General features: G+C 40.6%; 6 protein-coding genes across 10 annotated transcripts; 3 read left to right on the top strand and 3 right to left on the bottom strand.

Annotated features, from left to right (window-relative positions):
• Positions 1–39759: 39759 nt before the first annotated feature.
• lonrf4 (LON peptidase N-terminal domain and ring finger 4) lies at positions 39760–53173 on the bottom strand. Its single transcript, XM_082504620.1, has 12 exons — positions 52118–53173; positions 50532–50650; positions 48916–49038; positions 47730–47918; positions 47398–47515; positions 47087–47168; positions 46782–46896; positions 45392–45513; positions 45119–45277; positions 44063–44225; positions 43829–43978; positions 39760–42603 (listed from the first exon to the last, which is right to left on the bottom strand). The coding sequence occupies exons 1-12, from the start codon at positions 52413–52415 to the stop codon at positions 42454–42456; spliced, it is 1788 nt and encodes a 595-aa protein (XP_082360746.1). The 5' UTR covers positions 52416–53173; the 3' UTR covers positions 39760–42453.
• A 437-nt stretch (positions 53174–53610) lies between these two features.
• med7 (mediator complex subunit 7) lies at positions 53611–56920 on the bottom strand. The gene is made up of 2 exons (XM_082504635.1): positions 56615–56920; positions 53611–55966 (listed from the first exon to the last, which is right to left on the bottom strand). The coding sequence occupies exon 2, from the start codon at positions 55955–55957 to the stop codon at positions 55196–55198; it is 762 nt and encodes a 253-aa protein (XP_082360761.1). The 5' UTR covers positions 55958–55966; positions 56615–56920; the 3' UTR covers positions 53611–55195.
• Positions 56921–58438: 1518 nt separating this feature from the next.
• On the top strand, positions 58439–66511 carry itk (IL2 inducible T cell kinase). The gene is made up of 17 exons (XM_082504612.1): positions 58439–59521; positions 59612–59716; positions 59871–59952; positions 60093–60218; positions 60442–60479; positions 61155–61306; positions 61420–61485; positions 61615–61669; positions 62052–62131; positions 62422–62564; positions 62700–62774; positions 63099–63267; positions 63346–63562; positions 63649–63713; positions 63809–63927; positions 65892–66049; positions 66142–66511. The coding sequence occupies exons 1-17, from the start codon at positions 59384–59386 to the stop codon at positions 66205–66207; spliced, it is 1854 nt and encodes a 617-aa protein (XP_082360738.1). The 5' UTR covers positions 58439–59383; the 3' UTR covers positions 66208–66511.
• Positions 66512–69513: 3002 nt separating this feature from the next.
• On the top strand, positions 69514–94793 carry cyfip2 (cytoplasmic FMR1 interacting protein 2). 3 transcript variants are annotated; one of them, XM_082504809.1, is made up of 30 exons: positions 69514–69699; positions 77591–77740; positions 77851–77940; positions 80203–80280; positions 81586–81687; positions 81874–82055; positions 82158–82254; positions 82812–82940; positions 83054–83158; positions 83246–83334; positions 83490–83727; positions 83890–84042; positions 84240–84379; positions 84466–84613; positions 86180–86333; positions 86554–86710; positions 86792–86888; positions 87396–87472; positions 87582–87690; positions 87792–87911; positions 88004–88203; positions 88298–88385; positions 88494–88637; positions 88783–88873; positions 90806–90936; positions 92611–92683; positions 92826–92920; positions 93421–93659; positions 94376–94523; positions 94623–94793. In XM_082504809.1, exons 2-30 carry the CDS (start codon positions 77624–77626, stop codon positions 94788–94790), a joined length of 3759 nt encoding a protein of 1252 aa, XP_082360935.1. In that variant the 5' UTR covers positions 69514–69699; positions 77591–77623; the 3' UTR covers positions 94791–94793. The 3 variants fall into 3 exon arrangements, with proteins under 3 accessions (XP_082360935.1, XP_082360937.1, XP_082360936.1); XM_082504811.1 differs by lacking the exons at positions 69514–69699; positions 77591–77740; positions 77851–77940; ... (2 more) ...; positions 81874–82055; positions 82158–82254 and adding an exon at positions 82472–82490; XM_082504810.1 differs by lacking the exons at positions 69514–69699; positions 77591–77740; positions 77851–77940; ... (2 more) ...; positions 81874–82055; positions 82158–82254 and adding an exon at positions 82497–82726.
• Positions 94794–100401: 5608 nt separating this feature from the next.
• On the top strand, positions 100402–107906 carry hmmr (hyaluronan-mediated motility receptor (RHAMM)). Of its 3 annotated transcripts, XM_082510372.1 has the most exons (20): positions 100403–100766; positions 101023–101121; positions 101211–101302; positions 101410–101487; positions 101638–101826; positions 101926–102012; positions 102095–102206; positions 102288–102353; positions 102505–102578; positions 102695–102762; positions 102843–103201; positions 103291–103439; positions 103565–103779; positions 104912–105028; positions 105154–105333; positions 105431–106156; positions 106246–106318; positions 106941–107117; positions 107248–107410; positions 107545–107906. In XM_082510372.1, coding segments are annotated over exons 1-20 (3072 nt in total). In that variant the 5' UTR covers positions 100403–100720; the 3' UTR covers positions 107547–107906. The 3 variants fall into 3 exon arrangements, with proteins under 3 accessions (XP_082366497.1, XP_082366498.1, XP_082366499.1); XM_082510371.1 differs by having other exon boundaries at positions 100402–100766; positions 107248–107906; XM_082510373.1 differs by lacking the exon at positions 105154–105333 and having other exon boundaries at positions 100404–100766; positions 107248–107906.
• Positions 107907–108153: 247 nt separating this feature from the next.
• Positions 108154–110789, bottom strand: insb (preproinsulin b). The gene is made up of 3 exons (XM_082509170.1): positions 110527–110789; positions 109102–109304; positions 108154–108419 (listed from the first exon to the last, which is right to left on the bottom strand). Exons 2-3 carry the CDS (start codon positions 109289–109291, stop codon positions 108274–108276), a joined length of 336 nt encoding a protein of 111 aa, XP_082365296.1. The 5' UTR covers positions 109292–109304; positions 110527–110789; the 3' UTR covers positions 108154–108273.
• Between the last annotated feature and the right edge of the window lie 23968 nt (positions 110790–134757).

Here is a 134757-nt window from a genome sequence, read left to right as displayed (position 1 = left end):
AGTGGGTGTTTGAAAAATAGATATCGAAAAAAAGAAGGGAAACGTGCTGCAATAAAGAAGTCGTCAACTGGGCGTGTTTTTGGACTTTTTTTTTTTTTACCGTGTTCATTTATGTGGAAAAAAAAAAGAGTTTTATTCTTCAGTGTGACGCCTGCGCTGTGCCATTTCGATGGAGCTGTTGACGTTAGTCTGCTTGTGCAATATCTTCACCTCCACTGCTGACCTTGTACTACCTAGATGCTTTCCGATGGCTGATGGATCATGTCTTTGCACAGATGTGGCAGAGGAGGACAAACACTTGTGACTGCTACGATGATATGATGTTGTTTTCGGGATGTCCCCACCTTCCTTCACTTTTACATTTATACTCCATTTTTGAAGGACTAAGTGCTCAGAGTAGCATAGCCAATTTTTGTGAGATAGTGGTTTACGCTAGATTGATAGCGCAGATTAGTTCGTCTCACGTATTTTTGATTTGACTTGTGTTTCGATGACGGTTAATGATGTTCAAATCAGAAGTTGTCCAGGCTACGACAAACAAGCATTGCTGCTAGACGTCATTGAGCACATCATGCCTTGTCTTAGTGCCACATGACCATTCAAATGCGGAACATTGTACACAGATTGAGTTTGAGTACTTACATCGATCATCAAAGCAGTCATTGGGCACATTCATAAATGCTCACCTCAACCTACGTGAAAAAGAGAATGGAGATGACACAATGACACATTATCCTGTATGTACAATACTGAGTGACCTTAAACTGTATTCTGCTGTTGTGACATTTATAGCATAATCACTGATACACTGGACAGTCTTTTTGAAGACAAATTTAGAGTTTATCTACAGTTGTTGCAGCATTGATATGTTTTGTTCAGTACTGAGTGAAAAAGCCAGAAAGCCGGCTTCCTCGCTGTTGCTAGCTAGCACAGCAAGGAGGGGGTGCGATTGATACACTCGATGTGACTGACAGATTTGGAGTTAGTATTGCTATTGGAAGTCAAGGTTATGGTGATCACTGCGCTACTTGGCTCTCCCGAGTTCTCCCTTTCAGATCACATCAAGTATCAAGGAATCAGAGTGACAGGCCTGGGACATTAGAGGGCAGATGTGACAAAGGGCAGACATCCTAGGTTTGGCATTTAGGCCCTAAAGTAAGATTCCATACCAGAGCATTTCAGTACATTTAACATAAAACGACCGTCGGTGATGCACTTTGTATTTCTTGGGCCCATTTTGTCACACACCATGGTAATTTATATTCTTATGCATAAGTGGCCAACGGCAGAAAACAAACCTTTAGCTAATTCTGTGATTTAAAACGGAAAGATGATGTAACAGGAGGGAAAACGAGAAACACTGGCATGATTCTATAATTTAATTTTTTTCGTTTATTGACAATAATTCCAGAGATGCGACGATACCAACAATTTTCACTTTTGTTTTTTTTTTCATTAGAACAATTTGAGTGTTTTGCTGCTGTCTGCACTAGTTTACTTGTTTTTTTATAGCCAGGAGAAATGTGTTGTCACATATTTCAGTATGAAGATGTTTTAATCAAAACGCGATGACAGTGTTGACCCCCGTCGCTCTCACAAGGCTCTGATCATCAATAAATCACAATGGGCCGAAACAGCTTTTGCTTAAATCCCATCTGACCTCAAACCAACATTTTACACACAAGTAAGATATTCATGAATATTCTCATGACAGTAGCAATTATAATAACAGCGCACATTTGTTTTCATGTATGAAAATAGTTTTCATATATGCAAACCAATGAATTGCCTCCAACCATGTACCAACAAATGACAGTCAGCTGTAATTTTTTTCCACAAAGTGCATCACATATTAAAACCTAATTTATATGTATTTTTTAAAGGTTTATTAGGAAATAATCCTTAAAGCAGTACATTCATTAATAATGTGGCTTTCCCACTTATCCAGTAACTACGGGGAATCACGTGTCCTTTTTTAAGCTTTCACCACAGACAGTAATATTTCAATTTTATTTTTTTAAACAACTTCTACACTTTTTCTATGATAGCCCTCTCTGCATTTTCTTTACATAGAAATAGATAGAAATAATTGGTAGCACTATGCTGACTGCAAATAGCGGGAGGACCTGTTATTTTAGAAAAACTGAGAACATACACATGGTGATAAGAAATGTATTGGATGTTGCGCTCTTATCATAAATGCACAAAAGCATATAAGTGGATAGGGTCCAGTGCTTTAGCTTTTTCCTTTTTTTCCTCCCCAGGCTTGCACATTTTGCGACAAATGCATCATGCCTTGATCATCCTTAGGAATTTTGTGTTTTGCCAGCCTCTCTGAAGCATTCAGTCCCAGTTTCTGGGTATTATTGCAGAAAAGGTGCAGGATAAAGTGAAGGAAATATGCAGTATTCTGGTTTGTTGTATCGAAATGAAATTTCAGCAGGGTCAGGTGACTCACTGATATTTTTTTAGGCAGTATCAGAGCAATAAGTTACAGTATCAGACTTTGACTAGTTCATTTTTGTTTTGAAAGATTGATAATCATAGCTGGTTTTGTTCTTTTCATTGGATTTGTCAACAATAATTTAAAAAAAAAATATATATATATATATATATATATATATATATATATATATATATATATTAGGGGTGCAACGATACACAAAATTCACGGTTCGGTTCGGTTCGATACTTTGGTGTCACGGTTCGATATTTTTTCGATACAAAAAATGTTCATGCATTTTTAATTTGTCATTTATTAAAATTATAAATATATATTTTAACTCAAAAGTACAGTTTTTAAATTTAACCCTAACCCTTGTGCGTGTTTTTTATTTTGACAGCGAATGCGCACCTGCGGACCACTTATGTGCAGCCCTGGTTATTTAGCTCATCATATTGCAGCCACAGAAATTCTTTTGTCCATGAAACCATAAAGCTGCACTTTCTTTTTGCCTTATAGTCTGATTTGTCATAACTTCTCCGTTTTGTGGTAAGCTTTTCTTTGGCTGTCACTTCTTCACCCTGACCTGTCTTATTTGGCTCAGCAGAACTGAAATGCTTTTACACATGCACTCACATAAGCTCAGCGATTCTCTGCGCGATCAACCTCTCACATGTTTAAGCTTGCTGCGGGAGATTTCACTTGTCATGTTTGCATAGTAAGCTAACGATTAATAAGACGATGTCAGAGGAATTGGTGCACAAATTATCATCACTCACAGATCAGTGCTGTCGCTCTCTATACACAGTTCGCACGATTGCAAAGTGAAAGCAAAAAAACAAGCGCAAATTCAAACGCGACTTCAATATGTCACATATTGACAGTGGCTCACCGATGCCAATGACATAATTACCCAGCTACATTTCTGAAAGAATGCAAAAGCATTGACATATATTTTTCCTACAATAGCCCGACGGGCAGGGAAGAGATAGATTTTGGTAGCCCGACTGAAAAAATCGCTAGCTCCGGGACGTCGGGCTAGCGATATTGCAAGCCCTGTATCTGATTGAGGAATCACTCATCTTTGGAAAAGAGAGTTTATTACAGAGAAATGGCTCTTTCCAAAATAAAAGCTATACTATCCGCTTCTTCTGGGCTATATTCTCAGCAGCATAAGGAGAATCATGTGCTAACAGCTGTCTAAATGACTCGGCTAAAGTTAGTAGCATGCTTGCTTTTTTTTGTCTGCTTCCACTTGTCTTTGCACTAGGATGATGTCGGCGTAAATGTGCAGTCATATTCGTTGTGTTCCCACTAGTGCTTTCAGGTTAATCTCGTTGAAATGACCTTAACGCCACAACACGGCAAATCTCCGTTAACGAGCTACCGCCGATAGCTCCGTGCATGGGGCTAGACGGCCAACACGTTAACGAGCTAACTGCGCTAACACACTATGTAATTGAGCATTGCATGGCACATCCAACATACTGTTTTACTTTAGTCCATGACTCGCTTACCTTCAGGGTCATACGTCACATGAAAACCAAAATAATTCCAAACGCCAGATCTGAATGAGGGTGGGAGAGGTGCCCTGCCCTCTTCCTTCTGACGATGCTGTCTGTGTTGAGCGCTCAGTGGATCTGCGCTGGACAGTGCAGCCTAGGCGGAGTAGTCGAACGCAGATTCACTGAGCGCTCAACACAGACAGCATCGTCAGAAGGAAAATTGATAAAATAAATTACAAATGTTGTATTGTTCGATACATATGCGTACCGAACCGAAAGCACTGTATCGAACGGTTCAATATCGATACGAATATCGTTGCACCCCTAATATATATATATATATATATATATATATATATATATATATATATATATATATATATATACTATTGCCAAACTGATTGTTTAAATGGAGTAGTCGTACAGCTGAAAAATGTGCCAGGAGAGAAATCACTAACAGTTTTTTTTTTCATAACACATCAGAGCCTGGAGCTATGTAAAGGATGCATTATGTGCCTTCAGCCAGCATGAACATCTTTTCCTCTTACATAGCTATCACTCCACCTCAGTCCACCTCCACAAATATTCCACTGCAGAGTACAGCAATTTCACATACCCAAATCGTTAAAAGGCTTTCAAGTAAATATAGGAAAAACCGAAGATTAAGCAGAGGGAGCAAGTTGAGGGAAATGTGAGTAAAAATTAAAGTTCTTTTTTAAAAAAGTGGTTCAAAATTATAGTCCTTGAAAAGAGAAGTCCTAAAATGCATCAACCATCACCACTGGCTTGATATCTGCGTGTCTTTAACAGTGTCCAAGGGGGTGAGTTTAGTCTAAGGTGACTGGAAGGTCGAAGCGCTTGAAATGGGATTTTCACTGCTGTTGGATGCCAGAGGTCAGCTTTGGATTATGTACTGCAGAATCTAGCTGACCTCTTATTTTACAGCCAAGCGCCTGTACAAAGGCAGCACTCATCCTCTGCTTCCACAAATGGATGTGCTTTTATTTTTATTCCTGAGTTTGTATCCTTTTTTTTCCTTTTTCGAGGGTACCAAATCTAATGTGGAACCTCTCTTTCCGCCATTCCGCCATAAGTGGGCAAGCAAAAATCATATGTATCTCCACATTGTTATGTATATAAAAGGATTTTTCTCTTCCCCAGTGAAAATGTTTGTTCTCCTTTAAATCAAGCCTCAGTGTACCAGAATTAGTTACCTGCCGTGTGAATACTTTTTTCTTTCCTCCTTCATATGCGTCTTCTTTTTTCTGATGATGTATTAATTACTACGACAGCACAGCACTCTTCTGTGGAGGCTTTATCTTGGGAAATATGTTTTATATGGCATAACAGGATTTGTAAAAAAAAAACAAAAAAAAAAATTAAACAAAATGAAAAAGTTTTTGTTTTTTTGTTTTTTTTAAAAAAAGGGACATTCAGTGTTTGTATTGTAAAGGAGAATTAGGTGGCACTTTGAAGGCTATGAAAAAAGTAAACAACACACTGATGTTAATTAATCTGCAGACGCTTTTTGTTGTTCAGAGCCAGTTTAGAGTTGATTTTAATTTAATCTCCTGTTGGGTTTTTTTTTTTTTTGTTTGTTTGTTTTTTTTGAAGTGCTTAAAATCTATCACCATGTGAATATTTCTTCTTTTTTTTTCATGGTACTTTTACTACTGGAATCTAATCACCAGAAACACTGTCATGTTTTTTTTTAACTCTACAAATGTTAAAATTGAGTTTTAAAATTCAAAGTTCAATAAATGGGTTCAGAGTTTTAAAATAAATAAATATAAAAGAATACAGAACACTGTTAGGAGTCAGACTTTTGAGAAATCTTCTTTTTTTTCTAACCAAAGTGTCCTGGAAAGAAGTCATCATGCTTTTGTAACTGAATAAAGGAATAAACTATGGATATTTGTTCAGTTTTATTTCCACTGGAGTCATAAATCTCACTCCGTGCCTTAGGCAAATGGTATATGACGTTAGATATTACAAGCAGAGAAGGATAAAGCGTTGCCCAGGTCTGAAAGGAGTGCGCTGATCCAAAATAATAATAATAATCTGAGGTAGTCTGTTTTATTTGAAAGCAGACGAAGGAAGACTGTTTTACATAAGCTGCTAGACAACTGAACAGAAACAATCAGGGTCATCGAGATTAGTGTGTACAGACACTTAATCAAGCAGCAACTCAGTGTGCAACTCACTTGAATTAATTGGGATTTTGTAATATGCATCATTTCCTGTACAAAAACAGGCAAGTGCATATGCATTACCAAACAGCACAGTGTGTGTGTGTGTGTGTGTGTGTGTGTATCAGTGGATGTAATGGGAAGTAAGGGGAGTGTGAAACGGTGATGGCATGCTGTTCATTCTACTGACATGGCAGTCATTTTTCCCATTCTAGATATTTAATCTATAACAGCTCTTTTTTTATTAACACACTTTATTAGGCCAGCAGTCAGATAGTGTTTTTTTTTCTGTTCCATGCACCTTTGTTATTTTTCTTACATGAAGTACCTGCGTTATGCTGTTATCATTCCTGCCCCACACGGTAGTACTCCAACCTGTTCAGCTGTTGTTATGTGAATCAATTCGATTCAGTCAGGAAGCTCGCTTAGAACGAAGCTATTGTGCGAAAGCGGTCTATGTTCTATGTTTGGCTCATCTCACCTCATCACTCCCCAACAAAAACAGCATGATCAGCACAGCAGGGGAGTCGTGGTAATAGCGTTCCCCCTTCCCAATGGTGAATGAAAACCCGAGCGTACAGGTGGATACTGATTGGAAGCACTTTTTGAGAAATTCTATATGAACAGTCATAACAAGTGTTACCATAGCTTTCGAAGGAGACAGCACTGCGGTAAAAGATCCAGCACTGACAGCTTTAATACTCCACAGTGATTAGCCCCTAAAGCCTTAACCTATTTTCTGAAATTTTCTCTTCAAAATGCATCCCAAAATCTGTCAATGAGAGCTCAACAACTTTGAACAACCTTGGAATGATATGCCCAAGGGACGCTTTGGAATACAATAGATCCCTGTCACCAAGCTTGTGGGAGATTTTATTACTTCACTTCTGCTAAATTAGGTACTAAGCTTGTCTTATAATAAAAAGCAGTAGTCGTTCTAAAAAGCAGAAACTGTTCATTTTTACCAGTGGCCAACTTTATTGAATGCCCAGAAATCTTCTAAAAACCTGCTTTTCAAGGACTTCCATGGGTGTTGTGTACCTGTGTGCACATTTAGAGAATAAGATTAAAACAAATGAAAAACAAATCACACTCACCAGACACTTCACCGTGTACATCTGTTCTTCTGCTTGTTAATACAAATATCTGATGAGCCAATCATATGGCAGCAACTCAGTTCAAACTGAACCAGAATAGAGGCGAAAGTTGATTTAAGTGACTTAGAACGTAGCATGGTTGTTGGTCAGAGTATTTCAGGAGTTGTTGATCTAACAGGTTTTTCTGTCTGAATAAAAAGAAAATATCCATTATTTTCAATATTCAGTTCTCTAGAAGAAAATGCCTTGTTTATGTCAGAGGTCACAGGACAATGGCCAAACCGCTTCAAGCTGATAGGAAGGAAACAATAACCACATGCTGCGGTATGCAGAAGTACATCTCTGAATCCATAACACGTCAAACCTTGAAGCAGATGGGCCACAGCAGCAGAAGACCACATCAGGCTCCAGTCCTGTCAGCTAAGAACAGGAAACTGAAGCTACAGTTCACACAGGCTCACTGGAATTGGACAACATTCATATTAGTGAATATTCACACACATAGTCAGACTTATGGAGCCTCTCACCACACTTCTTTTTCTCTTTCTATTTACAAACAAGGGATGTTTCCACATTCTCTCCACCTGTCTAAACGAAACACCCAGCATACCTCATTAGACATACACACACAATTATGGGCATGCTGAGGTTTGTCACATGGAATGTAAATGGAGCTGGCACCAGAGGAAAGAGGTTAAAGATATTTAACCAGCTTAAAAAACTACAGGCAGATGTTGTTTTATTACAAGAAACTCACAGACCTGTCACAGGTTTAAACGAACTTAAAACACCTGAGTTTCCTAATGTGTTTGCAGCCTGTTATAATTCTAGACAACGGGGAGTAGCAATTTTAATACATAAAAATGTTAATTTTACAGTACTCGATACAGTTATAGATCCAGAGGGTAGATTTCTAATTATTAAACTATCAATATTGAACAAAAAACTATGTATTGTAAGTATATACGGTCCAAATGTTGATGAACCCTCATTCTTCCACGGATTTTTTAGTGCACTCTCTGAACACCTTGATTGCACACTCATTCTTGGCGGTGACCTCAACCTTGGACTAAATGAAGACATGGATAGGCTCAACACAACAGGAACTCAGCGCAATTGGCAATCCACAAATATAATCAAACAGTATATGAGCGACTTTGGTCTTTGCGATGCATGGCGCTCTCTTCACCCCACCAGTAAGGAATATACTTTTTTCTCGCATGTTCATCACTCTTACTCTCGTCTGGATTATTTTTTGGTCAGCAGCTCACTGCTGTGTGACATTTCAGACACTGAGATTCATCCTATAGCTGTCAGCAATCATGCTCCTGTATCTTTAACACTAATGCACAAGAATAACACTACGCCAAGAAAAAACTGGAGATTTAATATATCACTACTTAAAGATGAAGACTTTATTAAATATTTTAAAAAAGAATGGACTTCATATTTAGACTTTAATGACACTCCCGGAATATCTGCTTCTGTTCTATGGGAAGCAGGGAAAGCTGTGATGAGAGGTAAAATAATTTCTTTCTCATCACACAAAAAGAAAGAAGAAAACAAAAATATTCAGGAATTAGAAAAAAACATCAAATCACTAGAAGAAGCCTACGCGTCCCACCAAGATCAGGAAACATTGAACAAAATATGCAAAACAAAACTAGAATTAAATGAAATTATTAATAAAAAAACACAATTCCTTATACAAAGACTTCGCTTGCAGAATTTTGAACACAGTAACAAATCAGGTCGATTTCTAGCTAACCAGCTAAAAATAAATAAAGAAAAAACAACTATATGTGCTGCTAAAGATTTATCGGGGAACACAATATATGATCCTGGAAGAATAAACAACATTTTTAGGGATTTCTATGAAACTTTATACTCACCACAAATAAACCCATCTAAAAATGAAATTGATCTGTTTCTTGACAACGTAACTCTTCCAAAATTACTAGACAGTCAAGCAATGGAACTGGATTCGCCACTGACGCCAAGTGAACTCCAGGAAGCCCTGATAAGTATGCCCAATAATAAGGCTCCAGGTCCAGACGGCTTCCCTGCAGAATTCTACAAAGAATTCTGGATAATTTTGGCACCAGTATTCCACGGCATGTTGCAGGAAATCGAGGAAAATGGCAGACTACCACCAAATATGAATTCTGCCAACATTAGTCTCCTGCTAAAACCAGGCAAAGACCCTCTATTTCCCTCAAGCTATCGTCCAATTTCTCTTTTAAATGTAGACCTTAAAATAATCTGCAAAGCTCTCTCAAAGAGATTAGAGAAAATGACCCCCCTCTTAATTCATCCTGACCAAACTGGTTTCATAAAAGGTCGGCACTCCTCAACAAACACTCGTAGATTACTTAATTTAATAGACTACTCATACGATAAAAACATCGAAACCATAATATTATCTCTAGATGCAGAAAAAGCATTTGACAGAGTTAACTGGAAATTTTTATTCGCAACTTTACACAAATTTGGTTTTGGAAACTCTTTCATAAACTGGATAAGAATATTATACAATTCCCCAACAGCTCGTATCAGAACAAATGACCAGACATCCTCCAGCTTCTGTCTCCTGAGGGGCACCAGACAGGGATGCCCACTCTCCCCCTCACTTTTTGCAATTTTTATCGAACCTCTAGCAGCAGCATTTAGACAGGCTACAACAATTAAGGGCATAAAATGTAAGAACATAGAACATAAAATCAGTCTCTATGCGGATGATGTGTTGCTTTTTCTGCAAAACACACAAACCAACCTCTCTGAGGTAATTACTTTAATAAACTGGTTTTCAAGAGTTTCAGATTATTCAATTAACTGGCCAAAATCTACAGTTCTCCCCATTAACTGCTCCTTCCATAATTCTTCCTCTGCCCCACTGCAATCCGGAAATATTAAATATTTAGGTATTAATGTCTCTCCTAAGCTTTCAGACTTAACTAAATTAAACCACATCCCACTTCTAAAGAAAGTAGAAGGCGATCTGACTAGATGGAAATCTTTACCCATATCACTCATGGGAAGGGTCGCCACTATAAAAATGATGATCTTGCCAAAAATAAATTACTTATTTTTGATGATCCCTAACAAACCATCACAAGATTGGTTCAGATCTCTGGATTCATATATTTCCAAATTCCTTTGGAAAGATAAACCCCCGCGTATCAGCTTAAAAACGCTACAAAGAACCAAGGATAGAGGAGGATTAGATCTGCCTAATTTTCACCAATACTTCTTAGCCAACAGGCTTCAGTTCATCTCAGAATGGTTAAAACATACCTTCTTAGTTGAGCCCTGGCTAGATGTTGAACAGGCACTATGCAAGGATCTAGAGATTTCAGACCTCCCATTTATTAGCTCAAACATCAAAAGACATGAATGCTTTAAAAGTATCAACATCAGCTTTTCTCTGACAGCATGGTGGGAGTTTCTAAAAATAACGGAGTCTTCATTAATCCCATGCAAACGTACACCTATCTGGAATAACCCTGACATATTACAAAACAATAATATGATTAATTTCCCAGAATGGAGTTGTAAAGGAATTAAATACTTAGAACATATATTAGAGGGAACAGAATTTATTCCATTTGACAGACTAGTTGAACAATATGGGATCAACAAGACAAGATTTTTAGAATATCAACAAATTAAATCCATAGTAAAAAAGAAATTTAACCTCAGTCAAGTTGAATTACAAACACCACTAAGTGCGGCACATTTTCTTACTCTTAAATCCCCCAAATTATTATCTAAAATATACAGAACACTTTCTAAATTAGATGAATCAATATCCCTTCCTATTGCAAAGTGGGAAGCAGATTTATCAGTCAGCTTAGACCAAAACTTCTGGTCTCAGATTTGCTTAAAAACCTTTAAATTAATTAAAAATCCCAGTCTGCAATTAATACAATACAAAATACTACATAGAGTGCACTATACAGGTCATCGGATGTTCAAGATGGGCTTTACATCTTCCAACAACTGCTCACACTGTCAAGGCAATACACCAGACAATTACATCCACGCTCTTTGGTTCTGTCCACGAGTTTAGAAGTTTTGGCGCGAGATATGTGAAGACTTATCAAAGTGTCTGAAATGTAATATTCCAACCTCCCCCTTAGTGTGTTTACTGGGCAGCTTAGATAATGTCACTTCAGAAAAGAATATAGCCCATATGATTTTCACTGCCCTATGCATAGCCAAGAAAACACACCTCATGAACTGGAAAAATAAAAATAATCTTAATTCTAACCAATATAGAAATTATCTATTAGATTACATTAGTCTTGATACAGCCTCTGCCACCACATCAGATCAATTGCTCTGGACTCCTTTTATCAGCTCCATCACCTAGTGGGGGTGGGGGGTCATAGTTTGGTCCCGCCTTCACTGTTGTGATTGGTGTGGGGGTAGGGACAGGCTTAGGGCGTCGGGGGGTTCCCCGGAGGCATCTTCCTTGGGGGGCTCAACCCGGGGTAGCGGTCATGTCCGGTTGGGGGCTCTGTTGGCTCTCAGGTGACTGTTTCCTCGCGGCTGCGTGCAGCGGGGCTAGGGGAGGGTCTGTGCTGACGGACGTGGGTTACTGACCTGGTAGCCTGGCTGGCCCTGGGTGGGTCCGGGATGGGCGTTAGGTTCTGGGGGCGCTCCGTCTCTGGGCTGGGGCCCGGGCCGGGCCTCGGGGGCTTGGATCCTGGTTGGTGTGTTGCCGGGGTTGTGGGCGGGTGGGTGCATGGGGGCCCGGCCCTGGAGCAGGGTGCCGCCGGTGCGTCGAACCGCCTGGGGGGCTCTTCAACTGGTGGGGGAGATTGTCATATCTTGCAGGAGCTTTCCTCTCTTCAGGAACTCTCTCTGCAGGAGGGGGAGATACAGGAGAGGTGGAGGAAGATCTCAGCCTGGGCGTTTACTGTCTTATGTAGTCTGGAAGATGAGTGGATGGTGGGGTGGGTGCAGTTTTCTCTGTGGTGGGGTTGGGTGGACTGTCCCGGGCTCTGTGGGGCCGGGAGGCGCTGCTGCACTGGGCCCCGGTCTGGATGGGCCTGGGCCCCCTGTCCCTGGCGGGTCGCGGAGTGTGGGAGTGCCTACTGGGGTCAGCGGGGGAGCTGGCCCCAGGGAGGGGTTACCTACCCCTCCCTTCCTTCCCTCCCCATCTCCAGCTGCCTCCCTCTTCCCGCTCCACCACAACCACCCACACATGCAGGGCCTTGGAGTAGGGGTATGTCACCAGGGTGCAGAGGAGGCTACCCCCCCCCCCCCCCCCCCTCTGTCCCCTTCTGGCTGCCTCTGCCTCAATTTTATCCCACAACTTAGACATTCACATTATTCACACTCTCATTACACATACATATAGGATCTTGGGGGTGGGCACAATCATGGAGTCCAAATTACCATCAGGGTGTACACCTCACCCCTGGCGTCGTTGCCCACCTCTCAATTTTAAATATACTTAGACATTGAGGGCTAGCAGGAGGGACCATGCGCTTACCTGCTGCTCCTTGGCAGGTAGCTCCATGCCCTCCTGGGTTTTAATTGCACCTTAGAACACACATGCATCAACACTACAATGAGCGGGTGGAGGGAGGTTTGGAGTCTTCTCCCACCCCCATTCTCTGCGGCCTGCTGGAGCGGGAGGGCTAGGTGGAGTTGGCCGTCCGACTGCGGTCTGGAGTGTGGGGCCTCCCTGCTGCTACGGAGTCGGGGTGGTCTGCCTCTCCCCACCGCAGGGAAAAGGGTAACACCACCTGGGTCTGGGTGCAGTTCTCCCCTCCAGGGGCAAGGGTACCTAGACCCGGTTTGTAGAGTACGCTTGGGGAGTGTGATCGTGTGTACAGCGTCTCTTTATGTCTGTCTCCACGTTGGTTGAGTGTGGAGTAAGTGCATATGAGAGCATGAGGGGGGGAATGGATGTTTGTGTCTGTGTGTGCCTGTATGTCTGTGTCTATATGTCAGGCTGGGTATCAGACGCCACCTCTCTGGGGACACCTCAGGCCCTCCAAGGTTTGGAGGCCTATCTCCACCTACCACCACTTCCCCTGCCGGTGGCGGACTCCCTCAGGTGTCGGTGCGTTGGTGGTTCTTTGTGTCTGGGGGTGGGCGTCCAGGTACACACCGGCTCACTCCTTGGCGGCCGCTTATCGGGGCCTGGAGCCTGGGGCACGCTCGGGCCCCTTCGGGGGTGGGGTGCCCCCGGCCTCTCGGCCTGGGGCTCGGTCACTCAGGCACAGCTGGCGGCCGGCGGAGCTCACGGGCGCGTCACTGCAACTCCCCCTGGCTTCTGCTCCGCGGCTGCTGAGTGAACCCTCATCTGGGACTCTCCTCAGCTCTTACTGGAACAGTGGCACGGCTGCCCCTCTGTGGGTCTTCCTTGGTCTCTTGTGTTCTGGGGGCCTCTGGATGTCTGGAGTTTTGATCTCCTCCATACCTGCTTCACACCCTGGAGGACGGGGCTGTGGCCCCCCCACACTCCCTAGCAGATCGTTACATGGAGAAACCTTTGGAATACAAGCGCGCTGATCCACACAGGTATGCACACGGGTGTTCACTGCTCGTAGACCCAAATTACACCTTTCTTGGCTGCTACTTCGAAGCACATCTGTCCTGCGTGCTGCACAACAACATTGAATATTTAGTATTTACTGCTGTTTACACTTAGCTAGATTAATGCGATGGTGTTGTGTTTAGTATGTTGCTTTGTTTTGTTTTTTTGTCTTTTTTTGCTTGTTTTCTATTCTTCTCTCAACAGGTGATCCAGGAGATTTTTATTTTTTTTCTCCCCCCCTTTCTCACTGTCCCTCTCCCCTTCTGTTTTTCCTTTCCTTCCTCTTTCTTTCTCCCTTTCCTATCCCTCACTCATGTCTGTCCCGTCTGTAACATCTGAAAATAAAATATAATAAATAATAAAAACAAAGATCGATCAAATGGACCAATACGGCAATGCCACGATGATCCATTTGGCAAAGTAAATCCATTGGGTATCCTTGTTGGTCTTCAGACAACAATTCTGATGGCTAAAGAACCAAATGGGACAGGCGAGAAAAAAAAAAAAAAGGAATTGGACAACAGAAGATTGGAAAAATGTTGCTTGATCTTAAGAGTCTCAAGAATTTATTCCAAAACAGATAAAAGCATGGTTCCATCCTGCCTTGTATCAACAGTTCAGGCTGGTGGAGAGGGATGGGACAGCGTTTATGTGAGGGACTAGCATGGTGAACCTACTTTACCTAATTACCTAAAATAACTGTCAGGGTCCTGGGACTGGGCGACCCAGGATCCCTGAGCAGTTATGTATTATATTATTATTATTATTATTATTATTATATGTATTTTGGTGTTGCTGCTGCTCTTCTCCATGCTTGTAGATGTGAGTGTGTGTGTGTGTGTGTGTGTGTGTGTGTGTGTACGTCTGCGGGTATGCTTGGAGGATGGAGCTCAGCCACCTGCAGGCCTGAGGGGTGTGGCCCTGTGGAAGGACTGGCCACACCCGAAGCCACACACCTGCCGCTGATCAGGGCTCGTCGGGGGAGCTACTTAGGAGAGTCTTGGAGCTCCCACCGACGCGGGATCATTGCATGAGACTCCACGTTAGTCGTCCTGTTATTGAGTTAGTGTGTGTGCATGCCCGCAGTTGTATGTGTCCTGACGGCTGCGTCTTTTGTTTCCCGCAGGAGCAGCGTGGAAGACACGAGAGCAGCGAGCACCGGGGGGTGCTGACACGGGAGCGGAGAGAGCACAGAAACACGGACTATTCACGGGGAGACACGACACGGGAGTCTGGGAGAACACGGGGATTTATTGTTACGTTGTTTCACTTTGTAAATAAACACTGTCCATACATAGAGCACCGCGCCTGGGTCCTCCTTCCCCACTCCTTCCACGGTGTGCCATGCCATACCGTGACAATAACTGACAGATAACTGCCAAGTCAGGCTTATGTGCTTTTATAATTAGCAGCAAGTGACCAAGTATGCATGATTTCATCGTTCAACTAGAACTATCTTTCAATTAGAACACGTAATTCTTACTGAGAAGTGTCATTTTTGAAAGTTTATGTACTCTTGACAACAAATACTTCTACACTTTAGCAAAGTTTTGAATGTGCGAAAGGAAAAACGCCCTAATACATCCTGTGTTGCCTATATTTTATTGACACGAAACTCCCATCATCTCAAACAGGCTTCTTGAACATCACAGAGAGTCCTCCGTACCCCAATGGCCTCTACAGTCACCAGACCTCATGCTGTGTCAGTGAAGCTGCTGATGGTTTGGTACAAATCTTACCCCTTGACGATTCAAATTCTTTTTAGCGCACTAATTAATCTATTTCCCCGGGTATGTTGCATATATTTAGACTTGATGCATCATCCTTTTGATGCATAAGGGGTGAAAACAAAAAAAGAAGAAGAAATAGTTTTCATTTCTTGGGATAAACATTTCATGCAACACCCGCTTCTCATATCACTGTTCAGCCTGGAAGAAGAAATTATTATTATTATAATGAAGATACAAATATAGAATGTACCAGCGTGCGCTGCGCCGAGCACACGCGCCTTTGAGTGTGTGTGCGTTTGAGTTTGTGTGTGTGTGCACTTGTGTGTTACATTAGAGATAGCAGGGTGTCATGCTGTGTCACACCCCATGATTAGTGGCATCAACCGTCGGAGAGGCCCCACTCTTTTTCACTCTGACAGCCAGCAGCCTACTGTATAATTAACATCTCTTTTGTCTCTCTTTCTGCCACTGTCTCCTTTTTTTTTCTGAGTGAGGTGTTTTCAGCAGTCACAGGATTTTTGCAGTTGGGTTTACCTCCTCTGACCTGGCAACTTTCTAAATTCTTGTTGTGACTTTGAAATAGGGCTGTTTGAAGAAACGTGTCTGACATCTCAGTATGATTTTCTGCGCCACGGGCCTGAACTAACCACCTGTATTCACTAGGTCTGATATGTGACTGTTAATGTCTAATAGGCATAAAGAGTCTGACAGCTCAAATTAACTTTATCTAAGGAGAATGAAATCATATCCCTAGGTTTCAAGAGCCCAAACAGTCAGACTTTATCTAAAATTAAATCTGGAGGTGCCACCTGTCCTGGATATTGGAGGACGGGTAAATAACATAATTTAGGCTGTCCTGTAAAGCTTCACTTTACTTTCTTCATGAGTGCACTATAAAAAAAAATGCCCTTCAACATCAAATTAATGAAGTTCTCAGAGAAAACTTGCAGATAAAAGAAAGCAGTCGTATTATGTACGGGTAAAGAAAAAAGTTTGATAAGAAAGAAGTAGGCATTCGAACGTAGGGGGCAGGGAGAATATCTTGTTCCAGCCTGGAGAGTCATTGAAAGTGAATGCTAGCTAATTGTGTCCAGGTGCAGATTCCCCACACTTTCTATCCCTCATTAGAGAACTGTTGATGAGCAGCAGCTGAATCAAACATACACAAGTGGACACACACGCACGCATACTCACACTAATAAGCATATTCACAGATTTTCTAATAGGGATGGTTGATTAGCAGTGGGGCCATTTGCCAAGAGACCAAGGCAAACACAGATGTGGACACACAAACACAGGCTCGCGAAATAGTTCAGCTTTGTAGATGAATGTGTCTGACACGTCACTCAAAGTATTTTTTTTCCTTGTAAGAGAATATTTACAGAAGCACTCAAATGCCTGAGGTTACTTTTTTAAAGAAATGTCCCAGGTTAAAAAGGACCAAAAAACTGAGGATATAGTAGCAGGGTGTACAACTCTCAAATAAAAGGCACAAGCTGGTTGGAAAAGCACAAAGAAGTAGTTCACAAGGGATCAGAGGACAAAGTCTCTAGTTTGAGAAACAGATGCTTCAAAGATCCTCAGGTACCAGTAACAGCCTGATGTTCTGGTTTGTTAAGGGAGTAGTAAGCCTGCACATTACTGCTTTTTAAATGCACGTGTGTTAAACATAAGGCCTGGGAGGCCAGGATCGAGCCAGAAAAGACTCCAATCCAGCCCTCTGGATGGCTCTGGAAAACGTGAAAGAGTGCCCAGGTCTTGAACTTTTAAAAGTGTAGTCATTAGTTTTACAGCTGATGATAAAGAATCCCTCCTCAATAGCTGTTCAGACTAGATCAAAGTAATGAAGTAATAAACAATTAAATGTCAGAATTTCACTACTATATTCATTTGATTTTTACTGTGGGTTTACAGAAAAAGGATTTTATTTTTTTATAACTTAAGTTATAAAAGTAACCTGTATGTGGCCCATGTTGTAAAATGAGTTTGACATCCCTGCTTTAGGACTGCATCCTTCAGTCCTTTACCTTACACTTCCCTGAAGTCCAGTCTTGGTGGCAGCAGACTAAGCAGTGTACTCCAAATGTCCTTCTTCCCAGCAACACTTTCTAGTTCCTTTTGGGGAATCCTGAGATGCTGCCAGGCAAGATGAGATATATACTGTAATCTCTCCAGCAGGTTTTTCTTTCTTCTTCAGTGTGTCATGATTTATGAGACGAATCATCATCAATTTGCAAAATCTAAATGCATTTTAATGACCAACTAAATCACTGTGGGTTTTAATTTCCACAATAATTAGTGAACACAACAAAGCACACATTTCAGCTTCTGTATTTTGAGACCAGGTTTTTGGAGACCTGGAATGTAATTGCACGTGTGTCTAAGGCGCTTCTGTTGTGTAATTGTGCTATTGGCTATAAATAAAATAGACCTCATAGTCAGCACAACACATGGTGCATGTTTGAGGTATATTCTCATGGTTCCTGGTTCCTCTGGATTGTTTGTCATTGTTTCTCCTTCGCTCCTCACCTGTGCACCCTACTCACCTGCCACTTATCACGAATTATTACTTACCCGCCATCCATCATCAGTGACTGCTCCCATGCTACTTAAGACCTCAGTGGAGGCTGATTACTCACTGGAAATCACCTAGCGATTTCCTTGTGTTCTCCTAGTGCTCCTCACCAATGTTCCCTCTAAGCTGCGCGCGAGCGCAATCGCGCACTGCTGGCACGGTCTCTGCGCAGAAAGAATCTGTGTTGCACACAAAAAAGAAAAATCTAACCTGAATTGAAATTTAAATAAATACGTTAACAATTCTGTTTTGCAGTGTGAGTCAGTAAGTGACTGGCTGCTCCAGCCAATGATGCGATTCACATTCGTATATACGCAGCTAATCAACGTCGTTGACAGGCTATGATGTGGAGTGAAGCCACGTTAATGACAACGTGTACAACCACTGGAGATGTGAGGACAGACGGAACAATTGACGGAAAAAGTGTGGACTTTGTACCAGTTTTTAAATTGTGTTGCTCGGCCACATAAAACCAGAGGTATGATAAAAAATATATGCAGTGTTTGTTTTTTCTGAATACTATCGTTGTTTATATTTACTGCTGAAAGAAACGGTAAAAAACAGTGTTTTATAAGGAAAGGGCTCGAAAGCACTCTCCGCCTGTGAGCAAAACCAAAACCAAAAAACCCTACTGTTTCCTATTGGTGGAAAAATCTACCATGTCGACCAATCAAAAAATGATATGGCAACATGGCATTTAGTTGTTTAGGAAGGGGGGAAGTTTTAGCAGTGACGGTGGTGTTTTGAGATGTGAGAGATTTGCAACATTTAGCGTGTTTGGAGTCTAAAGTTAGTGCGTTGCCTTGTGTTGTTAGTGTGTAATGTAGTCAATAGTTTTGTTGTGTGTGTCAGAACAGTGAGGCGAATACCAGAGGTGTGGACTCGAGTCACATGACTTGGACTCGAGTCAGACTCGAGTCATTAATTTTATGACTTTAGACTTGACTTGAAAAAATGTTCTAAGACTTGTGACTTGACTTGGACTTTTACACCAATGACTTGGGACTTGAATTGGACTTGAACCGGTTTACTTGAAAAGACTTGATATGTCACCCCAAATATAAAATTTAACATGCATATTATATAGAGATTGAAAATGTGACGTCATTCAGGGGTAAACCGCAAAGGATTCTGGGAACTCGTGGCAAGAGGTACTAGCGCACGCAGGCTTTCAATTGGAATCAGTCACACAGCGATAAAAAGAAACACAAAAACGCCAAGAAGCTGTTGTATTATTAACTGCAATAGCCGGTCGCATGACAGCCACGGGAAGCCGACGGGTAAAGAGATCGGTTGTTATCGGATTATGTCGTTGAAGAGAAATTGTTCAAGCCATGTTTCCGAAGTAACAAAGATGCGACGGATGGCCTGGATTGCAGCCATTCAAAGACCAAATATAACGTCCCAGAACACTCCAGCTCACAGGTTAGTCTGCTCCAAGCATTTACACGAAGGTCAGTCTGCTGTTGTAGTTAATACGTCATTTTCATAACATAATTGGTGATATAGGTTACAAGCAAGTCTGGCGCTGAACAGAAATTGTGGCGCTATGCTCCTTTATTTATTGTGCATAAATAGTGAATTGTCCTGACACAATATTGCGTTTCGCTTCTGTTATTATGGTACATTGACAAAAACATATACTTTTATTCACAGGATAAAACAGGTTTTTTGTATCACTAATTGCCCAGTACGATTACAGCATACAGTATTGTTGTCACTGCTACATTTCTGTGATGCTACCAGAAATTATTTCCACTACTAATTAATTACCGTTGAGCTCAAAGGTTATATTAATAAACGGTTAACGAATGTGTATTTATGATGACGATTTGTGAGACTGGTAAACTTATGATACGTACGATGGTCTTTCGTTCTACACGGTGCATTTCAATGTCCTGCACCCATCCGTCGGTAAACTGTACCTGGGCTTGTTGCAGTGACCTGAAGTTACTAAACTTCATGAGTGTATGCGCTCACTCCAAGAACCGTATGATTATAAATATGCATATAAATATGCTACGATGAGATAGCTGACTTCATCTAACTAGCAAATGTTGGTCGGTGAAAATTATTCTTGGAGCTAGGTTTAATTGAGCTGCATTTTAAAGAGGTGCAATTTCACAATTTGTGTATATTTTCTAAGTTCACTATTTTGTCATGTGTTGAGAAAAACACAGATTTTAAAATTACATGGTCTAATATTTACATTTAGCATAACTGCAACATTATTTTTTCGTTTTTTTTTTTTTTAAAGACTCGAAAGGACTTGAAATTCAAAGTTTCAGACTTGTGACTTGACTCGGACTTTTACACCAGTGACTTGAGACTCGACTCTGACTTGCCTGACATTACTTGAGACTTGACTTGAGACTTGAGGATAAAGACTTGAGACTTACTTGAGACTTGCAAAACAATGACTTGGTCCCACCTCTGGCGAATACTGAATGTTACAGGTGTTACAGGAGCAGTGTTGGTCAAGTTACTTGAAAAAAGTAATCAGTAACTAATTACTGATTACTTCCCCCAAAAAGTAATCCCGTTACTTTACTGATTACTTATTTTCAAAAGTAATTAATTACTTAGTTACTTAGTTACTTTTTAAAAACACGATTTACAACCTGAATAGGTAACAAAGCGATAGATCTTTCAGCCCAATTCTACTTTTTCTGCATAATCCATCATAAAAAATGTAATCAAATGGAAAAGTCTCTTTTTAAAACTTGTTTTGTTAGTTTTAATCTTTTAACTTTATGCATCAAGCAAAAATGTAATTATATGCAACATTCTCTGACTTGAATAAATTAGTTTAACATTTAAACCTATTTTCTGCACATTCCAGCACATAAAATAATTTTTTTTGTGTGTTTACACTCACTCTTTCAAATAGATGCAAGTAAAACACAGCAGAAAATAAATAAAACTCAGCGGTCCTGTTGCTCTGTTTTCACCTGTAAAGCAGGACTGGGGTAGGCGGAGGTTTACCCTGGTGCAGGTGTACCGCAGCGGTCAGTGGTTGTGTTGGTGGAAGAATCCGCGAGTTTCTCTGTGAATTTCCCATTACGTCGTTGCGCACTCGGTGCTTGCTTGGAAGTTTAGGGTTTTTTTTCGCTGTAAAAATAAGTTTTCTTCCCACGTACAACGGACACTAATGTTTTTGTCACTTTTTATGGAATCAAACTCAAAGTAAGGTCAGTACTTCCACGCTTTAAACGCTGCACGCTCATACTCTCTCCCACAATCGATATGTGATCCATTGTTGATCTGCACACAGCTGTTGCCACGAATATCGCACTTGCTTACGTCACTGTCATGAGACATTCTTGCAAAACAAAATCACGGTTTTAGTAACGCAGTAACGCAGCGTTCCTACGGGAAAGTAACGGTAATCTAATTACTGTTTTGCAACAGTAATCACTTACTTTACTTGTTACTTGAAAAAAGTAATCAGATTACAGTAACGCGTTACTGCCCATCTCTGTACAGGAGTGATACATCTTCTGCTGTCGGGCCTGCAGGTATCAGGCTGTTGTTCTCCTTTATCTCATAGTGGACAGAAATTATTTTTTTGGAGTGGCACAAATAATTTGTGTGGCATCAAATTTGATGCAGAACAGCTGATTGTTCTGTTAATAGTTTGAAATATTTATTTTAAAAAACGCCTAAGCTGCATTTTTAGGTAAACAGCTGCAAAAAACTTTGTTTGCAAAACTCAGTTACTTTTTTGAAGAAGTAACTATATAATTAATTGCCCAACACTGGTCATTACATACTATATTTTGCAGACAGAGAGTTACAGGACTCTCCCCCAGACCAAAGACTCATACTCATAATACAAGTCAGAGCTTTATAAAAAAAAAAAGAAAAGAAAAGAAGTTGTGTTTTCAAAATTGGAGTTCAAGTTATTTTTACTTTTACAAGATTTTTTTAAATTTCCCTTGTAAGTGGGCTAAAGCACTTAATTAAAAGTAGTCTAACATAAATGCTGTAATTTGATTATTTTAATAAACCATGTAACTTGGATGGATTCGATGCTGGCGTGACCGCAGTGCACATGTCTAATATTGCTCACAGAGGTCCAAGGGACCGCTCAGGGAGTTTGTGCGTTTGCTCAGACACACGAAAAATTAGAGGGAACATTGCTCCTCACTAATGTCAGCCTCTCTTCTTGTGTATAGATTTCCCTGGACCCTGGCCTATTTCCCTTCCCCGTGAATCCCGAGTGCATGAGCATGTGTGAGAGCGAGTTTGGACTGGATTAGTGTGCGGATTGTCGTGAGTCACAAACTGTGTGAAGAGGAGTTTGGACCTTCCTTTGTCACCTTGTGACACTTGTGTAAATAAACCACCTTTTGACTCTTCATTCAGTGTGATTCCTGCGTTTGAGTCCAGCACTCGTAATCATGACATACATTTTTCATCTCTAAAATAAATAATGTATTTACCACAGTTCTATGGTCTACATAGTAAACTTGGAGGATAGAAGCAAAGTATCAGTCCAATACCAGCGTTGGTATCAATACTATCAAGTACTTGTTCTTGGAAAACCTCCAAAGAGAAGTGCCCAGAAGGAATTCTAACCAGATGCCTGAAACACCTCAATTGGCTCCTTTTGATATAAAAGAGCAGCAGGTCTAGTCTAAGAACTCCAAAACTCTCTAAAACTCCTTTTAGCTGCTTCTATTTGTGACCTTACTTTTTTGCTAATTATCCAGACTTCAGACTAAAAGTGAAGATTGGAATATAGGTGGGTTCATGAGTTCAATACCTGTGATAGTAAATATCAAATCCACTGACTTTTGCTCTTAGATTTATGGTTTTTGGAATTGTGCCGTTCCATTCTTCCAGGATATAGACACATCAAAATAGCTGTATAATAACTGTTTGGGGTACGGATTTAGCAAAGGGCCAATCAAATATTTTCTGTTTTATTTGTCAAAATCATTTGGGGGATTTGATTAAAAATACACAGGTGGGCTTGTGTCTTGTATATGGCCTAAAAATAATAGACTGTACAGCTACAATGACCGTAAAGGCATCAACATTTCAATAACCACCCTCTATACTCCTAGTAGATGCTACCTGTTCTTCTGCTCATGAGAATATTTTTAATTCAATCATAACTTATGTTGGTTGAATGTGCTGCATTTGTGTGTAACGTTGATACTGTGTGTGTTTTGTTTAAATCGGGTTTTATTCGGGCGTCTTCTCCTGCCGTGTGAGCCATGTTTTTCCAAATAGAAAAAGAAAGGAAATCAATAGCGGTGAAGACGATGCTGTCAGCCCATGTTGGAGGGACGGAGTAAAGTCTCGCAGCCATCGAGGAGGCAACGCTTGTTCCTCATTGGCGCAGCTTGAATAAACTGACTCTGTCTCTAATAAAAGGGCACCGTCACACACAGCTTCACGCCTGTTGCCTCTTCCACATTATCTTTACCTTTCATGTCACTTGTAATTCACCTGTTTCTCTTGGACCTGTCCATTGTTTCTTCGTGTGTGCTGTTTCTACACCCACAAGCAGCTGCGGGCAGTGACTGCACACATTTCTGTGTGGGAGTTCTCTCTCTCTGCTTTTATCCATGAGCAAAGACACACAGACACGGACACGGGTGCATATAAACCCGAGCAAGCGCACATGCACACACGCTACACCCACAAAGATGCTGCAAGACTGAAGCCCTGTTATAGCATGTAGCACCTCTCGTCTTTCATCCATCTAGCCCTCCGGCCCTTTCTTTCATTTGAGTGACTGACACTTACACCATGACGGAATCTGAAGGAAATCTGAAGAAAACATCTAATAACACGTTGACAATACAAAGAAACAGCCCTCGGGCAGACTTAGTTCTCCCTTGATTAACACGAACGTATAACGCATAAAAACGTGCATGCTTTCTTTTTATCGTTGCAATCACACATGCAATATTTTAGCCATTTTGGATCCTTTTTCTGATTAAATCCTTCAGTGGTTAGGTACACTTTACTTTTCACTTGCATCAGAAGAAGCTGCAAAATTTAAACGGTTTCAGCTACTGCACAGATTTAGAAGACCATTATCTGCATGCCTACCTGAGATAATGTCTCAAAATCAAAGACTGTGCCAGTAATTGATTGATTGATCATTACAATTTCTGCAGCCACCAAAGTGGTGAATGTTTTTATATCTTTTGTGGAGGAAGACAGATTAATCAAAAAGCATGGAACATTAAGTAAGGAAATAGTTGATTTGGGTCCGCAGTAAGATTCTTGCTGCATTCATTAGATACAGTTTCAGCAATCTCAATTTAAGGAAGCAGGAAAAAAAGAAAAAATAGATACAGATAGATAGCTCTGTATATGTGTATAAAAATTTCCCTCTCACCCCTGCAGGTGGTCTATCCTTCAAGCTCAGGTCCTCTAGCAGAGGCCTATATATATATATATATATATACATACATATATATAATTTTATATATAGAGAGAAGTCTTTTTTTAATTATCTAGCATACCACACAAACTCTCACACACACTACTATATGATGAAGAAAGTCTGAACCAGCAGTTTAAGATGATAAATCATACAGTGGGTATTCTTTGGCAGACTTACTGATAGCAATAATTTCACTCTTATTAAGATTCAAGTCATATCCAGAAATCTTGCAGAAATATTCAACAGACTCCGTGAAAGAGATGAGCTGGAGATAAGAAGGGTCACATACAAAAGGACTGCAAAAAAAAGTCAAAAGAAAAAGATGGGTGTTCCATCAGAGTGGCAAATAGAATAGTTATTGTCGTTATACAAAGAAAATGTAGGTGCTCCACACCAACTGTGCCGGAATAAAATAACCCTGGACTCACGGGACATCCTTGTCTAGCCGAATGATGAAAGTGGAAACGATCTACAAGTATGCTGTTGGCCCTAACAAAGGCTAATTATTTCTTGGAATAAAGTCGTTTATTCCAAGAAATATTTTTCCCCCAAAGCCAAATTTCTCTAGAGTGAAGAAAAGATTTTCCACTCTATCAAATGCTTCGTCAGAGTCTAAAGATATCAAAGCCTCAGGAAATGTTGATGGGAGCTGTAAATGATGTTAAATACTCGCCTGAGATTTAAAAAAAAAAAAAAAGTGCCTGCTATGAATAAACCCCATTTGATCCAGGGACATAACAGATAGAAGGATGATTTCAGGACTCTTGGCTAGTAGCTTCAACAATAATTTAAAATCAACATTTAAGAGGATTATAGGACGATATGAACCACACAGCAGGGGATCTTTGCCTTTCTTCAAAAGCAAAGAATTTGACATCTTGGCCAAAATCATAGGCATGAACAAATCCATCTGCCAATAACAGACAAACCGTTTTTCTTAAAGGTGCCAAACTTTTTACACTCTGTTGAGCTCAAGCTGCTGCTTTAAGTTCTGCAGCTATGATTGGATGCCCTAATTTCCTACCAGCATTTTGCTCGGTAATCAAATGATTGGTTATTAAGGTTTTCCACATCAGTTTTATTGGAAAAACATTCAGACCAAATTTAGCACTTATCTCCTAAAAGAATGTAGAGGGGTTGTAATGACCTGATTTAAGGCAATGATGTATATATGAGTCTTACATATTTAAGATGTGTTAACTTAAGATGTGCACACTTACTTTATAAGAAAACTACAATAAAGAAAGAAAGGACTCCAAGTAAAAGAATAAGGCCAAAACTTTAGAGCCAGGAAAACAGCAACAACAAAGGGAGTGGGTTTTTTTTATGGCAACATATGAGCAAACAAATGTGCTGGCCTGAGGGAGGATACCGTTAAATATTACTTAAGCACTTCAGTGGTCAGTACGCACATCAAGGCTAACAGTCTGAAGCTCCACTTATCCCATTAGCCTTTGATTTATTACTGGTAATGTGGTTATATTGCTCTGCAAATGAAAACGTATGAGGTTATGATGAGTTATTATCCAGTTGGAGTTTTATTGGTCCTCTCACATCTCTGTGGTGTTGAGGGTCACTCAGGGACTGGCTGCAAGGGACAGTCAATCACAACAGAGCCTGTTAGTCTGATGCTCTTAAGATTAACTGTCCCTGTTCGAGTCGTCTCTCATTGTTGTCGGAACAGGAAAGTTGCTCTGCTGCCGGACCCACTGAAGTTAGGAGGAAACTGACACCCTGGACCTTGTTTCTTGTACTGCCTTTCCCAACTGTCCATTTTTAACGGACAAAAGTAGACGCTGGCCTTGTGGGGAAGATGGATGGCCGTAGTAAACAGGCACTGGAGATGGAAGGAACAGGAGTGCAAAGGGGAGGGAGTGAGGGAGAGATGTATGGTAGCCCACATCGCCTCAGACAGAATGACAGATGATAGGATTATGGAGCATGGCTACTTTCCACAGTGATCAAAGTTAGGTGGCCTCCCTTTACAACCAGGTATAGTCCGAGCCAATCGCTTTGGTGGATAGGGTCAAAAAAGAAGAGAAGCAGGAAATAACCCTCCCATTTCAATGTAATATTTCACTCCATAGTGCAAAATGCCCTGCTTAAGTCCCTGCACTGCAAAGCAACACTTCGATTGCTGTTTCCATTATTTGCAAAAGAACTGCTCTCCTGAAATACCAGGTATTTTTCATTCTCCCAGTCAGTGCATGGTGTAGCTGCTTGCTTCGAGTTGCAAGTGGGCAATCTCTTTCTCTTTTCATTCTCAATGTTAAAGTTCACTCTAAAGACACTCTTATAAACATTGCTAACTCTAAATTACAGTCTCCCCCCACCCCCGTCTTCCAAGCCCAATGCATATTTAGCAGGAGCACAAATGAAATTTTACCATAACAGTCACATTATCTAAAAAGCATTACTGTGGTAATGGCAAATTTCTTCTCATGCACTTATTTAAATAACTGCTTATATGAAACAGCTGCAGAGAGCATGTGTGTATACACGTATAGCCCACATATGTGAGTGCGTGTGCAGGTTAGCGCACATTGGCGTGTGAAGCAGGTGGGATTGTAATTTTGGTAAACACATGGTGTGAAGTAAAGCCTGAATAATGGATTCAGCCACGGTAAGAGTAATCAGTGAACCCTGAGCTCAGCCTATTGAAGTTTAATAACATTCTGAATGTCAGAACACATGACAGCAGAGAAACATAATCCCCTCTCCCTGTAGAGAGAGGCCCAAACGAACTCTACCTCTCTCTCTCTCTCTCTTTCTATCCCCTTCCCTACTCTCTCTCTCTTTCTGTCACACACCGCACACACACACACACACACACAAACACACACACACACACACCAAGGTTGGTAAAGCCTTTTCAGATTAGCTGGTGTGATTTAAACAGCATTTAAAGAGAAGTAAATAAGGGGAGAGTTCCAGTTCACCAGAGTTCACATATCCCCATCCCCGCAGAGTTCTGTCACCTTATCACACTCAGGTTCTCTCTGTTTGATCATTAGAATTAAAGTTACACAGTGCCCCGCATGGCTTGGTTCAGCCCAGATCTCGCTTGAAGTCTAGAGGTGATCGAGCGTTCGCTCTAGCTGCACCTGAGCTGTGGAACAGTCTCCCGATTGGCATCCGGGCGTCTGATTCTATTCAATCTTTTAAATCACGGCTTAAAACATATCTGTTTGAACTTGCTTTTCCTACCAGTTAATTTCTCGCCTTGCTTCTAGTGTGTTGTTCTAATGTTCTAATGTGTCTGGTTGTTTTGCGCTGTCCTGTGCTGTCAATGTTTTCCATCACTGTGTTTGATGGTTCAGCTTTACAGCTTTACTCTGCTATAGCTCTGTGCTATAGTTTATTCTTATTAGTGGTTTTTACCTGTGAACATAATCTCACACTTATATGACTCTGACGTTATAGTCTTAATTATTTTATTATTTTATTGTTGCGTTGCCTATGTCCTCTATCACTGTGTATGATGGTACAGTTCTCTTTGCTACAGCTGTGTGCTATTGACTGTTCCTATTAGTGGTTTTTACCTGTGAACATAATCCCACACCTATATGATTCTGATGTTTTAGTGTAAATCATTTTATTGTTTTATTGTTTCATGTAAAGCACTTTGGCATGCCCCGGGCTTTTAATGTGCTCTATAAATAAAGATTGTTGTTGTTGTTGTTGTTGCTTCTTTTCTGTTTCCAGCTCATGTGACCCATTCTGTTTGCGGGGCTTTTCTGCTGTGAAATCACCACTTGTTGATACAGTAGCTGATACTTTGAAATGCTTCTCAGATTTTCATTAAGATCTCGAGTTAAGCGAAAAGAAAAGGGCTTTAGGCTTATTAGCTGGCCAGAAACAATGCCTAATGAATGATAATGCTACTCTGTCTGCTGGATGTGTAAATAAGCATCTATTTCCTTAAGTGTGCTTGACTTGAAGTCTATAGGATAATGATGTGCTTCCAGTTCCCTTTCCACTGGCCCAAGTTAGTGCTGTGCGATACTGTAAATTTTGGTATCGATCCTATGCCAATACTTTTAGTCAGGTTATGTAGAGCAGCGGTCCCCAACCTTTTTTGTGCCACGGTCTGGTTTATGCCTGACAATATTTTCACGGACCAGCCTTCAAGATGTCGCGGATAAATACAACAAAATAAAACTAGTACCGGTACCGAAAAAAAGAAGATTTATTCATAAAACACGTGAAAAGACCCAGGAAAACCGAGTCAATGATAAAAACGATAACAAAATAACGCTGAGAACCAATAAAAACCCTGAAAACCATACATTTCACACCTGAGCCTCAACTCTCATGGCCCAGTACCAAACGACTCACGGACCGGTACCGGTCCGAGGCCCGGGGGTTGGGGACCACTGATGTAGAGGACAGCAGTGTGTCATGCTTTATGAGTTGAAGCATCATCAATTTTGAAATTCTGAACAAATTTTAATGACCACTAAATCAGTGTCATTTTTTTTTTTACATTGTGCAATAATTAGTTAATACATAAAAGCACACCTTTCAACTTTTCATGTATTTTGAAACTGTTTGGGGGGGGTGTTGGCGACCTGGAATGTAAATGTGCCTGTCTTTAAAGGACATATTTATTTTGTTAAATGTGCTTTAAAAAAATAGACATGACAGTCAACACATTTATAGTGCATGTCTGCGGTCTATGTTTTCATTTCCAAAAAATTTTTATCAATATTTAACACAATTCAGTGGGCTACATATTCAAGTTAATAGAAACAAAGTATCGATTCTATCGGGCTATTGGTCCAATACTAACACCAGCGTTAGTATCGTTACTGGATACTTGGATCGATCCAGCCACTTCTAGCCCAAGTGGCTGAAAAAACAAACCACTTAATGCGATTGTTCAGCAAGTGGATGTACAAACCTAAATGTCGCATTAACATACAGCAATTTTTAGGAAACCTAAATCAAAGGTTTTATGATATTTACCCCACCCACACTGCTGTTTTCTATAATGAAACTCAAGGCCAGTTGCTGATTGTCGATGTTAAATAGGGAGCATGCAAATAAAGTGTACACGGGAAGAAAGGGATTGTGAAATCATGATAGCTAATGATGTTGCTTGTATCTGAATGCCTCATTATCATTCATTAGCATGAATTCAGTACTTGAATGCCTCTTTATCTCTCTCCATTGCTCCCTCTGCCTCTCTCCATCCATCTCTTCCCTGTGCCCTCTCACTCTCTCTCTGGCATCTATCACATCGTCTCTCCACACAGTCCCCCCCCACCCCAACCCCATCGTCACATTTTCTCACTGTCCCTCTGTAATCTGTAAAACCGCACATTTGGCTCGGTACAGAGAGCGATGAGAGGAAATGTCACATTCCAGCGCAAAGCAGCGGACCATCACACTGGAATGTCAATTGGCCAAGTGGTGTTGGAGGTGGAGGGAAGAGGTGGTAGCGGTGGTGGGGGGACGGCTGGATGAATGGGCGGAGGAGTGGAGGATGACAGGAGCAGCCCCATTCTATTGTGCGTTTTTTAAAGACATGGCGGTTTTTTAATGATTATTCTAATCCCACCGAGGACCTCTCAGCCAGAACTGGGTGCCTTATCTGCCCTCCACAGTCATTCTCTCATTAAAACACAATCACAGGCCACCAACTCTAATAAACCTTCAACTTCCTCTTTGAAAGAGGGAAGGGTGGGGTGGTGGGGGGTGCAGATTACAGTAGGTCTGTCTGCCAGCGCCTCTGTACGTGACACGTGGAACAGGAATCCTGCTTCCAATCACTTCTTGTGCAAAAAAGGCTATTTTAAAAAAAATCATTGGATTTGGTGATTTTTTTTTTTTATATCCACAATGAGAAAGGTCACTCTTTAATAAAGACTATAAGGATTATGGAGTGCCAAGTGGGATTTGGCTGGCGTGTACCTCGATTGTTTTTGATTGCCTTAGAGAAGTGACTTAGTGCACACTTTTCAAGTCACTGTTCTCTTGGAGTTGTCCAAAGTTAAAATCAAGCCAAACACTTCCAGGCATTGATGCTGCAGCCCACAATCCATTTTGACTACCATATCCCCCCTTTCACTCTCTCTCTCTCTTTTTCTCTCTCTGTGACAAACACACATGCACAAACACACACTCCAGACAGGGTTTTAAACCCTCTTTAATCATCAGCTCAAGTGAATATATCAACCTCTGCAGCTTGGCTTTAATTCAGACATGATGCAGTGAAGTGGGCCAGTTTTGTCAGCTGCTTAACAGCTTCAGTATTTAAGTATATATATAAAAATATGTGTGTGTAGGACTGGATAATAAATCAGATTTACTGACAATAAGAATCTCTAACCGATCTAAATGTACTTTTACAGTTTTCAGTAAAACTAAAGGCTTTTAACTGGCAATATAGCAAACACATTCAGATAAACAAAAGTAAGCCATATTTCATTTGTGTGACTCTATAAACTGTGCAAAGCTTTCAGGAACTTCAGATATTTGGCTTTATTGCCGTCATGGAGGGAGGCATTACCTGGCAAACAAAGGCCAATTCTTGGCACTATATTGAGAAGTGGTCTCATTTTATCTTTACTGTGCACTGTTGTAACTGCCACAATGTAAACCCTGGAAAAAATGAGGCACATGAAAGGATAGAAAAACTTTTGCTTAGCTTAGCATCTCCTAGTAAAGGACTGCTGCTGGCTTAATGATGACAGGATGAAGAAAAGAATGGGCATTGTTTCCCACTAGTGATGATTAAGCAAATGGAAATAATGATCCAGCATGAGAACAGAAAAAAAGATATTTTTTTCTCAATGACTGTGAAAAGGAAGACGCCACAGTAGCTGGGATAATATCTTCTCTATTAAAGGTTATATGCACAGCTGCTCCTATCTGACTCGTCCTGGACCTCTGCAATGCACCACCTTTTTGTTTCTGTTTCCTTCCTTCTCCCCTCCAACCCTTTCCGCTAAACCTTCCCTCTGAAACATTCTGATCACCACTAGCTATATCTGAGTGGAAAACAGAAAGAGACTGTCTGCCACTCTCAACAGAGTATTAGTGATCTAAGTCCGATTCTTCTGTAATGTTCCACTTTCATCTACATGAACACTGCTATGATATTTATTTCCAGTCCACCTCCCTCCCACGTCTTCCTGATACATTTTGACAAAAGGTAAACCGCTATGGAGTTTAAGTGCTTCAAGAAATCTTAAGGCCACTGCTTCCTTCGAATTCCAAGTACTTTGCTGACTTGTCCCTCAGGCCATAGCCCCTGCTTGCATGTCAGATTCGGCATTATGTCCTTTGCATCTGGACACAGCTTAGAGATGTAAGGGGAAGAATTTATGGAAATAATATGCATTAAAAAAGATGAGAGAGGAGCTAAAGTCAGAGCAGGCACCTGTCATTGGTAGTGATTCAGAGGTCTATGAGGCCTCTCACTTTGCTCCTAAATTATTCATGCAATCTGTCAATGCTGCTGTCTAGGCAGACTCCTCTCCTCATGTGTTCAATGATGACAGAAATCCTGCGCTATGTTCACTGCTATCTTCTGCAAATCCCTCACCGTAGACATCCACACTCGCAAAACTTCAGCACATGCTTTGGTGTGTATGCGCGTCTGCGTGTTTTGATGAGGGTGCATGTGCACATGTAGATATTAGTGGGCTCCCACTTGGTACTGATAAATATGGCTACACGTGTGCTTGGGTGTCTCCTCTTGAGAATTTCAGTAACTTTAGAATCATTTTTCATCTTTGTGCTCTTTGTGAATGTTGCCTTGTGTCTCTGTAATGATGCATTATGCATATTAGATGCAAAACGCACTGTGGAATATGAATCCAGGCACAAATGTGCACATGCAAGCGTCACAAACACATATGAAGAAGGAGCTCCTTTGTTCTTTCCCATCTTGGTGAGAAGTAGCTCTGCAGCACTTTACATCCCTTTGTGGGAGACTAAGAAAAAAAAGACAAACATCCCTCAGATCTTGCAAAGAGTATATTGTGGAAACACAAGCATCCCCAACATGGTAAAAGTCTTAATATCAAAAACAAAGGGTGCAGGATGCACCAATGATGAGCCTTGAATGATCTTTCACACTGCACTGCAGTTTTCTCTTTAAATTGTATGATCTTGTGAGCAAATGAAATAGAGCTTTAACGTGTTGCCAGTTTTTTTTAATCTGTCTTGGTTTCAACAGTGTGGCCCACACTGTTAAAACCAAGACAGACGCAGCCGTAGATCGTAGTGGTCCAGGCTACTGTCCCTCAGCATTAAGATGGATCATGTCTCATCTTTAAGGCATTACTACTTAGACTGATGACACTTTGGTTTTTAAAGCAGTCTTGGTGTCACATTGGACCTTTTTCTTTCATATTCTATTAAAGAAACTGCTTCTGTGTTCTTACACTATGTTTTGCCAGAAGCCTCAGAGATGATATAAGCAGCTGAATAAACAGACTAATAGAAGGATGCAGAGTTAGAGACACTAATATATTTGTATGAACACACTTTAAATATTGTGCCTGAATACACAGGATGTTTGCTTCCAGCAGTGATTTCTAATTAAGAAATACTCACTGAGAATATTATCAGTGTAACACAAACCATGGTTAACAGCTTTACCTCCATGGCAACTAAACATAAAATTCTCAGAAACTCCCTGCCTAACTGTCTGAGCAGTTAGCCATTGTTTCATGGTAACCTGTAGGTGCCAACTCTTTACTAAAACACTACTGTTTTTCCCCTTCATTTCCATTTCATCACATCTGACGTTTCACCTCGTTGTGCTGTTGCATATTGTCACAAGACTTGTTACGGGACTTACTGATAAGATAAGACCTGAAGGCTCAACAGTAAATACGTTCACATCGACTGAGGGCTTTGCCTTTTGCCATTCCTGTTTAGACGTTCCTTTATCTCCCAGAGACATCTCTCCTTTGCAACAAGCTTAACTTCCAAATTCTGCGGGGGTTGGGAATGCTTTCCTGTGATCACGTCATGGCGTCTTGTAGCTGGTTAAATTATGACCACGAGGTGATGGGATCAAATAGAATAATCAAATCGATCATGCGTGTATTTTTTGATAATATAAACCAATGTCTGTATCTGTTATATCAAAGTGGTTGCCAAATCACTTTTTCCCCCCACGGCTGTCTTTTCTAAGTCAGAAGTATAGCAACTTCTTTCTTCCTTTCCTCATCTTTATGGTGATCATTATCCCCTCCATTGTCTTGGACCTTGTTGTAGATATGATCTGTCACACTGTTTTTCATTATTCAGATGGTCGTTAGTCAAACGTTATCTCTCCCATAAGTCTCCTACCATCCTGACACTTCTTTAAGCAGAAATATCTGTCTTTTGCCTTCACTGAAAGCTAAGCCTTGTGATCCCAGTCTGACTTTTGTTCTGCTTCATAGTGCCTTTGGAACTTGTTTCTCAGAGGATTGTTTTTTAAATACGGTTTAAGTGCTGTTAATGCATGGGCTGTTATGGCGGAGACGCCGGAGGGAGAGGGTAGACCCAAAATGCAGCGTTAACGTGGCTTGGACATGAAAACTTTATTACACAGAACTCAATACTCAGTGATACTAAATATAACGAGAAAGCCGTGATTGGAATCCGGTGCTTGCAACTAAGAACAGATAAACAGGCAATGGGTCGTGGTTCCGGGAACAGAGACTGGAGAGCAATGAACCTAAGCTTCTCCTAATCCTACATTAGCAACCAGAACAACCAGAACACTGTCGAGCTTTCAGGACAGGAGAAAATATTGCTGTCTGGAACATGCAAGTCTGTCAGCAGATATCCTCATAGTAGGTGTCATATTTCACTTCTCTGAAGTCAAAATCCAAACAGATGAGATGGAGGATATGGATTCAAACGGTGAACGCTCCACATAAAGCTGAATCCATCAAAGATGAATAATAACTCCCTCATTTACCAGAATGTGAGATGCTACGTAAAGCTTTTAGCTCAGTTGTTAGCACTAGGTTAGCAGCAAAGAAGGACAGCTGAAAGCTGAATGTTAATTATAATGTAATGTAATATGAGAGCCGATATATGAATAAAAGGCAGCGGTGTAGCAGACTGGACTGCTTTAACTAAGCTGGAAAACTGGATAATTTAGCTTAAGTTTCCAATAGCTTAAAACCCAGTACTAATATTTAGCTGTCACCTGAGCACATATCAGAATTATGATTAAAAACCTCACACAAATGTTAAATAGAATAAAATATAAACAGAATGAAATAAATTTCACAAATAAATTTGGAACAGAAATTAAAGAAATTTGTGTTTGGTTGATTCTTTCTTTAAATGATGTCACATTTAAAGGGAAATACATTTATCAGTTGGGCAGCAGAGTTTAGTATGCGAGTTGTACCCATGAAAAACTTGCCAAATCTTCTCTCCCAATGCCAAACAGCTTGTTTTGCTATTGACTCTTGTTTGTTGTCATGTATTGGATTGAATCATTGAAGTCTGAAGAAACAATATACAGATATACTGGTAATTTAACAGTTTATTAATGTAACAAACTGGGGTCTCAGTAACATGTGGAAGAATCATACACATTCACAACAGCCAGGCATCTCCTCCTCATGCTGGTCACCACCTTGGTCACACACTGCCGGGCGATGGCATCCCATTCTTGAACCAGCGTTTGTCGCAAGACAGCCAGTGTGGTTATGTTGGTCACTCTGGAATGAACAGCACGACCAAGCTGATCTCACAAGTGTTCAGTGGGGTTTAGTTCAGGACTACAGGTAGGCCATTCTATCCTCTCAAGTCCCAAATTCTGGAAGTAGTGTCTGAGTTTTTTCCCCTCACTGTGGAGATATGGGATTGGTTGCAGAATCTCAGCTCAATATCTGCCAGCACTGAGATTGCCTCCAGTGATGACAAGTCTTGTTTTTCCAGTGAGAGCTATGCCATCCCACACCATCATACTGCCTCCAACAAAGGCTATTACCCTATCAGTACAGCAATCAGCATAGTGTTCTCCGCGTCTTCTCCACACTTTGACCCTACACTCATATTGCTGTAGGCAAAATCAGGACTACTTTATGAACATAAAGTTACCCCACACATTCAGATTCCAGTGTGCATGAAGCACAATCAGTTCTGATGATAAAGGAAGTCATGGCAGGCCTCTTGGCAGTCATATGAAACCAGAGATTCGCTGTGTGCAGTCAATCTGGATTGTCTGTGTAGAGAGCCGTCGGCCATATCATGCTGCAAACCTTGACTTAGAAATCTGTAGAAGACTACCTACGCTTTACATGTGCTGGTAGGGTAAGGAAACAGTCTTTTGCTGGTGTCATCTTCTTGAGATCCCCACTTCGTAGCCTGTTTCTGATTTGCACCGTTATATGGAACTTGGCACTCCAACTTGGAGACTGTACTAGGCCTCACCCCAAATAAGTAGTGAAGTTGCTCTATGGCATGGGCACTATCCAGATCAATCAAACGTGTCATGCTTGGAGCAGACACCGACTGACCGCTGCAGCAGGGTCCATGCTCACAGGTGCAGCTAATCAAAATCCAATTGAGCACCTGATTATCAGCACCTGGTGTACCAGAAGCTCACAATAAGATTCAAGAACAGACTAAGCTGTTTGGCACTGGCAGAGAAGATCTGGCAAGTTTTTCATGGGTACAACTCACACACTAAACTCTGCTGTTCAACCCACAAATGTATTTTCCTTATAGATCTGACACCATTTAAGGGGACATAAAAGGGATTTCCAACTGTGTAAGATTTATTGCCAAGAAGCATTGTTGCAACAAAGAAATAATCGACCAAACACAAATGTCTTTACTGTACTATAATCAAGGTAGGGATATATCCAACTTCAATCTGTTTGAACTGAACACAGCCTTGAGTGCATGCCAGACTGAGATCATTGAAGTGGCTGAAACTTTGCATGTTCAGCACACACTTATTTAGTGACACTTGGATGTCCATCTATTACATTCCTTCAAAGTCCTCACAATAAACAATTTTGATATAATGCACATGGCTGTTTTGTGTATTTTAGGTTAACCAGATAATGGAAGAAAATTTAAGCATGGAGTTTATAGCAACAACCTTCAATCAAATAGGAATATTATGTTTCTTATGAATCATTTTTAAATCCAATCGTCATTCTATTGTATATATTAATCGCCATCTGTGGGTGGACAGCAAAGAAAGAATTTCATTGCACAGAGAAATGCCTTTTTCTCTTGTGACACATGAATCTCGAATCTGTTCCTATATTATTCTTTAATCTAATCTATAATATAAAGTAATGAGGGTTTGAACAGTGTCTGGCTATACATCGAAAGTTTGTACAGGCAAGGTTCAACTCTTTACCCCTTGAAAGCTGACCAAGAGTCACCACTGCAGCTCTTTTCTCTGCGGTTTTTGTCATATTTCAGGCCTGCTTATTAAATAAAATGACTGGATGTGCATCAGTTAGCGAGGGTGGTCTGTGCCTCTTTAAACTATTCTAATGGTCATCAAAAAAGAGGTTTATTGATATATACTTGGGTGTCAAAATTAATATTTAAATGTTAGTGGCCAGTTCATCAAATGCATTCTTTAAAGAGTCCAGGAATTTTAAACATCCACACAGCAGAGTAGTCAAGCTGGGCTGAACTTCCTCTGACATGCTCATGCTGGTATAGTAAAAACACAGTGTAGCCCAGCTTCCCAGTAGCTTCCACAAAAACAGTCATTAACCTTATCTTGGAGCAAGCAGCTGGCCTTTGACCCTCAAATACAATTCTGAACATCTATTCACATAATGCCGGTGGAAACTCAACCACGGACACATTCATATTCCTACTAATTCCTAGAACAACCTCTTGTTATTATATTCAGCTCTCCCTTTTCTTTGTTCTCGTACACCAGCAACGCGCCGTGCATGCAGACCATACAAAAGCAGCCCCACAGCCAGGTGTGTGACTCTGTGGGCATTAGCTCTACAAATCAGTGAGCCAGTTCCATGACATCACATCTCCTGTGGTGCCCCAACCATTTCCTGTTTCTCCTGTCCTTCATCTGCCAGCAGGTGATCCCAATCTGCTTCATTTGGATTGTATTTTTTTTCCCTGTGCAGTATGTAAAGAACACGTAACAATAAAACCAACTCAATCTGAGCCAGTGTTTCCTTAGAGATGTAGTGGCACCGAGGGGTACCTAATCCATCTTTATTTTTTTGACACGTTAGCATCCACACATACAACATCCAAAGTCAAATTCTCTCGTTCTTATCACAAATCACAAGTTTAGGCCTTGACTCATAAGGTGTCGTAGAAAGCAGAGTGTGGCTGGTTAACCTTATGACGTGATGCTCCTTTCCAGGCTGTCTCTCGCTTGTTCTTTTATTTTTTAAATCTTGTGTTTCTCTCCACCAAAGTATTTAATATGTGCCTTGGGGGAGGGTGGTAGCCAATATGTTTACCTTGGCTCTCGCAGCCACTGACACACAACAGCGTACTCATGGGTTTGTCATCGTGTAGACACTCAAGAGGATTATACAAAGACAGAAACAAGCTAGGTTTATCAGCTTCAGCCCGACAAGAGAGCATGAGTACACACACACACACACACTAAAAAACTAATCTTACAGCAAGAAAACACAAACACACACAAATTTGAGCTCTTTTTCCTCTATCTCCCACTCCCCTTCAAGCTGCTTCAATTCACTACACTTATATCTGAAGGAATTAGCTCCCTGCGTGTTGTCTTTCATGCTGTGTAAGGTACACAAAAATGCTTTTCTCTTCAAAGAGAAAGTTTCTTTACTTCCTAATTGATAATCCTGCTCTTGACATGTTGGTTTTCCAGGCTGGGTTTTGTTCCCAGGACAACAAAAGCATGCATGCGTTCTCTGATGCTCTTTTTCTGCTCTTGTTCCATATTGTCTGGCTATGTCTATTTTAGTAGAAGCCCCTGCGGGTTGTTCCACAATCATGGGGGATAATTATTAAGTAGTCGTGCGCATACAAACTTGTTTGTATCAATATTGTTTCTCGGGGCCTTAACTTTACCTCTATCTGTCGCCTTGCACCGAGACCCTTACCTAACAGAAAATTCCAACTTTTATATATTATAATTTAACCAAAATATCCAGGGGATTCTCTTTTCCCCGTCAAGAAATGTTGGTTCTCTTAACAGCAGAAATACTAGCACGCACAGAGTCACAGCGAGTTCTCCCCTTTGCGATAACTCCTACAAAACGCCTGTCATCCTTACTCAGTCATACACAAGCGGGGAGTCAGCGCAAGCCGATGGATCAATTTAGTAGAGAAAAGCTGTGGCATTCTTCAAATGTAATGGGCTTTGATGTCGACGCTGAGCTGCATTACAGAACCTCACTGAAGCCAGTGAAACCTCTTTTTATCTGTCTGTTTCCTATGCAGAGGACGTCGGCAGGAAATATACCTCACTTCTGCTGCACAGATGCTTTTTTCCCCCTTATTATTGTTCAAAGACATCTACATTCATCTTCTTGTATTAACGCCTCTGTATTGGAGAATCTCACGCTGACCCTATTTTCGTGGACGTGATCAGTTTGGGACTGAGATTATAATGAGAAAAATAAAATATAATAACAGTCTTGTGAAGCCTTCCTCGTTTATGAAGTGCCATGCCTTAGTCTTTAGCGGGTATAGACTGCCCCCTGGTGGAACCTTGATTCATTACGTATATGTAGGCTATTGCAGGTTTAGAGTTTATGTAAAACAACAACAACAAAAACATGTATTAACATATTTTTGATTGTGCTGCTGCAGTCACTTCCTCCAATTTAACACATAAGGTCTGGGTTGGATTAAAAATAACCAACTTTGAATTATGCACCATTAATAAAAGAAATGCCTGAAGGTTGTGAGTCATCATAACCCCTGCAATTTCTTTAGAGCTGGTGTAGTTAATCTAGAAATAGCTTCCAATTGGATATTCACAGGGAATACCCATTCAACCTCTTCTAATTTAAATTTCTATCCACAAGAGGAAATCATGGACTCCTTTCTCACTGCCGCAGCTGCAGCACTTCACAGTTCTCTCAGTAATTATAACAGTTTCCCTGCCAAAGTGTGTTATTATCAGTATGTGAGGCATGTTTCGCTCCCATCAATTCTTCCTATGTGTCGGTTTCTGTCATGCTGTGAATTGTAATAGACCCTGGCTCTCCCATTTGGCGTGAAATGTAGCCAGAAAAACTGGCAGCGTGACATTCAAATCACTCAGACACAAAATTAAAGGAAGATCACGCAGAATGTGAGAATTTTTTTTATTTATAACAACATTTAAAAAGTTCAATCTGGGAGGGAGGGGGTGGGGTGGGCAAGCAGGTAAGAAATATTCAGATCAAGATCATTCGCTGCTCTTGGCTTGAAGGGTGGGGGGATTTAAAAGCAAATCCGTCATCTGGCGCACATTGTTCTCGCTTTCGGCAGATTTGCATGCACCCATTGCTGACAGAGTGGTACTAAAACAGGCATGTCTTCAGTTCACACGCAGCCCACAGACCACTGACCGTCCAACCACAGCGGCCAACGTTTCCTGTAAGTTCTGCAGCACATAGCAGGAACAAGTCGCCATGGTGCTTTTCACAGCCTTTTTATTTTTTCCTGAGCAGACAACTGTGCGGCTCATTCTCATGGGCAATCGCTGCCAAGAACAGGTTGCTGATTATGCCTCGTGTTCAGCATCGGAGACGGTGTGGATTCAGTGAAAACTGGTTTAACTGTGCTCGTGGGCATTTTTTTGACAGTCCGGTAGCACCGATGTCAATGAACAGCTGCCAGGGTGTAAAGGGGGGGGGCATGCATTAGCAGACGTTTGAACCTACACAATGAATGGACACCAGCTAAACACTAAGATGACAAAGAGTTAGACTGGGATGAGTTGTTCTGTAAAAAAAACAAAAGCATTGTGAATTGTAATCTCACAGCGGCGCAGGGTAAACTAACGTGACATAGCTGACTATGATCGACACAGATCATTATTCTATTCATGGAAATCTCTTCAAACAATAACACTGACAAACGGAAACATGCAAGAGGTGTGAGGGACTGTAGGTGAGCATCAGAAAACAAAGCCCCACCAAAATGATTTTACTGTGCAAAAGTATTTGTCTTAGAAATTGAGTCAGAGAGGTGAAAAAAATCGCCTCTGTGGACATGGAATTAAATCCCTTTTCTGATTTGAGTTAGCTTTATTGTCTGGAAGCAGGAAACTGACTTTCGTGTTTTATTTTTGTAGCACATTCATTGTCATCTCTGATTCTACCCTCATCTTCAGATTACCTCAAATCTCTCAACCGTGCATGTGAAATTTTTCTTTTGAGCATAAGCTATATCTAAGCGGTCTCTGTAGCGGGGTGTTGACTCGCTGTCATACAAACTGTATCTGTTAAGTGTGTTGCTGGTCTAATTCTTATTATTTAAAGTGATATGTTGGCCAAGAAATGTTAAAAAAAAAAAAAAAAAGTTTGCTGCCCACCATACAAAAGGCATAAAAGGAATCAAGGCTAGCTTCAGCATCCATGATATAGACAGACATAAACACAGTGACAAGTTGGCCAGCTATTTATATAAAGCAATTAATATAGAAATATCAATGGCACATGTATCAATTTTTCTTTTTTAAAATCACCCAGTTAAGCCTATAGTGTTTAGTAAATTAGTTCTATGTTACTTTACAGCTTCAACATTCCACGGAATGTAGCACTATATCCACAAAAGATCACCCAGTTCATCATCAACGCCATGTAAAAACTAAGACTTGCAGGTCTGCTGGTGGGTCAGCCCAGGCACTCAAAGGCACCACGACTTTGGTGGTAGATGGGCCAGAGTTAGGTGTCACCACCTACACAGACTCAAACTTTACAGTAACTGTTATCAGTGCAGGCAACACACCATATCTACTTTTGAAAAAAAAAAAAGAAAAGAAAAGAAAAAAGAAAGAAGTGGAAAAAAATGGCTTGTGTCAAGAGTGACTTGTTATTTTACACCTGACACACGTACATGCAGTGCTGTGCTGCTACTTGACCATCAGCATGCATAATCGCAGGTTTGTAGCATAATGCAAACCTGCTGCTATCTCAATGCCATCATTTCACTGAAAAAGAAAAAAAACAGCAGCTTTTACTCTTTAAAAAGTGATACTCAAGTTGCTGCCATGTGATAGTATAAATTACTGGATTATTTGCCAGTGCTAAATAGGGATCTTAGAATATTCTTTAATAGTACAAACTTAGTCATAGTCAATAGCGTAGATGCAGTTAACATGCAGGCATTACAAATAGTGTTGTGCAGCACAAGACAATCACTGTGAATTTTCCCCAAAAAATATTTTGGCACATGAACTTTCACCCTCTGGAGGTTCATAGTCTTGCAAAAATATCTCTACAAATTAAGTGCCGATTGCTGTTTGTGCTTATTTCAGCTCTCTTCCTTCTGAATGCAACAAGTGCAGCTGAAGTAGATCATATATGCACGTTTAACAGTTGGGCTGATGCTATTGCATGATTTTCTAAATGTAACAACTGGAGTAAAACAGTGACACCCAGTGTTAGTTTTCTGCAATGTTATCGATTTCCCCACAATTCATGATCAATCTTTGGTCAACCCTGTAGTTCTCACTGGTACAGCATGTACAGTGTGTGTGCGCAGAAGAATATTCTGGTGTAAGAAATATATAAAGCACTCAAAAGAGCAAAAACCTGACTCTGACCAACTGGATTGTGTGATAAAAATCACAAGCTTTTAGCTAGCAGCCAGGTGATCTGGCTTTCAGTTGTGACTCGAGCACAGTCCATAGAAACGATACAGGATAGTTACAAACCCAACCCTGAAACTCAAAATGTGTTGTGTGCGCATTTGTTTGATTTCACTTCTTTTTTAAATGTGCTGTGCATAATATTGGTGTCAGTTAGCCGCGGTCTCAGTACCACTGTGCTGGAGGGTTTAGCTCTGAGAGAAGTACTCAAGGACAAGGCGGAGGTGTCCCAGGCGATCTTTGAGAGAGTTCAGGGACAGGACGGTGGTCTGATAGGCGGGGTCCAGCTGGAGGACAGACAGCAGCCACCAGCACCATCCTGGACCATTAGGCGAAGCCTAAAAGAGAAAGTTTAGCCTCTGTAATCATGAAAATACATTAAGTGCCAAACCAGTCCAATAACCCTGTGATGGTAATGAAAACTTAAATTCTCTCAACCAACCGACAATCGTCAATCCAATAATTGAGGATGGGCGATACATTCGCGCCTGTGCAGACTTTTTGACAGGCGCAGCAATGTAATCAGGCACAGACGGATTTGCGCGTCTACAACTCAGAAGTCCAAACATGAACGAACTAATTTCCCCAAAAAATTAGGGCTGTCGGCGTTAATGCGGTCATCACAATTAACTCATTTGGAGCGCAGAATGAACAAACTTTGGACAAACTGCCCGAAATCCAGACATTTCAGGGATTTTGAGTCAGTCTGTGCTCCAGATGGGTTAATTGTTAATCATGTTAGTCGTGATGACGGCGCGTTAACGCTGACAGCCCATTTGGGACGAAAAAGGGTAAACCTAAGGATGTAACCAAAGCGGTGTGTGACTTGTGCAGACGTATAGTACGAGCAAAGTACTCAAACACGACTTGTACGTGTCCGCCATCCGGCTGAGTATGCTAGGCTAGGCTATCACCAGCTTCTGCAGCTCCATCAACAAGCATTTGGGCGCACTCTGAGGAGGGTGCATTTGCTCGCAGATGAAACAAGGTGCTGTTAAAACAACGCTATTACTTTTTTTTTCTGTTGACTTTTCTATTAGCTGCATCATTATTAGCAAACGTACCCACTGGCAAATAAATGAATAAATCGCCCTTGTAAAAACGATCGATATATTCGTCCAATCGCCCAAACCTAAGTGTAACTGAATAATACTCTGGATAATTCTCTGTTCCACTACCACAAAATCATTTAAAGAGACTGAAAGATAAAAGAAAAGCCATTCTTTAAAGAAACACTACTCAAAACCAACATCTGAATATAAAATTTGGACGTAGCTGCAATTACATAATCTCACTGGTCAATGACGTGCTGAGGCAAAACCTCAGTGTTTTTGCTATTGCTATTATAACTTAAACATTACTATTACATACTAATACGACGCATGAAAACATCGATCAGAATACTTAAGAAAAAAAATTAATCTTTTAGATTTTTTTTGCACTCATGATAACACTGGTCACTATTTGACATTTAAAAGGGTAAAAGCAGTGGCTACTGAGCAGAGTGAGGGAAATGAGTTTTACAAAGGTTATCAGAGCAAACGTCACACTTAAAGCACAAACCTGAATGTTGTCCTCCTTATCCGGCATAGCACCATACTGTCTGTTGATCTGTTCGCGGATGCGGCTGCCGAGTCGCTGGTACCAGTCCTGGGCCTGCTGGTACACGCTGTCGTGCAGACGCTGCAGAAGCTCCAACTCACTGCCATCAACCTAAGAGGACGCAACGATATTAACAATCACAAAGAGAGAGACAGAGAGAGAAATGCTGCTGTTTGTAATCTCAGAAACCCTCACCTTGATGTCCTCTAGGTACTCTATATCAGCGGTGTGGTAACCATCCCTTTGGCCTCTTTTCAGTACCTTGAATCTGCTCCCACCAATTGTTTCCACATAAGAACGTCCATCAGGCAAGAGCTCCAGATCGAGAATCTCCAGCATACAGCCATAGTCTGCGAATCTGACGCACAAGAGATAAAAAGCAGTCTTTAGGTTCAACATATTAAAATACATCTTAATGCAATAATTAGAAAATTATGCAGGAAGAATATGAGGGGGTTGGAGTAAAGCTTATTTTGCGATAGTAATGAATATAAACTAGTTTTGTTCTGTGCGTTTTCAAGGCATTATTAGCTTGAAGGAACACAAGAACGTAACTGGAAACCATGTCAACCTGTGACACAAAGATGAGGATAACTTAAAAATGATTAAGGTCATCAAAGTCCCACCATGACTGCTGTCTCCCTACAAGAACATGGTATACCCAGCACAGACTGTATATATACACATATCAGATGGATGGGATTAGTTAGATTAGATTAGTTTCTGGACCACATTTTAGAGCCTCAACATTAGTGTCTATGGTCTCTGGATACTGACTTGCTTTTTGGGGCCAAGAGTCCAGTGGCCACTCAAGGAACTACAGATTTTTTTTTCCAGTCTGTGCTGGCTTTATTTTTCAGCCCTGGAGGTTGTAGTGTGATCTTGAAAGGCACGCTATTCAGAAGCAGATGAAAATGCACAGCAGATCTCATGGCAAACCTGTGACCATGTTGTTATTTTCCCATCCCCTCAGGGTCACAGATCAGTGATTTAAACTTTGCCCCTGCGCTGTCTACTTGCGGTGCCCTGCTGACATTCCCATCAGGTTCCACCTAGCCTGTTGTGAGCTTCACAGTCGGGAAAATGTCAAACCCAAAATCTCTCTACACACACAGACAGCCTAGAGAAAGTTATTTTAAATTTCTATACACATGCAATCATATAGGCCACTGTTCTCATCCCAACATCATCATCATAATTTGATGTACAGTATGCTACGTGTGGAAATAGGTAGAAGATTCTGTTGCATACCCTCTGCCATGCTCGTAGCTGCACATGCCAAACTTCTTGGTGCCGGTTTCCATGCAGCGGCGCATCATCAGCCGATAGCGAGGCTCAAACACATGCAGTGGACAGGGCACTCCAGGGTAGGCCACGGTGCAGATAAATATAGGGATGTCCTTAGTGAGACTAGAAGAAAGAGAAAAGACCACAACTGTAAGGACAACGGGCTATTTTGTGACAAAACAATCTATTAAAGTCGCGACAATAATTAGGTGTAGACTGTGTCGGTGAAGCGCCTACTTTGACAGTTCAGCCATCTCAGCATCGTGGACCTGTTTCCTCTCAGCCAACTGGGGGGCAAAAAGTCGGGTCATGATGTCCTGGAGCAGAACTGTGGGGTTGTACTTCCTGTTTCTGAAGTACTGGAAATGAGAAGAAAGAAAAGATACTACAGTACTGCAAAAAATAAACAAAAAAAAAAACCCTGCAACCATTAAACAAAATTATACTTTGCACTGTTGTGCTCCATCATTAATGTGAGTGTCAGGGTGCTCATAGATATACATTTGTCTGTGACTGATTTGTCTGTGTTTGATTACGGATACTCCAGTGGCAGTAGTCCAGCAATGGAAGCATGAAATGCAGTGGTGCAAGTATGCATATAATATGCAAATACGCAAATTAGCAGCACAAGTAATTTCTACTGAAGCCACCCTTAAAATATTGATTTTTTTTTTTTAATATAGTACATTTTTAAAGTCTTGTCTCAGCTGTATATACAGCTACTGTCGAAAAATATAACTGTGCTGATATAACTGTGTGATTACTTCATTTTGGCTATTTTACATGTCCTATAGGTATCATCCCATCATCCCATTTACTAAAATCAACTTGAATCCGTGCTGGATGTCTTCAGTTTCAGTGTTATTCCTCTGTAGTCCCGCATATAGCGACTGATATGAGTGTTGTTCAAAAATTCCCTGAAGTTTTTCATCTTGGGCTAACAGACCAGCTGCGCCATATCCTCTAAGTGTCTTATTCTTATGGTCTGTTAGTATTTTTTATGCTAAAACGTTCCTTTTTTTCTTCAGCCACAGTTAGCTTTATTAGGTTAAAATATATTCAGCAAAGCTGCTATTTATTTCAGCCCACTTTTAAAGCATGATCACCCCTGTGGAAAAACTTTGGAAAGTGTGCCTTTTCTTCCTTCCTCTTCAGATACTATTGTTTCAGTGTCTTCAGCCAGACCTTCTCTTTCCTTTGTTTGAATGGTACAGATTTAAATGTGTTTCCTTATAAACAGTGAAATGGGGATAAAAGAGTGTGATAGCATGTTGTATGTTGCAGATTGCAGGTAGCAAGCCAGAGCCCACTGGTTTAAAATGATTCAGATTGACTGACACACAGACAGTATTAAGAATTAAATTGGCCAACATAAATCCAACATTGATTTTGAGTGTGCTTAGTAACATTTCTATTAGAAAATGAGGCCCAGTATCTTTGCACACATTGTCACAAAAGTAGAGCATTGAAAAGATTCATGTCAGAGTGCCTGAGCTAAATCTGGCGCCTGAAGACCGCAATGTGGTAGCATTAACAAAGCTTATATAATAAAAAAAGTACTTTTTTATTTAAAGTGGAGCTGTTTGGCCTTCTTCCCATTGGGTTTAAATGCACTCAGTCTAGTTACCTCTTGCAGCGGCTGTTTGCAGAGTGGACAGCGGAGGTTGTGGTCTAGGCTCCTCTCGATGCAGTTTTTGCAGAATGTGTGCCCACAAGGAGTTGTGACTGGCTCAAAAAATAACCTTTAGAGGACAGACATAACACATTAGGCTGTTTATGCTATGTATGATTTAGCTGTTAAATCTGGTGAGTGCTGGCATGTGTGCTAAACACTAACCAGACAAAGCAAGGAAAGCGAGACCAGCCAGATATATGACCTCGTTACAAACAGCGGTGCATTATTGATTGCAGCGAGCAGTCCAACACACTCACCTAATGCAGAGAGGGCACTCAAAGTCTGACACGGTGAGAATAACCATGCCGTTCTCTCTCTCGTGATAACTTTCACCTAAGACTGAAAGAGAAAAGACACAAAAACAGATTCCCTTGAAACGTTTGCAGTGAGTTTGACCTTTCGGAAAACAAGTCCCGATCATCGTGTAGTTTCAAACCATCTGCTGGGTGGCGGGGGTGGAGAAAGCTGTTTGCAGTTGCAAAAGACAAAAATGACTCCTACTGGGTACGCCGATGTTAAAGATGAGAGTCAAATCATAATGAATGCGAGCACCGATATATTGACTTACACTTGCCGTGCAAGTCTTCTTTCCTCGTCATCATCTCTTCATCCTCATCAGCAGCGGGGAGGAAGGAAACCGCTTGGCAGAGGCTGAGGCAGCATTCAGTACCCGTGTCATGCTTCACCTTGGAGAAAGCAGATATTAGGTTTTATCTGTTAAGATTTATTTTTAAGTGCATAAGCTTCCCCACACTCACCTCATGGGAGGACCTTAAAACAGAGGAAATTCCAGGACTACGGCCATCTATTTGCAAATTCTGACACGCCTCATGTTTTTTTTTTTTTCCTGTTTTTCTTAATCTTTAAAACTCATTTTCTAACTACATATGAAATGTTTACCTGATGTGTATCTCTCCTCCCTTTTCCTTCTCCCTTATCTCCATGAGGATGTTTGAAGCCTTCAGCATGAACCGGCCCCTGCGAGCTGCCGAGGGTTGTGATGGGACAGGGCTCTTTTAGGTACTCGGACACTGCCTGCAAAATGCAGGGCATCTCCTCTGGCACTTCCACTCCCTCTGCCTCCAGGATCTGCCATTGTAAGAATAAAATCAATATAAAAAGAAAATGTGCCATGATACCTCACTGTCATCACAGTGAAGTTAGTTCAGTCTTCTTGCACTAAAACCTAAGTGAAGAAATGCAAATAAAGCTAAAATGGGGGTGTGAACATTAATTTTAAGTATTAATTTTAATATTTTATGGTAGGTACACTAGAATAAAGGGGTAAAAAGGCTTTTTTTCAAAGAAATAATAACTCTTTAAGTAAATTTAAGTACTTCACCTGCACCATAATACAGCCCGTACAAGTGCCATATTCCTTACATTTCACAAAGTTTCTATGAAATGATGCCCAGCTTAACATGTATTTACAATATAATTATTTCTTTTTTTCTTGTAAAAAAATGACTACAAATTTATTCTATCGTGCATAACTTTAAGTATTTGTAGGTAAATACAACCATATTGTAATTTCAAATAAAAAATATTAAAGTTCCATTTAATTACAAGGGAATTATGCCTGTAATCATGGGTTATATTATACAGTGATATCATGTATATTTATATTTATTTATTTATCTATTCATTCATTCAGTTGTTTGATTTAAACACACACACACACACACACACAGAGAAACAAACTAAATCTAAACTGATTTGGAAGTTCAAACTTTAAAATTAGCTCTCTAATAACTGATTGCATCTGTTATTAGAGGTATGTTTCCCTTCTGAACATATGACCCATGGTGTGACCTATAATTAAAAAAAAAATCATACATTCACACATATCAAAAATTCAGGTCAGATCCTAAAACATCTCTTAAGATCACCTGTTCTTTAAATGATTTGCGCAACTCTGCGCAGAATGCTATTGCAGGTGCTGCTTTAACCTTCTATGACTCCAGCCTTTCATTTAGCAGTGTCTATGTCTGTGCTACATCCTGTTATACATAAGGAATCGCATGTGCTCTTCAACTTGAATTACATTACATTTCTCACTGATGAGTTCTTGGGAGGTTTAACAGACCTTCTTAATCTGGCTCTTTGCGGGAACAAAATCAGCTTGAAGTTTTAGGCAACGGTGGAAGTGGATGAGGGCTTCTTTCTGCTGACCCATTTCCAACAGTACATTCCCTTTATGAAAGGAGCCCTGCACAAACAGAATGATGCAATCAGCACATTGGTGTCTGTTTAAGCAAAGACCTCCAGAGCATTTAAACAAAAACTCTACATGAAGTATGTTGCAAAATTACAGATTTTTTTTTTCTGCACTAGAGGCAGAGTCAGTCAAACTGTAAAATGATGGTGTTACGGAACATTTCCTGTAAAATAACATCTCTGGATATTCAGTTCAATTCAGTTTTAACTATATAAATATAACTATCACAATGACAAGGTGCTTTCTATTGTAAGGTAACGACCCTAATATTAGAAAGAAACGCCAGCAATAAGACAAGCACCAGCTTAGGCCTATTACAGGGTCAGCTGATCCAGCCCTAACTATATGCTTTATCAAAAAGGAAAGTTCTATGCCTAATGTGAAAAGCAGAGACCATGTATGTCTCTCAAATCCAAACTGGGAGCTGGTTCTACAGAAGATGGGTCTAAAAGCTGAAGGCTCTGCCTCCCAGTAATCCTAGGAAGTACAAGAAAGCCAGCAGTCTGAGAGCAAAGAGCTCTAATGGGTTGATATGGTACTAGGAGGTCGTTAAGATAAGATGGGACCTAATTATTCAACGTTTTGTAAGTGAGGAGAAGGATTTAATTAATTATATTTAATTATGAATTAACATTGATGCAATGAAAAGAACCTAATATGGGAGAAATATGCTCTCTTTCTAGTCCCCGTCAGTACTCAGAATTTTGAATCAACTGAAAACTTTTCAGGGAATTTTTAGAACAACCTGATACTAATAATGAATAGTGCAGCCTAGAAGTAATAAATGCATGAACTAGTTTTTCAGCAGAGGTGAGATAGGATGTTTCTAATTTTAGAGATATCGTGCAAATGAATGAAGACAGTCCTTGTTTAGTATGTGTGCTGAAGGACATATCCTGGTCATAAACAATTCCAAGGTTCCTCATGGTGCTACTAAAGGCCAAAGGTGATGCCACCCAGAGTAAGCATCTTGTTAGAAACCATGTTCCTAGGATTTCTAGGGCCGAGTACAATAACCTCCGCTTTGTCTAAATTTAGATATAAAAACAGAAACAATGCAATAATGGACTCTGTACAGTATGTTTTTCTGCATTAGCAGTGAGTCACCCACTGGCATGGAGTGATTAAATGACATTATGACATAAGTAGCTGTTTGCATAACATTGTGAATGACATAACATCAATAAAAGCAGGGGAATTGCTTCAAATGTATCAAGTCGACATGGTAAGGCAAATTATGAAATGAGGTAACACCTTCTTCCTGCAGTTACGGTTGTGCCGTAGCATGCATGTTACAAAACCAAGCCGACAGTGGGAGGGTGTGCAGGTTCAGATTCGGCTTTCCCACACCAGAGTGCAGTGAAATGCTATAAATGTGGCACTGTTAATGTTCCCTACAACAGATCAGCTTTTGTTGTCCGGACAAAAGAACCACACAGACAGCAAAGGCACACTGCGTCTGGCTGGCTCCGCTCCGTTCTCACCTCCGTCCAGCTGGGGCGAAGGCAGCAGAGGTAGTCGATGTCCGTCAGAGCGTCGGAGAAACGCCTCAGGCCCAAGTTCGCTTCGGCCCTGAACACCTTCAAACTCTGGTCGTCTGGGACTAGAGGAAGTGAGAAAAGGTGAGATAGGTGAGGGATGATGGTGTGTGGAGCTTTTGAGGAGAAGTGGCCAAAATTAAAACAATCCAAACATTCAAATGAGGAAACACGCATCAGGTAGTAACAGGCCCACATAACAAGTAATTCTGCTTTCTGGAGCATGGAGGAAATCGATCCAAGAACTTATGATGCGCCGTCTTAAGGAAATAATTGCTTTTGGCACCACTACTGACCATATAAAACAAAAAAATGCAATTAAATGCCACTCCTCAATCACTGACATAACACACACATGGGCACGCTATATAAAGATAATTAATATTTGATCGAGCCCCTCCACCCCCCTGGCGCCGACAGCATCTGCACCTTCTGCTTCACATATGTGCACAGTCATCTCCTATTCCAGTCCATTCAAGACTTTCTAGCTTCAGCTGACACACTAGTGTGCATTCTAGGTTCCTGGTGACATTGTTACCTAAAGCTGCTTGACTAGTCATTACAAAAGAACCTGCAAGGTTATGCACATAAGCATTTGCAAACACAAAGTCAGTTCTTGGTAATGATCCTCTGAAACAACAAGTGAAAGTGAACAGGTGCCATGAGAAATCATCAAAAGAAAAGACAAAGAAGAAGAAGGGGAAAAAACTAGTTCACAAATCTGCAGGGAGCTCGTTACACAAGAGCCCGCAATGCTGGAGCAAGGTAGGTAGAAGTATTTAACTGGATTGGCAGAGGAGGCGAACATGAAGGTTAATTCAACTGATTCCCCATAGCACTAACACTCTCATGATCCCCTGGGCGCCTGCTGACTTGATCGACACATCTAAGGCAGGAGCAGACCCTTTTACTTCCTTGTGGCTGCATGAACCAAAAAAGAAAATAAAAAGAAAAAAAATCAACCGCACATGCAAAAGACGCCGAAGGTAAGTAGTTGCACAGATAACAGCTTGCAAGGCTGCAGTTGTTTAGTTTTTAAAATATTACAAAACATCTTTAAATTCCCCTCCTCCTGCAGAGGTGCATAAAAGAAGCACACACACCGACCGAGTCTGTGCCAGATACGTTTATCCAATCGACATCTCACCTTATGTCATAATGCTTAACTGCGTAATACAGCTGAATGAGACAGATGTTTCTTCCACTGCATCTTGCTTATTCAGCACAAATCACAAATTACTTTGTTGTTTCAATCAAATGGTTTAATATGTTTGATCATTTTGCATTCTCTATTAACCTTCTTAATAACCCGGGTACTTGGCTTTTAGGGGGGCTGCATCCATCACTGGACACCAGCAAAGTATGTGCAGTGCGTAAAAGTGGAAGAAAAGGAGGAAAAAAGTAATTTGATTCCACGGAAAATAATAATAGTATTTATAAATCAAACAAACACTTAAAAAGAAAGAAAGAAAACACACACGCACACTTATGTGTGCCTGCACTTGTCAAGACCTCTCACGTGTGTCACTTACCTAAGTTCAGCCCCTCGTTCGCTAAGCGTAACGCTTCCGCGAACTCGGTGGCTTTGAGTTTCTCCTGAATTTGGCACTTCATCCCCTTCTCTTCGGGCCAGCACTTTTCCACGACGCCGATGAGCAAGACGTTGTTCCTCGTGTTTTTCACCTCCTTTTGTTTTAGCCTCTCTTTGCACAGCGGACATTTGGAAGGCAGGTAGCCCCCGACGCACCTCCGGCAGAACGTGTGGCCGCACGACACGGTCACCGGCTCGCACATCAGACAGAGGCAAAGGGGGCACTCCAGCATTTCCATTGTATTTTTTTTTTTTTTTTACTGGTTATGTCACTAGTACAGTGTCCCACGGGAAGAACTGTCGCTTTGTTCGTCAAAGCACTGCAGATAGACGGTTTGGCGGTATTGTTACTGCAAGGACCCTTTAAATTACATGCTGGCAGCTGGCGATGCACTAATAATAGTGTCACACATCTGCCTAAAGCACACCGCTTTCCGTCCGGCTGCAAAACTGAGTCCTCATACGTTCACCTGGCAAATTTTCTTTTCGTGTTCAAAACATTCAGTGACATTGTTCGTTTTCAGCCCTAACTTAGTCTTTGTATTGGGACAAATGCCATGTTCCCTTTTCAAAAAAGACTCTCGGCTCCCAGTCCAATGCGCCGGTTTCCTCGACGCTCCAAAAATCCAAACACGCCGCACGATCGAGGTCGGTAAATCCGCACATTAATGTTATTTCTCTTTAGTAATCCGAGTCCGCTATTAACCCCTGTAGCCTACTTCTCCGCGGCCACGAAGCTAGGTGACTGTGTAACACCATTGCGTTACATAAATAAAGATCACGTGACGCAGCAGCGAGCAACCCGATTGGGTGAAGTGAATGGCTTTCCACCCTGTTGTGAAACCCAACGATGCCGAGTTTCATAACATAATTCCTTCGACTACGCTTCCTATTATTTTCATCTGTACATTTAAACTACCCCAGGGCACGAGTTGATGGTATAGCGTGAGTAGGGGAAAAATGGTGGATATGATAAATCCAAGGGTGGAGAAAATTATGGAAACTACCTTGCCTCAAAGCAGGGAATTCCAGCTAAGGGTAATAACTTCCGAGGGGGTGCGGTGAAAGGATCAGTGCATATTACCTGGTTCTGTCCATCCTGTTTGTCGTTTAAAACAAAAGGTCAACACAAACACAGCTTAACGTCTATGCACAGCTAAAAATGTGCATACAGTTTGTGCCATTACATCATTACATAAAATGCAGTGTGCTGCAGAGCATTTACTCTAGGTCAATGAAATAAAGCTGGAATTTGCAACTGGCCAAATACACATACTCTTTATGTCTCAGAGCGACACACATCATGACTCCTGCCTGCTTCAAAAACAGCACACTTTTTGCACAGACATTAGAACAGAAATCCTTGAGGAATTCTCAGAGAAACAACCTTGGGTTGTCTTTTCAAATAAAAGAAAAATTGGGCCAAAACACATCTTGTGTATCACGCACTGATTTATTGAACTTATGCAAGTTACATAGACACCTCAGCTAACATCACAGAAACGCAAGTAGTGAAATCTGCGCTGCAATCACCAGCCTGAGGTGTATTTTCAGTTTCAACAACCAAACATGTGCACTTGAATTGCTTTACAAGCAACCAGTTGAAAGGCTCACATTTCTTTCCCTGAACAGTTGTGTAAGAGCAATCTGCTGCAAGGCAACACAAAATTGGTTATACTGTTAGGTATGCTTATGAAAACCTATAAAAGAGGGAAGGGGGTCAGAATTATTTGACATTTTACATAATATACATGACGACTTTTTTGTGACGACTCTCCATGGATTACACAATCTGCAAATCAGTGACAAGAATCATGCATTGCAAACATAAAGGCAGTCCAGCATTTACATGAGTTTTCATGCGACTCTGCTCTGACGGGTCTAATAAAGCCCTCTATGTTTCTGTGAGATGACTGCACTCTGACTGCAAATTTGTTTATTGGGTTTATTACAATTATGCAAACTTAGCACCCCCACCTGATCTATGTTAAAAATTTCTATTCTGGGAATATGTTTTCCGGAATTAGTCAGAATTTCTACATTTTAAATAAAAACAACATTCAATGGGGCCCTTGAAAACACAGCTAGCACCCTCAAATGTCCATTTCTGACATTCACAGCTTCCCGTTAATGTGACAGCATTTATTGTCATAGTTTCAAGTTTCGTGGGTGAACGAGTACACTGGTCACTTCTAAATAAAGGTTTAGGCATCAGCCTTACTGTGTGGTACCTAGTAAAACAACACAAACGTGAATGATAAAGTCACATTAACTGACACACATGGACAAAAGCATGACTGTGCATTTCTCTTGCTGGAGTGCTCATCTTATTAGAGCAGCAGTTCTCACACTACCTGCATGGCGGGAAACACTGGTGCAGTATAATCAACAAGGTGAAGTGAAACTTGAGTGGATTTTTTCTTAATGTGACCTTTAAGTAAAACTTTTTTTCTTAGTGGTTGGATAAAAACTGTGGAGTTTGGGGATTTAAATTAAACGTACTAGAAAAACTTTGAGAACCGATGCAGTTGAGAAAGCCATAAACAGCAAAGATGAAATGAGATAAAATGTTGCGCCCAACATTTTATCTCACCAGCTGTTTCAAGCTAGCAGTAAGAAACATTCGTCGATGATGTGTTTTGAAAGTTCCCAAGTCAGAAGAGAGGTTACCGAGCATCACTGTTGTACAGTGTGGTTACACTTGATTTAATGCTGATAATTCTTGAGGCCCCAGGCACACATTTTTTATGTGTATGGCAAAAACCACAGGTATAACATGTTCACTCTCTAAATCACTCTCGTGCATGAAACCATGAGAACAGAGATGTATTACAACCATATACGTATAACTCAATAGCAGAATGCAGTCATGTTAAAGACTTGTGGAGCAAAGACCAGTGACATAACCAGTTATAAAATAAAAAGAACAAAAATATTCTGTGTATACCATGTACGAAAGTGCCATATTTACACAGAGTTCAGCAAAGAAACGACAAAAAAGAAAGAACATAATATTAAACTATGCTAGTTCATCAATAATGCTGCACATGGCAGCATCCTTGTCCCATTTGTCACTTCTTGAAGTAGGGATGCTCTTCTCCTGCTGACTCGTTGCCATGCAGCTGGCAGCTGCTTCCTCTATATCCATAGGTTCTGTTTTCAGCCTGGTGGCCTGCCCAGATGAACAGCCAACACTAGCTGCAGGAGGCGCACTCTTTGTCCCATCACAAGCACCATCCTGACCTTCCACTTGAGGCAAGTCATCAGGCAGGGAGGCAAGGCACCCCTGGATCATCTCCACCACCCTCTCCAGATGTTTCTGGAACCTCTCTGCTGTCTCTAGCCTCTGTCTTTTCTGGACCTCCATCATCACCCTTAGCGTCTCCCTGGCTTGATGCGGTCTGTACTCATTTATCAGATGGTGCATATGGACAAACAGAAGCTTTATGTCTTCCAGCTTTTCTTCACGCTTTATACTACCAGGGCTCTTGATAAGGATGTCCAGAAGGTCCAAAAAGTTCACAAGAATGGACATGTTCAGTTTCTTGAGCTCCCGTTTGTGGTCAAACTGCATAGGGTGAAGCCTCTCAATGCCTTGGCTTTCGAGAGGCCGGATGATGAGGTCATCACACTGGAAATGGTTGCCAAACATCATGTAATTATCTCTGATGGGTGGAGGTGGCTTAGGGGCCAGACCCTTGCGGATGTTTTCATCTGTGTACTCTTTGATGTACTGCATCGGTGGAGGAGGCAGGGCGCTGACCTGCTGTGGTTCACCCATGATACCGACCTGAAAGCACAAGAATCCGTGTCAATATATATAAAAAGGAAAGCAACATACATTAGGTTTTGCAATTTAGTATCTTAATTAAAAAAAAAAAAAGTGTTTACAGTTCACAGTAGTTGAACATAAACACATTAATTTAGGCTATGTGCCTAAATATAACAGAAGTGAAAAGGTGTCTCTCTCACTTCACTATTGGGGGCACAGGTAGACAAGAAGCAGGATGTTTGCCGCAAAAAGACGGCATAGCTTTTTAATTGCAGAGACGTTAGCCGTGTCTAAATAGTTTGCTTGCACTAACTCCAAACAAATTCAGTGTTTGTTTGAGACCATCGCTTCGAAAGATGTGCTAAGAGGCCTATGCTAACACAAACTGCCCAGCCAGTTGTCTGTACGGTAAATATCTGCATATAACTTATGTTAAACGCTGTCTGCATGGGAATAGAGTTGAGTGAAGACTACCATTTACTGTCGCAAACCTTTGTTTGTTTTATCAACATGTTAGCCCTTTACTCTCCAACTAACTGCAGTCGTTAGCTTACCTGCTGACTGACTAACTGCTAACCTCCGCTAACGAGTTAAATCGCTACACCAAATATAATGCTAACCCACAATACCGTTAAAAGGGAGAAGACTTATGATATTTATACACACCTTTCAAATAACTCTTTAGTCGCTGAAGATATAAGACGCTAGATATAGACGTCCGTTAGTTCCGACCATTAGCTTGTAGCTAGTTTAGCTCCTTCCATTCCACACTAACAAGATTTTCGTTTCAGTCCCTAAGGCTCGACGTCATTGGTTTTTGTCCCGCGGATTGGACGATAGCAATGGAACAAACTAAACACCGATTGGGTGTGAGGATACCACGCTTGATCTTGTAGTTTTTGATACGAAAGTGCTTAATTTGAAGCTTATTTTGTACAGGACTGATGTCTTTTTACAATAGTGACCATCTCCAGCACCTGTTATGATTTGGTAATGTCAAATATTTTTCTAGTCAAAGCAAACCAGCAGTTTACAACGCCACCAATACTTTTAGAATAGAATAGAAAAGAATAGAATAGAATGCCTTTATTGTCACTATACAGTTGTACAATGAGATACAGAGCACCTCGTACTCAGTGTAAACATGCTCGGGGGGGTACAGTTCTGCAGCGCTATATACATATAGACAGTATTAACATAGGGGAAAAGATATATATATATATATATATATATATATATATATATATATATATATATATATATATATATATATACATTTTGTACAAACATGTACGTTTTTTTAAAAAAAAGTAATATGTAAAAAATTGGGGGGAGGGGGGGGGCTGTGTTATCGGTGCATGTGTGAGTTCAGGGTGGTTATGGCTTTGGGGAAGAAACTGTATTTGAGTCTGTGGGTTTTTGTGCTGATGCACCTGTAGCGCTTCCCTGAGGGAAGCAGGCTGAACATGTTGAAACCAGGATGGGAGCTGTCCTTGATAATGTTTGCTGCTCTGCTGAGGCAGCGGGAGGAATAAATGTCCATCAGGGAGGGGAGAGGGCAGCCAATGATCTTTTGTGCTGTCTTGACCACACTCTGGAGCCTCACTCTATCCACCTTGGTGCAGCTGCCATACCATACCGTGATGCAGTAGGTTAGCAGGCTCTCAATGGACGAGCGGTAGAAGGTCAGCAGCAGGTAAGAGGTAAATAAAATGTGGAAGAAAATTACAATAGATATAAACTATTACAAATACAAGAGACAAAAGCTTAAAAATTCAAGGATCTATCCTTAACGTTGTGTCAGTATAAGACAATTTTCTAAACTTTCCTTTGTTTTTTTTCTTTTCCCCCAATTTATCACTTATATATGGCTTAAAACAACAAGAAGAATAAAATACAGTTGAATGCTTTTAAACACTATAGTGTATTGAGCATCTTAAGTTCACCCTTCTGATTCTGTCACATCTTTAAAACAAATGAAAACTTTCCACATTTTTAGTTTGGAGCTTTAGATTTAGAAAATAAATTATTTAGTGTCACACGGTCCTTCACATCTACTTTTACACTTATTTTATACTTATTTGCACTTATTTACATACAGCATGACAAATGTTCTCTTTTATTAAATACTCATATGGAACAAAATTGCTGAACATTTCCCATTCAACAGCACGTTAACTCCTAAAAATGTTAAATTCAGGTATTTTCTGGAAATGTTTTTAATTGACAAAAGAAGAAAGAGCCTTGAATTTTGACATTTACACAGTTCAAACTGTATAAAAATATACAGTCAAAGCCGATTTTGTAATTTTGGCTTTTTGGATCTGTTTTGTTGTTGTTGTTTTTTGACAATAATTAAATTAAATTAAATTAAATTAAATTAAATTAAATTAAATTAAATTAAATTAAATTAAATTAAATTAAATGGCAATCCCAACTCATTCAATCCACACCAATCTGTTGGAACTCTTTCCTGGTGGTGGTGCTGTAGTATCCTTTAAATCTTTCATTCGGTGTGACTGTAAAAATATTTTCAGATTTTAACTTTAACTACATTTTCTTCCATTGTAAGTTGACAGCACTACCTCAGCAGTTTGAAATTTTTCGGTCACTTTAAAATCATTAATGGAGCCCAACCATATTCTTATTACCATATCATTACTGTTACAATATTATTGTTACTATATTATAACCTGTATTATTATTATTAACCTTCTTTTCCTGCACAAACCCCCCCCCCAAAACCAAGTAAAATATAAGGGAGAAAAAAGCAGTGATGGAGAAAAAACAGGGCAAATCCTAAAAGACATCATGAACATGTAACACCAAACTCTAAATGTATTAATTATGGCAGGGGAAAAAAACAGATTCTTTTGTGTGTGTGTTTCTTGCAATCTCACAATCTCAGTAAAAACTTTTGTTTTTTCCCCTATTACTTTCTTGTTTCAAGTTAAAATCATTTATGCCATTTTTTGCCCTCTTAGATTGAACCCCCCTTTGCCCAATGCTGACATTATAACCCAACCTCACTGTAGTAGTGGGACACATCCGTGACCTTTGAAGTGAATGTTGATGGAAAGCGTTGAAAAATGTAAAGGTTAACGAGTCATCCTTTTTCTGGGGATCGCACTACTCATAGTGGCTGACTGCAACGTGCACTAAGTGAGTGAAAGTGCCTGCGAGCACCCTGAACGGTGTGTATGTGCGCGCACGCGTGTATTTCGCTTGCACAACGCATTTGTTGCCGTAGGATGTGGTTTACTGTGCAACAACCCTATGCCGGAAACTCTACGACATCTATCAACTTATCATCCTCAATTTTTTTTTCTTGTACACTCACTGCTACTCTGTCTCTGCATGCTGTAGGCAATGCCGCCTCTCTTGGTATGACAAAACAAGGCAGTATTTCTCATTGCGCTTCTCATAGCTGGTAAAATGTTCCCCAGGGTGATTTTGAAGGGAACTCTGATCAAAAAATCTCAACAGAAGAAGCGAGTGTCACCCTGTAACTATAAAGAGCGATTTTTTGTGTTGGATACCCAAGACCTGAAGTATTCTGAACGTCGTCCCGGGGTAAGTACAGTATGTGCGGTTAATCTGTAGAGCTGTTTCAGGAATGCAGACTCTTGGCTGTTTGCTGTAATCTAAGCTGTTTTGTTGCAGAAAAAGCCTTTGCTGAAAGGTTGCATCGAGCTGTCCAGAATTAAGTGCGTGGAGATTGTGTGTACTGATGTGCCCATACCATGCAGCTTTAAGTACCCTTTTCAGGTAAGATTCATCATTTCCTAGAGACCAACTCAATTGTCACCGCATTAAAATCTACTAAACACTGCGACATACACCCTATATACAGTGTATGGTGAAGTATGACTGAAAATGACAACGCATATAACCTTTCTTTAAAATCTCAATTCTTCTGCAGGTTTTTCATGAAAGTTATTACCTCTACATATTTGCACCAGACAATGACTGCCGTCAGAAATGGGTCAGAGCTCTTAAAGAGGGTAAGCCATTACCATATATCACCAGTCAAATAATAATAATAGTACTATGACAAGTCGATGATAAACCGCTGATTGTATGAACTGCAAACACATACGGATGGATATTTCAAACAATATTTCCCTTGTTCTGTCTGATGTAGAGACAAAGAATAACAACTTAGTTCCAAAATACCACCCAAATTTCTGGATGGATGGAAAATGGAGATGCTGCCAGCAAACAGAGAAACTGGCGACTGGGTGCAACGTGTACGACCCAGTGGGCTATGGTTTGTAGCATTTCTTTTTCCTTCTCTTCTGCTTCGTGAATCCAATGATTTGTGGTAGCGATTCCATTTGAATTAAGATATTTGTATGGCTTTCGCACATATGGTTAGAGTAAACTTGAACTAAATGCTTTCGTTTTGCCTAATCCAGTTCATACCGTTGTTGCTTTGTGAGTTTAGATGGGCCAAATAGCTCTCCAATTTAACATTTCTGTTTCCCCTACAGCCTCTAAAAAGCCGCTTCCCAGCCTCCCGGAGCCAGAGGTACCACCATCTAAAACACAAACGACACAAGCTTTTGAAATGTTATTGTGGTTATTACTGATATTCCAATGAAGCGAGGGAGACCAAATCACTTTTTCAGTTTTAATGCCTGTCATGTTTGTCTGCAATACTTTTAAACACAGTTTCTCTCTACATATTTAATAATTAGGTCATGCATTGGTTTTTAACCACTGTTTCTGTGGTTTGATTTTGTGTGTTCAGGCAGCAGCTCTGTAGTTGTTTCAGCGCACATGTGTTTGAGTGTTTACTTAAATAGATAGATAGTAGAAGAAATAGAAGTACATTAAAGTTTGTCAAATGAAAATCCTTGTTGATACTTTTTCCTTTGGCACTATGAAAATGTAATTTTATTTGAAACCTCTGGATTTCGTATTTGTGTATGAACTTTTTGGGAAGAGTTCACTCAGACCTCTCAATAATTTGTACCAGGTTATTTCCACCACTTAAAAAACATTTTCCTGATTGGCAGAGCTAAATTCAAAATTTGGGGTTCTTATTGCAAAACTTCAGCTTCATGATTCTAAATCTCGAGTTATTTTCTCATCTCATCTCGGAAGTTTATGATAGTATGTCGAAATTTAGAGGTAATAACCCAAAATTTTGTACATACCTGTACAAATGGTTTTTAAATCAGATTTTTTCCTCCCTTTCCAGATGGAGCTGGAAGATTCGGGGCAACAGAAGGTCATCGCTTTGCAAAACTACACGCCACAGGGAGACAATGACTTACCTCTTCAGAAAGATCAGGAGTATCTCCTGGTTAAGAATTCCCATTCCACCTGGTGGCTTGTACAGGATGAGAGAGGGTAAAGCGCATTACAGCCAATGCCAAATTCATTTGAACTGTTTACATTGAAAAATAGCAGTACATTTCAAAAGAAGAACCATTAGCTAAATCCCTTTTCCTGTCACCCATTAGGAACTCGGGTTTTGTGCCCAGTACATACGTAGCTGAAAAATCCATCAACAACTTTGAAAGATTTGAGTGAGTTTGAATTCATTTCTTTTACTCGAGCTTTTAATTTGCAGTGTTTATTGCTGCTAATGAATTACCATGTTTTCCCTCCAAAACTGATTTAATTGTTGTGTTAAATGTTTAATGTGTTCTCAACAGATGGTACAACAAAAACATTAGCAGAGCGCAAGCAGAAGAATTGCTAATGAAAGAGGTAAAAACAAAAACTCAGTTCTGTTTGGCAATAAAATTTCAAATAATGATTTTGATATGATGATGACAGGCAAGATTTAGCCCCTGTATGACACAGTGCATTTTGATGCGACTGTGCCGCCAACAGCAATGTTGCATTTGCAAAATCGCTGCATATGCACCTGCACAACGACAATTCGACTTGACATAGAACATGAAAAAAAAATTTCTCACAACCACAAAGTTTCCTCCAATGTTGAATTTCCTGCTTTGCTAAGTTTTGCAAGCAGGAAGGGAAAATGGTTATCCATCGTCGTCTTTGAATTAAAACGGCCGCCAGACGTGTTACAGAATGCACCGCCGAACGTGGGAAATCTTATGTGATCTCGTTATTCTGTCTTTAGGGTAAGGAAGGTGCATTCATTGTGCGGGACTCAAGACAGGCGGGAGTGTACACAGTGTCTGTTTTCACCAAAGCACCAGGGTAAATGTTATTTATAGTGTTCTTATGAATTTACTTAAAAAATATCTATCAAACAACTCTATAATTAAAACAGTCATATATGGTTACTTATATCATGAAAAAAAATTGATGGCTCATAGGATTTCAATCATTTTAAGTGACCGTTAAAGATGTAACCAATGAGAATTAAGTATAAGATTAGTGTAATCTTGTGATATTTTTCTGATCTTCCAATGTTTATGTGTAACCATCTGCTCAGGCAAACATTTGCTTTAAAAATGTTTGTTAAGTTAAGCATATATTCTCATCAGGTCTAATGGGGAGAAGAATCCGAGAGTGAAGCATTACCAAATCAGACAAACCGAAACGAGCCCAGCTTCTTTTTACCTGGCAGAGAAGTACCTGTTTAGCACCATTCCTGAGCTCATATATTACCACCAGCACAATGCTGCAGGTAAGTGTGCCAGCTTTTCTCATGCAACAGCATTATTTCAAAAAGTTCAAAGGATAAATGAAGTTCATCTTATGAAACGGCTAAATTCTTGGTCCTGCTTTTTAAATTTCCCGTTGTCTCTTTCTCTTTGTGCAGGGCTAATAACACGGCTGAGACACCCCGTCTCTCAAGGTCAATGCTGTTCCCAGGATTCTACTGATATCACAAAAGGTTTAAGTCTTTTTGTGATGCCCGAAGTTTGTTGAACTAAAGCTCCAAGCAGTCCTAATTTATTGCTGTGAATCTTGTTTTTGCTGACCTCTGGTGGGTTGCACAGAATTACACTTCAGGGCTGTTAAGTAACTCCACCCTTTTGTCTTTTAATATAAACCAATGTAATACAAATTAATCTTTGCTGAAAAAAAGCAAGTGAAAATGAGAAAAAAAAAGTCCTTTTTTATTTGTGAAACTTGCATGAAGAAGTTTAACTCTATGGTTATATAACTGAGCTATAGTGTGGATGCTTTGGTTCACTGCTGGTTTGCTGGTTAACAGATCAGTGGGAAGTGGACCCTGAGGAGCTGATACTGGGTCAGGAGATAGGCAGCGGCCAGTTTGGACTGGTGCTGGAAGGCAGCTGGAGGGATCTCAAGGTAGCGGTGAAGATGGTAAGAGAAGAGTGCATGTCAGACGACGAATTTAAAGAAGAGGCACGGATTATGATGTAAGTACAGTTCACGGTGGAGATCTGTAAAACGAGTTTGAAACCACTCAGTTTATCTGTGCATGTGTGTTTTAACAGGAGACTCTCTCACTCTAAGCTGGTACAGCTGTATGGCGTGTGCACACAACATTCTCCTATCTGCCTCGTGTTTGAGTACATGGAAAACGGCTGCCTGACGGACTACCTGCGAGAAAGGAAAGGCTCGTTGTCTCAGGATATATTGTTGGGGATGTGTCTGGATGTCAGCGAAGGGATGGCTTATCTAGAGATGTCCAACTTCATCCACAGAGATCTGGTAAATAAATAAAGTGCTCTTTCACAATACACTTTCATATCCCTGCTTTGTTAGAGGACTTTATCCTTCCTTTCTTCCTTCCAAAGGCTGCCAGGAACTGTCTCGTCTCAAAGAACAACGAGGTGAAGGTATCGGACTTTGGAATGACCAGGTATGTTCGTGAAGATCAGTTTTTTAAATTATTACATAACATTAATGTCACAGTGAGTCACAGCTTATGGTCTGTGTCCACTCTCCATACCCTAGATTTGTTCTTGATGATCAGTACACGAGCTCACAGTGCTCCAAGTTCCCTGTCAAGTGGTCAGCCCCAGAGGTCATCAGATACTGCAAATTCAGCACCAAGTCTGACGTCTGGTCATTCGGTGAGTTTGGGCGCTTGTCTGCCATTCAGCTGTTTGGTTTGCATTTCTGATTCACTCGTCTGGCAAGTTTTGCAGGTTGGGTGAGAGCAGATTAAATCATATTTGTTTTCCTGATGGCACATGTGCTCAACTGTAGTTAAATAACACTGCAGTGGTTTAGACGTTATATATTAAACAATTCTTTTTATCCTGTGAAAAAAAAAACTGTGCTCAAACTGGAGCACAGTTTTCTTGGGCAGACTATTACTGCAGTTATCCGTGACAAAGCCATTTTTTTTGGTACATTTTTATATAAAATAGTCTAAAAGCTAGCCATTTTCATGATTCAGTGACAATTAGTGGATGCACAATAAGCTCAGACAATTGCCGAGGTTTGAAAGGAGATTAAACAGACAGAAAGCTTTTAGCTTGACGTCATCTTTGGGGGAAAAAAAAGATTCTGTATTATGAATCTATGATTTTCTTGTGTAAAACGGATGTGCTAAAACTAAGTAAAAATAAAACATATTATAACTTCTACAATAGGGGTTATTATTTCTATTTCTAAACAGATTTGAATTATGACCTATTCTAAAAAGGTCTGGATCCAATTACTGACGTCCCTTAGAAATCGTGAAAAACAAATGAACTGCAGTGACAGTTTAAGCAGGCTATTGCTTTTCATTGGTAACACAAGTGTTTTCAATCATGATTCTATGCATTGAAATGGTAAAAGAGTAATAATTCAGCTGTATAGTATCATTGTTACACTGATGATGGGCAGGAGAAAGAGGGGAAAAGTTTGTCTGAGGCGTCTTTCAAAAGATTCTTTATGTCAAGATTTTTACTTCCTGGTTAAATAACGGTTTAAAACTAAAAGAGACAGTCGGACCATCTACAGGCTGTGTGAAGTTCTTGAGACTGCAGCTGCTAAGAATATTAGGAAACTCTTTCATTGGATTCTTTCATGCCGGCTTCAGTGGATGAGGCTACCAGAGGAACATTAACTCCAGACTAAACAGAGCTGATTTAAAGGATCAAAGTGCAAAAGCGTCTGTCGACACCATACGTTGGTTTCTGAATGAAGGTTGAAAAAAGAGACCCCGCTTTTGAAAGAGGATTATAAAAAAAAACCCTTAAACTTGTGTTTGATAAAATACAAATAGACAAGTCAAAGTGGTTCTTGTTGGATGAAGTTTGGGATTTAAAACTAGTTTCCAAGTTTGCCGAAAAAAAGAAGCTTTTGAAGAAAAGAACGCTGGGGATGACGGATTTCATCAAGATAATCTGGAGTGAAATACATTTATGTACCTGTGCCAGAGCTCTGTGCCAGTCACAGGCCAACGCTGCTTCTTCCAACAGTATAAAGATCTGAAACATACTTCCAACAAGATGGACTGAAACAAAATCATTTGAGCCGAGTGTGGAAAAAGCTGAAACTCACAGTGGGGGGAAAACGTGTTCATCAAACCTGAATGAACCGCAGCGGTTTGAACATGAAGAGTCAAACAACCTACAGAGATGTGTGAGTGTGTGTGTAGGTGTGTGTGGGGGTAGGTAAGTGGGTGAAAGGGAGGTGGGCGTCCTCTTGTGAAGAATCACAAAAACTGCTCAGCTGCACAATATTACAATTAAGGATCAAATACTTTAGGCAGACGACTATATTTGTTGTATTGAATGAAAGCGAGATGAATTACTTTTAAAGTAAGAACTTACAGCAGAGCAAATTTTAGGTGTGTGTGTGTCTCATGTGTAGGTGTGTGTATTTTTTTTATTGGGTAGCAACAATTTTGGCCAATTCTGATCTGTAGTAAATTACTCTCAAATGAGGCTAAAAATAAATATGTTTCAGTTATATAAAATAAATAAATAAATAAAAACACACTGCACTGGACTAGAGTAGCTCACTGTTAAACGAACGATACAATATGGACTAAAATGCTTCCATATTGTTTAACAAGTGCTGTCTCCGTGTCCCTCTTCAGGTGTGCTCATGTGGGAGGTGTACAACGAAGGCCGACTCCCCTATGAGAACCGCACTAATGCAGAAGTGGTGGACTCCCTGAACGCAGGCCTGAGGCTCCTGAAGCCACGCTTGGCCCCGGACTCTGTCCACCTACTCATGGAGTGGTGTTGGAAGGAGGTGAGGACATTACCCTTTTTTCAAGCAGAACTTCTGCTGATCATAAAATGAGCAAACGATTAACTGTCGTTTGTTTTCTGTTCTGTTCCCAGAAACCAGACGATCGCCCAACATTTGGGCTCCTCTTTCACGAGCTGGCCTCCCTTTCAGACGCCTGAACCAACATGTGATTTGTGATTTTTTTTATATATAATATTTATTTTATTTATTTACTGTAACCAGTTGCTTGTCATTTGTAAAGTTAGATTATTCCAAAGCAATTTTATATCCTGGATTTTGCACTTTATCTCTTTCGTAGCTTTGTAAGTATCCCCTGAGAGGGCTCACACAGTCCATTCACACAGCTACTGGTGCTTCCTGCAGAATCATGTAAAGGTCTGAGTAATTCTATAAGCCATATAAAAGTGAGATGTTTGCTTTTCAGTCAGCTGACTGTCATTAAACTGAATGTTTTACATCTTGTCACTTCTCACTGTCTTAGTTTCCTCCACTACAATAATGAAATCTTGGCATAAGAAATATTTTTGTTTCTATATGAAGAAATTATTGAAGTTGCCAGATGTTATATATATTTAGAAATTAGAAAGGCTTTCCTGTTTTATGGAGCTCACTGACATTAGCCACAACAGTCATATTTTTGATGATCATCCATATACTGTATATAAAAGATGGACATAGCTACAACAAAGTCATGAGTCATGTTTTGGTTTTTTTTTTATGAATTAATTTTGGAGTCACAGGTGACCACATTTGGTCAAGATAGATTTATTACTCATTGCTCGGATACATCGTAATATGTGGTAAGTAATATGAGTCATTGAAACTGTGCTAAAGGTGGAGCACAGTCTTCTTGATTAGACTATTACTACAATTATCCAGAGATGAAGTCATGTTTTTGTGAAATTATATTTAACAAAAAAATGCTCCATATCGCACCCACACCATGAACAAGGTTGGTCGATTTCAACTGTGTGACTCTAACTTCTACAGCTGTCTATACCAGCAGCCCCCCACCCCCGGGCCACGGACCGGTCATTTGGTACCGGGCCACGAGAGTTGAGCCTCGGGTGTGAAATTTATGGTTTTCAGGGTTTGTATCGTTAACTCGGTTTCCCTGGGTCTTTTCCCGTGTTGTAGTTGCGTGTCTTTTTTTGAAAGAAATATTTACACATTACCATAGCGACCAGAGAGCATTAAGAGGCAGAGAGGAGGATGTTACTCTCAATGTTGTTGGTGCATTTCAGGAGGACGCTGCTAATTAACTTACACAATTACACAGTGAATTCACGTTTATTATTATATTTACAAAATACCACAGTTTTTGTCTTGGTCGTATCTTTTTTTGTTGTTGTTGTTGTTGTATTTATCCGCAACACCTTAAAGGCTGGTCAGTTAAAATATTGTCTGACATTAAACCGGGTTGTGGCGTAAAAAAGGTTGAGGACCGCTGGTCTATACCCACATCAATTTTTCAGTCAAATAAGCCATACGTTATTGGAATGACTCACTTTTGGAGCCAGACTCCAGTGGCCAGTCAAAGAACTGCAGTTTCTGGTACAGGCACAGTAACTTTTTTCCCATATCAAATGATCAATAATTCTCTTGTATCATGTAAGTAAGTAAGTAAGTAAAATTTATTTATATAGTGCTTTTCACAGATAAAAATCACAAAGTGCTTTACAACACAGAAAATGGGAATATAAAAACAATATAACAGTAAATAAAACAATGTAAAACAATAAAACTATAAAAACAGCATAAGAAGAAATTAATCAAATGCTTTTCTAAATAAAAATGTCTTCAGCTGTTTCTTAAAAGAATCAATGGAGTCCGTGCAGCGAAGAGACAGTGGGAGAGAATTCCACAACCGTGGTGCCACAGTCTGAAAGGCCCGATCACCACGAGTTTTAAAACGAGTGCGCGGTGCCACCAGCAGTCTCTGATCTAATGACCTTAAAGCCCGAGAAGATGTATGTGGTTTCAGCAGGTCAGATAAATATTGAGGAGCCTGACCATGTAGGGCCCTAAAGGTTAGAACTAAAATTTTAAAATGAAACCTAAAATTTACAGGCAACCAGTGAAGGGAGGCCAAGACTGGAGTGATATGCGATCTTCTCTTGGTGCCATGTCAGCCAACGCATTCTCTTCTGACGATAGTGGCAAGACGTGGAATTGCAGTTTCCTGCTGGGACATAGAGCAATGTGCAAAAGTCTTGCGCCACCGCTCATTTTTTAATATCCATTATAGGAAAATGGAAAAAAGGTGCAGAGAATGGAAATCCAGTGTAATTTGGCATACCTCAGCCTTTTCTTTCCATTTCCCTTCCCTAAGGATGTCTTCTTGACACCAAAGTAGATGGATCAGCTGAAGGGTCAGGCACATCTCTCAGGTTCTAAAGATACAATTTAAAACTGATTTGTTGCTAAATTGTGTGTTATTTGCAGATAGAATGAATGTTGGTTCATTGTTTGAGTGCCTTGGTGGCTTTTAAATGCTTGAAGTGTTAAAGCAGCCAATGTATAAAGAAAAACTTTGAAAGACCTTCAGAAAGCCTGAAGAACTATCACTCAAGACCACATTAAGAGGTTACAAGAAAGTCAAGAAATCAAGAATGACTAAAGACTCTGCACAGCATTTTTTTTCAAAGAAGGCCTCGCATATTTCATCAAGCCAATACTGAACACAACACAAGGCAACTCAATTACAACATATGGCTACATATGGTAGAGGAGTCCGGGTGCAGAACTGGCCAGTACAGACGTTTCTCCATATGAAAACATCTGGCGTCAAATGAAATGGAAAATACTACAAATCAAACCCAGGAATGTCGAGCAACTACAATCCTGTATCGTTCATTTTTTGTGATTTCTTTGCTTAAAATGAGCAATTTTCTCAAATTAAGCATGTTATATGTTTTCTATGTTGTTGTGTGAATAAAAAATAGGTTTATAAGATCTGCAAGTGAAAATGGGATTTCTGTGGTCTTTAAGCAGTTCACACAACATTCCAAGTTTTCTGGAATCAAGGTTATAGCATGTTGTCATTATAAAGTACTGTATTCAACACATACGTTTGAAATAATAAACAATAATATTTAACTACATGCTACTACATGCAACTTGAATTCATAATTATAAATAGTGGTACAAGGTGGGTGAAGTAGGGCCCTTTACTTTTTTCTATATCCTATTTATCATGTAATTAGAATTCATACAGAGAACTAAGAATTTACCACCGCCTCCTTTAAATGAGGTTACCCTCAGTTTCCCTATACATACAACATATACCCACAGCTTTTGATGTTGTCAATTTAAAAGCCTGAAACGCATTGTGTATTTATCCGTACCCAAAGTATTTTTAAGCAGAAAACTAGCTCAAATGAAGCGAATCAACATGTCGGGGCTCCTCTCATCATCGCCTGTGCTCCACTGTGACTGTCTCTTTAAGAAAATGCACTTGCAGCCATTTTCTGCTCTTTGTGTGGGGTGGATTAGCACCGGGTTGGTACTGGGCGAAACTAGAGCATCAGTCGACATAGAAGACGTGGAAAAAAAGAAAAGAAAAACCTAGGAAACATTGGCTCGCCGTCGCAGACCGCGACACGGTCCGCCCGATTTAGTTTGTCGCCGGACGGACATGCAATTTTCAGGTATGTGGCAAAAAGTAGCGATGGATGCAGACGCAGCGAAGAAGATGAACGGGGCTGGTGATGTGCTTTGGGTAGTGATGATGGCTGGAGACTGGAGTGCTGTTTTTCCCCCCCTTCTTTTTATTTTGCCTCCTTTTCGCATTTCACATCCTTTCCCTTTACTTATCTGTCCGTGCGCAAATGTAACAATAGGGGGGTCCTTGTAAATAGGAGGGACTTGATTGGGATCGAGCGCCCCGCTTTATCGTGGATAATTGTGGCACATGAATGGGATCCCCGTTAGCTTACATCGGCATCGTAGCTCACGCTGAGATGGGTGGGGTGAGGAGAGGGTGCCTGTGTGGCAAGTGCACTGATGAATGATGGAGCACGTAAGGCTCCACGGTTTTCTGAGCTGATAACAACCGTTTCGCTGCACAGACACAGAAAGATGTCGAAAAATAACGTTTTGGTGTTTCAGATTGCTCGATTTCACGACGATGCTCTGGCTTTTTAATTTTTTTCCCCCTTAAAGGTCCTCTCCCCTCTTTCCAATCGACTAACAGGCCACAGCACGGCCAGATGCACAGGATTGTTTCACAGCTATCACACCAGCAGGCAGGCAGGGCCGTTACTTGTGCTCAAATGACAGGTTCACCCACTTCCGTCTCAGACAGGCTTAGTCTAAACCCAGATGTTTTTCCTTTCCATTTCTCTCCTACAGACGAACCTGCCAGTTTGGGTAGAAATGTAAGCCTGCCATTGCTGCAGACTCTCTGAGCTGTAAATCTGTATGCCAGACCCTCACCCACAAGCAGTGATGTAATGCTTGAATCTTGATGCTTTGCTTCTGCTAACACTAAGGATTGCAAAATTAAAACCACAATGAAAATGAAACCCGGTGCCATTAATAGTCAGGTAAAATTAGGATTGTTTTCTTTTTTTTTTTTTTAAAAAGAGTCTTCTTTAGGTTTGTGATAGTTTTACGGGAAAACTTCACATTTTTGACTGACTAAAACGAGTGTTTCTTGTTTCTCTGAAAGTGTAATTTGCTAAGATTGATAATAATAATAATTATTGTTGTCAGTAGTAGTAGAAGTAGTAGTATTAATAAGAATAATTTGTTGCAATTCGGGTATTATTGTTAATATTAGCTTGCTAACCTCGCTCATGTGTTAAAACACACACACACATATGTTAATTTATGATGTTTTTTTTTTTAATTTTCATGATTGCACTGTATTCAGTCAAATGGCAAAAAGTATTGTTCATATACACTAAAATATAAATAGATAAATACATAGGTTTATTGTTTGTCTTCTTTGCAAAATCCATATTCATTGCATAAGATAAAGTAATCAATTACTGGCATTAGTAGCATCACTGCTTGATTGACATTTATTTACAGATATACATTCCAATGAACCCAGAGTACCACGGCACTAAAATCTGTTAAGCAAAATGTGTTTACAAAAACTACAACATGCATGTAACATACACATATGTCAACAACGTACATGTAGTGTACATCTAATGTCAACAACTAACAAGTACACGTAATGTCAGCCACATACACGTAACATACACGAAATGTCAACAACATACATATAATGTTGTTCATTTTTCAGGTCAGGTACTTCACCTACATTTATAATTTGTAAAGATTTGACTGGTATTAAAAAAAGTTCCCAAAAGCTACATAGATGTTAATAATCCTGGTAACATAGACAGTTTACATAGTAAGTTACAGATTCAATTGTGTCTAAGAGGGTTAATACGTACATATGCTACGATCATTATATAAGATAATAATTAGTTGCAACTCAAGTGCTAACATTACTGAAGTGAATTCAAGGTTGGTTTCTACGAAAGTTGGCTTACTGCCATCTGAAGTGAAAAACCATCAAATCATTTACTGTGAAGTCGGTCATGGTCATGTTTGTCATGCTTTAAAATTAGAAGAAAAAACACATCTAAACACCACCACAGCATCCCGCTATTATTGTCACAGAGAGATGTCTGAACTGCTAAGGCTAGTTACCAGCTGTATGCCAGGCTAATGTGGTCTAAACCAGTATACAGCTAGAAATGGAGCTGTCTAAAACATCCCTGTTTGAACCATCTGCTGAGAATAAATCATGAGTGGTTAAAATTGACTCATAAACTCATCTCATCCCCGTTTCTCCTTTTAAGAGCTATGCTGTGAGTGCAACCAGGCAGTTCCCTTTAACGTAAAAGGGAAGATTGAATTATATCCTTTAGCTTATTATCTATTTTGCTTTTGGGTAGTGAGGGGGGCTGGAGCCTATCCCAGCTGTCATAGGGCAAGAAACAGGTTAAGGCTGATTCTTGACATGAGACACCTACAGTCATTTTAGAATCACCAATTAACCTAAACCCAAGCATGCCTTTGGGTTAGGGTTAGGTAGCTGGAGTAACTGGAGAGAACCAATCAGAAAAGCCCCAGAGCAACTGAGTAGTCCGTTGTGAAAGATGTGTTGGAAGCAGGAAACTGGTCAACAGTAAGAACTTGCAAATGCCAAATTGTGATAGCTAGAAGACTAATTAAGGGCACCTCCTAAACAGAGGGCTTTGTGGGGTATTCCTGGTGTGCAGTAGTTAGTGCCAACCAAAAACTTGGTGAAACGGCAGTTTCTTTGTCAGGTAACAAGGCTCGTTAATGCTTTTTTTTGGAAGGAAAGGCTTACTTGTGTGAAGAGCTGGAAACTTAATTCTGGCCATGATGCTGACCCCTGTTTGTGCTCACAGGAAGCATGTGAGCATTAAAGTGGCCAATGGTGGGCTGCTCTGATTAATCATCATGTGGTCGGCTATATGTGTGCAGTGTTTACCTGGGAAAGCTATATAGGTCCATAAGCTAGAATATTGGAATAAGTCAGTGTGATCATCAGGAAAGCATTCTGCTAAGAAACCTCGGGGTCATTATCACTCTTGTGAGTTTCATTTTTCCACTTATCACCTACCTAAACATTGTGGCAGACAACAGCATTCAGCACATTTTCTCCTTTAGCAGAACAATTTGCTCTGCAAGAGTCCGATTTGTTGATTAGGCCTTCAGATTTCCGAGATCTAAATCCTGTGGGATGTATCCAAAGAGGAAAAAACAATATGTGCAGGTCCCACCTCACAACTGTTACTTGCCCGAAACAGCTCAGTGATTCAGGGTACAAGTACAACTATTTTGCAGTTGACTGATTTGAGAAACACAGCGAGACAATGAGTCTAGATATAAATAACGAACTAGACAAAGAAAAAGGAAGCAGCGCAAGCTGTTGTGGAACTGTAGCAGTCAGATGAAGTTATTATTATCACCACTTACAAATGTATTTTCATAAAGTTGCCAACATAAATACAACTAGATACACCTGGTTTACTTTTCGTTTGCTGTCTGTACTTTCCAAGCTTGCTGATGGTTATGCGAGGCATGCTCTTGTTCTTTCCCTAGTCTATATTCATCTCTGCAAGCATGACATCACAGAAATCATAAGATGAAAGCAGTTTTTTTTTTTCTTCTTCTTCTTCTTGTGCTGCTTTCAGAAATGACAACCAGCCTGTGAAATACCTCAGCCACACACCGTCCCCTGCACAGGATGCTCTGCACAGACGCTGCTGGGACGCACATTTAGCCGCAGAGTTAGTTGGTGTCGCTGAACGTTTTCTAAATGATCGCATGCGTGACTAAATGCTCGAGATCCGTATTGTGCCTGCCTTCAATGCTGATCACATATGGTCTTATTGCGTGTATTACAAAGCTAGCCTTGGGTGGGAGATCCCATGGAGTGGTGCGAGGCTGGAGTTGACACACTTTCTCTCACTTTGTCTTCCTCTCGGGCAAGATGTATTACACAAAGGCCTAGCAGCGCAGAGTGGTCATATTTTTTTTTATTTTTTTTTTCTGCCTGTTACATCATGCTCCATGTTCTGACTGCATCTCATTCCTTTCCTCTGCTTTATTCATGATATTCTGGGATCTTCTCACCACCTCATTGTTTAGTGCTGTCACGAAGACATCAGACCAGAGCTCTTCATGTATAGAGGCTGCAGTTATAACGTGAACTCGGTGGGGGGGAGGGAATATTACTGTGTGAGTTTTGTGAAGCGAGTTGTTGTCTCGTTGCCTCATTTGTCCCTCTTTGGTTGTTCTACTAGGTTTCCAAGTGCCCAGAAGGGAATGAAGGGGCCCTTTTTGCTGGGCGAAGATGCACATACACACAGAGACTGACAGATAAACCTACTGTTTAACAGAGCCCTGTATAGGGTGGGAAAGTTTGTTCAGCCAACCCAGGCTTTAGAGCGCGTCTGTATTTGCATGCACAGATGGGAGTTTAGCAGCACTGAGCGCGTTTGTCTGCCCGACAAAGCCCCTGTAGCGAGCTGCGTGTTTCATTTTCTGTATGCCGAATGGTTATAAATAACCAGCCAGGTCTTAAAAGAATCAGGCAGTGTGCGCATCCAGGTTGTAAAGCAGCACAGCAGTGTAAAGAATACAGGAAACACTCTGTTCAAGATGACAAAATCCTCAGACGTTTAAAAAAAGGGGTTTCTCACACACACACACACACACACACACACACACACACACACACACACACACACACACACACACACACACACACACACACACGTGTAGAGTATAAGTTGGTACACAACATCCTTGATACACTGCCGGCTTTTATCTGTTTCACAACCACCGTGTCCACATTAAACGTCATACTTAAAATTATGGAACAGAAACAAAAAGAGCAGTTAAAGGGCGATAGCGCTCAGCAAATGAGTGGTACTCTATACCATAATGGAAAATGATGTCACCGATAATCAACTAAAGAAGCGGTTATTCACACAATAGCAGAAACGGGAAGTGGAACAACCTACATTTAGCATCCAGTAATCATTATACTTATCTGTGTACGTGTTTACGTGTGTTGATCATGGTAAAATCTGATATTGATGAGACCCGCTGTAGCTGGAAGTACTGCAATAGTGACAGAAGGTTGGTAGTTGTTGTTTTTTTTTTTTTTCCTTTTGTGGTGTTGTAACACCACAACATACACTCACGAAACTTTATGGGTCTTTAGTTCAGATCAAAATAAAGGTTGAGTTTTGAAAGCCCGTGTGGTCTGATCCACAAGCGCTAACTAAAGAGGCCAAGTGGCCGTTTACCCACTTGTGCCACATTCTTTTTTTTTTTTTTTCTTCTTCTTCTTCTTTATTTTGTGTTGCAGTGTAAACTGTATACAGAGCTGCAGCACCCATATAAAGTATCTTTACTGTGTGTGCATATATTTTGGAAGCTGGGTGAGGTCTGAGAACTCGGTGCTGTTTGACTGGTGGCCTACCATGTGAAAAAAATGTCACAGTCTGATATGACAGGAAACCCCACCCACTTTCTATTCAGATCATTTGTGATCATTGGTTAAGCCTGCATATGCGACCATTACCGATGACCAAGAGCCGGCGAACTCATTATGTAGGCTTCTCGTCACAAAATGACGGTTTTGCAGATTCTGCATTTACTTTAAAGTTGTCCCGTCTTCCCATTTCCCACTGTTGGAGGATTTTATTTTTCAATTTCCCCTCTCTTGTATTTTGGTGTTCACACTTTCCTCTCTGCTTGTGCTGGCTGTGACTGTGTAGTTTTTAACGTTATCCTGCAGTGTGAAATCGTAATCATGCATTCATATATACCACCTGATATTTATTTGAATTGATAAAAAAGTACAAAGCTGCCAGCAATTTGAGAGTTTAACAGGAAAGCAGATTTTGCCAATGCCGCATTTACAAGATAACACGTTTTTGTGTTTGCTGTCGAACTTTCACTGTTTTTCGAAGCGTTTTCTGCTTTTTGCCAGATCAATGGCATTTTCCAGGTCTTGGCATTTCATGAATTATGCTCTTCAGATATTCTTCTAGTCAAGCAAAAAGCCAAAAAGGAAACTGCAAGGGGCCTCTTCCCCTTTCTTCCCCCCAAGTGATACAGGTGCAGGGTGAATGCACACACTTTCTGCACCAAAACAGGGTTTCATGGGAGGAAATGAAGTTGTCTAGACATACTAAGACAGTGTCTGGTGTATGTGTCCTTTAACCCTGCAGTATCTGACTATAGAATGCATTTGAATTGCTAGAGTGTAACCTGCTTATTCATTTTTATCTGTTTATTCAGTAATTTCTTGATCAGTTGTCCCCTGACTTTTCTGTCCGATTGAGACAAGCACCCCAGGTTCATTTTGCTGCACAGTATCACGTGTCAGTTTGGGTTTTTTGTATCGAGGACACCAAATATTGATATTTTATTATTATTATTTGAAAAGAAACACATACATGAAAATACTCTGGAGATACTACTCTACTAACAAGAGGGCTCACCTCCTGATATAATATTACCTTAGCAAAATTACAATAAATCAGGCCAAACAGAAAAGACACATTTAGCTTGACAGAGTGTATAATTGACCCCATGCAACCGTAGACTGATAGCAGACTTGATTCTGTGTTATGGCAGGTTTTACTCACAGTTTAAAAAACGGTTACTCACAAAATATAACTTTAAGGATGTAATTTACAATTGAAAAAGGTAATAAATGGACTGAGAGCTTAAAGTGTTTTATACAACATGCCTCATTCACCCATTTATACAAGCACTTTTTTCTAAGCTCTTTCTATGTAAGTGCTTTGATGCGCCAGAGAGCAACTTGGGGTTAGTATCGTGCCCAAGGATATTTGGCATGCAGACTGGCGGAGCAAAGATCGGAGATCGAACCACCAACCTTCCCATCAGTAGATGAGAGCTACAGCCACCCCAAATTGCAGTACATGTCAGTGCAATACAGAGCCTATCCGATTGTTAAGTGATGACGTGACGAATCCTACTTCCGGACCTAAAGTAGTCTGCGTTTAATATGGCTTTTGTGTTGTTAACATGTTTAATGTTATGTATTTTCTTCTATTTAATCTCAAAAAGCTCCTAAAACAGTCAGTAATCACTGTTGACCTCCCTCGGCTTTTATTACCACTAATCATTTATTTAAGCTCAGTTTTTAAAACCTTAGGACGTAACTACAGCCCAGCCCATGCAGCAGTATATGAATGACTAACCTCGTATTGTGGATGGATTATCTCAGTTGTTCTCCTGGCTGAAGTTTGGTCCTTTTACAGCATCCTGCCATGCGATTACATTTGTTCCTGACCACCGAGAACACTCACGGTAACTTTTATCGAGTGGAAAAAAAGTTAGCTTGTTTATATTATGCTAACATAGCTGTGTCACTAGCGGTCACGTAGCACATCATTATATACCAGCTAGCCAAACTTCAGTAACCCTACAAACGTCACTGCTGTTTAGTTTTCTGTCTTCATTTATGCTGGAAGTGATAGCAGAGCTGTACGTTTTAATTTGTTTCCAAAACCCCGCAGTCAGGACATGCTATATTGTATTTAGATGGAAGCTAGCGAGCTAACTTCCTGCTAACTTCTAACTCCGTTAAATGTCATAAATTCCGTTTTCATGGATGCCTGGATGTTAAACTCAATTGTTACACCTGGTAGAGCAGAACGCTGATCATTTTATTAAAGATGAAAGACTTTAGACAGTTTTTCAACTCTCAGTAATGCCATAGTGATCGTTTGATATATGGACCTGCAGCGGAGTTTAGGCCCAGACACGGCTAGTGACGTCAGACTTAACGACCGGATTGCAAAAAGTATTGTGTCGTGACTGACCAAGTCATTTTCACCTGTAACTTTTTGACCCGTTTGCCGACATATATGTGTAAAACTGCAGTAGGAAGTACTCGTGTGAGACCTTCTGTTTTGGGAATCACAAAAGCACTTTTCCTCCTTTTTGCGGTGCCTCTTTAACTCCTATCTTTCCTTCTGTTTTCTCTTTCTATGTCAGCCTGGGGCGTTGTTTGAGTGACACCTCGTTACCATGACGACCCACGTGACCCTGGAGGATGCTCTGTCCAACGTGGACCTGCTGGAGGAGCTGCCGCTCCCGGACCAGCAGCCGTGCATTGAACCCCCTCCCTCCTCTATTATGTACCAGGTACGCACTGGTTCACAGTGCCGCCACCGCTGCCACCTACCATCGTCCCCAGCTGATTGGTCCTTTTCAGTGTACAGTCTTTTGACCCCTTTTTGTCTCTCCTTCGGCAGGCAAATTTTGACACCAACTTTGAAGACAGGAATGCTTTTGTGACTGGCATCGCCCGTTACATCGAGCAAGCCACAGTCCACTCCAGCATGGTGAGACCTGCGGCGCTGGTTACTAAAATAAACATCACGGGATTCCTCTCCATTCCACTGTTTTTTTTTCCTTTAATAGCTAACTAGTGAAATTCAGTCTTTTGTGGTCTCAACTCAGTAGTTTTTGTTCCTCTTTCAGTAAAATCAAAGCAGACTGTGGGAAGCAGCCTCGTGCCCTTAAAGAGAGCCTCGTTTCATGTGAATTGATTATCATTTGGCTCGGCCTGTGGCGGGACACACATAAAAATAACGCACGCACACTCTTGCAGACACAAATTCCACTCACACGCTGGTGAATCAGAGAGGCAGCCGAGCACTAAACATCCCTCCCCTGATTGTGAATGAACAGAGAATGTGATGTGACTGTCGAAGAGGGGAAGTGAGAGCTTTATTTAACCGGTTCAACGAGGAAGTCACATTCAGGTTGAGGCCAGGCTATTTGGGGGCACTCGTCCTTTAGCCGCAGGGATGGAGGAATCTGTCTTTCCTATTTCTGAGAGGATGAAATGTTTCCCTGCTAAAATATTTATCAAGTCCTGCAATGTGGGTTTAATCTGAGATGTGTGATGTGTTTAGTAGCTTTGCAGAATGTCTGTTACTAAGATATAGTACCGTGTAAAGGTATTCACCCCCTTCCAGATATCTTTTTAGATATCTTTTATTTTATTTTTTTGCTTATTTGTCACACTTCAAACAGATGTTAATGTTAGACAAAGATAACCTGAGTCAATACCAACTGCAGTTTTTTAGGGAAGAAGAAGCTATCTAAACCTACCTGACCCTTTGTTAGAAGCAGTTCTCCTAAACTTCCCCTAACTGTGCCACAGCAAGAACTGCAATCAAGTGTATGCAATAACTGGCAGTGAATCTTTCACCTCAATGTGGAGGAATTTTAGAGAGCTGTTTTAAATCAGGCACATCAGAGGGTTTTCAAGCATGAACGGCCTGTTTAAGGCCATGCCAGAGCATTTCAATTGGGTTTAAGTGATTAGGCCACTCCAACACCTTTATTTGGTTTTTGGTTTTTTTGAGCCACCCAGAGGTGCTCTTACGGCGTGTTTTGGATCATTGTCCTGCTGTGTATCCCAAATGTGCACAGATTGATGGCTGGACATTCTCCTTCAGGATTTTCTGGTAGAGAGAAGAATTCATGGGTTGAAGTCATCCAGATCCTGAAGAAGAAAGCAGCCTCAGTCCATCACACTACCTCCACCACTGCGTTTGACTGGTGGTGTGATGTTCTTTATATGAAATTCTCTCTTTGATTTTACACCAGATGTAACGGCACTCAAAGATTCCACAAAGTTCAGCTCTCTTCTTGCCAGCCCACAAAAGATTTTCGCCTCGAAAGTCTCGGAGATCATCAATCAGAATCAGAATACATTATTGATCCCTAGGGGAAATGATTTTGGGTACAGTGCTCCAGGCTTTTTTTTGGCAAATGTAAGACGAGCCTTTGTGTTCTTTGTGGTCAGCAGTGCTTTTCACCTTGGAACTCTCTCACAGGTGACATTCTTGCCCAGTCTCCTCTTGTTGAATTTTAAATCATGATCACCGACCTTAACCAAGACAAGTGAGGCCTGCAGTTCTTCAGGTGTTGTTCTGGGTTCTTTGGTGACCTCCTAGATGAGTGATCGATGCGCTTTTGGAGTAATTTTGGTTGCCTGGTTTAAAGTTTTGTCTCCATTTGTGGATAATGGCTCTCACTGTGATTCACTGGAGTCCCAAACCTTTACAGATGACGTGGTAACCCGTCCAGACTTCAGTGTTTTACATCTGTTCTTCATTTTATTAGAGATCAAAGCTTGATGAGTTGCTAGATGAGATTTTTGTAGCCTGCTTCAGTTTGTTAGAGAGGTTATAGTTAAGTGTTTTGTTGATTCGAAAGAGCTGGCAGTAATCAGGCCTGGGTGTGGCATGTGAAATTGAATTCACAGTTAATTAATGAGTTAACAGTTAATGGGGGAGGGGAGGTTTTCACAGAGGGCCGGGTACGGTTGGGTCATTTTTATTTTTACTGTTTTAATGAATAAAATCATCATTTAAAAAAATGTATTTTGCATTTACTCAGGTTTTTGTCTAATAAAATAATTAGTTTGATCATCTGAAACAAAAAAAATGTGGCATGTGCAAAAAAGAAGATGGGAAATACTTTTTCACAGCAATGTAGATATAATCTTGAGCTTGTTGAGGTATCTAGTTCTGGCGTGACTTCAGCTGTGCATGAGGAATTAAATGTCTTTGTTCTGTTTATTTCTACAGAATGAGATGCTGGAGGAAGGACATGAATATGCTGTGATGCTTTACACATGGAGAAGCTGTTCCAGAGCCATTCCCCAGGTTAATGATCACTTCCTTCATGTCCTCACATCTTAACCTTTAGATCTAATGCTAAACCATCATAACAGAGTTTTATTCAAGCTGTCACACTGTCTTTTCACTGTAAGGAACAATTACCCAAAAAAGGCCGTATGAAATGCAGATGTTGCCAGGCTTGAGTTGTGGGTTGGTAGTTGGGTTGCCTAACTTTGCACCTTTTAGCCACTGAACCAGAAGCTCAGCTGCAGGCGGTGGTGATTCTACAGAGCAGAAACAACACCGCCTGCAGCTGAGCTTCTGGTTCACTGACAGCTGTATTTTTAGCTATAAATAAAAAGGGGGGGGGAATCAGAAACCACCCTGTTACGTAAAAAATTCAAACCGAATTAGACTGCAAAGCATTTGCCTTAACAAAGGGGTGCAGTCACAAGTTCAACACAGTCAGGCTTTTTTACATTAGCTGGCTCAACGAAACCTTAAACCCCAGTCAGAGGCATTGCAGCGGGTGGTTGTCGGCTTTTTCTGTTTGTTCAGACTTTCTCTGTGCACGCTCACATAAACTGACCCTCAAGTGCTGCCCACTTAACTCCCAGAGGAACATGTGAGAAAAGGAAATATAAAGACTATTAAAAGAAAGTCAAACTTCAAACACTGCAAATAAATCAAGGTGGGAGGATGCTGTAAAAAATCATTCAAATGTAGCGAACTTGTATGTTCATATTGTCCTACTCAGTGTGCCCTCATTGATGCTGTTTATGGCTAAGTCGCTCTCGCTACAGTCGGGACTTACTCTGTCCTGTATTCTGAAGATGTGGAAATTGTGGCCAGATGAGAGTGAAATCAATTTCACACATTGGATATTCTTAAGCATTAAAAGTCTACAAATTGGCCGATCGATTCACTCATCTTTGTCCTGTCAGCTGCTGGACTGAGCAGCAAATTAGGACCACGCAAGCTGGACCTGCTCAGCGTTCAGTGTTAGTTGCCATGGCGATGTAGACGGGTTAAAAAGAGAGAGAGAAAGAACTCTTAACTTTAAACTGAGCATACCTCACTAATCTTGTTTCCTAGTACACCCCGCAGGTCTGCAGTGTGACCTTAATGATTTTATTGTTACATGTAACAAAGTTCCCCAAAACTGACGTTTACAGTTTTAAACGAAAATGTTTAGTAATCGCGATTTTTGGGAAAACGGAGCAAAAAGATGGGAGTGGGGTGGGGTCGTGGGGGATCGGAGCAGCTAATATGTTACCTGGGGGAAAGTATATGTGGTGCATTGTTGCTGTGAGATCAGGCTGTGTGATGGCACCATCTTGTGTCTGCTAGGTGAAATGCAACGAGCAGCCCAACCGAGTGGAGATCTACGAGAAAACGGTGGAAGTGCTAGAGCCCGAAGTGACCAAGCTCATGAAGTTCATGTACTTCCAGGTAAGATCCTACTTTAAGATTACATAAACTAGATCAATGAAACTCTATGATAAAGCACTAAACAGACCAACGTATGTTTATGTCTATAGAGACAAAGGAGGGTTTTTAAACATTTTTTTATGCATATGTATTCATTATTAATAGAGCTGTTGATAATCAGTTGGTTTTGTGTTTGTTTTTTATCAGAGGAAAGCCATAGAACGCTTCTGCAGCGAAGTGAAGCGTCTGTGCCACGCCGAGAGGAGGAAAGACTTCGTGTCTGAGGCCTATCTGCTCACTCTGGGCAAATTCATCAACATGTTCGCAGTGCTGGACGAACTGAAGAATATGAAGTGTAGCGTCAAAAACGATCACTCTGCCTACAAACGGTAGTGAACCCTAAGTAAAGAGATTCAAATGTACGTTTTTTGTTTTGTTTTTTTCTCACGCTGCAGAGCCAAACTAACTTTCCTCTCCTCTCCTACCTCTAGGGCAGCTCAGTTCTTGAGGAAGATGGCTGATCCCCAGTCCATCCAGGAGTCTCAGAATCTCTCCATGTTTTTAGCGAACCACAACAGGATCACTCAGGTCAGTGCGGGGATTATGCGTGGCTAATAAAAGACTATGACTTAGGTTCCATCTTTCTTTTGTTTTTTTTAGTGCATCTTTGTGAAAATAGACATTTTAATTGGGGGTTTATTGCAAATACAATTAAATATCCTGGTGATAGTACAGCAGGTGACTTGGATTGCTCCAGGATAATGACTTGAGCGAATGAATGACTCACAGCTGTACTCAAGGTGTCACAGAGCTGCTGCCTGAATGTTAGTCAGAGCAGAGGAGCTGTTATGTAATTAGTGTGGCTGTTCTCACCTAAATCAGCCTTTAACTTGCTGAACGCTGACCCGACAGGAAGTTTCTCATTGAAAGTCTGCTTATTAAGATTTAACAGCTGCCGGGGTTACGGCTCAGTGTATTGCTGGTTTTTGGTCCTCTTGAATTGTGTTCGATCTTATTTTATTTGTGTTGTTGTTGATGCTTAATCCCACGTACGCACAGGGTACAGTGAGTCCTCCTTTCTTGTGTTGTCAGTGCATTACTGTTTATCTAAAGGTGACTTGTTGTGTCGCGCTTTTTCCGTGCAGTGCCTGCATCAACAGTTGGAGGTGATTCCCGGCTACGAGGAGCTTTTGGCAGACATTGTCAACATCTGTGTAGACTATTATGAGAACAAAATGTATTTGACGCCTAGCGAGAAACACATGCTGCTTAAGGTAAGCGCGCGTTTGACATCGTTATCTGCCGCCAGCTCGCAACATTTCGAAACTATCTCTTTCTGGCGTCTTTTTGCCAATTTGTCTTTTCCCCTTCCGTTTCTTTTTGACAGGTTATGGGCTTTGGTCTGTACCTGATGGATGGGAATGTGAGTAATATCTATAAACTAGATGCCAAAAAGAGGATCAACCTGAGCAAGATCGACAAGTTCTTCAAAGTAAGGGCTTTTAAGCGTTTTCTTTTTCCCATTACACGCTTTGTTGTGTTTATCCCACGAAGTGAGGCATTCACTCTTGTTTCTCAGCTGCAAGTGGTGCCGCTGTTTGGAGACATGCAGATCGAGTTGTCACGCTACATTGAGACGAGCGCACACTATGAAGAAAACAAGTCCAAGTGAGCAAACCCATCCACCGGTGTAATTTACAGAAATCTGGATGTTACTCTTCTTTTTTTTTTTCCACCACTACAACTACAGGCCGAAGTAAAATTCCTTGATGACCAAACTCCCACACACTCCCTCCCAACCCTCTTTTCCCATCTGTGCCCAGGTGGACGTGCACTCAGAGCAGCATCTCTCCGCAGTACAACCTGTGCGAGCAGATGGTGCAGATCAGGGATGACCACATCCGTTTCATCTCCGAGCTAGCGCGCTACAGCAACAGCGAAGTGGTGACCGGCTCGGGCCTGGACAGCCAGAAGTCAGACGAGGAGTACAGGGAGCTGTTCGACCTGGCTCTGAGGGGTCTGCAGCTGCTGTCTAAGTGGAGCACGCATGTCATGGAAGTTGTGAGTAAAGCGTGGGATTGATTGCATCCCTGTGTGGGTAGGGAAAATGCTTTGTGGGGCCGTCAGTGTGAATATGAGTGGGTTTTGGACGTATGATGTGGGTTGTTTTTTTGCTATTTATTGTTCTGGCTTTGATCTAATTATAGCTCTCCTTTGTTTCAGTACTCATGGAAACTGGTACATCCCACGGATAAATTCTGTAATAAGGACTGTCCAGGCACGGCGGAGGAGTATGAGCGAGCCACACGTTACAACTACACCAGTGAAGAGAAGTTTGCCCTGGTGGAGGTCATTGCCATGATCAAAGGGCTGCAGGTAAAAGATTATTGAAATATGAGTAGCACTCTCACTGATGTTCACTATCTGGATATTTTTTTGCACTTCAGCTGAGTGCATGGTTTGACACAAGCATAGTTTTCACTAGTTTATTTCCAAAAATGCAACTTGCACAATTGACATTAAAGCGGCATTAAAATTAGGTGATGCAATAAACGATGTTATGTGTCCCAAAGGTTCTGATGGGCCGAATGGAGTCTGTGTTTAACCAGGCCATTAGGAATACCATCTACGCAGCTCTGCAGGATTTTGCCCAAATGACCCTTAGAGAACCTCTGCGCCAGGCTGTACGCAAAAAGAAGAACGTTCTCATCAGGTACAAAAATGATGCAATCACAAATGCATCCGTTTCTTTTGTTTCAGACTAAACAACAGACGAAGTATTTTTACATTTTTCTGCAGCGTTCTCCAGGCCATTCGAAAAACTGTCTGTGACTGGGAAGGAGCCAGGGAACCTCCAAATGACCCCTGTCTGAGGGGTGAGAAGGACCCGAAAGGCGGTTTTGATATCAAGGTGCCTCGTAGAGCCGTCGGACCCTCCAGCACACAGGTGAGACGTGAAACGGACCAGGGTGCTTAAAGAATGGTGTTCAGTCTGTAGTGAAAGCATTTAGATCTGCATGTATTATCTTTGAAACTACTGAGATTTTTAAAGTAGCTTAACTTCCTATTAGCAGTTGCAAAACCTGAAAATGTACATGTGGTGTGAGAGTTGCGTGAGTTATGCTGCACGGTGTTCCCATTTAAAAGAAACTGACACTGTTTGGAGTCTGATACATTTTCATGAAGGTTATGACTTTTTAAAATACATAGATTTGGGGTGTGGGTTTGAGTAAAGGTGTTATCTTTAAATTAGAAATGAAGCTTTCTCTCAAGTTACAGTGGTCCCTCGCTATAACGAGGTTCACCTTTCGCGGCCTTGCTGTTTCGGGAATTTCTTTGTGCAATTTTGCATGCTTTTTTTTTTTTAACAGTGCATTGTGTTCTGTTTCCCGATTGGCTCTAGACTACTGTCAATCAGTCTCCTCCATGCCGTCTCTCCTGTACAGTACAGAATGCGTTCAGCTTGTCAAATTTACATAAATCTTTGATCGCTAGCAGTGTGACTCTGAAGTGCTGCACTGTATGTTTGTAAGTTTATCCCCAACAAACGCAAAAATGTTGACAAACCATTTTGCAACGTCAAAGGCAGTGGAAGATGCTAACCATCGCACAAAACGCTATACTTCTGGACATGCTAAAGGAAGGTAGAAGTAACTGTATTTTTTGGATTATAAGGCGCATTAAGTGAAACAAGACAGTCAGATAAGTCAAACTTTACTCAACTCATTCTTCTTGCTTCCTCTACTTCCGTACCATTGATTCATTAATATTGAATTCTCTTACAGCTGACAGTCGTGTTTCATAAAGGTTTCAAATGAGTAATAATGGTCTGTCACATGAGCTTTTGTCCACTCATATTCGTCTGATGCAATGAGTGTAAAAGTTATATACACTACTGTTTAAGCATATCAGTTGTTTAAATGGAAACATTTTATTATTTCATAAAAAAATTTAGCATATTTTGAATGTGATGCCATCACCAGTCTCAAAAATGGCAGACCATCTGCTCTTGGGTGCCCATGATCTTTGGGCCCCTGAGTGGCACTGCATTAAAAACAGGAATGATTCTGTCATGGAAATCACCGTATGGGCCCAGGAACACTTCCAGAAATGACTGTCTGTGAGCACAGTTACTATCTGCAACCTGCTATCTGCAGGTTAGAGTGCAATCATGCAAAAAAGAGCACGATCCAGAAGCATGTTCTCTAGGCCAAAAGTCATTCATAATCACCGAATAAAGGTTTTGTGGTCAGATTAATCGAAGTTTTTAATTCTTTTTGGAAAACACGCACACCGCGTCCTCCAGACTAAAGAGGAGAGACACCATCTGGCTTGTTATCAGCGCTCGGCTCTAAAGCCTGCATCTCTGTTTCATCTGTTTGTACATTAGTGCCTGTGGAAGTGGCTCCTTTTTACACTTCTATACTGGCTTCATTTTTCACCCAGGTTGCTGCTTGGTAAAAAGGAGGTTTCCACTTTTTTATATTTTAACCTTTGTCTCTCTCCTCCACAGCTGTACATGGTACGCACCATGCTGGAATCCCTAATAGCAGACAAGAGTGGATCCAAGAAGACTCTGCGGAGCAGCCTTGATGGACCCATAGTCACAGCCATAGAAGACTTCCACAAGCAGTCCTTCTTCTTCACACATTTGCTCAACTTTAGTGGTAAGCTGGAATTCTGAAAGTTCAAACAGACCAAGTTGTCAAAGGAAAAACCAGAAGAGAAGTGAATGAATACTCCACAGCATCAGCTAACATTATTAACAGCTTTTACTCTTGCTTCCTTTGTGAGGCAGAGGAAGAGCAATGAGAGCAAACATTGCTAATGCTTGCCAATCTTTTCTGCCATTTCTTTCCTTCTTCCTGCCACTGTCCTGTCACATAGAGGCCCTGCAGCAGTGCTGTGACTTGTCCCAGCTCTGGTTCAGAGAATTCTTCCTGGAGCTCACCATGGGCCGCAGAATCCAGTTCCCCATTGAGATGTCCATGCCGTGGATCCTCACTGACCACATCCTGGAGACCAAGGAGCCTTCCATGATGGAGTAAGAAGTAGATCAGTTAAACACTCATTGATTATGACTTTAAAAAAGAGCAGTATTTTAACTCCCACTATCTCTTCTCAGGTATGTGCTGTACCCTCTAGATTTGTATAATGACAGTGGCTACTACGCTCTCACCAAGTTCAAGAAACAGTTCCTTTATGATGAAATCGAGGCTGAGGTAAGTTCTAATAGCCACCATTAGGAGTATTCCCATGGAAATTTAAAGGGATAAATCTAATCTAATAATCCTCAAAGACCCCACACACCCCCAACACGGACTGTTCACACTTCTGCCCTCTGGGCGGAGGTTCAGAAATGTGAAATCCAGAACATCCAGACTCAACAACTCCTTCCCCACTGCCATCAGACTCTTGAACTGCTGACCCATTTTTGAACAGTAATAATATATATATTTTTTTGCACATCAGGCCATCTTGCATATTAAGCCAGCATATTAAGCTATAGCTCTTTTGCACACATCTCTGTTTCAAATCTCCATATTCTGTCTCCTTTTCTGTCTTCATTTATTTGTATTATTTGTATTTATATGTTCTATTTCTATCGTATATATTTATCAGCATCTGTGGGTGTTCATTGCACAGAGAAATGCCTTTTTCTCTCGTGACACATGACAATAAATACTTTGAATTGAATCTAATAACCATTTTCTTTGCTTTGTTCTCAGGTAAACCTCTGCTTTGATCAGTTTGTCTACAAGCTAGCAGATCAGATATTTGCCTACTACAAAGCAATGGCTGGAAGGTAAAAAAAAGAAAATGTGACTTTAAAAAAAAAAGTATTTTAGAGTTATTGGCAGATATTGAAGCGCTCTTTGCAGACTTTACAAACTCATATGCCATGTGTTCTTCAGTGTCCTCCTAGACAAGCGCTTCAGAGCTGAGTGTAAAAATTACGGCGTAATCATCCCGTATCCTCCATCAAACCGCTACGAGACGCTGCTCAAACAGAGACACGTGCAGGTAGCAGAAACATGAAAACACATCTGCTGTATCTGTATTTATTTAACCACCAGTCTGACTTTCACACTGTATTTTTCATCAATCCCTGTTGTCTCACGCAGCTGTTGGGTCGCTCGATTGACCTGAACCGTCTGATTACCCAGAGGATCTCTGCAGCAATGTACAAGTCCCTGGACCACGCCATCAGCCGCTTTGAGAGCGAGGATCTTACCTCTATAGTGGTGAGCTCAAACATCAGGGAAACTAGTGAAAATCGTCAATCTATTTTTGTGTCCTGTGCGCATCATCCTTCTCACACTGCATGTCTGGACAGGAGTTGGAATGGCTGCTGGAGGTTAACAGGCTAACCCACCGCCTCCTGTCCAAGCACATGACGCTGGACAGCTTTGACGCCATGTTCCGCGAGGCTAACCACAATGTCTCCGCCCCCTATGGACGAATCACTCTCCACGTCTTCTGGGAACTCAACTTTGATTTCCTCCCCAACTACTGCTACAACGGGTCCACGAACCGGTCAGTTTCACGCTGTTGTTTTGCAGGAATATATTTTATTTGCTTTTACCTTTTGTGTTTTTTCTTTACCTTTTTTTCGCCTCCCTCTGTTCAGCTTTGTACGGACGGCTATTCCCTTCACCCAGGAGCCTCAAAGAGACAAGCCAGCCAACGTACAGCCTTACTACCTGTATGGGTCTAAGGTGCGGTACCATCTGTGATATTATAGTAAAGACTTGTAATTTTTTGTGTAAAGCAAACTTCCTCTTGCTTCAGAATAACATTGTGTCTGTTTCTTCTTTCCCTCTCAGCCTCTCAACATTGCATACTCCCACATATACAGCTCCTACAGAAACTTTGTTGGCCCGCCTCACTTCAAGACCATCTGCCACCTCCTTGGTTACCAAGGCATCGCTGTGGTGATGGAGGAGCTGCTTAAGATTGTCAAGAGCCTGGTATTTATCTTCATTTTCCATCTGAAAAGCATGCTGTCCTCCCCCTCAGTGTGCTGGATCCTCACAGTTATTATTCTCCTTCCTTTTTGTGCCCTCTCTTCCCCTCGCCTGCTGTGAACTATCCATCTTCTCTGTCACTTTACAGTTACAGGGCACCATACTGCAGTATGTAAAAACCCTGATAGAAGTCATGCCCAAGATCTGCCGCCTACCGCGCCACGAGTACGGCTCCCCAGGTGAGTTTATAATCCCCAAAATTACAATGAATGGAGCACATTTTGTTGCGTTAACATTTCCACATGAGCTGTCTTTGTTCGCTTTGCTTAAATATGATTCTTTATTTGACTTCAGGTAAGTCAAATTAAGCCGTTTTTGAATAAGGGGGCAATCAGAGAAAAAGAAACTAAATGGTCTGCATATTGGTTGGTGCTTTGACCGACATAAACTTGAAATTTGAGCAATACCTGATTGATTGCTGTGAAATTTTGTACCACCAGCATACCACAATTTTAGTTGAAATATATCTGCAAAATTAATGCCATTCTCATCAAGCTGTGTACCAAGCACGAGTTTATATGTCAAGTATGATAAACGGGCTGCGGATTAGCACATTCAATATGAGATTTTTATCATCGCAGATCATTTAGCCTGAAAACCACAGCGTCAGAATAACTTCACACTACTTTAATGCACTTACAGTACTGTGCAAAAGCCCCTCATTTAAAAAAAAATGCTTTGCTTTGCTTTCTTGAGCAATTGTTCTGCACGCTTTTTGAGGATGCATCAGAGTTTTGCTTTGAACGTTGGACATGTTTTGTTTGTTTTTTGAGCCACTTTCAACAATATAAAAGGCGCAAAACAGAGAACTTAGCAGAGAACCAATTTTAAACTGTATCTTTAGGTGCTTTGTTACCTGCCTGTCACAAAAAGGCAAAAAGACACTTTCATAGCTGAGTCTGTGAAAGTTGCCAAAGAGAACACAGTTTGACAGGCATAAAATAGTGTTTTTTGCACAAATTAACTGATTTCCAAAGAGCTCTTATCCAAAAACTTGTTATATCTTAACATGGTGTGTGGTTAAAAAAATGAGGAAACTAGAAAAGTGGAGAAAAATCCAGCAACCAGACCTGACACTGCAGCTGAGAGCATGCGTCTGGCCTTTCAGTTGAGTCATCTACTGTTGAAGAAGGTGGTCAAACCAAAAATTGGCTTTCAAGCTTGTTAGAGTTCTATACACTGTGTTTTTGCCTCACATAGTAAATTTTCATTTATGTTTTTACATGTTTCAGTTAATCACTGCACTTATTTTCCTATTTTTCGAGCAAAATATAAATAAACAATGCATGGCTCAAGGCTTTTGCACAGTATTCTTTACATAATGAAGAAATATGAAACAAAAGTGCTGTAACAAATGTACACTAACTATTTATAGCTGGTTATAGGTACAGATATTTTATTTATTTGATGCATAGCACAGCAGTTTAAGTCACATTTTCCTCCAGGTTCAGATATCGCCGCTCACTATTGGAGAAAGTCCTGCACAGACTGCCTCTCTGGCTTCAGTCAGATCTTGGAAACATTCAACAGTACTGGAATAAGATTCAGCCATAACTTGGAGAAAGCAGTACAATTCTAGATAACAACATATGAACCACTACAAAATACAGTTAGGAACACGACTGTTCTCAGCCATTTGGGTTGTGCACAATGTCCAATTAAACCACAAAAAATCCTCTACCTGCCTAATTCTTTTACATCTTTGTGCACTCCGTGACCTGCCTTAATGCAGGTGTGGTTGCAGATTAGAGGCAGTCAGATGGAATATCCCTAAGAGGAGGGCTTAGTAATCTGTAGATTACTGATGTTCTGTACCCTGAGGTCTGTACCTGGCTTACTGCCTGTGATCTCACTGACAGCAGTTAATGATCCTCTTGTCCTCTGCTGCGAGGCTCCGATGCTCAGACCAAATGTGGGTCAGAGAGGCCGCGTGGACCCGCTGACATCACCGCATTTCATCCCGCTAGCAAGAGATTATCAATGACATAACGAGATATTAGCAGGCGCTTGCTTCCTAGACTGTAGGAGAGTATAGATGTTATCAGCGTATCTTTAAAAATGCAGATGGAGCGCCGTATCACACCTGTCTTTTTCTCCATCTGCCATTCCAGGCATCCTGGAGTTCTTCCACCACCAGCTTAAGGATATCATTGAGTATGCTGAGCTAAAGACGGATGTCTTCCAGAGCTTAAGGGAGGTGGGAAACGCCATCCTCTTCTGCCTGCTCATCGAGCAAGCTCTGGTAGGACTTTTCTCTTTACAAGTGTCAAAATCCCATAATGCTTTAATGTGATTATTGCACACCCCCGCCCCCCCCCCCCCCCCCCCTCTCTCTTTTTTTTTTTTGTTTTGTTACTACTGCTTTCTCAAAGATTCCTCTGATAGCTCTGTCTGTGGTCTCCGAGCACGCTCAGTAAACAGGACCACTGAAATGAAGTTCTCTTGACTGCCTTGTTTTAATGTGGGTGACCAACAAACCTGGGTGCCTGAAGGTTTCCACCCAATTTGTGGTGTTGATTCACTCGCTAAATCAAACACCACGGTCAGAAGCCATCAGGCTCCCAGTCCACACGCCCCAAAGTGTTTAATCTCTGATTGTGTGTGAGGGTTTTTTACGTTTCTGAAATACAATTCTGTTTTTCATTACACGCTGGCAACTACCACAGGTGGTAAGGATTCAGGTCTTCCTATTGGCTACCAGAAAATGACAGCATGACCAAATATGTTTGCTCTTTTATCTCTTGTTGGTTTGGGCTGCTGTTTTCTGTTGTTTCTCTTTTTTTCCGTGTTAGTTTGACACACACGCAGTTTACCTTCAATTAGCCATGGAAGCAAAAGCACTGAGACATCTTTCATTTTTTTAAAAAGAATGAGGTGAAACTAAAAGAGTGTTTGAAGAGTGCACCTAAGACGTATGCAACAATTTGTTGCTTCTGCTTCACCTCTCCGACACGTTTCACGATATTCACATTGCAAGCTTTCAGTAATCTTGCAGGAAATCAGTGAGACAGACAATCAAGCTGCATTTGTCACAGGAAATGTTTTTTACATTGAATCATAACTATTTTAGAAGGTGATCGCACATTCTTGTGCTAAACTCTGCACTTTTGCCTCCATGACTGTCTTTTACTTCTGGGCACTTGTAATGCCTGTACGCTGCCCAGATCTCACTCTTTTTTTTTTTTTTTTTTTTTTTTTTACCATTTCTGTCTGGCTGCACTTGCTTGTGCGTCTACTAAAAGCCTAGTTGTGTGTTGTTTGTCTCTTAAGTGTGCGTTCATTCGAGTGCGTGTTGCATGGCTTTTTCTTCTAGCCGGTCCCTTTTCTTTCTTTTGTTTTTTTTTAGCCGAGGTCTCGAGGTGCTGCTCCTCTGCTCTTTCTTTGATTTGTACCTTGTCGTCTTGACAAACAGTCACCACCACGATCGCTCTGACCGCTTGAAATTGCTCCTTAGTCTCTAATGGCAAAAAAACAAACAAAAAACCACGCACTGAGCCACGTGACATTTTCGATTCATTAAGATGTTTGTAAACTTGACCTCGAGCCGCTAAACCCGACTAGATGGGATTTTGTGCTTAAAGTGTTACAAATTATAATCCTTTTAAAATTGGCCTGTCATCATTGCTTGATAATCGTAGCATCATTATCCACACAGCCAAACTCTAATTCAGTTATCTTATCTCCCCACTCTCCCTAAGCCTGACATTGTGTTGACTAATCTGTCAGCACACACCTGTGGTTCGGAGCTCGTGTTAGGCATTCAAAAATATGTCTTTAAAACACTTAAATTAAGAAGTTCAGCAAAAAGCCGCCTCATGGCTGTCTGCATGCTTTGTCAGGGCATCCGTAGAGAATAACAGCGGGCGACTTCCTGGATTAAAATGAGCTGTTTGTCTGTGTTGTGCTTAAATCTCAGTCCCAGGAGGAAGTGTGTGACCTGCTTCACGCCGCTCCCTTCCAGAACATTCTTCCCAGAGTCTACATCAAAGGTATACAACAAGTTTGGAAGCGGTGAATTAAAAAGCAGACGGGTGCAAATTACATTACTCACAGTTTGAAGTTTGGGATGATCTGAGAAGCATTTTTCTTTTGAAATACGTCCGCAACTGTTGGTATTTGTGTGCCGCACAGAGGGAGAGCGTCTGGAGGTGAGGATGAAGCGGCTGGAGGCGAAGTACGCCCCTCTCCACCTCGTGCCTCTAATTGAGAGGCTGGGAACCCCGCAAGTGAGTTCAACATCCGCTCTGATGGGCATGAAAGCAGACCTGAAAGGACATATTTATAGTCTTGCAGCTTAATCATGCGACCCCTTCCTCCTGCTTTTCTCAGGCGTGTTTCATTGTTAACTATTTATTGATTATAAATAAATAATTCAAGGGAATTTGCACAATTTTCATAGCTGGTCTTCAAAAAATTTTCTCTTTAAGCTGCCAATCTTTCCCACAATTTTCTAAATTCTCTAAAGACTTTTTAGACTTTTGGAGGGAAAGTTTCTCTTCTCTCTCCTAGCATTATCCTTTAAGCTGACTGACTTAGACTAGAAGCCTGCGGATTTTCAGAGGAGGAAAGAAAAAGCTGAGTAATCAGCTTTAAGTTTCTAGCAGCAAGCGACAGAGGAGGATAGCAGTGGCAAAAATCCCCTGGCAAATTCTCTAGGAAGTGAATGGTCTGATTTCTCTTTTAGATTTTCATCCTTGAGCATTCTGCCTGTTTTCTTTTTTACCAGCAAATTGCCATTGCGCGGGAGGGAGACCTGCTGACCAAAGAGCGCCTGTGCTGTGGCCTTTCCATGTTCGAGGTCATCCTAACGCGAATCCGCAGCTTCCTGCAGGATCCGGTGTGGCGCGGTCCTCCGCCCACCAACGGTGTGATGCATGTCGACGAATGTATGGAGTTCCACCGCCTGTGGAGCGCCATGCAGTTCGTCTACTGCATCCCCGTGGGCACGCACGAGTTCACGGCAGAGTAAGTGACACCTGGCAAAGAAAGTCATTACTTGCAAAGCACAGCAGCAAGCGACAGTAGAAAAGTCATTCAAGGGAAGTCTGCAGTTATCAGCAAACTAATGGTAGATTCCAAGAGTGTCTGTTGACCTCGGCTGCTTTATGGTGAAAATTAAATTCCCCACAGCCATGTGTTGATGGCTTCTGATGGCTGTTGATGTATTTTCCTTTTTTAAGCTAAATTTGACCTGCTTTGTTTTATTCTTTGGGTCCATTTTGGTGCAGATGTTGATATGACAGGTCCAGCAGTATTTTTCTCTTCTGATAAAAAGGTTAAAGTTGGCAAATCAGAAGAGAAGTTAAAGGGGTGGAAAAGTTTTGGGAGAAACTTTTTCAATACACACTATGTGACTTCTTTAGTTTCTTCCCCTTAATTAATTTTTTTTCTATCACTGTGCTACACACCCTTTACATCACCCTCCTTGAATAAGATTGCTGAAAATAAGTTGAAAGGGGCGGGCTGTGTATATGTGACAGCAGTTTGGACCCAGACAGAGGGAGGATTTTTCCATGGCGCGTTGCTCCCTTGTGTCGCCAGAGCAGCTGGAAACATTAGAGCGTTGTTGCATCAGAGTTGCATCATTGTTTTGCAGACTTGTCACATCTCGAGTTGTGCATCACATAATGAAAGCGCACCCCTCCGCCCCCTCCCCGTGTTGTTTGTGCTCGTCCTTACAGGCAGTGCTTTGGGGATGGGCTGAACTGGGCCGGCTGTGCCATCATCGTGCTGCTGGGACAGCAGCGTCGCTTTGACCTCTTCGACTTCTGCTACCACCTGCTCAAAGTCCAAAGGCAGGATGGCAAGGACGAGATCATCAAAAATGTGGTGGGTACACGTTATCTGCTGCGTATCCTCAATTTTGCCTTGTTGCTGAAGACTTGCAATTATAAGTCCAAAAAATACATCCCTTCTTTTCTTCCGTAGCCGCTGAAGAAGATGGCAGATCGCATCAGGAAGTACCAGATCCTCAACAATGAGATATTTGCCATCCTGAACAAGTACATGAAGGCAGTGGAGACGGACAGTTCCACTGTGGAGCATGTTCGCTGTTTCCAGCCTCCTATACACCAATCCCTGGCTACCACTTGCTGAAAAGACCTTTGAAAATTGTACACACACACACAAGTGAAGACACATTCCCCTTAGCTGTGATGCTAATTTCTGCCTCTTACTGCTCTTTGTGAGGTGTAAGGTACCACAATAGCTCCCCATTGGCTGTAAGAATCCAAAGACACGTCTCCTCAAACTGTTCCTCTATTTAATACAAATGAGTGTCTTTGGGTTCTTACGAGAAGCGGAGCACCCCAGAGGTAGAAGTGTATAGTCACGTCTCTTCTTTTTATTTCCTCGTTTGTGTGGCTTCCACTCAAGACTCGTGCATGCCTTCTCTTACTCCTTCAGTTGCTTACCTGTTCGCTGGACCACTGATACAAATGCCAAAAGAGACAAAAATTAGACTATCTGATTTTAAAAAATGTGATATGAAACGGCGCAACAAATAACAAATTTTCCAAATTATATAGATATATATAAATATATTTAAGTCCAACATGGTGCTCTTACGTGATCCGACGTCTCCCAACAGTACTCGCACAGGCACCAGTACACCTGTGCGATCTCTACGCGTGTCCTCTATTAAGACCCAAACTTGTTTATCGTGATGCATCTGTATAATAATCTACCCACTGTCCATGATACAAGGCGTCTGTCATGACGCGTTTATATACTTTTCATTACTCTCACACACGGCCTGCTTTTCAGAGGAGCGGAGGTACACTGCATCTTTGATTTGCCTTCAGTTTACCTGGTTTTTCGTCGGCCTCCTGACACGCTTTTACTCGGTAACCAGTTCCACTGTAAATTTCACCGTTGAACAAAGTGAAGTGTTGAGTGTCGTAATTGTTCTTTGTTTTTAATTATTAATATTTTAATTTAACCATCCTTTGCATACTTGCCTCTCTTCTATTGACTGGAAAACCTCATCGGTAGTTTTTTTTTTATTTATTTATTTTTTATTTTGTTTTGTCCCCTCCTCCTCTTTTGTCTGTTGGAAAGATTTTTATATTCTGTATATGAATACAGTGATATTATTTACAGTTTGCAAAAAGACACACAGTCATCTGAGTAAATGTGTTTGCTTTTTCAAGAGTTAAAAAGGAACAAAAAGATTAGAAAATACCTCTAGGTTGTATAAAGACAGTGCTGTACTAGATTAACCTGTTTTGAGTATGAATGGGTGAAGATGAAATATTCTCCTCATACAGCGAAGGAACAAATAATTAAAAAAAGAAGAAGTAATAAACTAAAATGTCAGTTATGATTAAAGGGCAGTTTCCTAAATATAGTCAGTATTTACTATTGTGGGACTCTTTGCTTTAGATTTAGCAGTGTTATCAAAATATGCAAAAACTTTGTCCCTATTTTTTTCTTATGAAGAAAGACAAATGAAGTAACCCTCTTCAAAGCAGCCTTCTTTTTTCTGCTCCGTTTTGAATGAAGAAAGTTTCTTTTGTAACTCCGGTGTCTTTTTAGCGTATTTATTCAAGTCTGACTTGCGGTTCATTTAAAGGTTGATCTCGTCAAAATGAAGGGTACCGGCGTGTCATCTCGAAACCTTAGCATGGCAAATGTAATTTATTGTCATCAATGGCTCCATTTGTGACATGAGGCTTTGTTTATGATATTGTTGTACAAGTGACCATGTTTTGAAGTACAAAAAAAAAAAGTGGAGAAAAAGAATATAAAATGTACAACAATGTTCCTGCAAAGGATTTGAAATTATGTTGTATTTCCATGAAATAAAAAATGTTTAACTGAAAAAAAAGAAGTTGTATTTAGCATGTTTGCTTTTCAATGGGTTCTACCATTTACTTGCAGCATGCCGTATTACACCTGAACCTACACCTGAGGATGTTTTCAGGTTTTAGTTTTCCAAATTTGTTTGTTTTGAGAATCTTGTAGAATGAAGCTTGTGTACATACTACATCTGTTACATATGCCAGGTGGCCTATAGGAAGGGTCTCTCATATCCTCGTGTTGGTGTTGTACCTGGATCAATGTAGCATCTCAATCATGTTGTTATATCATACCTTTGCGACTTGAAAAATTAAATGTGCTGCACTGCCTTAGCCAGAATTTATCCTAATGTATCTTGGAAAAAAATGAAACAAATTGTCTTTGCACCCATTCTTCTCATCCAACCCTATCTGGGTTGGATTCTGTCAAGAATGGTAGAAAATTAAAAAAATAATATGTTGTCAATATTGTAGGACCATAACCTATAAGGGGTCTTGAACTCCAGGCCTCGAGGGCCGCTGTCCTGCAGGTTTTAGATGTGTCCTTGATCCAACACAGCTGATTTAAATGGCTAAGTTACCTCCTCAACATGACTTGAAGTTCTCCAGAGGCCTGCTAATGAACTAATCATTTGATTCAGGTGTGTTGACCCAGGGTGAGATCTAAAACCTGCAGGACACCGGCCCTGGATGCCTGGCGTTCGAGACCCCTGCATAAGACAAGACGATTGAACAAAATATTAAGTAAATGGTTCTGAATACTTATGTAATAATGACCTTAGTGAACTGCTGTCTGTGATCTGTGTTGATTTTGACTGTGTAATTATTGCTGGGGATTTTAACATTCATGTGGACAACCCTCAGGACAAAGGGACTAAAGACCTGAGTAACACTCTGGGCAACTTTGGGCTGACTCAGCATGTAACAGAGGCCACACATAATAGAGGACACACTCTTGACCTACTGATCTCCAAAGGCCTGAGCATTTCAAAGGTTACTGTGTCTGATGTGGGCCTGTCTGATCATTACTGTGTTTTCTTTGAAAGTAAAATCTCAGCCCACACAAATATATCAACAACAGTGATCACAAAACGGTGTATAACTGAACACAGTAGTGCAATTTTTAACCAGGTCTTCCCATTAACACCTGACCTGCCCAGAGGGTCAGTCAATGAGCTCGTCAATAGCTTCAATGCTAACATGTTAAATGTAATGGACACTATTGCTCCCATTAAGGTGAAGGTTATCTCTGGAAGGAAAAAGTCTCCATGGAGAAACTCCACACTGGTGAAAAATGAAAAAAGAGAGTGTAGGAAAGCTGAGCGCAGATGGAGAAAAACAAACCTCCAGGTTCATTATGACATTTATAAAGAGAAACTTCACAATTATAATTTACAACTGAGGAATGCAAGGAGGTCCTACTTCTCTGACATCATCACTAAAAACAGCCATAATGCTCGGGTCTTATTTTCTACAGTTGACAGGCTAACAAACCCTCCTGTGTCAGTGGCAGCTGAACTTCATTCGACCATGGCCTGCAATGACTTTGCCAAATTCTTCACTGAAAAAATCCAAAAGATTAGACAAGCAATTGGTACATCAACAGCAGATCCAGGATATGTACTGTGTCCACCAAAAAACTGTTTAAACACCATGAAACAGTTTCAACCTATTAACAGCAAAGACCTGGAGGACATCTTAGGTCAACTGAACTCCTCCTCCTGCTGTTTAGATGTCCTGCCAACAAGTTTTTTCAAAAAGGTCTCAAAGACTTTAGAGTCAGACCTGTTACAGATCGTCAACTTTTCTTTATTATCAGGTGTGTTTCCAGAATCACTAAAAACTGCTGTAATCAAACCTATACTGAAAAAGGACAATCTTGACAAGACACAAATGAACAACTACAGGCCGATCTCAAATCTCCCGTTTTTAAGTAAGATCATTGAAAAAGCAGTTTCTCAACAGCTCAGTTACTTCTTAAAACAGAATAATTGCTACGATGCCTTCCAGTCAGGTTTTAGACAGAACCACAGCACTGAAACCGCTCTGACCAAAGTGTTTAATGACATATGTCTGAATACAGACAGTGGAAAAATGTCAGTCTTAGTTTTACTGGATCTCAGTGCAGCATTTGATACAGTTGACCACAACATATTACTCAAACGACTGGAGAACTGGACAGGTCTTTCAGGAACTGTACTAAACTGGTTCAAAACATACGTAGAAAACAGGAAATACTTTGTATCAATAGGTAACTTCACATCTGAGCAGACAAGTATCACATGTGGAGTTCCCCAAGGTTCCATCTTGGGACCCCTTCTGTTTAACATCTACATGCTCCCACTGGCACAGATTATAAACAACAACAAAATAAACTATCACAGCTATGCAGATGACACACAAATATATATCACAATGTCACCAGGAGACCGAGGCCCTGTACAGGCTCTTGGTAAATGCATTGAGGAAATCAATGACTGGTTGTGCCACAATTTTCTCCAGCTAAACAAAAACAAAACTGAGGTAATAGTCTTTGGCGCCAAAGAAAAACGATTACAGGTCACCAGAGAACTTCAATCTATACGTCTAAAAACCACAAACCAGGCGAGAAATTTGGGTGTAGTGATGGATGCAGACCTAAACTTAGAAAAACACATTAAGACAATAACAAAGTCAGCTTACTATCACCTCAAGAATATATCAAGGATAAAAGATCTGATGTCTCAACAGGACCTGGAAAAACTAGTCCATGCATTCATCTTTAGTAGGCTTGATTACTGTAACAGCATCTTTACAGGTCTACCTAAAAAATCAGTCAGACAACTACAGCTCATTCAGAACTCTGCTGCTCGAGTCCTCACTAAGACCAAAAAAGTGGACCACATCAGTCCAGCTCTGAGGTCCTTACACTGGCTGCCTGTCCATCAGAGGATAGACTTTAAAGTTCTGATGCTGGCCTATAAAGCTCTGAATGGTTTAGGACCAAAATACATCAATGACCTCCTGACCCAGTATGAACCATCCAGATCCCTCAGGTCATCTGGATCCGGTCTTTTATCAGTTCCCAGAGTCAGAACCAGACACGGAGAAGCTGCATTCAGCTTTTATGCTCCTTATATCTGGAACAAACTCCCAGAAAGCCTCAGATCAGCTGAAACACTCAGTTTATTTAAATCCAGGTTGAAGACTCACCTGTTCTCAGCTGCATTTGAATAAAGCACCAAATCCACACTTTAAGCTTAAATTTCAAAACTTACATTTAACTACTGATTTTATCTACTGTTCTGATTTTATCTGTTTTGATTTTATATACTGTTGTTTGTTGTTTGTTTGTTAATTAGTTAGCTAGTTTATTTGCTTGTTTTAATCAATTTTAAATCATGCTTTTTATTTGTTCTTGTTTCTAATGTCTCTGTAAAGCACTTTGAATCACCTTGTTGTTGAATTGTGCTATACAAATAAACTTGCCTTGCCTTGCCTAATACTATTATCATATTGCAGAACTATAGTAAAAATAGATACCAAGCATTTAAAATTTTTTTTGTCTCACTGTGGAGCACATCTGTACATATTAAAGGGAAAAAATCATTTTGAGATAAACTGCAATATAACAAAGGTTGGAATGCTTTCTGAATGCATTGTATTTAAAAATTAACTGGGTTAGCGACCAAAGACCAAACTGGACTTTGTAGACTTTTGCTATTCTATTAAACAGAATTATTTTACTTAGCAATTTATGCCAATTAAACTGTTTTTAATTATTTTTGGATTTTTAGTTATTTAAAAAAATCGAGCTATGGATGGTATTTTATTTTTCAATGGGAGAAAGCGTCCATGGTAAGCCATTTAAAAAGACCTGGGGAAGCCCCTCCCCCAAAAAACAAATCAAATCGAAAACGAGTATGTTAAGTCTGTACAGGTGTACATCAATGGGTGTATAAAATAAGTAAAATATATAATTTCTACAGTTACGGATTTAAACAAAATCCGAAACTACACTTTCTAAGTAAACTTGAGGGCTATTTGAATTTGTTGTGAAAAGAAGACGCTCGCGATATCCGGAACTGCGTTATGGGGACTGGATTCCTATTGGCTACGGGCAGATAAATCTACGCATGACGTTATTTTGAAATTTCAGCGGCGAAGCGTTGCTTGTCAGTGAGAGTTGCACTACAGCCTTTGCGACACTTCTAGAAATTCAAAGTTAGTCACATACAGTGGGATAAAATGTCTTTTTCACGAGCTCCTTTGAGGAGATTCAACGAACACGTAGGTAAGTAAAAGCTAACGGCTGTAGCATGCTGCCAAATTCAACCACTTAACGTTAAATGGCTTATGTTCGCTGGCTAAAGCTAAGCAAGCGTTAAGGCACATTTGGTTAGCGGGGTTTCTTGTTTAACGTATATAAATTAATAAAACATAGCCACGGGTGGTTATTTGTTTACATAACAAAGGCCTGATGGTGTTTATGATACCACTGTTGATTGCGGTGATCGACATTACAGCTAACGTCTTCTTGTTGTTCGAAGGTTGCGCCCCTCCTCCGGGGTCCTATGAGGTTAAACCTGGGGACCTGAGAGGAGTGGCATCCTTTGACAAATCTGATCGATTCAAACCTCCTAAAGCGGGTGAGTGGCTCTGCTACATGTAATGCTACAGGAAATGGTGTAACTGGTAACACAACGTTAGTACCACTGTTTTTCTTTTGTGTCTTCAGCTGATGGAGCTGCTATGCTGCCGCCACCACCATCGCCTTCCAGAAATGCCTTAGTTTCTCCTGTCCGCAGGACTCTGTCGCTTGATGTCCTTGTGAGTTTAATGTTATTGTTAACGCCACTCTGCAGAGCCTGCTGATCATAGAGTTGCTTGAGATATACAATATTTGTTTCCTTTGTCTTTCCCTTGTCAAAAACTAGCCTGAAGGGTCAAGTGCAAAGAAAGACAGGAATGGCATGACTGCGGAGAGGAAGCAGCAGAAACTACTGGAGAAGGAGGTACACCTCAAAGATTGATAGTCCTCTGTAATCAGTAGCTTGTGTCCTTAGTTATTACTGTGGAACTGGTGCACCAGTAAGTGTTCAAGCTGCTGTTCATCCTGTTGGTGCCTGTACCAGAAAGATAGTTTGAGCTTTGATTCTTCCCAGATCCGGTCCCTGGTGCAACAGCGTGGGGAGCAGGATCGTCGGGTACTCGCCCTGGAAGAAGAGCTAAAGAAGGTAGAGGCCAAGCTGTTGGCTGCAATCAGGGAAAGGACCGGGCTCACTGCCAGTGTTACCACACTTGAGAGACAGCGAGCTGAACTCAAGAAAGTCAACGAGTTCCTAAAAAACAAGGTATGATGATATCTAGGCTCTACTTGTATTTAGAAATACCGTCATGAGTGTGTTTGGACTTGAATGGTGGGTGTTTTTTATTTTTTATTTTTTTTCAAGGTGTCTGCTGATACAACAAAAAAGAGAATCAATTCCCTTACCATGGAGTTGATGGAAGCTAGGAACACTTTGGATGTGAAAAACCAGGTATGATTCATTCAGTTTGTTAAATCCTACCTTAATATTAACCCATGTGCAGTAATAAATTGTCTTTTTTTTTTTTATTCAGGAATTTAGTGTACTTCAGATTAACACTGAAGGCCAAATAAAAGTTTTAGAAACTGACCTACAAGCTGCAAGGGCTACACTCGCAGCTTTAAAGGACAGGAATAAAGACTTGGGTAAGATTTAAGACTATATATCTATCTATTACATATGCAGAATGTGTAGGTGAACTAATTAGGGATGCTATCTTTCTCTAGAGGACCTCCATCAGGTGACAAAAAGTCAGAATGAAGATCTGGAAAACGAAAATGCTCGATTACATGGTGAGTTTTCTTTTGGATTTTTCACAAAGTCTGTTGAGTTGAACTGGAAGGCAAATGAACATTTTCACCATCTTTGACTTGGGAATAACATTAGTAAGCAAGTAGCATCACCTTTACTGTGTTTCTTTTTAATGGTTACATTCTCTGCCAGCTGTGATACGGGAGCTCAGGGAGGAGATCCGTGTAGTGCAGGGATACCTGGATGCAACCAATGATGAAAACCAGGTATAAACTAGATTTACATTACCACATGCTGCAAATATGTATTTATTAATTTGTCTTCCCCCATCTTTTATTCATAAATTGTGAAAGTCATGTTTAATCCATCTTTGTGGCCATAGGAGCTCCGCTTGAAGATTCAAGAGAAGACCCAGAACACTGTTGCTGGTTCCCAAGTGGAGAAACTAAAGTGAGCAAACGCTTAATGTATATCTAATTAAATTTATCCTTCCTGCGTGTCTTATATGTTCATTTGTCATTTTTCCACAGGCAGCTGGAGTCCGAACTAGAGCGGTGTGTTTCTGAGCTTGAAACCACTCAAGATGCGCTGCGGCAAAAAGAGGAGGTGGTACGCAAACTCCAGCAAGAGCTGCAGTCAACAAAGGATGCTTTATGGGAAATGGAAAAGAAGTTGGAGGAACAAGAGCAGGAGCTGAAGTCTTCTATGAGTGCCATGGAGGAACAAATAAAGTTAGCCAACCAAGATGTTCAAGAATCTCAAGTGACAGTAGGCCAGCAGGAAGCAGAGCTTTCTAGACTGAGGGAGGTGCTCCGGAGAACGGAGAAGGAGCTGGATGAGCGAGTGGCGCATCTTGAACAGAGGTGTCTGTTTTCCGAGGAAGAGAGAAGTATGTTCATCCTGAGCCAGTGGCTTTGGCTATTCAAGGTACAGAAAATAATTCCAGGTTTGTGAAGTTCTTGTTTTTATATATCTTAGGCAAGACTCAGGAGGAGGGACTAAGGAGGGTGGAAGAGTTGAAGAAGGAGCTGGGCTTGCTAAAGGAGGCTAAAAAAGAGGAGACAAAGAGATGCACTGAGCTCCAGGAAGAACATGCCAAGCTTACTGAGGAACTGGCAAAGGAAAGGGTGAGACAAACTTTTTCTTGTCTGTTGGGTTTGCTGTTGTTTTTTGTTAACCAAAACTCAGTGCAATAACTTTTAAGCTGTAACTTATTGTTTCTTTTTTTTTGTCTTTTCACCTCTCCCTGCAGTCATTAGTGGACTCCCTATCTGTGCTAGTGGAGCAGGTGCGAGAGGATTCTGAGAATCGGTTCAGACAGCTAAAGGAAGAGATGGAGGAGGTCCTGGGAGAGCTTGCCCTTATGGAAGAACAGGAGCAGAATAATCAGGAAATGACAGAGAGTCGGGAGACCCTCCAAAGGCAGCTGGAGAGACAGCTGAGTGATACAGAAGCACTTTTGGAGAGGTGAGCAACCAAAGGGCAAGCAAACTGATGGGTGTCACTGCCCATGTGTTACTATTTTTGACCCACTAGACTGGCAGCATGTCCTGGCATGCACTGTAAATAAAGCGGGGAGAAAATAATTGCTGTGCATCAGTCCATCACAAGCATGACGGAGTCAGTGGGTCACTGTCTCTGTTTTAGACCAATTTAAAGTTTCCAAATGTACTGACTTCATCCTTGGTGTATAAAGAAAGGAGGGCACTTGGTGACCATGTTTTCTTTCTTTTCTCTTTTTGAGAGTCTGGTAAATGTAAGAGGTTTGGAGGGCCACGTCACTTTAATATTGATGATGTGCACCTTGTAGCTAGGGCTGCAAGCGAAGATTTTATTACGACTCAAGGTTATTCCATACCATAGACTAATTCTCTTATGGTTTGTTCGCACCAAACACAAATAAAAGTTTGGCAACACGAGAATATTCGCTGCAGCCGACAAGGTAATTGGAATGAAATTAAGGGAGCAGTTTCATGAGAAAACAGAAAGTCCTATTATTCCACTTACATTTGTACAAGTTCACTCCGTTAACACTACATAAAAGTGAAGTTAAACCATAGAGCTCCAGTTTTCTTCAAATAGCATCAGTAAGCTCTTCCTCCAGTTGTGATAGTCAGTGGCATCAGGAGGAAATCCCAGTGGACGGGTTTTCACAAGGCAACATGAAGCGAATAGTTTATGAAAGTTGAAGTATTCACCCCAGATCACCTCGTTACGTAGACCGTAGATGTGTGCTCGCAACAACCCCTGCTGTTGTTGCGAGCACAGTTATTCCACTATATCTTCCAATATTATTATTTATTTATTTATGTGTTTTTAAAAAAAATCCAAACCCAAAGATACAGTAATTTATTAATGTTTTTAGGAAGTTGAGGAAGAAAAAGTTTGAAAAACTGTCTCATCTGTTTTTCTAAATGCAGTGTTACTTGATGCATTATGTGACCACTGCTATTTGATTTTGTATATTTTTTGATACTTCTGTCAATTGTTATAGTGAATTGGGTGTTTTAGGAACGTAAACTGACAATGTGTCTTATTATTATTATTATTATTATTATTATTATTATTATTATTATTATTATTTTTTTTTTTTTTTAAGTAAAAGCAATGACATGGCAGCTGTGAAAGAGGAGCATTTAGCTGCTGTGAGAGTGCTTGAAGAGGCGCACACAAAGTCCCTGAGCAAGATGGCAGAAACTGTCACGGAGCTGGAAAGGTGAGCGCTCAAGCGTCTGTAGTTCTTGGATGTGTCTCTTGAAAAGCCAGTTTGATTTGTGCTTGCTTTAAATGTGGATTTCTGCCAGAGCGTGGGCTTCACGGGATGCTCGTTTTAATTTTCAGTACCAGAGAGGCTTTAAAGGAAGCAAAGGAAAGGCAGAGAGAGCTAGAACTTGAAATTAAGGAGGTGATCCTCACAGGGTTTCAACAGAAGGAGGAGGAGATCAAGAGAGTCAGGGAATGGTTAAAAGAGCAGCAGGCGATACAGTTAGCTGGAGTGAAAGCCAGCGAGCAGATTTTGAGGTATCCTAAAAAAAAATTTTTTTATTTTTTTTTTAAAACAAAATTTCTACCTTTTGCTAAAGTTGTCACTTTTCTACCTTTCTCTTTGACTTTGTAGAATGTTGCTGGAGGTGCAGGCTTGCCTTGCACAAAAAGATGATGAGATGAAGGCCGCGGAGGCGAGCCACGCTGTTCAGATCAGTCAGCTACAGCAGGAGGTACAGCTGCAGAAAAAGGAGAAAGAAGACGCACTGGGACAACTGGGGGAAGAGAGAGGTCAGAGTGTAGCTCAGTTCCAAAAAGAGAGGGAAAAAGCCCAGAAACTGCTGGAGGAAATCAGTGGGGAAAAGGAGGAAATGACGACACAGCTCAAACAAGAAAGAGAGGAGAAGGTTAAAATTCAGATCGCCCTTCAGGAGGAGAAGGAAGCATGTGAGGTTGAAAGGAAAGACCACCAGCAGCTAAGGTCAGAGGTGATCATACTACAGACTGAGCTCGAGAGATTAAAGGAGGAAAGGAAAGGTCTGCTGTCTCAGGTAGAGCTCAGAGACCAATCTAAGGTGGATCTTGAAAATCAACTTAGCACGGCCGAGCAGGCCAGAAATCTGCTTCAGTCTCACCTGGATGAGGTTGAACAAGAAACCGAGAGCTTCCGGGCCCAATTAGGCCTCGCAGAAGAGAAAACACAAGCTCTGCAGCTCGTGTTGGATGAGGTGCGACAAGACAGACGAGCTATAAGAGAGCAGGTAAAAGTACTGACTCAGGAGAAGGTTACGCTGCAGTGGGAGTTGGAGGAGCAGCGGCAGGAACTGCAAAGACAAATAACTGAAGCACAAGAGAAGAGGTGAGAGAGGTTGATCTTTGTGTGTCCTCCGGAGGTTTTTGCTGTTACAATTTGTGCATTTTTTAACTCATCGTATACTTTCTTTTAAGTTCTTCAAGTTCAGAGACCGAGCACTGGAAGAAACAATATGAGGAGCTGTTTGCCAAAGTCAAGCCCTTCCAGGTCTGTGATTTATTTTTATGACAACTCATAGAAACCCACACACGTTTTCATTAAAGTTGGACTAATTAGTATTTTTAGATTAATAACAGCAAAACCCCTCCTTGTTTAATTGGTTTAGTTGACAGGGTGCATGCACTTTATGTTTATCTTACCAGCAAAATAAAACTGCCACATATGAACCCGCAGATATTTCTCACCCACCTCTGCTGTTCAGGCTGTCTTTTAGTTGTCTTCAGCTCAATTAACAGCTTCAGTACTTCTACACACTCTCTTTGGAGCTCCAGAGTTCTAATAATCCCAATTTACTCTATTCACCCAGCATCAAATGGCTCACAGACACAGTTGGTGAAGAAGGTGATTGAGAGGAAAAAAGTGGAGGTTTTTAGCAGTGAATGGAGCAGTACTTGCACAGTACTTTTCTAGTCTTACCGATTGAAGTGCTTTTAAGCAACTAAAAGGCAAGACTTTTTTTTTTTTTTTCCCCAGAAGTTGGTGAAGATTTGAAGAGTGGAGATGTGTATTCATCAAGTGGTCAAATCAAAATGAATGTTGATGTCATAACATTTCTGTGAACACACAGTTATCAGAATAATAGTGAAAACTAATTAATGTGTGTCTGCAGGAACAGCTCAATGCCTTTGCAGCAGAGCGAAATGCACTACTTAATGAGAACGGGGCAAACCAGGAGGAATTAAACAAACTGGCTGACGCTTACGCTCGCCTCTTGGGACACCAGAACCAGAAGCAGAAGATCAAACACGTGGTGAAGCTGAAGGATGAGAACATCTCTCTGAAACAGGTAAAACGTGATGCAGAATTGCCTGCCTTCCAAAACGCAGACATCATTTCAAGCTAACATGCCTCTACACTACACCCTCCCCACCTTCTTTTTATTTATTTATTTTCCCTTTTTTTTCGTGTGTGTGTAGGAGGTGTCTAAGCTTCGCTCTCAGGTGAGCTGGCTAAAGACTGATCTGGAGCAAGTGAAGTCAAAGCTCCCCGGTGCGCCTCGCCGCAGGTTTGACCCCAGCAAAGCTTTCCAACATGATAAGGAGAACAGGCAAACTGAAACGTCTGAGCCGCTTAAAGACTGTAAGCACGTTCATCTGGCCAGAACCTTGAAGGAATGATGAGATGAACTATGACATTTTTTTTGTGGATGAGTCTCATTTTTATGTAACTCCTAAAGTGTTTTTAAAACTCTGATTCTCTGTTTGTTTTGTTAGGAAACCATTATGGGCTTTAGGACTCTGCTAGCAGTGCTGCCAAGAGACTTTTCTGAGATCTAGTATCTGTGGGTTATGAGAGTGTAAACTGAGGTTTTACAGCCTTTTGTTTTAGTGTGTACATTTTGTTTGGATTTTTTATTTTATTTTTTTAACAAAAACTGTTTAAACTTAATGAGGTAAAAGATGGAATAAAGTCTTAGATGCTAACAATTGGAGATCAAAAGTATAACTGGCTAAAAATCCAAGGTGCATTTTGCTAACTGAATTTTAATCTTTTTCATTAATCTTAGGGTTGTAGTAATTATCTCATGGGGAAAAGCTCTGTCTTATTCTGTAAATAAAGACAAATTTTAATACTCTTCTTGTGCCCAATCGTTCTTGAGACCTATTCACATGCTAGGTGTAGAAATGCTTTATAAGGAGCTTTTTTCTTTTCTCTCATTTGGATCATTTTGGCCATGTCTATCCTTAGCCAGAAGAGAGCACTCTAGGACTGCAGCCACAGGTTGGAGTACAGCAAAAGGCTACCACAGCCCATGTTTCAGCTGCACTATATATGAGCGACAAAAAAAACACAAATTCACATCTTTGCAGAGAAGAGCCTTGGGTTATGGGTCAGGAAGCTTTATTTCCTTCAGTTGATAAGACATAGCCAGCAAGTATCAGGCCAGAAATTGACTTCGGGACCTTTTTACAGGCTATGAGTGGTGCTCCTGAAGTGGCGAGTCAGTCGCAGTAGCCCTCCAGGTGGTAAATGCTGCACGGCTTGTGGCAGCACTGTTCCACGATCCCTCTCTTCACTTTGGGCTCGTCGCGGCCCGACAAAGCCCTCCACAGTCGCTGGTCCTGTCTGGCCCTTTTAGACAGGAACCCTTTGAAGTGGAGAAAGTTTCCACAGCCCTGTGTTAAGTCCTGATGCTGCTGTGCAAATCTCCAGTTCCGCAAAATACCATTTACTGTTCACACTTTAATGGAGACTTAATGGCTAGTTAATCTGATCTCCCCAATCCATTTAGTCTTGTTAGTCTGTACTTCAAGAGGAGATATGATGGAGCGCTAACGGAGGCATATCATAGCTTACACCCCTAATGTTAACGTCGAAACATCAATAGAGCGTTTGATGCGGAAGATCCAAAAAAGTTTCTAGAAATAACATAATGAATAATTTAGCGATTTCACAATTTTGATCAACTGGTTTTGTCACAGCATAGATGTTGAAAGCTACAAACCACAAGCCTGGCTACACCACTGAACTCAGAGGAGCCTGGAGTTAGGCTTTGCACACTAATGATGACTCAATACATTGATATAGTTCTGTAAAGTTTTCAGCATGTTGTCCCTAAACATTTTTCTTCCAGCTAGCATCCAATTTGGCATTTTCATTAGACTGAGTCTGAACTTTGAACATTGTGTTCAGAGACTAGACACACAAAGCACCACTGGGGTCTTGGGGTGATGTCATGCTGTTCCTTTCTGAACTCCCACCATCAAGGGGACAATTAGAGCTTATTTTACACAAGTCAAAAAAAAAGAGAAGCAGAACGGTGGTCTTACCGAGCAGATGTTCCACATCACGCTTGTGGGTCCGGCTCGGATTGTAGAAAAAGCCCCTTTCTCCACACACAAAGTAGAGGGCGTCCACCAGGTGGGAACCACACAGATGCTTGAGGGGGACCGAAGACCCCCCTGGAGAGCAGAGCATCAGCAGTAACAGCATGGACACTGCCCATGATACCCTGGCCATACGAGGGAGACCGCTTGAACAAAGGACAAAAAAGAGGACTTCATACACAAACATTTGAAAGCTATTCAGATTTTTATTGTGTTGGGTTTCAAAGAAAAGTGTAAAAGTGAATTCAGTTATTAATACATAATGCCTGAAGGTTTGGAGGAGTGAAAGAGCATGAAGTGATGCCGAATGATGACTTTTCCTGGCATTTTCTGTTAATAACTTCTTGTGAGATTCTACCTAATAGCTGCAAAGATGAGGCACGTGGCAATACCCCAACTCAAAATTTAGAAAGGAGGGAGAGGGGGGGAAAAGCTAATACTGCATTCTTTGATGGAAATGCCATTTGAAAAACAAGATCTGTGGAAGAGTTGTCGTATTCTCCAAATTTTCAGTGTTTGAGAAAAGAGGATCATTTGAAATGTTACATCTTGATGACGCACTTGGTCTTCACTCTGTTTTTCACAAGGCTAATGCAACATATAGTGATAATCTTTTTCTAAATAGAAAATCATCCCCAAAAATGTAATATTTTTGTAATGTTCTAAGTTTCATAGGTATATTTTTTTTTCCTTTTTAGTTTTTTTTAGATTTCAGTCACCCAAAGTTGAGCCTAATGTTATTTCTGCACAGCCTCTGTTGAAGTAGATTGAAAATTGATTTTGTTCTCAGTCCGTTTGCTTTACTTTTATCCCCAGTTGAGCCAGATTTTATGATGGCCCCATCAAAGCTAGAAAGAATATGCCCCAGAATCACCAATGTGGATACTGTCAGTGTATCCTCAAGGTCAGCCCACACCTTGCTGTCCAGCTTAGCAGTTACAGTGCTCAAGAGTGGAGATGATTTGTCCAGTATTACAGAAGTGATATTAGTTAAATCCTATTTGTGATGGATATTCTTGCACGTTTGAAGTTCAGCTTCTGTTTCAAGGTGAAAAACATATTTAGCAGTCATTTAGAAACTATATAGACCTTTTGTGGACATCATATAATGTACTGCAGATTATTGGATTGAAAATAAATCATTTTAACAGTGTCTTTAACAATGCACCTGTGCCAGACATTACAGCATTGGCAGAACACTCTATCGGGTCCGCCACTCCTCTATCCCTCTCGGCCTTGTGCCAGGCTCCTTGGCACAGTAGATGGGTTGAATTATAGATTCTGCCCACACTTTATTTTCATCCTGGTTATTATACACATAAATTTTAACAGTGAAAATCTTGAGGGAATACAGAGAAACTTCCTTACCTGTGTTTGAGGCCTGAGTGCAGCAGAGCAGCTGGTGGTTAAAGATGAAAAGGGCCTAGGCATATAGGGCTATACTGGTAGAGAACATCTCTACTTGGCTACCTTTGCCCCTTAATAACTCTCCACCTGGCTTTTGTCAGCCTCAGCGGAAAACCCTAAGGTCCTCTCATTAAAACCCTGATCTAAGCATGCTGATCTGCTCTTCAGTCGCACTACGTCATTTAACGGAGTGTGGACCTGCAATAACGGGATGTAGTTGAGAAGGCAGACATCCAGCGATGCCCAACTCAACCCCTGCTGTGTGTTGTCCTGACTTGCTCTGGTAACAGGATGACTGACAAACACCATATGCCATGTTCTGATCACAAGCGCCATGGACTTCCAAGTTTGCCAGTGACCACTGCTGGTGTTTTTAGGTACTGTCACATAGGACTCATGTGAATAATGTTTGCGTCATTCAAGTCCAAGTTACAGATGTACATATGCAAGTTCACATGGGCGTTTTTATTTAGTCGAGAAAAAAGTTATATTGTATTATATTCGTGCCTTTATCCCCATATCACAATGCAAAAGACACACACACGCACAAATAATATAGAAATCTCTTAAAAACTAAAAATGACTGAATTCTATGTGTATATATATATATATATATATATGCATATATATATATATATATATGCATATATATATATATATATATGCATATATATATATATATATATGCATATATATATATATATATATATATATATATATATATATATATATATATATATATATATATATATATATACACATAGAATTCAGTCATTTTTAGTTTTTAAGAGATTTCTATATTATTTGTTTAACCTTCAGAAATTATTCTGTGCAGCCGAGGAATCTGCCAGCTTCAAAGCTTCGTGTGTTTTTTGAACTTGACGAAACAATTGCGTAAGCAGTGGGGGACTTTAACAAGCATCTGGAAATGGAGGAATCTAAAAATGGGGTCTCCCATTCTTCAACAATGTAGTTTCATATTTTTATCTAACACTTTTAAATAGAAAAGGAGGTTATACAAAAAAATTGAGTCAATATTTAGTATGACCACCCTTATTCTTCAACACAGCCGGAACACTCTTAGGGAAACATTATAATTTCTTTAATTAGTCTTTGGGAATAGTTCTCCAGGCTTCTTGAAGGACATTCAAAGCTCTTCTTTGGATGTTGGCTGTCTTTTGTTCCGTTTTCTGTCAAGAGGAACCCACACTGCTTCAATTATGTTGATGTCCAGGTTCTGGGGCAGCCAATCCATGACTGAGAGTGTTGGCATTGCCGAGTTTTAGGAATCACTTTGCCTGCTTTACGCGATACCTTTTTTATTTTAAAGAAATGGGAACAATTTATGTATTTTTGTGATAGGCTGCTAGCAACAAAGTGCCTAAATGTACAATGTAAAATGGGATTTATGAATAAAAGATACCTGGTAGCACTTCCGACACTGTTTCATTCACGTCTTGTCTTGTTAAAATAAATAAATATTCTTAACAGCAATATCTGTACAATTTTTCTTTGTAACATTGTTATTTATTTAAGCCTTTTGTAACTATTCTTTTTCAGTTCCAAAGACAGATTTATAGACTATGTTTCCAGCTCTAATGGGCCATGGGCATTTATGCTTATGTTATTAATGCTATAGTCCAAAAGCATACACAAACACAACAAATACAACAGTGACAACCGAAGCAGAATTTGTCCTCTATTAATGTTTCTCCATAGATCAATCCTGCAAAAGATGCTTAATCATGTTATTTAATGTGCAGTGATTTCTCATTCCACTCAAGAGAGCATCCATAAGTCTTAGTATTTCTTCTCTGTGTATATCTAATTGATTCATGTTAGGTAAATCTGATGCTGGTAATTAGTTTTTATCCTGAAAGCACACGTGTTCAATCAAAGATTTCGTTTTTGCTTTGGTTATTTTTATTTAAAGGAGTTCTGTGCTGCTTTTCCCTTATGAATAGCAGAAGGAGCGGGAGCTCCTTAAGGAAATTATAAAAACAGGAATGATCTCTTATTAGCTATTGTACTGTCAAACAAGGGAAAAGCAAGATTAAGAACTGTTTGCGCGGTAGAAATGTTATAATTTAATTTACACTGCACAAACACAGGTTATGCTCACATTTGACCGCTGATTCATATGGCCTATACTTGTTTTAATAGAAACAAGCAAGACAGCTACAGCCTTGAAATTCTTCTACATGTTTTTCACCAACTGCCAGAGACTAATTAACCCAAAGTTCAACTTGTTGTTCATTTATTTTCCACAAGGGGAATGAAAGCTGTTTCTAATGAGTAGACAGAAAAAATCTTGTCGGTTTTTACCATTTTGAATATGTAATTAATTTTTTTTCATGGCTGACATGATCTAATATTCTTTTAATCAGTAAAATAACCTCACATTAAGGGCTCTGTGTGCTAACATGGCTTTTAGGGACCTCAGAAATAATTTGAAACAGATTTTGACAAAAGAGACGTTATAACTAAATGACAAGGGAGGGTCTTTTGAGGAATCCTTAAACAGTGGGTAAGCACCTTAGCTCTGCGAATCGAGAAGGTGTTAAATGCAGAACCAGGAAAGGTCCAACTTTGCCATGCTTTGAAACTCGTTCCTTGAGGGATCAGAGCAAAGCGGCAAGAGCTGCGAACAACAGACACATCCTTTCCTCCCCGATCGCATGGCTGCTTCAAACATGCACATCAAACAGCTTAGAACTAGCAGATGCCCTAGACATGCAGAAACAGACAAAAGTTGGGTGGAAAGTCGGCTGGGTCCCTAAGGTGGGAATTACGTAACTCCTCTTCTGTTCTACTGTGTTTGAGGAGATAAAAGGGAGTGAGGAGTTCAGGCTAGTGAGATGTTGTTAATCTGCTCTGATAGGGAGCCTTTTTACTCCCATAATTATCCCAGACTTTCTGAGGATGGAAACTGAAGAGACTTAGAACATTAAAAAATCGTTGACTGACACAGCAGACAACAGAAACAGCTCGGATCATTATATTTTTATGTGAGATTTTGAACCATATAAGGCAGAAGTAATGAGAGAGATTTCCATAAGTCAACCCTGAGAAGCAGATACTGATGCAAAGCCTTTCGCGAGGATTCATCTGTGCTTTAATGGAGCAAATCTTTGAATATTGAGCAACTTCTATTTAAAACGACTCCAGGCCAAATAAGGAAAACATCAAATAAGTGTCCAAAAAAAAAATTTTGGCAAGGGCAAAGAGTTTGGATTCTGGCAGGTCAAAAGCCCCCATCATATCCAAACACTGTGTCATGCATGTGTGTGCAGACACACAAAAGACAGACTGGACACGTCCTCCTGTTCCAGACACTGCCCTCCATGTGTGTCACGGCCTGCTGGCTCAGATCCATGACAGAACGCCACAGAGTTTCAAAAATCCTTGGTTAGAGTGTGTGTGTGTGTCTATACTGTGAGTGAGAGGGTGAGGGCTGCCCTGGTGTCTGAACTCTCATGTCGTGCCGGTGACAGTTGCTAATGCAGTACTAACCTCTGTCATGACCTACTTTGCTATGCCACCTTTGTCCAGATCCTTATATTACACACATTTAAGTGCACACACTCACACGGAATATTAAAAAATTTAAAAAAGAAATGAATCCCCTTCCAATTCCAAAGACATTTCTCAAAAACTATACTTGTGCGCACACACACGTTTGAGTCGATTAGATTTAGGAGCTGACAGCATGGGTTGGGGGACCGAGCTTGGTAAGAGCATGGTTTGACAGCTGAGAAAATGGCTACATGTTATAAATGTGACAAGCCCCCAAGAGATAGGTGATGCAGGACAGAATGATGGCCAGTTTGATTTTCAGCCCAGAAAATAGATATCTATTTAAACCCTCATGTGACTGGCCTTTTCAAGTTGAGCTCAGCGCAAGACAAGAGAATTTCATTTAGGAGTGCCATTTTACTACTTTTTGGTTTGATGGATTGATATGGGAGCTTCTGCTTCTTCTCTGAAGGGATTTTTTCTCCCCTCATCCAATCTGAAGGGAAAAGGATGTTGTGACTTTTTGAATTGTGACCCTCCCAAACGGGTATTATACCCTTCAATGCCCCAATAAGAGGTAGCATCAGCTTGAAATGTGTTTGATCTCTCACATTTCTCAACAAAACAGGGGGGTCACTTCAGCTAGGGATTGGCGGGGTGCAGTTTCTATGTTTTTGGTGCTTACAGCATTCGGAACCAGTTTTGAGGTCGCATCTGTCTTATGTTTACGGCCATGTTAGTGTGAGGCTAGTGACATTAGCATATGTCTGTCTTTTGCAGTTTAGCTTGCTGATTAGCCCCATAATGCCCATTATCTAGTGTCATTACAACCAATATCAAAAAGACAGGGAACATCCTGTAAGGTGGCTCCTCTTGTTTGTGCTACCCTTTAGCTTAGCGATCCCATAAAGCCTTCACAGAACGTCTGTCAGGATCAAACATAAAAGTCTGCATCAGATTTCATGGTGTTCCATTAAACAGCTGTTTTGAGAGTTGTTTTGAAGCAAAGCCACAAGTTTGAAGTAAAAAGATCAACAAAAGTCAGTAGAGTCCATCATGTGGGACTCCACTTTTAACCACATTTTAACTAAAATTCATTGGAGTCTGTTGAATCTTTACAATGACCAAGTTTAGAACTAGTATGTAGCTGAGAGTAATATCACTATGCGGAGTAGACTAGATGGAGGAATAGCTTTTTGATTATAGCCATGTTGTGCACAGATTCTAAAAAAATGTTTAAGAGTGTGTATGTGTGTCTGCACGTTTGCACAAATCGATACGGTTGGTATCACCCCCCTGAGTCTGTCTCCCCCTGCTCTTAAAGATAAAGCAGAGAGAGCAGACCTCCAGCCAGACGTATGAGTGGGATTAACAACAGGTGCTTATTTGGGAGAAGAAAAGAGGCAAAAGCTAAAGATATAAGGATTTCAACACTTTTCATTATTTTGTAGAGAATGTGTACAGCAGGTACTGTCAAGGAAAAGGTCAAAATCAATCAATCCAATGTTCTCTGTCAACCTGCCTCAAATTGCATATTGACCCATTGTAACAGTCTCCAAACTGGTGGATTAGTATGTGTTGACAACTTTAATGCTGGAGTGGAGCTTTTCTGCAAGAGTATCTATGTGCCGTTATTGGGTATCTCGTGGAGTTTGAGTTGACATTACTAAGCCAGAGTTGTTCGTTTCACTCCTTTCTCTATCTCTTCCTTTAAAACTTTCTCTCACATATGTGGCTGAGAGAGATAGGAAGAAAGAGAGGGAGAAAGAGATAGAGAGGTGGTTGCTTACATAGCAGAATGCCAAACATGTCCACGTTTGTGTGCATGTGCATGTATATCTGACACTTGAGAGTTATCTCGATCTGTTACTGTCTGCTTTTGCAGGAGCTGTCAGTGCAACACACACATATATATTATATATATATAAAATGATGTGTAGCTACGTTGACTCGTTGGCATCCACTGGGTTCGCATATAGCATGTTGAACAGGAAGTACGAGCTTTGATATGTTGATGAGAACCTTTTATGTTCTGTGTTTGTGTCTCAGAGAGAATGTGTGTGTGTGTGTGTCTGTGCATGTGTTTTACTCTTTTGCTCAAGAGCAGGAGGGAGATGCTTCAGATGTGTTGTACTTTCATTCCGGAGTCCTCCTTTGAGGTAAGAGGATCCCATGGAAACTTAACATTTCATTGTGGCTTGCCGCTGATAAAGATTGAATTATCTGTGTTCTCCTTAAATCCCCATTCAATTTTTTTTTTTTAACAGGGATGAAAGATTTTGTCCGCGGTGCCCTGGGAGCTGTGTACCCTGCTGTTTGGTAATATCTGAAATTAATTCCTCCACCAGTCCCAGTTGTGCCTAAACAATTCAAGGGCAGTGTTAGATCCTCAAATTGAGAATTTACTGAAAGGCCTTTGTACCACCGCCAGTGATAGCGTTTTTGTTAAGGATAATTCCATTTATCATTACTGTGTCCTACCACAAACTGGTTTGTATTACCCAAACAACAAATTATATGTGACGCTCAATCACAAGGGTTGTTACTCATTAATGGAAGTTGTTTTTTTTCCCCTTCTTAAAGCCAGGGTTAAAGAAGAAGAAAGAAAACAGATAATTCTTTGAAGTGGAAGCAGAGGTCTCCACAAAGAAGAATTTCAAGAAACAGAAGGCAGGGTGGGAATGGAGAAAGGTGAAGCAGAAGACTCTGTTTTTAGTTTTGTTGAAAGCACACAAGCATACTTAATTTTATCCAGGCAGGGGTTGCTCATAAATTCAACACTATCTGGACCTTAGTTTCTCATCCACTCAATATTTCCACTATACACACACGCACAAGCATGATCACCTTTCTTGGCCTTTGCCCTGGCTCAGAAGATGGTTGCCTCGAGATGTGAGCCGTTCTGAATGCAGATTCTGCATGCTGGACCGCAAATATAATAAAATATAGACATTGCTAATAGAGTCTGGCAGTTATGCCTTTGGATGAGGTTAAAGGGCTTCCTTTTTAACTCAGCGCTACATTTGAAGGGTCTCTGGTGATTAAACCAAGAGTTAATTGTACGAATTTCAAGAAGCAGAACTTTTCAGCCAGTGCGAAAATGAAATGATCATTTTACCTATTGTTACATTTACAAAAACAAGAACCAAAACCAAAAACATGCAAACAGAAAGATCTTCAAAGAGTGTTTGATCTCCAGTTGAGCTGTAGAGCAGTTTTAGTCTCAAATATTTACTTTGTGTTTCTTTTTTTGTCTTATGCATGCACATAAATATACAGTGGAATTCTGATGAAAAGTACACCAAGTGGTTTCACACTATTGCACAGCAGCTGCACAGTAATGTGAAAACCAAGCCAAAGAGCAAAGTGATAAAGAAAAAAAAGTGGGATTCAACTTTAAGAGAAATTAGCTTTGGAAATGTTTCACGAGGAAAGAAATGCACTGAGTGCTACACACAATCAAAACAGCTTTTATCTACAGAAAAACTTCACAGAACACCTTAAATGCTGACACTTTATTTTTTATTGATGTAATTTTAAACACATTTTGTGGCTATGTGATTAAAAGATAAAAACCGGTGTAAAATAACAAAAAACCAATGATATAGCAGGCCCGTTTTTCTGTTTTGTTTTTTAAGGTCCTCTATCGCCTAAAATGTATGGTTCTTTAATTGCAGCTTTTTATTGGGTGAACATAAATACATGGTGTAATATATGAGCTAATTAAGTAACTTGCTTCGTTGGTGAGGTGTCAGCAGTGATGTGGGTGTTGTAGCCTCGATTGCAAAGTGGCTGAGATGACTTTCTTCCACAGAGATAGGGTGACATCTGGAGAGAGCTGGGAGTAGACCTGCTGCTCCTTTGTGTTGAAAGGAGCCAGTTGAGGCGTTTCGGGCATCTGGATAAGATGCCTCCTGGGCGCTTCCCTATGGAGGTTTACCAGGCAAGTCCAACTTGGAAGAGACCTCCGGGTATCTCCAGAAGCTACTGGAGAGATTATATATCTTATCTGGTTTGGGCATGCCTTGGGCTTCTTCCAGGAGCAGCTGGAAATTGCTGCTGGGGAGGAGGACATCTGGAGTGCCCTGCTTAGCCTACTGCCACTGGAAGACAATTTTGGATAAGCAGAAGATAATGGATGATTGATGGCTGCGTAATTAGCTAGCGACAGGTCTGTAAACTGATTGGTTAACTTCAAAGAAATGTGCTACTTTGTAGAAATAATTCAACAATGCAATGTTACATACACTATCAGAGAATTCCCTCTGTGTGATTGACAAGATCAAAAACCAATTACTGAACCTTAGGGCCCCCACTCTGCACTTCTTTAAAGCAGCCAAGATTGTCTAGTAAAAGTAAAGAGAGTTCCAGAAACACTTCTGAAAGTCTTTGTGAGTGAACAGCAAAAAAACCCCAAAAAAACAACAACCCACCTACATGTTCACTACTTGTTATTTTTGTCAGAGTTGTTATTTTAACAGTAAGTGGGTGGAGAGACATCTACTCCTTTTGTTTGTACTTTTAGACATTTGGATTGTAGGGGGCAGTTACTTGAGGTAATGCATTTATAGAGGGAACTTTCATTCAGGTGCACCACGGGGAAAGCAACAGTTTTTCACAGTATTCTCTGTAGCACGTAAACCACCACTGAAATATAAAGTTAGGCTGCATAACTAATGCTCTTCTAGCTGTTCCCAGAGAGCTGATTGGAATTAAATTCTTGTGCCTTTGATTTCACTAAATCCCAAATCACTTTGATTTAAGCCCAGACATGGCCAGTCCATCAGTTCTAGTACTCCACATTCCCTTTTCTCGGTCAAACAGTCTCTGCACCGCGTTGAAATTTGCTTGGGGTCATTGTCTTGTTAAACCCACAATTAATCAGTTTTACTTCAGAATGTTCATAGTTTTTATGGACAGAGTTTCTAGGTGTAGCCAAGTGGTAGAGGCTTGCACTTCGGTAGTCTCAGAATCTCATGTCTGCTTTTCGCAAATGATGTGGTTCAGTTGGCTTCATTAAACGATGGCCTCCAGTTTGTACTGGAGCGGTTTGCAGGTGAGTGGGAAGTGACAGGAATGAGAATCAGCACCTCCAAGTCTGAGGCCATGGTTCGCAGCTGAAAAGGGTGAAGTGAAGAAAGAACAAGATTGCAGATACAAGTGACGGAAAGGAGCTTCCTCAAGGCAAGGCAAGGCAAGGCAAGGCAAGGCAAGGCAAGTTTATTTGTATAGCACAATTCAACAACAAGGTGATTCAAAGTGCTTTACAGAGACATTAGAAACAAGAACAAATAAAAAGCATGATTTAAAATTGATTAAAACAAGCAAATAAACTAACTAACTAATTAACAAACAAACAACAAACAACAGTATATAAAATCAAAACAGATAAAATCAGAACAGTAGATAAAATCAGTAGTTAAATGTAAGTTTTGAAATTTAAGCTTAAAGTGTGGATTTGGTGCTTTATTCAAATGCAGCTGAGAGCAGGTGAGTCTTCAACCTGGATTTAAATAAACTGAGTGTTTCAGCTGATCTGAGGCTTTCTGGGAGTTTGTTCCAGATATAAGGAGCATAAAAGCTGAATGCAGCTTCTCCGTGTCTGGTTCTGACTCTGGGAACTGATAAAAGACCGGATCCAGATGACCTGAGGGATCTGGATGGTTCATACTGGGTCAGGAGGTCATTGATGTATTTTGGTCCTAAACCATTCAGAGCTTTATAGGCCAGCATCAGAACTTTAAAGTCTATCCTCTGACGGACAGGCAGCCAGTGTAAGGACCTCAGAGCTGGACTGATGTGGTCCACTTTTTTGGTCTTAGTGAGGACTCGAGCAGCAGAGTTCTGAATGAGCTGTAGTTGTCTGACTGATTTTTTAGGTAGACCTGTAAAGATGCTGTTACAGTAATCAAGCCTACTAAAGATGAATGCATGGACTAGTTTTTCCAGGTCCTGTTGAGACATCAGATCTTCTATCCTTGATATATTCTTGAGGCGATAGTAAGCTGACTTTGTTATTGTCTTAATGTGTTTTTCTAAGTTTAGGTCTGCATCCATCACTACACCCAAATTTCTCGCCTGGTTTGTGGTTTTTAGATGTATAGATTGAAGTTCTCTGGTGACCTGTAATCGTTTTTCTTTGGCGCCAAAGACTATTACCTCAGTTTTGTTTTTGTTTAGCTGGAGAAAATTGTGGCACAACCAGTCATTGATTTCCTCAATGCATTTACCAAGAGCCTGTACAGGGCCTCGGTCTCCTGGTGACATTGTGATATATATTTGTGTGTCATCTGCATAGCTGTGATAGTTTATTTTGTTGTTGTTTATAATCTGTGCCAGTGGGAGCATGTAGATGTTAAACAGAATGGGTCCCAAGATGGAACCTTGGGGAACTCCACATGTGATACTTGTCTGCTCAGATGTGAAGTTACCTATTGATACAAAGTATTTCCTGTTTTCTACGTATGTTTTGAACCAGTTTAGTACAGTTCCTGAAAGACCTGTCCAGTTCTCCAGTCGTTTGAGTAATATGTTGTGGTCAACTGTATCAAATGCTGCACTGAGATCCAGTAAAACTAAGACTGACATTTTTCCACTGTCTGTATTCAGACATATGTCATTGAACACTTTGGTCAGAGCGGTTTCAGTGCAAGAGGATAGCTGGCCGCTTCCTTTGAGATAGGGTGAGGAGTTCATGAAGGGCTCCGAGTAGGGCCGCTACTTGTCCATGCACCTCCTGGGTGAGGTGTTCTGGGCATATCCCACTGGACGGAGACCCCGGGCAGACCCAGGACAAGCTGGAGAAATTACATATCTTTGTTGCCCTGTGAATGCTTCGGTGTTCCCCCAGAAAAGGTGGCTAGAGAGGTCCCTAGCCACTTGGGCTTCTCTACTAAGGCTGACCCGGCCCCGGATAAGTGGAAGAAGATGGATGGATGGAGGGGTCGGATGGGTGGTTCAAGAGGGATTCCAAGTTTTGGTGGATCCAAGATGTTGTAGTAGACCTTCTTCTTCACTAATGTGTCCATGCTGCTTCTATAATAACTATACCATAATGGAATCTTGCCCCTTTTTCACTGTCTTTGCAATCCATCTAACATTCTCCAGCTTTTCTGTGGACATAACACAATATTGCTGACTGAAGAGTTGAAATCTGTACTTGTCTGCCCAGAGTACCGTCTTCCAGTTATCTACAGCTCAGTGTTTGTGATCAGCTTTCATATTCTGCCTCTTCCTTGGCACTTTTTATAAGTACCAGTCTCAGCAATTGACTCCAAAGCATGACCACACTGTGAGAACACTTTTAGTCTTGCCCAGATTGTCTCAAAGATCATCCATCATCACAAAGTGCTTTATTGCAGACTCTTTCCTTTTCACTGAGTTCTCTACATTTCACATGGAGTGACGCAGTCCACATATTTATACCTAGAGTTTGAGCCAGCACACTGGACTTCCCTGAGAAGTCAGAAGTGTAATAAGTGTAATTTTAAAGTCCTTTATGATTTGTTTCTAAATATCAGAAATAATGTACTTTAGCATTAAAAATAATTTCAGTTAAAGAGCGTAAACATACTGATGGATTAACCATTAGAGAAACTGATTCAGAAATAGATTCTGGTAATTACTCGTGCTAATTTAGTGCAGCTTACAGTGGGTGGTGGTCTAATGAATGCGTTATGCACTGTAGTTATATATGGATTTAAAATGATGAACTGGGAAGTATTCTTTGATAAGGACATAGTCATTACATGTATTGTTATGTAAAAAAAAATTTATTAAAGCAGCTTTTAAAATTTCCTAATTTGATCCAAAATTTAATGGAAGATTCAGAAATTTGCCAAAAGTTTGTAGTAAAAAAAAATCACATAACATGTTTTTTTTTTTTTTTTTTTTTACATGATTAAAATTTCAGTGTAATTCAGATTTAACATCTTTTGCTTCATTGGATGTAAAGAAAAAGGTTTCTTATGCAAGCAAAGAATCTGAAAGTTGAGAGAGGTAAAAAACACTAAATACAGTATTAGTCCTCAGACTAACAACTGAAGGCCGGAAAGAGATTTAAATAGAAAGTTACACTTTTCCAATTTAGGCATTATAACATGCAAAAATAATAACGCAAACAGCACTGATGATTTAATATGGCAACCTGACTTGCCACAGAAGCAATCCTTCTAATAGAACCACTATGATTTATTGCTGAAACTCTCCACAATAGAGACTGTAATGGGCTTTATTCATATTTTTATTTTATGAAACACGATGAAAGGGGTCATGGTGGCCATTAAGCGGATTAATGGTATGTGTTGGGTAAAGAAGATGCTATAAAGCCTTAAAAGTTAATGCTGTCATCTGCAGACTGCTGTCTTGATGGAGTGGGAGGGGCTACATGCAGCTAATAGACATAATTCAGCCAGGTAATGTTGGATCACTGGGGGACAAGATGGATATCACTTGGCAATGTTATAGGGTGTGTCGTAGTGTGCCGGCACATTTACGCAGGTTATTTATGCTCCATAATGAAGAGCATAATGAAAATTGGACACAACTATAAATATGAGTAGGGAAAGCGTAAATGTGGAGGGATAATCATTGATGCAATTAAGATGTCGTACACATGCAGTGTGAGCCTGGCCTCCCCTGACGTTCTCCTCTTCCTTTCACCAAGGCTGTATTTTACCCTGAAACATCACATTTAATCCGACTGGGGATGTCAGCATAAATCCACTGGACTCACACAAGGCGGCTGGCATTTTAAATATGTTAATGCCAAAGCAATAAAGTCCTTGCTTAATCTATTGCTGAGGTTATTGACAACTATTATTAGATTGTTAGTGGTATTTCTTTGTCTTAATTGGTGTGTGGATATGCCTTTGTGGACACTGTGCTTGCTGTGTGTTAAGTCCCAACCAGTCCACTAACGCCTTCAATTGTACATTCATTTTGAAATGAAATAATGGATATTGCATTAAAGTGCCAAGTCACAGCTTTAATTTAGTAAGCTTGCATCAATATTGAAATACTGTGTGTGAAATAAAGACCTTTTTACTCATGTAGACCTGACTGCAATTGTTCAAAAGTAAGTAGACAGAGTATATGTCAATTTTATCCTGCAGGTTAAAGCACTGGCACGTTCCTGCTCAGGGGTTTTGCAATCTGGCTGGTATTTCTTAAGATGTAACTGTTTTTGTTTTGCAATTTGTCAGTTAAATGTCAGGTTCCAAAACACAATTAAGCCCCATAACTTTAGATACAGAGAAGGAAAGATACATTAACTTTCATAAATGGAGAAAAGGAAACTGATATAGTTTAGGGATCCAGTTCCATTGACTGCATACCATACTTGGCACTTTAATGCAGTTTTGTGTTTTATTTAGGACTGAATGTACTGAGACAGACTCTGAACAACAGAATGTGAAACTGTGCAAAAACTTACAGTCTGGGTTGTATATGTGGGTGTATGAAAGGGAAAAAACTGCTTGCACATTTTGGTTTTCTGTCAGAACTGTCAGTTTAAGACAGAGGAAGTGAGGGAGGAAGCGTGGAAGGAGGGGGAAGCAGAGTGAGAAGATGCAGGAGGAGAGCGATGGAGACAGATGAGAATTGGAGCCCAGGAGCTGAAGTGACCCCGCTGACCAGATGCTGATAAACTGCCATTACTGAGCACTCTGTCAGCTCTGCCTCTCATATGTCACTGTCATCCTGCTGCACTTCACCTTTTCCCTCTCTTCTTATTTGTCTTTCTCTGCTTGTCTCCTTTTTGTGAACCCTTATTACTTATTCACGACTACATATTTATGTTGGGAAGCATCATTCGTCTCTTCAAGTCTTTTTACCCCTTTTTAAAATCCCAGTGAAGAGATATTTACTTACCTTTGGTTCTGTTCTTCAGATGCATTGCCTTACATTCAATGTGTCACAGCAGGCATGTTCAGCTTGTGGGAAATGACTCAGCTCTAGCCATTATTTTGACTGACTCAGACAGGCAGTAGAAAGAAGCAGAGGCTTATCTCTGAATGAATATCTCCTCTTTTTTCTTTTAAGAACCAGAGTGGTTGCTATGTGCCAACCAATACTTTCTTCTGTGTTCATATAAGAAACGAGTTTTACTGGATTTTTAGCTTTGTGATTACGGGTGGTTGTTGTTAAGATATCCAGAAATAGGTGCTGTGTATGAGATGTTCTTTAAATCTTACCCATGACTCTACTTCTGGCATTAGAATAGTGGCTGGCCTAGGTTGTCCTACATATACAGTGCTTTTTAACTGTGAGTCAGATCCCTTAATGCAGCACAGCCTTGCTATTATACAGTTCTTCGTTTTTTCTAACACTGGTAGGTAACACTTCATAGGCACCTAACTCAAGGAATGAACCCATGTGCTGTCCAAACAGCTTTATTTGTTCCCATCTCTTGAGCTTAATCTACAAAAAGTGCCAAAGATAACACAGTTTGACAGGCACAAAATAGTATTTTTGCACCAACAAGGTGATTCCCAAAGACCTATAAGTAAAACACAAACAGATACACGCACACATGCTTAATGTGTAGTGTGTCCTTCAAAAGTGAAGGACAAAAGCAGGAAAAGGTACAAGAAAGAATCTGTAAAACAGGGATCTTGTCAAAATTTATTAAATTATGATTGCAAGACAAGCGCCATCAGATTTTGAGCCACCATGCAATGTCATCTGAAAAGCGTCTGATTGGCAACGTCTTTCATTTTTCAGCATGAAAACGATCCCAAACACATTACCAATGCAGTTAAAGCTTACCTGGATAGAAAAACACACAATGGAGCACTTTCAGTCATGGATCAGCCTCCCCGGAGCCTGGACCTCAACATTATTAGGGCACTGTGAATTCATATTGATAACTAACCAACAATCTAACTATCGCAGCAAACTCAACACAAAACTTAACATATTTCGTAAAACACAGATTCTACCACACGTATTAACTGCAAAGCAAACAACTTGCTAGCAGTTAGTTATGTTGTGTTGAATTAATGCAATGCTTGCCAACAGACTGAGGGAGTATTCCCAATCCCCAGATGTGGGAGACACTTATGACCTTATTGGCATTCCCAGTATTTTGGACTGTAGCCAAATAGCTCCAGCAGCAGAAGAAATAAACAATATAAAAAAGTATCTAAAATTAATAATAGTGCACGTGAAATGGTATCAGCAGGTGTCCAAAAACAAAGACAATTTAAATGTGTTTGTTCATGAGGTTACTGACTTCTACAGTCATCTAATGTTTAATGTAATGTGTGACTTCAAATATAAGAAAAGAATTAAACTATTGTGAAAAAACTTTTCATCTTTTTTCTTTTGTTCGTGGTAAAAATAGCTATTGTGACCAAAGGTGATGACACTAAACTGCCACTGTGCCATTAAAAAGCTTGAAAAAGCTTTGTCCTTGCCTGGTAGTAGAGGCTGGTCAGAACTCATCTTAGGTTAATCTGTCTAATAGCAGCCATTCTCACTGTCACAACCGGGTAAAATAGTCACTTTCCTGGTTCAGATGACTTGACTGTCTGAGTGAAGACCAGTTTGACTTTTAAAGTATGCGATGTTTTGTCCTTCACCCCGCCCTGCCTTTGGTCACAGATCTTTTATGCATCAGGTTTGGCTTAGACTTGAAATGGTGTTCTACATTTCGTTGTAATTTAAAAGAAAAAAGTGCTACAAGGGTCCTCACAAAGATAGAAGTAGAGCGATTTGTGTGTGCGATGAAAATTGAGCCACACAGACATTGATTTGTGTTTGGTGGAACAGATCAAATTGTCCCCTCATGCCTTCACCTACTTTCCCATGCCGGATGGTGTATGTGTGTGTTTTGAGGATTATGCGTGTAAGTGAGCGAGTGCGCAAGCAACATGGCATCCCGATTCCTGGGCCAAAACCTGTCATTTTGTGCCTGTCACATTGTGTTAAGTGTAGCTCATACTGCTTCCTTAATTCCCCGCATTCCCTTGTCGCCGCCAACACTCATAAACAGCATCTCTCAAAATGGCATCCGATTTATTACACCCCACCCCACACAAAGACGAGAGAATACAAACCCACACACATACAGCAGTTTCTGGTACATTACCAAATCTGAAGCTTAATTTCCTTTCCAACCAGCCTGACTTTTAATGTTTCATTTTTGCTGCTACGTACCCAGGCTGCAGCATATTCTATTTGGTGGATGCTTACAGAAAACACTTTAAAATATTAAAGTGCACATATTTCTTCTGCTCACAATCCTATTTAAGTTTATTAACTTGATAGTATTACTATTCAATGATATTGAGCTATAGTACATGGAGTTTACCCTATACAGGGAAGAGCAATCAGGAACAAAGGCAATTCATTGAAACTTCATGGATTCTTTCAGATGCTGCTATAACTAAGAGTCCAGACAAGTCAGCTCATCTAACTGAAGTCTATTTCAGCCAAAACAGGGCGAAACTGGAGGTCGGCTTTATGTTCTTCGGCTACAGCCGCTCGGGGCTTTTCAGTTTGAACAACATACATGTAACCATTGTATTTCTGCCACATTTACAAATGCTGAGTCCTCATGATTTGTGTATTCCAACTTTTTGTTTTCTTCTATACAGCACAAGTAAAACTACTAACAGAAACATACACCACTTTCTCTTCTGTCCACCAGTTTTATTTTAGGAAAAGAGACATTCTGTAAGATGCCAACGGACATATTTTCTGGGTCTCAAGACTCAGAAAAGAGAGAAGGCACACAACTGAGAAATGAGAAAAGCCCAACCTGTGACATCAGATAAATGGATAAGTAAACTGGCTGGAAATCAACGTGCCTTTACCTTTAGTAGGTCTGTATAACCTGAGATTATTTGTTATTTGGTTCCTCCTGTTGCAGTTGTGCTCATGAGTAAAATTGATCATAAATCCCGGAACTCAACAGATAAAGACTAAAAACAGATGTTAAATGGTCATTCGAAGTAAAGTTCTTGTTAGCATTTGTTTCAGTACTGTTCAGTGAAAAAGACAAACCCTCTCTACCAAGAGTGTTACTTACTGGGAGTGGGGCCTAGAGGGGACTGAATAGTGGGCAAGCAGGTAGGTGCTTGGTCATGATGCGGCTCTTTAGTCCACAATGACGAACGTAAGGAAGAATGAAAGATGTGGAGGGAGATTTAAAATACACGGAGTGAAGGCGGATTGGCCTGAAGAAGCTGATTGGACTAGACGCATGATGTCACAATCAGCTTGACAGCGTGGGAAAGTGGAAGTGATGTAACGCTTAGATTATCCGCCAACACCTGGGAAGTACGCAGATGAGTAACTACAGATCTTCCTTTTTAAACTTACACAGAAGCTTCATTTATTTTTCACTTCAACAGGTCCAGTGATGGTGGAAAATGGTTTGAATTCCACTGACAGGATATAAAAAGAACCTGCCCTGTGCAAATAAAGAATTCCTATGAAATGTGCTTGAAGTTGTGGGAAGCCTTACTTTAAACACTCCATAGAAAGTAAAATAAAAGTGTCAAAGTGTGTACCACGTGTGCAGTGTAGTATTGCCTAAGCAATGCCTAAGATCAAATAATAGAATAATAGAAAATGGATGGGGCAGAAGTGTATAACTTCTCATCTGTGTAAAAATGCAGTGATGAACCTTCCCAGGAGTGGTCAACTGACAAAAATGACCCCAAGAGCACAGCGACGACTTATCCAAAAGACCCCAGAACAACATCCAAAGAACTGCAGGCCTCCCTTGCCTCAGTTAAGGTCAGTGTTCATGACTCCACCATAAGAGAAACTGGGCAAAAATGGGTTGCATGGCAGAGTTCCAAGATGAAAACCACTGCTGAGCAAAAGGAACATAAAATCTCATCTCAGTTTTGCCAGAACACATCTTGATGATTCCCCAAGACTTTTGGGAAAATACTCTGTGGACTGACGAGACAAAAGTTGAACTTTTTGGAACATGTGTGTCCCATTATATCTGGCATAAAAGGAACACAGAAACATCATACTAACAGTAAAATATGGTGGTAGTAGTGTGATCATTTGGGGCTGTTTTTCAGGACCTGGAAGACTTGCTGTGGTCAATAGAACCATGAATTCTGCTGTCTGCCAAAATGTGCTGAAGGAGAAGGTCCAGCCATCTATTAGTGATCCCAAGCTGGGACAGCAGGACAATGATCCAAAACACGCCAGCAAGTCCACCTCAATATAGCTTAAGAAAAACAAAATTAAGACTTTAGAGTGGCCTAGTCAAAGTCCTGACCTGAATCTGATTGCGATGCTGTGATATGACCTTAGAAAGGCTGTTCATGCTCAAAAATCCTCCAATGTGGCTGAATTTAAACAATTCTGAAAAGATGAATGGGCCAGAATTCCTCCACATTGCTGTAAAAGACTCATTGCCATTTAAAGCTTGATTGCAGTTGATGCTGCTAAGGGTGGCCCAACCATTTATTAGGTTTAGGGGGCAATCACTTTGTCACTCAGACCCATGTAGGCTTGAATTTTGTGTTATCTTTGTCTAATATTTAAACTTGTTTGATGATCTGAAATGTCTGAAAAGTAGGCATGGGATTTAAAGCAACTTTACATCCTCCTTTGAGGAGCTGCTTCACAGTTAACAGATGTGTAAGACTGGTGCAAACTGCAATAATTTATTTCCTTAAGCTTAGATGAAGTAAAAAAAAAAAAAAGTCTTGAGCCACACCTTATTTGTTTATGTCTTGCTAGGAAAATGTGAAATAGGCGAAGAGATTTTTAAAAAACTTGCAAACATGCATGGAAAGCTGAGTTTGTACACCTCTAATGAATGGAAAATGGACTGGTTCTTATACAGCACTTTATACAACTTGCCTCATTCACACAAGCACTTTTTTCAATTCTTTTTCTACTAAAGTGCTTTCTGTTGAACATTCACACATATTTGCTCTCCAATGGATACATCAGAGGGTATCTTTTCCCAAGGATATTTAGCATGCAGAATGGCTTCAGGGACTGAACCATCAGCCTTCTCATTATTAGATCACCTGCTCTCACACTGCTTCAATAATATTGATGTCAGAGCTCTGCGGAGGCCAATCCATGACTTATAGTGTTATATTGTGTTTGTTTTTTCTATTGGGGTGTGCTTTTACTGCATTGACTGAAAAAATAAACTGTTGCCAGTCAGATGCTTCCCAGATACTACTTCATGGTGGATCAGAGTCTTCTGGTACTATTTTTGCATTCATAGTTCCACCACTTTTGTCAGAATCCCCAACATTGCTGTCTGAAATGGAACTCCAAACCATGCAGATGATTTTTCTCAATAAAATTTCAGTTTTGGATTTGCACTTAATAAGACCAGTTGCCATCAAATTTCAGTCTTGTTCTCGTTTAATTTGACATATCATATCAGCCTTTTCTCCCCTGATTCCTTTCCCTGATCCCCAAGAATGAGACCATTTCTGATGAAGCTACTGTAGCAGGTAAAAAGCACACAGAGCAGCTGAAGGGCCAGCACACCATGCAAGTTTTTGGCTAATAGCTCTTTGGGAATCACCATGATGGTGAAAAATGCTATGTTATGCCTGTCACACTAGTAATAAAGTAGATTTGAAGTTGCCTGTTATGTGTAGATGCAACACTAGTTCCTTATATTAGGTGTATTTTTAATGCTTGAACAGTTCAGGTCAGAGTTAAGTGGTTAAAAAAATGTATGACTTTCAGTAAGCCCAGAGAACTTCTGCCTAAGACCATTTATAATAACAGCTACAAGTCGATTTGGATTGTTGAATCCTAAACGAGACTTTTGCACAGTACTGTAGTTTAAAATCTAACCTATGGCGCCTTAAAATGTTCACAAGTACTTCTGCAGTAGTTTAGCAAGTGCTTAGTCTCTTTAAATATTCAGCTGTTTAATTTGTGTTCTTTCGTTCATTTAAGCTGGCACAACAAAGCTCCACCAAGAACTCGTTAATATCTTACTTTCCTTTTTATGATAACACTCTCCACTGGTTTTGAAAATAATGATTAAAAACTCATTAATCACTCTTATGCAAAGCTAGCAAAGTGAGGTGTCTATTAACCAATTAACCCTTGTTGACACATAATAAATACTAAGCCACTTCCCGTGCACACGTCTCCACAGCCATTGGAAAACAAAAAGCAGAGCATTTAAGACACAGTGAGCATTTCAGTATCTTCAGTTTTCTGCCGGGCAAAGTTATTAGACAGGACATTTATACACCACTTATAGACTAGTGCCTCAAGCCAGAGGAAATGAACGGGGTAGACTGGGCCACGGGGATCTGTCTGGAATCATTCTGTGTGGTTTCTTTCTCACCTACGGGGGATTGTAACAATGATATCTATAAAACAAAGCCATTACTGTACTATAAGAAAAATGTGCCAGAAGAAGTTCCAGAGTTGCTCTTATGCCAGGAAGTCTGGCAGTTATTGTAGCCCAGCCAGTCGTGAATTGGGTTGCACCGGCTTCTTATAAATCCACAGTGGATTATGTGTGCGAAGTCTTTAAGTATATACCAGCTTCAGACAAGTTGATTTATTGAATCAGGGATGAACTATTAAAACTCACAGAAAGTCTTAAGTAATAAGGGGAAGTCACACTAAGTATGCTTTCTCGCAGTAAGCAGCGACCTTGTTAAATGTCATTCTTTTCTAAATCTAGATGTGAAACACATCTTCCGTATATACACTTAATGCACACGGAGATACATTTGTATTTAAGAGACCATAATGTGAAAAACAGCAGATGCAACAGGCTCCAGGATCAGCATGTGGCCAGATCCCCGAACTAGTGCAGTCTACAAATAATGAATACCAATGTACCTTTTAAAGGTGGGCATTATAAGGTGTGCTAAAGAAGTAATTCACTTTCAGTGCATGCATAATAACAGGTTTGGAATAAAGCAAAGCCAGAACCTGGAATAAACAGCTTTATCACCATTTAGCATGAGCGACAGTGGCTGTGTGGGCAAGTGTGGCATATGGAAATGCAAAGTAACTTTACAACCTGAACTTATAGTTTATAAGACATCTTTAATCTACACATAAATATGTAAACTTAAGTGACCTTTAATTTAGAGCGATTTACCGTTTAATCACTGCTGGATGCTCTAGGACATAAACTCCTTCCAATGGCCTGGGTGGTATGATAGAGATACGTGAACCTTTGCCAGGACTGAGGATAAGCTGAACATATTTTATTGGTTTGTTAGTATTATGATGACACACCGCTGTAAACATCAACAAATGCTTTGAGGATTTGGGGGTAATCATATCATTATTGTTGATAAAGATGTGTGACATTTTACTGAAGTTCCCTCGAGCCTCGAGAGGCACATGAAGTACACATAAAGTTCCCACTGATCTTTAATCAATTTATCCTGCAATAAGGCGCAGAAATAGGTGGAGGATGGCGCTGCATTATAATTCACTTTCATTTCACTTCAAAAGAAGCTTTTAATGTCTGACATATTTACCTTTGGAGATGGACCTCTTTGAATGATTCCTTCATTGGGATTTCCTGGCGTATAGTCTCTGAAATATGTCGGGGAATACTGAGTAGTTACCACATTGTTAAAAGCGAGCTTTTGTTTGATAATGGTGGAACTCGGTTTTAATTTGATCAAGACGAGGACTGAATAAAACTTTAATGGAATGCTTCAGTAAAAAGAAAACTTTTCTTTAAAGTTCAGCCCTTTTTATTCTAGGTGCGGTGCACCGGGAGCCCAACCAGGGCAAATGGAAAATATTCAGAAACTGCTTCAGCAGATTAGAAAAGCACCTCAAAATAATGGCAGCTTAATAGAAATTACATAGAGAAAACAACACAATGAGATCTTTTAAAAATTGTACCTGAAAACTGACTAATGAGCTCCGTCCAATATGTTGCATATCCACATGTTTAAATTGGCTTAATGTCTTTTTTTTCCCTGGGAAAAAGAATATGTCTAACTCTTGTAGTAATCCTACTAACAGATTGCTGCAAAGGCTGCTGGCAATTGATTCCAGCCTTACCGTCCACAGGACTTAATCCATGCATTCCTGCATAAATCATGCTCTAACCTTGAATGTTGCTCGAGCCAAACATTTCATCTCTATTAAATCTGTAAATTATAATTAACATTGCCGACAAGTCCTGTATTCGTTAATACGGCCATATGCTCATCTCCCTAGGCTTCACAGCAGCTGAATCAGTGGTCGTCTCTTTTAACCAGAAAACACAATATGACAGTATTTGGCAAAGCCCGCGTCCTCATCTTAATGCCACTGTGGGTGCCAGAGATCTCATACTTCTTTTTTTTTTGATAAACTGGAGCAGAGCCACAGTAGGTGGCAGTGTTGCTCTTCTGCAGTTCTCCTGTGGGTTTCCTGGCCTCTGCCGAGGCCCAACGTTGATTAATTAGTTTATAAAATGTTGTGTAGACTTTGGTGTATTGGCTCTCGTCCGTTTTGGCTCTCCACCTCTGGTCGCAGACAGATTAACAGATAAATGGATCACCATAGAGTACTCCAATGATGCAGCGGGGATCAATATCTATTGTCCAGTAATGGCTGCAGAAAAGAGACAAGAATCTCTCTCTTTCCCTTTATTTCAAACCCTCCAACCTCAAAACCTCAAGCTATCATACTCTGACACAACAAGCAATGGATCATTTCTAGGACAAAGCATGTTTATTCACTTGCATATCTAAAATAATAAGGTTCTGTGTACTGAAACACCCCACAATCAAATGCAGGCTTCTTCGCTGGCTGCATTAATCAAGGAATATACACCTCAGTGTGAATAAGTCCATTGTGTCAAAATATTCATACATAAGGTGATGGAAAATCTTTCAAGCTTTGCTAAATTGCCATTGGTTAAGCATATTGTTAATTTCAATGAAAATTAATTTCCTTTCATTTCAATTTCGTAAGGTCAGCTAACTTTGAATAGCTTAGCCAGAGTCCACCATTATCATTAAATGTGTCCTGATTGGGATTGGCCTCGACTGAACAGTTTATATGCTTGAAATGAAACAGGAAATTGCGTGTGCAAACCTTCTGGGAAAATGATAAGGAGAATCTTCTCTTTTTAATGAATCAATTGTGTTTCCAGCAAAAGAAATTAATTACATACCTAAATATCGCTTATTGAAATAGACAAAGAAATTAAAGACTTGGCAATCAGTCCAGACAGAAAGACACTTCATTTGTCATATAAATGAAATGCTGAATGAAACATCATTAATTAGCAAGAACAATAGGAGCAGTTGTCTGAAGGATACAGTGAAGGGTAAAGGCATATGCTTGTGATCAAAGCTTTTGAGCTGAGCAAAACTTTGGTCTTTCAGATCAAACGAGAGCACTTAAATTAACAGCGCCATCAATAATGGATAAAAATTGTACAATTAGGCCCATTCATATGTTCTTGTGCAGCTGTCTGAAAGACATGGCCTCACAGATAGGTGCACTGTGCTCATGTGGTTGTAAATGCTAATCAGCCTGTCATATAATTTCTTCATCACTTTACCGGATGTTAGGAGTCGCGCCGTATCCGAGTCTGTTTCTGTATGAAAAGAGTATCTCTTTCCTCCCCGTCAGAGCAGGCTGATATGAAGATGTTAAGATTCCGTGAGTAACATGGACTGCTGAGTGTATCCTTCCAATGCTAAGGAGGAAAAAAAAATATTATGACAGACACTGTGACCGTGTTCTCCCTCTTTGCCAACAACACACATTTTTACACATAAAAAAAATCCCACGCTCCAATGTAACAGCAGGACCGGCCAGTCTGCAGATTGTTCAGATTTAGCTGGACGAGTGAAACACAGCTAACAGTAACAGTATAGGGTTGGCATTTGATAGACTTTTACACAGACAGGGTAGCTGCAAATGCAACAGTCAGCACCCTGACCAACCAACAAAACCTTCCCAAGAATGAAAAGAAAGCCGTGACGTGTTTAACACCACTCGTGTGTGAATCTAGTCACGCCCAGTTCTCTTTGAAACCCTGGAAACTAGTAATTAATTTTTCATTGTCTGAATTACGATCCTAATTTGGAAAAGTGACATCAAAAGAAACTATTTTAATGGGAGGCTAGTAGTGGTAATCCTTAGTGACCAAAGACAAGAGGCTGTGGTGTTCAAGATATTCCCAGTGGCAGCTTTACGCCAAAATGTGATTTACTGCTTTTTGCTAAATCACATTAGTAAACCTAGTACCTATTAAACCACAGCAACACTCCTGAATGAGTCATGCTCATGTTTTTCCTTTTATACTTATTTTTAGAAAGTCGTGCTCTTTTAAATAGCATCTAGTCTGCTTTCCCAGTAATGTCTCTGTGCCAACTGTATAGCCATAGGTTGTACGGTGCATGTTTGACAAGCAGCTAACTGAGTTTCACACATATTCAATACATAAAATAGAAGCAATTGCATCAGGTCAGTATCACTTCTGCAAGCTGAATGGAAAGGTCGCTGAGGTTGTGAATCACAGAGGAATCCTGATCAGACTATGTTGCAGCTCTAATTAATTACAGCCCAGAGGGCAACAGATCATACAGAGACCTGCAAGTGTACACACTCGCAAAACACACGTGCACAAAGGGAAATTGTATCCTTGGATTACCTTTGGGGGTGTCAAAATGGTGCAGCGGCTAGCACTGTTGCCTCACACCAAGATGGCAGTGGGCCAGCACGACGGGT

This window comes from Aulonocara stuartgranti (assembly GCF_965226115.1).
Source record: "Aulonocara stuartgranti genome assembly, chromosome: 2".
Taxonomy (NCBI): domain Eukaryota; kingdom Metazoa; phylum Chordata; class Actinopteri; order Cichliformes; family Cichlidae; genus Aulonocara; species Aulonocara stuartgranti.
This window is presented reverse-complemented; position numbering and strand designations above follow the sequence as displayed.

What these genes read in the sequence shown, in the direction of transcription:
- itk (XM_082504612.1), top strand. Translation starts at nt 59,384, where the DNA reads ATGTTCCCCAGGGTGATTTTGAAGGGAACTCTGATCAAAAAATCTCAA. An exon ending in AAGAATTGCTAATGAAAGAG is followed by an intron (nt 61,670 to 62,051) that starts GTAAAAACAAAA and finishes TTCTGTCTTTAG; the next exon opens with GGTAAGGAAGGTGCATTCAT. An exon ending in TTCTACTGATATCACAAAAG is followed by an intron (nt 62,775 to 63,098) that starts GTTTAAGTCTTT and finishes GCTGGTTAACAG; the next exon opens with ATCAGTGGGAAGTGGACCCT.
- cyfip2 (XM_082504809.1), top strand. Translation starts at nt 77,624, where the DNA reads ATGACGACCCACGTGACCCTGGAGGATGCTCTGTCCAACGTGGACCTG. An exon ending in ACCACAACAGGATCACTCAG is followed by an intron (nt 82,255 to 82,811) that starts GTCAGTGCGGGG and finishes TTTTCCGTGCAG; the next exon opens with TGCCTGCATCAACAGTTGGA. An exon ending in ACGCACGAGTTCACGGCAGA is followed by an intron (nt 93,660 to 94,375) that starts GTAAGTGACACC and finishes TCGTCCTTACAG; the next exon opens with GCAGTGCTTTGGGGATGGGC.
- lonrf4 (XM_082504620.1), bottom strand. Translation starts at nt 52,415, where the DNA reads ATGGAAATGCTGGAGTGCCCCCTTTGCCTCTGTCTGATGTGCGAGCCG. An exon ending in CAAAGAGCCAGATTAAGAAG is followed by an intron (nt 47,919 to 48,915) that starts GTCTGTTAAACC and finishes TTACAATGGCAG; the next exon opens with ATCCTGGAGGCAGAGGGAGT. An exon ending in GAGTGCCCTCTCTGCATTAG is followed by an intron (nt 46,897 to 47,086) that starts GTGAGTGTGTTG and finishes TGTCCTCTAAAG; the next exon opens with GTTATTTTTTGAGCCAGTCA.
- hmmr (XM_082510371.1), top strand. Translation starts at nt 100,721, where the DNA reads ATGTCTTTTTCACGAGCTCCTTTGAGGAGATTCAACGAACACGTAG. An exon ending in CAACCAATGATGAAAACCAG is followed by an intron (nt 102,579 to 102,694) that starts GTATAAACTAGA and finishes TTGTGGCCATAG; the next exon opens with GAGCTCCGCTTGAAGATTCA. An exon ending in ACTGTCACGGAGCTGGAAAG is followed by an intron (nt 105,029 to 105,153) that starts GTGAGCGCTCAA and finishes TTTAATTTTCAG; the next exon opens with TACCAGAGAGGCTTTAAAGG.
- med7 (XM_082504635.1), bottom strand. Translation starts at nt 55,957, where the DNA reads ATGGGTGAACCACAGCAGGTCAGCGCCCTGCCTCCTCCACCGATGCAG.
- insb (XM_082509170.1), bottom strand. Translation starts at nt 109,291, where the DNA reads ATGGCCAGGGTATCATGGGCAGTGTCCATGCTGTTACTGCTGATGCTC. An exon ending in TGATGTGGAACATCTGCTCG is followed by an intron (nt 108,420 to 109,101) that starts GTAAGACCACCG and finishes TCCACTTCAAAG; the next exon opens with GGTTCCTGTCTAAAAGGGCC.